Source organism: Rhamphochromis longiceps, linkage group LG18 (genome assembly GCF_057381845.1).
Source record: "Rhamphochromis longiceps isolate RC_006_pf linkage group LG18, R_longiceps_female_GT1.1, whole genome shotgun sequence".
Taxonomy (NCBI): Eukaryota; Metazoa; Chordata; class Actinopteri; order Cichliformes; family Cichlidae; genus Rhamphochromis; species Rhamphochromis longiceps.
This window is the reverse complement of record NC_140574.1, coordinates 10,867,246-10,976,232: the sequence shown is the minus strand read 5'-3', so window position 1 is coordinate 10,976,232 and position 108,987 is coordinate 10,867,246. Positions and strand designations below refer to the sequence as shown.

Here is a 108,987-nt window from a genome sequence, read left to right as displayed (position 1 = left end):
GAGATTCTTGATCCCTTTTAAAGCCCCTTTAGGTAAATTTGTGATATGTACAAGTTTTATTTGACCTGAGGTTGCAGTCCAACAAACAGGACTGTGAATATCCAATGTAAGTGTGGAGAATCAATGCAAGATGTTCTGTTTTCTCAGAGTGATATAAAACTCTCAGGAATTCTGTTCAAGTATGTTTCATTTAATGTTTGGCAAGGAAAAAAATGTAAAGACCACAAGGGAAAGTGCAGTTTGACAAAGAGAACAAAGGAGCACTGTCCTATAAAGTTTGACGTAGTTCTCATAAGCATGGCAGACTGACTATCTGGTGCTTTGCCAATGGTATTAACATGTATGGGTTCCATACATTCACTCCGCACACATCTGGAAAATGTTAAAGAGGCCCACTATGTCAAGTTGCTATAGCCTCCTGCGCCTTCACTTGTCCTCAGCTACGAAAAAATAACAAAAAAAAAGTACAGAACCAGTATGTGATTGGAAATTTCTGAATGAAAACAAGAGACTTAAATAAATACACTGCGAACTGAAGATAATCAATGGGCCAATGCCCTGACTTAACAGTGCCTATTCGCTCCCTGATGGAAAGTTAAAGAATTATCTGTGGATGGTTCTTTTGTTGTGCCTGCAACCTTACCAAACACTGGTAGTGTCATGGTGTTCTGTTAGACCTGTTAGTCATGGAGGGTTAAGTTAAGGCCCTTTTAATCCTGCATTAATTTAGCACTCTATTTTTCTTTATATTTACAAAACATATTATCAGCAAACATTGGACTGAAGCTTTGTGAAACTCCTGGAATTTGAAACCACACTGTAGGCTCCCACGTCACCAGACTTTCTTGTAATTGCTTCCAAATTCATAATCCAGACTTTGAGCAAAGGCTATTGTTGTTTTAATACTTATAAATGACTTGGTTTTAAAGCGAGGGCGTGGAAATTACATTTAAAAATCCACTGTGGTGGTGAACAGAGGGGATATTGCCCCCCAAAAATGTGCTATTGTGGATCTGATTGTATAGTTTTTCATTAAAAAAAAACAAAAAGCAAATTTTCTAGCTGCATTACAGTACTAGAGCCAGATTTTCGCATTCCCTGTTGTTGCTGTTTTTTGGTCCAATGCGGCATCCGTAACCTGCGACAGTTAGTGACGTTGCGGCCGAGGAGGAGTTCCTGGTAATCCAAACATCGACGAAGCGACATCCATAGTCGTTTATCAATAACATATTCCTCATAACCGAGTTGATCGATCAACATAATGGCTGCTCAGAAGATAAACGAAGCGCACGAGCACATAGCCAAAGCGGAGAAATGGTGAGCCAGGACAAAAACGATTATTTCCTGCTCTGTAGTTTTACTACTCACGTTAGCTAGCTGTAAGGCCACTGTGTATTTTCTGTTGAAAGGTTATGCGACATAAAGTGACTTTATGGTTATTTATCCATCGAATTATAATTGTATTATTTGTTCCTCGTGGTGTGTTTACAGCTTAAAAACGAGTCTGACAAAGTGGAAGCCTGACTTTGACAGTGCTGCATCAGAATACGCCAAAGCAGGTAAAACACGAAACGACACTATTGCTTAAAACTGGAGTGTTTTTTCTTATCATTATATTACAAATATATAATTTCACAGTGAGCTAACCTCTGTGCTTTGTTTCTAGCTGTGTGCTTCAAGAATGCCAAGCAGTATGAACAAGCAAAGGATGCTTATCTGAAGGAAGCTGAGTACCACACAGAAAACAAAACGTATCCTTTCCTGATCAAAGGAAAGGCACAAGTCTGCATATATTCGGTGCAATCGCTAGCCACTTTGTTAGCGGCTCAGACAACAGAAACACAAAGCGTGCAGGCAGTGTAGGGTGTAACCGTTTTTAACCCTGCACCCTGGGTCCTGTTTTAGCTGGGTTCAGGGTGCCTGCTTATCGCAGATTTAACAGCGTACCATAGTTATTCTCACTAGGGGTGTAACAACTCTAAAACCAAGACCAGCAAAACTCTGGCAAAAATATACACAATATATTATAATTCTGTCATTCCATACTGTGAGACCCACGTGGAGATATTGCGTAGAAATATTGAAATGTCATCAGTTTATAATGAAATAATTAAGTGACAAGATTTGTGGCAAACTGATTATTTTCCCATATGTATTTTGTTATTCAACCTCTCAAGGAAAACTAAGATTTGAGCTAAAACCCTGCCATCAAACCCTGGTAAAACAAATCTGGCTTCGAAGAATTGTTACACCCCTGATTCTGATGGGTTTTCATTTCATGAGCACTTTATACGTTGGCATGGATTCATTTTGCCTTGTGTCAAAAATCGAAGGAGGTCTTAATCCAACAGAGCACCTCTGGGACAAAGTTTGAACAGTAGAATTGCATTTGTAAGGTGCTGCCCAGAAATTTGTAACAACTGTAATCCTGCTGTGTCTTCAAGGACCCAAACCTCTGAGGAAGATTTCTAGCAACTTGTTGATTTTTGCTAAGAAGAGTTAAAGTCACTTTAGACTGTGGGAAGTTTGTATCAGGGGTTTAACATTTTATTAATGGAGAATGTAATCTGATTTATTTTAAGCCATATATTTGTTAGCATGACACAGTTTCACTCTTGTTTGGCTATTTCCTTAGCTTGTCCTTCAGGCTTTTTCATGCTGCAAAGTAAGTATAATGCTTAATAACCTGTAATATTGAAGCAGCTGCAAACTTGGAAACACCTGTTTGATTCAAACTCTTATTTCCTCAGGGCTATTGAACAGGCTGGTATGATGATGAAGGTGAGTGTAACCACTCTAAAACCACACAGTGAAGTCATAATAAAACAGATGGAGATAATGATTCAGTAGCACAATTGTAACTCTGCTGTGTTTGCACTGCATCAGGAACAAAAGAAAATGCCAGAGGCCATCCAGTACATAGAGAAAGCCTGCATGATGTACATGGAGAACGGGACACCGGACACTGCTGCCATGGCTCTGGACCGGGCTGGAAAGTAAAAATAATACCTTAATTTACTCTGCTGATCAGTGCTGACCAGTTAAGCATATTTTTTTCATTGGAATGGCGATATGAATGTATTTGATAAACACCTTTCAGAAGTCTGCCTGATAACTGATTAATGAGAAAGTTCATCTTAATTTATATGCACCATACATTCACTGCCAAAGTACAAGTGTTTTAGCTATTGGATGAATAGGTTTGTTGGGTTCTTTAGTAATTAAAAAGATGCAATGAGAATATAATTAAGAACAGGATAATTGTAGCATTATATTTATGCCCACAGCTAACTAAAAGCTAAATTTTGACTGTGATAAAGTGCTGCAGAAATTTAAGGAAACTCTTAATTCTAATTCTGTAGTGCAGCCGTCCCCAGACTTAAGACAGAGCCTTACCATTTTAAAATATGAACGTTTTCTATGGATCTCCCAAACCTTTAAACACACTATCACATCACAAAAGGCTAACACAAGAATTTAAAGGGTTTTTTTGTGTGTGTGTTTTAAATTATTAATTTGAGCTTCTGCATTAGCAGCTTTATTTCTGGCACCATCTTCATGTTAGTTTTTTCTACTATTGATTTTTCAGGATCAAAATAGATCAGAAAATTAATCATCTAATTTTGAAATTTCACAACATTGATTTATTCATTCTATATCTTTTTAAAAATGATTTCTAAATATCTAATGGCAGTTTTAAAGTAAATAATATAAAACCGATTTCTTGTAAATCACTTCATGGCCCACCTGCAGCTCCTTTGCAGCCCACCTGGGAGCTACGACCCACATTTTGGGAATCACTGGTATAGCTAATATGCAGAATTTTAATTTTTTTTTTTATTCGATCCATTTTGTCACCTCACAATGGAGCAATGTTAGATAGGCTGAAGATCATTTTAACTATTAACATTATAAGCTGCCAGCTGCTGGTTATGGCACAAGTCTGATCGCTTTATTGTGATGAGAATTAATGCTTGCATTGTTACTGCCATTATGCATATTTACGTGCTGTTTATTATACTTACGTTAACTTTTTATTCTCAGAAACTGACTTTCAATTCTAACAAAAAATACTCCGACTGAAAAAGAGTGTTTCCTAAAACACATTTTTCCTCCTCAGACTGATAGAGCCTATAAACCTGGAGAAAGCTGTGGACTTGTATCAGAAGGCAGCAGGTGTATTTGAGGTATGGATATCAACAAAGATTTAATAATTTAGCTTTTTTGGGGGGGGGTTCAGTCAGCTGTTTTATCCTTTTTTTTGTGTTTTGTAGAATGAGGATCGCCTACGTCAGGCAGTAGAACTGCTGGGAAAAGCCTCCAGACTTCTGGTCAGGTTAAAAAGGTAAAGGGAAATAATGGTGGATGGGATGTTAACACTCATCTTTGGTTTTACACATATATATTACCAAGGATCAGATATGGTAACCTTGAAGGCTGGGCTTGGTAAATGAATTTCCTTTGATTTCTCTTCTTGCCTGTTTGATATATTTCATGTCAGTGATGTGTTTGTAAACCTGCTCCTCATCAGCCTTTTTCTGGCCTTTCTAACCAGGCTGGACGAAGCGGCAGTCGCCCTGCAGAAAGAAAAGAATATGTACAAAGAGATCGAGAACTTCCCGATGTGCTTCAAGGTGGCTCAGCTGTTTGTTTTTATATCATGTACATCTTTTTTGCACAGTTTATCAGCAGTGCAACAATCAGGTTTCCATTGTAGGCAATGTTGTGGTGTTTCTCTTAATCTGGTTTATCTTCTCTGCCTTTAAGTCAATCACGTTTTTAAGACAACTTTCTTTTCATTGTCTGCTCCTCATAAAGCAGTGGTTTGAAGAGCAGGCGGGTGGGACAGCCATGCTCATAGCCAGCACTGTGCACCTGAAACGATCATATAAGAGATTTCCTTTTTTAATTTTTTCATATCATTTAAATCATGTTTTTTTTTTTCTTCCTTAGAAAACAACTGCTCAAGTACTGGTTCATCTTCACAGAGGCGACTACGTAGCAGCTGATAAATGTGTCAGAGAAAGTTACAGGTAAGCCAATTCACCTACACTTCATTGCCATCTGTATTATGAAGTTAGAAGAGACTAAAGTCTCCTCGAGCCAGCCTGGCAGGAAAATATTCCGCATCCTCATCAAAACATCAAAGACCAGAGAAAGAACCGGCTCGCTTCTTACTTTGTTTGACCCTTGATGTCACATTCATGGTGTAACGCTGCTGCCACTTACTTTAAAGATGGTTACATGATGTACTGCTTGATCTCCTCCAGCCTGCCTGGCTATAGTGGAAGCGAAGATTGTGTTGCCATGGAGACGTTACTTCAGGGCTATGATGAGCAGGATGAGGACCAGGTCTATCGCGTGTGTAACTCACCTCTGCTGAAGTACATGGACAATGATGTGAGTACTAAGGTTTCATTGTTGTGGTTTGTGATTATGGTAGACTTCTGGCCCCGTTGTGATAATGCAGCGACGTCTGACGTGTTAGCTAAGTTTCCAGAACATTAGGCTTATCATTCGTCCGTCTGTCCGCCTGTCTGCCTGTCTGTCTATATATTTTATTTAATTTTTTTTTTTTTTTTTTTTTTTTTTTTTTTGCTGAATGCCAAAATAACGTCAAGATAATCCAAACAATAAAAATGAATTTTAGCCATTGTATTCATGATTGCAGGTTTTTCTCTGTTACCTTAGATATATAATTAATAGCCTTTACAGAGTAAGGTGGAAAATAATGAATGTCCTCAGCTATCACTGTTCCACACAGTGTTTTAACCATCTGTAAAGCAATCCGAGGCTTAATACCTGTCTTAAGGCTGAAAATTTCCCCCACACCACACATGAGTTGGTGCCCTGGTTCCAGATGAGTTGGAGAAAGTTTCTTTGAGAACATCAAGATGGTGTCCAGTTTTTCTTATTTCAATTTAACATGTTTTTTTGAAAAGATGACACAAAATGTCAAATTTTGACCTATGTGCTACTGTGACGGGTGCTTCAAATAATTCCTTCTACCAGATCCAGGGCTATTACTACTGTGTCTCATCTACTCTGTAGATACAGGGTTACCCCCAAATCTTTCTGAAAACCTATGCCATGACTGGAAGTGCACCTCCCTTGAAATGTACTGTAACTACACACTGGATCAACGCAGACTGCAGCAGCTGTGATTGAACCACTCAGTTTGAATGATTCAAGCTACTTCAGCTGCCATTGTTTGAATCAGCAAGAAGAGAGAAACCCCGCCACCAGGTGGTGTTTTGGTGGTGAAATTGCAGAATAGGGGAGCCAAGCAGCACACAAGTATAAATGCTCTCACCTCCTTGGAGGAGTTGATTATATTAATGCTTCATTTAACACACTTAATACTTTATCAGCTTTAATTAACAACTTCAAACCAACTTCTAGCTCACTGCTGTTACCTTTAGTCCAATACTTTTGGTTGCTCCTTCATACTCCAACAGCTACTCAGTGTTTCAAGATATATTTCCACTCATTCTGTAAGGCAGACATTTTAGCTGTCTTTGTAGTATGTTAGGCTTTAGTTTAGTTGTTTAAAGTATTCGGTTATTCACCTTTTTTGATTGTTAGCTATCTGTTTGAAATGTAGTCTGTTTCTACATTCTAACCATCCATCTCTTACTTTTAATGAACCTTTCTACTCAAATCTGAACAGGTCTGAAATATTTCTAATTAAACTTCTGTATTTTAGAAGATTAAAGATGCAGCAGGAACAGCTGTCATGGTCCAGGTGGGATTGACATTATTATCTGTCTTAGGTGATGTTAAAATCACCTAAGATGAAAGATGAAAATAAATCCTGTGTGGACTTAGATGTTATATACTGACAACTTCATTAGGACTGTGTTGATTTGTTGTGGATGGATTAGATTAACAGCTGTCATTAGATTTTGATTTAAACGATGCCATATTTCAACACTGCCAAAGGAGGAAATGTGTTTATGGGTTTTGTTATTCGTTTTAAAATAGTTGATTAAAGCATAAATATTGAGGGGCTTTAAATCTGACGGCTAATGACACTCCCCCTCCCCCTCACAGTATGCCAAACTGGCTATTTCCCTGAGGGTACCTGGAGGAGGAGGAGGAAAGAAGAAGAAGACTGCTGCTGCTCCACAGGGTGGTGCTAGTGGGGCACCAGCTCCAGAGGAAGAGGAGGATGACTATGAAGGCGGGCTGTGTTAGCCTTCAGCCTCCAGAGCACCGACTCTACCATCTGCTGCCACCAGTGCACCCTCTCTGTATGAGTTAAACAACCTCTGAGCTCTGATATCCTGATGGGTGGCTTTCTGATCTTAAATGTGCAAAAAAAAAAAAGAATAAGAAAAAAATAAATTTTAAAACCCCAAACAGTTCAGTAGGTGTTGGCGTCAACCTGAGTTTGAACAGCCTTTTATTTTGTGTAATCTCTCGAGGTGGATCCTCAGCCTGTTGTATGTACATGTTCTATTATTTCTCGTCTCTTGTGAAGCTGTAAATTTTGCTGTTATTGTTTGCGGGTAGAGTGTAAAATTACTATAGGTATATTCAAATCACACAAAGACTTGATCAGTGTATAGGTGTTTATTTGTACAGAGTTAATTTATTCAGTATTCATGACTATAGCCTGAAAATGTTACTGGAGCAATATGCAATCAGATTGTTATAATGCATGTTTGCAATAACGGAACGATTAAATAAAATAAAATCTATGATAAATCTGTCGATATTAAAGCTTAAGAATGGGTCACGCTGTCATCTTCAGCATCAGCTCTCTCTACTTTTTTGTGAGTATTTTAAAAATAAGACATAATGCAGCTTGTAGCCAGCTGTAGACTGTTTTCCTGTCTACCTCCAGCTCTGTGTTACCTTATAATAAAATAGTCATGGCTGTGTCTTTATTTCTTAATTTCCTCTAAAATTAAAGATAGTATACTAATAAAAAGGGGACCATTCAGTGAAGATTTCAGGGCTGTAAATGTGAAAAGCCCACAATAAGTACAATATCACCTAAATGCCAATAATATAAAACAATATCACTACTAAAGGGATTGTTTACATTTTTAAATTTGTGTTGTTGCTGACTTATTGTATATTCCTCAAAGTCATATCTTCAAACTTTGCACATGCATCAATAAACATTTCCGTTGTGTGGCATTTTATGGTCTCTGTACATTTTCTTAAATGAGTTAGCAAACAGATTTTCCATATCAGCGAGTCTAACAGCGGCTGCAGATGTCTGCACCAAAATGGCTCACAGACATGTAATGACTGTGTAGCTTCCTAAGACCTATTTATCTTTGATGAGGCTAATGCTTTCTCTCTGTTAAGCGATATTTAATGTATACCCATTCATGCTCTTTTTGTGATGCCTCTCATACTGAATGACTCCAGTGCATCTGTGCATTAGGTGGATCAAAGCTGGACTTGAGTGGAAAACAAATTAGCAGACAAAAATAAGTTGTTTCATGTGTGGGTTATTAGAACAGAGTCTTGTGCATCGGACTTGAAAAATATTCTTAATTAAATTGAACTTTCATCACGATATGACTTAGTTTTGAGCTGATATACAGATTCCCAATTTAATAATTAAATACCGCTGACAAATCTTTTTTTCTAGGGCTTAGTCCTTTTTAGTTTCTAGGTCTTTATATTTTCAATCGCATTCACCCTCCTTCCCCCAAATTATGGATTCTACAGGTGTTAAAACACGATGAAGCAAAACTTCAAATTTAAAAAGATAAGAGACTCAAGGAATCTTCCCACAAATGCAAACCTAATATTTCCACACTCAAACCACTTACGCATGACACATTTTCTATTAGCTAGATTTTGTTTTTCTCCTCATCAAACTTCTGTTTTTCTCTGCACAGCACCACATGCATAGAATGTGCATACAAGCATAAACAATCAATATGCAACTGAAATATGAACTTTCAGCTTTAATTCAAGAGGTTCAACAAAAGAATCGCGTTAACTTTTCAGGAACTGTTCCCCATGGTTTCAGTATAAAATATTTTTTGCATTCTTGATATCAGATTTCATCTGTGTTTAGTTCTTGTTTTCATTCCACAATATGCCAACTGCTTTCAATGAGTGACAAGTCTGAGGGGTTTAGCATCCAGACTCTTACTATGGAGCTCTACTGTTGTCCTAATGTAGAACGTGCAGAATGTAGTTTGGCATTGTCTTGTTTAGTGAGAAACGTTTTCCTGAAAGGCAGTATATGTTACTCCATAACCTGTTTATATCATTAACAGATGTTCTAATTACTCATAGTGTACACTAATGTACCCCAAATCATGAATGCCGTTTCCCTAGCAACTGTCTGCTGATAACAAGCTGGATGGCTCCTCTCCCCCTGTGCCTGCTGTATGCCATGTGTGGTCAGACGACGTCATTGCAACATTCATGACCCTGAGAAGTAAGCAGTGTTTCTCAATCTTGTTTATATATAGGTTTCTTCACAGAGCTGTAGCTAGCATTCTTGGATTCAGCAACAAGTTGTGTTTACTGAGAGTGGATGTCGGAAGAACTTAAATGCACTCCAGATTGAGGTCATGGACAGATGGCTGGACATTCTCCTTCAGGATGTTTTAGTAGACAGCAGAATTCATGGTTCCATTTACCACAGCATGTCTTCCAGGTCCTGAGACATCAAAACAGCCCCACACCATCACGCTACCTCCACCGTATTTTACTGTTGGCATGATGTTTCTTTTTTGAATGCTGTGTTAGTTTTACGCCAGACGTAACGGGACTCAAATCTTCAAAAGAGTTCAGCTTCGGAAGATCCCTTCAGTCTTGCGGATCATCGAGATGTTTTCTGGGAAAACTGAGACGAGGTTTATGTTCCTTTTGCTCAGCAGTGGGGGGTTTTGTCTTGGAGCTCTGCCATGCAGGTCATTTTCATCCAGTGTCTTTCTTATGGTGGAGTCATAAACTCTGACCTTAACTGAGGCTAGTGAGGCCTGCAGTTCTTTGGATGTTGTTCTGGGGTCTTTTGTGAACTCTTGGATGAGTCTTCGCTATACTATTGGGTTAACTTTGGTCGGCCGGCCACTCCCGCGAAGCATCACCACTGTTCAGTTTTTTCGCCATTTGTGGATAATGGCGCTCACTGAGGTTCACTAGAGTCCCACAGCTTTAGAAATGGCTTTATAACATTTTACGACTGAAAGATCTTAATTATGTTGTTTCTCATTCTCAGTTCCTGAGTTTTCTTTGGAATGCAGCATGATTTCTGGCTTTTGAGTCTGCTCCATTTGATTTTTTGATTGAGCACAGGTGTGGCAGTAATCAGGCCTGGGTGTGGTTAGAGCAGAAATGAACTCTGGTGTATCTCTAACTGGGGGTGCAGTAGGCAAGACTTGTGTTGTCTTTCTCTAATATTTACATTTGTTTGATGATCTGAAAAATTTAACTGCGATAAACACATACACACACAAAAAGGAAATCAGGAGAAGGACTAACTCTTCTCTGTATCTCCATATCTTCTCACTGTAACTCTGCAGGACAGTGTGCATAGATACAGAACACATGTACAGTGCCCTTTTGCAGTTTTGCCTTTGCCCACCATTACAGTTAATTGTAAATCAATCAATATGATTAAAGTGGAGACTTCCAGCTCTAATTCAAGGGATTATACAACAATTTTGCACGAGCTGTTTAAGAATTGCAGTCATTTTTACACACTTTTTCCCATTAAAATAATGGGACAAACTAACATAAATTTAAAGAGTATTTTTTAATGTTTGAAAACAAACTCTTTACAGCCGATATCTGCCAGAAGTCTCCACCCTGGAGTTGCTTTGCTACACCTTAACTGCGGCCTCCAGTTGCAAAATTACACTACAAAAAATTGTCTTTGTTTCAAACATCGTGAGTGCACTGTATACTTACCTCTAACACACGTTTCATAAAATATCCTATTATTTAGTCATCTGTCCCATTATTATCTCTTTTCTTTTATCTTCCACTACCCATTTTTACCATGAACTACAGGACTGTAACTTTGGAGAATTGTCATGACACACAATAAAAAAATAAATTATCACAAATCAAAAGAGAGAAACTGATATGCTAAAATGAAATTAAGCAAGAGAAGCTACAATTTAAGGGGGGGGGGTCCAAGCCACGCATGTTGCAGCTGTTTTCCATCACAATCCTGTTAAAACCCACTAATGTGACCCCCAGACTTACAGACCATCTTCACACACACACAACAGCCGAGTGCAAAAAACGCCACACCTTTCCACATGTTTTATTTGAAGATTTTTGGACATTGCCTTAACATACAAGTTCAATTTTCACATTTCATTCCCCTGCGACCTTTCCCTTTAATGTAACCCCTATGTACAAGTATTGCAAATTAGTCATGGCAATAATTAAGGTTTTCACTCATGCTAAATGTCCTCTAATGCATAGTTTGGACCAAAGGGCTCCAAGTCTCAGCCCTTTGTGTGTTTCTTCTTTGATGACTGGATGCACAGCTGTGGGTGCCAGCGAGGTCCACAAGTCAAAGAGTCTACCGCCCGAAGCACATTACCCTGATGTAGAAAACCAGACCTCTGCTGCTCTCGACTCAAACCGGCTTGCAGATGATTCAAAATGTTGATGAATGACAAAAAAATGTCAATCTCTGCAGGAAAAAAGTCCTTCTTTAATACAGCTTTTAACTGTGTCACTGTGCAGTAAAACTCCGAACAGTTTCCACATTTTATTTCATGCCATTTAAATAGTTCTCGTCTTTTCTACAATATCATGTTTTTTAAGATCCACAAAAGCCTACATATTACCGTAACATACAATGATTATCTGTGAAAACAGCTCTTCCTGAGAAAGGTATGTAGTTCGTAAGAGTTTCAGTTCTTCTCATACAAACAAAATAAGGCAAGTAAAGATTGTCTGGTAATCTTTTGTTTTGCATTTTGTTTCCAGAGTGGCCTCTGACATTTCTTTAAAAAAACAAAAAAAAAGTAATCGTGATGTCTGAAAGTCAAATTTCCCTTGCTCCACATTCTTAAAAATCTTATAGGAACGGCAGCTCAGCATTGCACAGTCTCAAAATCCAAACGTTCCAGTTGGTAAAATATGTGATTGTGCTTGTGTGGTCGTTGTTGTCCACTTATTTGTCAGTGGGAAGCCCTTAAAGAGTAATGCTGCAGCCAGTTACTGTTTCTCTCCACCTACCATGCGATTTTGAAAATATTAGGGACAGATGTGGAGAGAAATTAGGGACTTTTTGTCTTTTAATTTCAGGAAAATTGCGCCTAAACACCTCGAACTGAAAACCGCCTGCTTATTTTATCCACTGGAGGCAAAACCTTTGCAAGATAAATACAGCACCTGGAAATCTGTGCTCAAATTTATTAATTGTGACAGTCAAGGTTGTCATTAATGAGTAAAAAATACCCCAGTTTATAAGTCCAAATAAAAAGGTGTTTCCCTTTGGAGCTAACACTGTATCACTGCCGCCCGAGCTCAGCTGACGAGGATAAAGTTGGCCTTCATTTGCTTTGGAGGCTAAAATAGCTGCTCACACCAACAGAGCGACTATCCAGTGTCTCTGAAAAGATCTGATTCAACTTCATTCATTAAAGTTTCCCTCACTGAGTTTTCTCCCGAGTCCACTTGATCATAGTCTCTGGCGAGCGGTAAAGGAAGATGAGTTTAGAGTACATGTCCTCCTCCAGGTCCAGCTCCCCCGTCTCTCGCACCAGGAAGATATCGGTGCACAGCTTGAGGATGCGGTCCACGTTGGGCAGCTCCTCGAACATGATGGTGTGGGAAATGCCACTGAAGAACTCGCGCACAAACTTGCCGATGACCAAAACCACAGAGGCGTACAGGCCCATGATACTAAACAGGAAGGAGAAGAAGAAAACATTCAGATTTTGGATTCTTTTAAATTCTTATTTCCCTGACTAGAAATCCAAATATAATGTATCAAAAAGGTAAAACATATGATATTTGACAAAAGCTGTGAACGCTGTACTTCTCTATGATATTCTAAGAAAATAATTTGATTGTTCTGTATCCCAACTGCCAAAGGATTCGGTTAATTTTTGTGAAGAAAAAGTATATGAATCGATCCCACGCTGTCTCATCAGCATCCAGCCGTAACCCCATTTTTGGTCATTTGTCTTTACATTTTGATTTTGTATCATATACACATAAAAAAGAACTCAGGCGAATCCTCCCTTAGTTATGCTGCAATAAGCCTAGGCTGCTGGGGGCTTCCCATGATGCACTGCTTCAACTTCACTCAAGAAGGTTCTTGGATGAGAAATCAAACGAACCAAGAACAATTCTAGTTACCTTTTTGTTAGATATCTTTAAAAAATGTTTTTCACTTTCGAATAAGAGACCGCCCCCAGTTATGAACAACATTAGGTATTTTATACATGTCAAAGTAACATTCACAAATCTCGCATAGTAGAAATGAATGTAAAACATGTAATATTTCATTTATTGCTGATAAGGGTGTGTCTCGCATGAAAAAAGGGAAATGTGACAATTTGGTAACAAAAGCTCAGTGAAGCAAATATAGTCCACCAACACAGTCTGCCTATTCTGTGTCAGTGTCTTTAACTAAACATTCAAACTGGTTTTAAATACATTAAAATAGTCTGATATGAAATGAAATTAATCAGTCAGATTAGTTTCAATCAGTAAGCATCAGTTCCTATCCTTACTTATCTTGTGACTCCTCTCATTATTCTTTATTTCTGCTATAACTGCTATTAACCCACTGGCTGTACAATTTTCAGTAACTTTCATAATATAATTTTTTACATATAAACACAAACATTTCACTGAAATACACAACAGAATATCACAAACCACGTACCCATATCCAGCTAGAAAGCCCAAACTGGGCGGGCTGACTTGGTCGCTGAATACGAACAGTTCCAGGCCTGCAGACTTTAGATTGGTTAGATTGGTCTTGCTAGGCTCTGTCTGATGGACGATCCACCATTCTTTATCATTGCTGTCATTAGCTCTCTTCAATTTCACCTTAATGTCATAATATTCTGGGCGACCGTCCGTTTCTACGATAAAGAAATAAAGAAGTTTTGTCAGAAAATGTAAATCAGATTTATTTTGGAAAAAAATATACAAAAGCTTTGTCCATCAAAAGTAAGTATATAAATTGATGTTAAAGAAATTTACTCACCCATTAAATAAAATGGCTTATGTACTTTTTGAAAAGCATGAATATGTTTTGATATTTAATAGTCAGAAATTCTAATCTACTACATCTCCTATTGAGATGGAGCATCTTTACTATTTTTTTTCTTTACTGTTACCAAATCAAATAACAAGGATGAAAAATTCACATCACTCTAACACTCTGTACACAGTGACAAATACTCGGTCACCTCTGTAAAGGCTTTCAACGGGTTTGGACTCCACATCGCTGGGTGCTCGAACATAGCGAGGGAAAACATTTGTTAGTGTCCTGCAGGAAAAGAAAAGCTGTAAGTGCTTGCAAGTTAATATTTTATAAATATTATAACAATTCTAATGATTATATTATATTATGGTTTTGTATGTTATAGAGGCGTGCCTTACTAATTGTAAAAATGTTTACTTTTTAACAGATTTGTAAATCCACTTCAGTCTAACAAAGCAAACATCACATATTCACATATTTTTCCCAGAATTCGTCACTTATAACCAAATCACACCAAACTGTTTATCGATTAAAGAAGTTGTCTTTTTGCACATTTTAATACATTTTCTGACAAAAACAAACATCCATTGATGCTTCACAACCAACGGATGATGTCAGCATGGCTTCGTCCATCTTTTATATACAGATTATGTTATATTTAAAAAGACCTTGTCTCGCTCCAAAACACACCAGTCAGTTGAAAAATATGCTACCACTAAGTGCTGTTAGGTTTTATTGTTTGCTAGGTTAGTTTTGCCCCTGTTTCCAGTCATTATGTTAAATAAATGCATATAAGTGACACCTGTCTTCACATGTCACTGTGGACTTGCTTTACTAATACTCTCCATACTTAATTTATGTACAGCCATAAAATTTTAATTGGCACTTTCGAAAATAAGAGGGAAAATTATTTAGCTGAGGGGGAACATTTAGCAGCTCCTGGTTACTAGAGAACACAAACTGGCAAAGAGTAAAGAGAAAATGTGTGGCTGATACTATACTCACACTTCTGTTATGTTACGTTCATCTTTTAACAGATCTATAAGGTCCTGTCTTATGTTTTTGTCTTCGGTTGTAAGCAACCTTGTTTTTTTTCCAGATGCTGTTTCTGCCTTGGCTCCCAGGCTGGCGTTTCTAAAGGAGAAAAAACATACTTAAATTATGCTTAAGGAATTTGTATCTTTACATTTAAAATTAAAATGTTGTTCGATGCGAAGCAAGGCAATTGGGGTTATTATGAAAAAGCAGATTTGCAACAAAGCTGGTAGACTGAGGAGAAGTCTTGTGAATGAGGGACAATTTAACTAGCCCTTGCTGATGTCTATGGGTCAAAAACTTTGACAACAAGGTATGATGAATGTGTATGTATGGCTGAGTGACTCCAGTGTCAGGAGTGGCTTGGCCCTCCCTATATAATAGGCTGACATTGTCATATGTTATTCAAAACAAGTCCACTTCTTCCTCACTTCCATAGCAAGGAGGGTGGTCCCCGGTTCTCTTGAGTAGCATGAGCATAACCTTATGTTCTCTTTCACAGCATTTATTTCATCTCTCACTGTGGGAGAAATACTGACTCCCTGATTCCGAGACATGCCTGTTAAGAAGACAACTGTCCCCCAATAACATTTCACAGAGGAGACGCTCCCACCTGGGAAGAACCTACACTGAGGGCTGAATGCACCAGGTTAAGTGCTGTCACATCTAGCTTGTAAAACAGATGTGCAGATGTGTGAGGTGAGGGCCAGCATCCAGCTGAACACACCTCCTGGATGGAAATTGATTTAAAAAGAGCCCATGAGGTTGTAGTGGGGACCCCTAACGTGCCCCAGGCCAGCAGGAGGCTGAAGACCCCTGTTAGTATAGGCCACGGCAATTGCTCCTACTATCCAGTGGGAGAGGCACAGTTTGTGCTTTAGCCCAGCACACAAAAAGCTGGTCACCCTGGGTTCTGTCCATATAAACAGACAGAGCATAGACTGGACACAAGGTTGCTCCTCTGAGGTGAAAGGTGTCAGGTAAAAGCCCGGCAGTTCTATAGGGGAACATGTGCTCTGAAGGCTGGCCTTTCCCTTAGAGATGGGGTGAGGACTGTAGTATTTTGGAAGGGACTCCGAGTAGAGCAGCTACTCTTCCACATTGATAGGCGCCAGTTGAGGTGATTATTGCACTTTTGCCAGAATGTCATTGATCTTACGTCTTTGGTCATACACTACTTGTAATGTGATGTCGATGCTCTTTAATAATTATCTTTTTTGTTTCATGATGATAAAATAAATAACTTAAATTTTATTACTTATTAATTAACCCTTTACTAACAGTTATTATAAAGTTTTAGCTATCTGGAAACACATTTGTCCCTGCGTACCTTTGCACAGACCAGGACACAGTGATGGAGAAATCATCAGTAGCGTTCAACATCTCTATCAAGCTAGCTCTGCTGGGCGGACTGATGGTCCACAGAGAGTTGGAGCTGCCTTTCAATTGAGCAATGATCAGGTCCTTATAAATGTAGCTCTCCAGCCACTGCATGGCGTCCTAATCCAAACACAAAATCAAACAATTGGAATAAATATAATTCAGTCGCACTAAACCAATAATCTGTCAGCTAAGCAAGTTTAAATTAAGGTCAACATGCACACATACACAAATGGACTGTTGATTGTTAAAACTGTTTCAGATTCAACTATAATTCAACTATCTAACTATAATCTTCCACTGAATATTAGTACATATCTTTTTGTTTCCTTCAGGAAAAATTTATCCCCTGATTTAAGGGTATGGATGGATCTTGCTAACCAAATTTGCTAGCCTTGACCTTCTCAGTCAATACATAAAATAAGCTTCCAAAACCAGTTGATGACATCATCGTTGTTACGTCGATCCTTTTTACTGTCTATGGTACTTTAGTAGAGAAAGAACTACTCGCATTATATGGGAACTACTTTACATCAGAGATAAAAAAGTATTTATTTCTCAAATTGAAAACACATTATGGTTTGTAAATTATGATCTTCTATTTGTATTTGATTTCGTATACTTACATCTTTCTTCTTATAATATTCTACAAAGTTGCGAAATTCCTTTTCCGTCACATTCCGCAGTTGCTTTTGCTGCGCGCTCATGGTGAAGATGGGCTGTGGAAAGACAACGTTTTGAAAAAAGTCTAGTTAAAGGTGAATACACCTCTAATGATTTTAAACCAAGCACTTGTTTCTGGTGAACTTAATTTATTCATACAGATTAATGTGCAGTAACTGTTGTGAAACTATGCCTGATACACACACATACAAACACACTACATTAAATCCTCCACCCTAAATACACTAAAATATCTCCCTCAGTCCACAGGTACCACATAACCATAAATGTTACCTCTAGACATTTGACAAAGGACCTGTGAAAAGAGGTGCCAATGATTTTATATAAGAAATTGTGTCCACACCTGAAAGCCTGCCAGTGTGATTTCAAACGAGACATCCAGCGGAGTGTTGACGACTCCAGCTACAGATTTCACGAGGGACATGAAGAGCAGCGGAAACCATACTATACAGATCAGCAGCACCACAATCATTCCTCCCATCCCATACTTCACCACTTTCTTCTTCTTCTGGCCTCGTGGCTGGGGATACCTCTGCAGAAGGATGACAGAGAGGACACTGAAATAAGTTACTGGTATTAGATGGAGAACGTAACACAGAATTCCCCCTGATCCTTTGCTTTAACAACAAAGTCAACGCAATTTTTTTTGACAAATTTGTAAAAGTAAAAATGTGCAAAAAGTTTCATGGAGGGATATATTTCAGACTGACTGGGTAACAACTACGAGAGAGCAGTGAATAAAGATATTTTCACTTTTGTTATTACAAATGCAGAGAGCTGTGCAAAATCTACACATCAGGCACAACTTTCTCATATGCAAGCTCTCTCTCTCTTTCTCTCTGCACAAATTTTTCACTATATATATATATATATATATATATATATATATATATATATATATATATATATATATATATATATATAAGATTTACCTCCATAAATCACAAAAGTCAATTTCAGTTTAAATTCCAACATGACAGACACTGGCCCTGAAACAGATTTTTTTACACTACACTAGTGCCACGATGATAAACACCTTCTCTGACTCTCTCCAGCATTTCAGGATAAAGATGTGAGCGTAGATGTCCTCCACACAGATCCAGCTGGACAGAGACAGCGAAGTGTCGGTCCAAACCCAGTCCATCACGGCTCGGAGCTCCGTCAGGAAAGGTACTAGACGGAAACTGAAAACCACATATCTTCTTTATTAATCTGGCATAATGTGAAAGCTCATGATATTATTGCCTATATAACAAGATACTCCTTTAGTCTACAGCATACATGCCAAACTTATTTAGCTTCCTGATTTTATACCATAGCGCATAGCCTTCACATGTAGAGTATTTTGGAACTACTCAATTTAATTTAATTCAATTTTATTTATATAGCATCAAATTACAACAACTGTTGCTTCAATTCACTAAATAACTTACTTTTAAACAATATGCAAAGATTTAGAAATATTTTTTTGTAATTTTAAATACATTTTTTATTTTAAATAGTAGTCATAGTTTTGTGTGGTTTCAGTCCTTTGTATTAAAGTCGGCATGACCATACAAGAAACAGCAGTGCACTGTATTTGTTTTCACACTGCTGGGCTCATCCTCTCCTTCGAGACATCCCTTCTCTTTGCTGGTAACCCGCCATGTATTTTAAAACACATATTAAATTGCTATTAAGTGAATAAAACCCATTTTTGTGGCTTTTTTATGATGAAGAAATAACACCAAAGATTCCTCTTTCATTCAGTTTAGCCAAAAAATAATGAATTTTTTGTTATCAATTATAGATGTGCGGAAAAGTGGATATAGATTAGGTAGAAAAAGTATTGTGTTTATTAATTTCACACCCTTTTATGCATAGCTTGACTTTCATATTTTTTAGTTCACACATGATCTGGAGGCCTTCCCAGTGGCCTGATGGTGATTTTCTTGTTGCTGGTAAACGGTGAACTCAATCAGCAAACAGAGCTGTGCAAAATCTACACATCAGGCACAACTTTCTCATATGCAAGCTCTCTCTCTTTCTCTCTGCAGCTTCCATGCACGCAGGCTCCACATGCAAACTCTCTCCCTCTCTCTGTTTCTGTCAGCAAGGCAGGCAGTGTGAACCATGTAATGTTAGACACGTTGATCAGATAAATAAAGAAAAAGCAGAAGGGTGAGAGACGATGAAATACAGAAGCAGCTGAAAGTACCAGCTAGCAATAGGTCAGTCTAAAACACAAGCTAATACATCTTTGGATCTAGCTGTGCAGTCAAATAAGTAATAATAATGCATATAGTAATAAGCTCATAAATCGAAGTATCCAAACAGCATATTTTAGAGATCTGTTATGAATCTATTATAAATTTAATGTTAGTGCTTACCGTTTCAGCTGCATTAATGAATTAAATTCTAAATGCTAAACTGATCAAATATAACATAACTAGAGCGAAAACCAATGCTTATGTTTCTATACAATTCTCCTTGCAATTCTGCTTCACCAGCACCAGCAGCAGCAGCTAGCAGGGCCTTGGACATGTTTGTCCAGCTGGAAGAAATGAAACTCTCTCTGCATAACTCACCCCTGGAACAGGAAGAGGTTGACATAATTGTAGCTCTTTGTGAGGAAGTTTCCCAGAACACGGGTGGGATAACCACAGCGGATCTGATAGGCTGACAGCCCGAAGTAGATGCACTTGACAAAATACCACATCTGAGCGACTGTGTTCTCACTGAAACGTCTATGAAAGGAAGAAAACAAAGACAGCTGTTGAACTGAAAAAAGAATGCAGCTGGTTTTCTAACTTTGAAGAGCAAAATAAAAAAAAAAATGCACAAATATATTGGACGCCATGCTGTCAGATGTATTTTATCATTTAAATTAATTAGGATGATTCATCTCAGCTCTCACGTGAGCTAAGATGAAGCGCTTACTTGTCTGTGACCTTTGGCAGGATGAAGAACATCCAGAAGTGGATGCCAAAGACCAGAATGACCTGGAAGATAACCTTGCCCATAACAGACTTTCGGAGGTAGAGGGCCCGGTCCACCACCATGGTGCCAAACTGGATCAACACCATGACGAGAAAAGCTCCCGGGACCTGATCCTCTGACAGCGATGATGTGATGTCCGCCGCTGAGTGTTTCTACAAGGAAAAGGTAAACATAAAAGTCAGTTTTATTAAGTCACGTAACAAAATTCTAATTGTTGTTGTCACTTGAGGTGAACACTGTCATTTTCTTCTGCAGATAAATTCAAAACTTACACCAAATGCCCAGAATCCAAACACAATGATGATGAAGTCAACCGTGTCAGCGAGGAACATCAGCACATAGACGTCGGTGACTGCGCTGTACTCTGGATGAATCAAGTTATAGAAAAACTGCCTCATGGGAAGATAGATACCCAAAACCCTACAGGGAGCAGAATCAGTGTTATTAGAAAGCGATCAAACAGACGCCTGAAGCTTTTTGTGTTTGTGACCTTTCTGAGACTGTGTCATTTTGTAAGGAATCTTTTACAAAGTTTCACATACTGAGGTCTGCGCAGAAGAGAATAATCAGCCTTCAGACTACTCTAAACACTAGGATGGAGGAATTTTTCAGTTGTTGGGTTTTAATGATGTCAGTGAGAATCTGATATTGCATCTACAGCCTCCTGTGTGAGCATCTGCCTGCTAATCAAACCCTCAGTTTGTTGAGGGAAGCCAATCAGAAGAACAAGAGCTTAAAGTGTCCTGTGCAGTTTAACTTAGTTTAATGATGAACTGGGGGTCTTACAAAAGGATAAGATAAAATGGGATTGTTTTTAACCATTAATCATACAAAGCTACTCTAAGTCCAAGAATAAAAATATGTAGTTGGAAATAAAGATAGTAAATCTGCTTTACATTTAAAAACCGCTTATAGGTTTTTTTCTGTGCGTTCAAACAAAATCACTTCAAACAAGTCTATATAACAGCACTTATTTCATATGAAGAGCTGAACTTATTTTGAGCAAAACATTGGGTTTCGGTTACTGTCTTACACATTATATCTGGGAAACCGCTCATTGCATTGCAATTAAATTTAGAACAATAACATGTTTGGAGTGTCTGTTGCAGCACTTACAAAAATGACAGTGAACGGTCTAACGGGAATGCTGTAATTAAAGATCCAAATTTAGACCTTTGAAAGGTTTAAGCTGCTGTATCACCACGGTGGTTTTCCACAGTGCATCTTACATCATTCATCAAGAATACTTGCTGAGCACACTTCTCAGCAATGCTCTCAAAACATTACAAACACACTTTATAGTCAGTAAGAAGCTGTGGGTGGAATTAAAGAGAGAGAAAAAAGAAACACAGCCACTTCAACTTTTACAAAGCAGCTATGTTTTGTGCTACCGCTTTATGATGAAAGCTTTTGCTTTGAAGAGCTGCTCCCTCAGTTTCTCTATGATCATCTGTTTGCGGGTCTTCTGATGGACGCTGGCCTCGCTGCTGCTCTTGCGGCTGCTGTTGCGAGAAGCTGTACTTCCTGTGGAAACAATTTACATTTTCAGTTTTAAATGACCCGTGTCAAAGCTCTGAGTTACTGACAAACGCAATACCAATGCAAGACTTTCTATTTATCGTTATTTTTACTGTAAAGAACAAAGTTTACGGTTACCACAAAATATCATATTTCTTCCAGGTGTTTGTTTTACAGAAATACTGCAGCAGGGGATTTCTTAAATCCACCATCCAACAACAATTTAGTAGCAGGAAATAGCCAAAAGGGAAAAAAAGCCTTCACCTCTCTTAGATCTTGCAGAAGAGTGAAGAGATGGATGAGAAATGTGTGAGCCTCCACTGGAGCTCTTGCGCCGCTGGTAGGTCTGCTGCTGCTGCGAGTAGGGCACCTGAACGTGTCCTGAATCTATGGAGGTCCCGAAGTTTATGGACCTCAGGGTCTGATTGGAGCCTCTCCTTTCACTGTTTAGTGACGAGCCCGGTTCCGACTCCTTCTCACTCTCCTCGTCTTTTCTCTCGTCTTCAGACTCAGACTGACTTCTGACTTCTTCAGACTGACAAGGTGCCTCTTTCTTTACCTTGGGGTCATCCTCATCCCATAGACCATGGCACTGGTAATGAAAGGTGGAAGGACTGTTATTTCCATATCCAAATAAGATGAAAGTGAACAGGTTTTTTTCCCCAGTCATAAAGCTGTCCTACCCTCCAAAAAGAAAAGAAAAACATAAAAATATCACTAAAATCCCTGATACATGTAACCAATGAAGCCACAAACCCTCATCGTGGTAACAAATCTTTAATTTTTATCTCAGCGTTACTTCAAATACTTCAAATTCCCAACAACATAAATACATCTTCTTTGGTTCCTTTTACAATTTCTACAGGTAAAATAAAAAAAAACCTAAGTTTATATTATCTCTGCTACACTGAAAATAACATGTTTTCCCATAACGGTTTAGGGAGTAAATGTGACTGATCATTAGGTTTTATAACAGGACTCATTAGAAATAGAAGATGAGAGTGATCACAGTAATCGGCCTTTCAAATATTGAGAGGTGCACGACCAGCTGACAATACAACGTTAAAATCGCTACGTGACACCCACAACGAAAGTGACGCATCGAGCATAATGGAACTTTTATTTGGCTCTTTTTTGTAATATTTAATTGAGCAGTTTTGCTATTATTATTATTATTATTATTATTATTATTATTATTATTATTATTATTATTATTATTATTATTATTATTATTATTGTTGTTGTTGTTGTTATAGTTATATGGGTTGATTCTATGCAGTATAATCTGTAAACTAAGTATAAGTGACCAAAAAATCAAATGCAAGGCTTCATAAAAAAGCTGGTCTTCTGTAAAAAAAAAAAAGGAAAATATCAGAAAGCAATGACAACCCGCATTTTAGTCATTATATGACATAAAAATATTGGCAGCAACTAGCGTAACCCCTCAGCCTCAGCCTAGTAGATACACATGTGGTATCAATTTAAAAAATCCTTTGTTGCCTTGTTCTTAAATCTTATATCAGACAAGAATGGACAACATTCCTCTCTCAAAAGTCCAACAACTGGTTTCATTAGTTGCTACATGTTTACAGACTGTTGTTAAAAGAAGAGGGGCTCCTACACAGTGGTAAACATAGTTACAAGTAACGTGTTACTGTAATCCGATTACTTTTTTCAAGTAACAAGTAAAGTAAGGGATTACTATTGCAAAAACGGTAATTAGATTACCGTTACTTTCCCGTAGGAACGCTGCGTTACTGCGTTACTAAAACCGTGATTTTTTTGCGAGACTGTCTCATGACAGTGACGTAAGCGAGTGCGACGTTCGTGACAACAGCTGTGTGCAGATCAACAGTGGATCATATATCGAGTACGGAAAGAGCATGAGCATGCAGCGTTTAAAGCGTGGAAGTACTGACCTTACTTTGGGTTTGATTCCATAAAAAGTGACAAAAACATTAGTTTCCGCTGTGCGTGGGAAGAAAACGTCTTTTTACAGTGAAAAAAACCCCTAAACTTCCAAGCAAGCACCCGAGTGCGCAACGACGTAATGAGAAATTCACAGAGAAACTCGCGGATTCTTCCACTGACCGCTGCGGCACACCTGCACCAGGGCAAACCTCCGCCTACCCTACTCCTGCTTTACAGGTGAAAATACAGGAACAGGACCGCTGAGTCTTTGACTTTATTTATTTTCTGCTGTGTTTTACTTGCATCTATTTGAAAGAGTGAGTGTAAACACAAAAAAATATTTTATGTGCTGGAATGTGCAGAAAATAGGTTTAAATATTAAACAAATTTCTTCCAGTCAGAGAATGTTGCATATAATTAGATTTTTGCTTCATGCATAAAGTTAAAAGATTAAAACTAATAAAACAAGTTTTAAAAAGAGACTTTTTCATTTGATTACATTGTGTATGATGGATTATGCAGAAAAAGTAGAATTGGGCTGAAAGATCTATCACTTTATCACCTATTCAGGTTGTAAATCGTGTTTTTAAAAAGTAACTAAGTAACCAAGTAAATAAGTAATTAATTGCTCTTGAAAATAAGTAATCAGTAAAGTAACGGGATTACTTTTTTCAGTAATTAGTTACTGATTACTTTTTTCAAGTAACTTGACCAACACTGCCATTCTTCATGAAATAGTAAAATGTCTCAGTTTAAACATCTGATGTGTTTTCTATGACCTGATGCGAATATATGGGCTTATGAGATTTGCAAATCCTTTACATTTTACACAGAATCACAACATTTTTGGATATCAGGGTGTAATACAGTCCTTGTTTCACACAGAAATACTAAGAAATTTAATTTTTTTCCTTTAATACAGTAAATATTTTAAAGTAAACTATAGGGAATAAGTGGAAAAGAAAAATCAAACCACATGGGAGAAAAACTCTCTCAGAAGAGGCCTAACATTGACTCTTCATATTTTGCTTTCCCCCCTCACTAACAGAAGGGATTAGTTTGTTCTGGATGGATTTGGGAGAAAATGATACAAGAGGTGGGGTTTGGAATTTTTGGCAAAGATCCTTAGACTAGAATTAGGAGGCAACATTGGACATATTTTCACAAATCCAAATCAATTTAAACCATTACAAAATGTGCCAATATGCCAAAAAAAGCAGACATCTGCACAGTTTCTTTCCATAGGGCGTCACTCTCATGAATACTCAGCACTCTCTGTACTTAAACATTATACTATCATACCTGCTGCTGTACTGTTTTGCTCTGTACTGTAAATTTATAGTGTCCTCACCTATAGTATATACAGTAACTAGTCATCCATCCCTTATTTATTCGATAATTTTAGTCCATCATGTGTACCATTGCACCATAATATGCTATGTATGTCTGTGTCATGTTGATAGTATAGTCTGTCGTTTACTCTTTTCTCTACACTGAGAGCAAAGAATGATCTCGAGCCCAATTCCTTGTCAGTGCACACATACTTGGTCAATAAATCTAAGTCTGATTCTAAAAGACACTATCTTCATTTTTAAGAAAATATCACAGACTAGCTAGCTCCAAGTGTCATTGTGTATCCAGAAGGATATCTCATTTCATGTTTACAGCTTTGGAGATATGCAGTCTTAAACTGCTTTTGTTTCATTTGTTGATAATAAACTGTGCAGAACAATCCAGCAGGGACATCTAAATTGCTCAAATACTGGCTTTTCATTCAGTTTTGTGTATCAGCCAGCCTGTGCTGCCAAAAGCTGGTACTTATTAATACTGGCCTTCTCAGATGCATAAATCAGTCCATAAAATGTGCAAAGGAATTTTATTTTGTCTGCAGATATTTGAAATATATTTTCTGTCTCTCTGAAAATTAATTCATGATGAAATATCAAGTCAGTGATGTCATGAATAACAAGACACATATAACGAGTGTACTTCAGGAGAATCAACTCTAAAAACAGTATGCGGCGATAGTTTTTTATGGTCTTTGTTTTCATGTGAGGGAGACGTCTATATATTTCTGTGTTTGCCCACACCTTCAGGATGGACCTGTGAAAGAAGAGAGCCAGTAACTGGACCAGGTCGTAGTGGACGTAACCGTCTTTCTTCTCCACACCAATGATGTTGGGAGGGTGAAGAGGTTTGTTCTTGTCTACGCTCGAGTGGAACGGGAAGAAGCCAAACTGGAAGAAGTATTTGATGACGATGGTGACCTGGAAGGAAAACATCATCAATCAATTTGAAATACACACCAAGTCCGACTTTTACTCTGGAACCTGATGATCATCTGCTAGACTAAATGCTGTTATGTTCCCTGTTGCCTTTTTTTCATCTTAACTTTGTAGTATTCACTGTGGACAAAACCAACAATCTTTTCCTTTATGTTTAGATCCTTTATCTACTTCATTTCCCCCCAAAAAAGACATCTGAAATTTGAAAATTAATGATAGAAACACACAGTTACTTAACAATTTCTTGAAAATCTTAGTTATTTATTTTGCAACATCATCATCATGTTTGTCTGCACCTCAGTATAGATGATGACAGTCATCCAGTAGCGCTTGCTGGGCCGTGGAACAGACAACATTGCCCAGAGAAAGATGGTAATGGGAAGGACCAGCGTAACACAAGATGCTGACACCAAGTGGTTTATGATGATGACCAGGTAGCACACCAACTCTGAGTGAGCCACCAGCATGTTGTAGAGGGCGTAGCAAAGCTGGAGGAACAGAGGCTGGTTTTGGTAGAATTTATCTGACTGCTCCAGCTCCTCGTCATAAAACATCCTGGACAGACAGAGGAGGCATTAATGGAGGTCGTAACAGTGAAAAACTATTTATGTTTGATTTTTTTTTTTAAAGACAGAAATTATATCACAACTGAATGACTCTAGAGACAGATAGTTTACTCTCAGAAGGCTTTAAGTCGGGGGTATCAAACATAAGGCCTGGGGGCCAATATTGTCACAGCAAGGAATTGAATCGGGCCCATTAGACAGCTTTAGAAAATGTCAAGGAGTGAATAGATTTGAACTCTTAACTGTAATATCATAGGTTTTACAGCTTTTTCTATTTATAAGGGCTGCCGTTCATAATAGACCAAAGTAATTAACAGAAAAACAATTAAATAACAGGAAAGTTCCTGTTTTTCCACGGTAAATGAACAAAACCTTCATATCTTATAATTACAGGACACTCTGCTTAATGAATTCCCATAACTTTTGCAGACATTTTACACATTTATCACATGATTTCACTGCTCTGCCCTACTTAAGATCATAGTGAGCTCTATGTGTGGCTCAGCATGTAAAATGAGTTTGACATCCCTGCTTTAAGGTCTAAAACTTTAATCAATATATTTTTTTTAACTTACTTGTTGAGCAACAGTTCACTGGCCGTCAGTTCAGTAGTCATAGAGGGCAACATGATGTCCGACCTGCTGTCTGAGCGGCTGTCTGAGGTCATGACCATGCACCTCTTCCTATCTGTGTCACTCTCATCGTCACTAACTTCCAAGCGGTCAAAGCTGACTGCCTTGCTGTAGCTGGGAGGCACATCCGCATCAGATGTTTTAGAGGTATCTGTATCTGGAGTGTAGAGCAGCTCTGTTTGACCCTCCGTAGGCATGAGGTCCTGCTGTCCTGCACCATCTTCACTCTCAGTGATGAACTCTTTCTCCTGGGCAGAAGGAGAAGCGTGTAACTCTTCCACTCTTAAGGAGGGGCCCTCATCTGGACCAAAAGACTCCCAGGGAGCCTCCTCTCTCTCCTGGTCCTGCTGTTCCTGTAGTCCTTCTTCACCCTCTAATCCCTTCTGCCCTTCCTCGACCACCTCTTCTTCCTCTTCTTTTTTTTCTTTCTCCCTGGGCTCTCCATCACTCAATGCCACACCCTCAGCCTCCCCAATCTCATCAAACTGTTGAGATTCCCAGGGAACTTGCTGCTTGTCTTCCACTTGATCGTGCTCATCCTCCACTTCTTCTATGGTATCAGTAGTTCCCTGTCTAGAGTAAATTATGACACACTGGGTTGGCTCACTGTGAACGAGAAGACAAAACAAAACAGGGATTGTGTCAGATGTATCAATTTATTTGTACTTTCTAAATATTGATTTGGGTTCTCACTATATCTGGAATAAATAAAAAACTGGCATCAAGCAGAAAGCAAGCGTGTAGACACACTAATACATTTTTAGACTACATTAACCCGTATTATGGAGTTTTACTTGTAAGCACTGACAGGACCTAAAAATGTTTAAGGGCAAATTTCTGCATTAAAAAATATATTACTTTAATCCACCTGTTTAGCCTGTTTTAACTTATTGGCAAGTTATTCACAAATTATGGGTTAACACAACAGGAGTTGTTTTTTTACAGTGCTTCAAAAAAAGTGTTTGCCCCCATCCTGATTTCCTAGTGTCTTGCATATTTGTCACATTTACATGTTTCAGACCATCAAACCCGAGTAAATACAAAATGCAGTTTTTAAATAATGTTTTTATTGATTAAGGGAGAAAAGTTATCCAAGCCTACCTGGTCCTGTGTGAAAAAGTAATTGCCCCTTTTGTTAAATCATGAATTAACGGTGATTAACCACATTTTTTGGAAAATTGAGTTCAGTTTGACTAAACACACTCACGCCTGGCAGACCTGTTGAATCAAGAAATCACTTAAATAGAATCTGTCTGAGAAGCAGGCAAAAAGTTCTCAAAAAGCAACACATCATGTCACAATCTAATGAAACACCTGAGAAACAAAGACACTGACATCTTTCATCTGGAAAAGCTTACAAAACCATTTCCAAGGTTTTGGGACTCCATTGAACCACGATGAGAGCCATTATATACAAATGGAGAAAACTTGGAACAATGGTGAAGCTTCCCAGGAGTGACGGGCCAGCCAAAACTACTCCAAGAGTACACTGATGACTCATCCAGGAGGTAACAAAAGACCCCAGAACAACATTAAAGAACCACAGGCTTCACATGTCTCAGTTAAGGTCAGAGATCATGATTCAACAATAAGAAAGAGACTGGGGGGAAAAGTCATCCATGGGAGAGTTCAAGGGGAAAACCAGTGCTGACCAAAAAGAACACAAAGGTCTGTCTTACATTTGCCAAGAAACATCTGGATGATCCTCAAGACTTTGGGGAAAATACTCTGGGGACCGGCAAACAAAGGCTGAACTCTCAAGATTTTAGTCGTGTTACATCTGGCGTAAAAGTAAAACAGCATTTCACAAAAGGAACCTCATACCAAGAATAAAATATGGTGGTGGTAGTGTGATGGTCTGGGGCTGTTTTGTTGACTCAGGACCAGGAAGATTTGCTGTGATAAATGGAACCAGGAATTCTGTTGTCTAGCAAAACATCCTATAGGAGAATGTCCAGCCATCAGTTCCTGACCTCAAGCTGAAACACACATTGGTTCTGCAGCAGGACAACGATCCACAACGCACCAGCAAGTCCAACTCTGAATGGCTTTAGAAAACAAAAATGAAGACTATGGAGTGAAAAAAATAGGAAATCAGGAAGGGGTCAAACACTATTTCACACTGCTGTATGTATCACATTCTGGATTGATCATCTCAGTGTTGCATGACTGGCAGAGCCTCTGGACAATCACAATTCCAAATAATGGTCCTTCTGCCTTTTCAGTATAACGATAACCATAACAGAAGAATAATAGCTGGTTAGTGCAGAAGGCTAAGATGCACTTTAACAAATATGCTGTTAAAGTTCATCTTGTGACCATGAAAGAAATCAAGCAGACATCATTTGGGACAGTTGGAACAGCAAACCATTAGAAAGGAACTCTCCCTGTCAAAGTAAAACTACTGTTCGGTCCAACCCAAAAAAAGAAAGAGGCAGTTGTTTAAAAGAAGCAGGTCACAATTTACAAAACCCCTTCTTGTAACAATACTATTACTGAACAACAACTTGTGTTTAAGGTTAAAAATGGATTTGTGACAGAATGAAATACAAAAGTAAAAAAGTTTGAAATAGAAATCATGCAGTGATTCAGCAGACGTTAATAATCAATGCAAGACTGATGAAAACACAAAAAAGACAGAAGAGATGCAATGATATTTTCTGTGTGTACATGCAAAGGCCCAGCACCTGGATATGAAGCTGCTGCCGCTGTCCACTGATGAGCTGGACATATCCAGCCTAGGTGATCTTTTAAGTTTGGGCCTGGCACGCTCACTGGTTTTGGGAATGCACTCTGGCATTGCATCCAAGTCTTCCAAGGTGGATTGACGAGAAAACAGTGTGGTGGCGTCAGTGCAGCCACTGATAGGTTGTGAGAGTGACAAATGGGATGATCAGTGGTAAGAAGGATGACATGAAATCTATGTTATGTTAAACAAAAGAGATGATATTCTGCAAATAAAAAGCATCTGTAAAGATCATAGATCATGTGATGATTAACACAAAGATACAGTAAAGCATTTTGGTGAAATGGCTCAGTGTGATGATAATGTGCTGATAGAAAACTATGATAAGTAGGAAGTTTTTTTCTTGTTTGTTTTTAATGCATTGAAGCAGTAAACGTATACAGGTTTTTACATTCACATTTGCACAATACTGCACATAAAGACAACCTGAAACCGTTCATGATGGCATCTCGTTTAGTCTTCACATTGCACTGCTAATCTACCTGGACATGCTCTCTCTGGAGGCCGTGGACTCCTGGCTCTCCATCCGGTAACCTCCTCGCCTTCTGCGGACCCCGATGGAGCCCGAGACTGAGTCGTCCTCGCTCAGCACATCCATGCTTGCCTGTCTGGACATGTTAAGCCTCATGGCCTTGTGGTAATAAACATGGATGCTCTCTCTGGATGGCACGTTACCCTGGTGGGAGGAGAAGAGATCTGATCATACGTATTCCACTGAGTGATTTTATAAATGATTCAGTGAAAGCACATTTAAACTAACCCTACTTCTACATGTTTAAGGTCACTGCAGAGAGCTGCATACCTTCTTGACCTCTCGAGTCAGCATGCAGCGCTCTAAACGCAGCACAGTGGAGATGTCAATGTACTCTCTGCACATTTCATTCATCCATTTAGTGAAGCTTTCCACCGTCGTCTGGAAGAGCATCCAAGTGACCTTGATGATGTTGAACACTCGTTTGATGATGTTATCTGAGGAAGAGCACACAACAGAAAATGCATTAAACGTGGTCGAATTAAAAACTCATACTTAAATAAACCTTTTCATTAAATAATTGACAGTGTTGTATGTCCGAATGCCAGTAAAATTCCTTGAAATAATGATTTCAGTAATTCCTGCCTTAGTTCCTATAACCGTTGGGATCCTGATTTGCTGTGATTGTCCATGGGAGTCTAATCGCCAAATAGCTAGATTGATTTTTTATATTAATATATCACATTTAATTCCTACTAATTATCGCTCCTTATTGAACTAAGGTTATTGCACCCATAAATCTGTTTGGTTTTACAGGGGATTTACAAAAGTTGCACCGTTTTCTAAACACATACACGTTAATCAATTACAGTATCAAGCCCAAAAAGTATGACATTATTTCTGGTTGTTTTATTTGCTGAAACAGCAGGTTCATGAACCAGCAATCTAATAAATATTAATCTGATTTAATCACTGAAAATAATGATAGCATAAAGATTCCCACTCAAAAATACATTTTAATATGTATACCAGTTTTTCTCATGATGGAGAATTTGGTCAGTGTAAATTGGAGAGCTGTAATTTGTAAAACTGAGTGTCATAAAACCAACCTGGGCCACCAGATTTCTTGTTCTCATCGTCTTTTTCTTGCCCATCAGACAGCTCGCCAAGGTCGATGGTCACGCGACCTGCTGATGTACAGTACAGACAGTTTAGTATAAATTTAAAGTCTGTTTCAAGTCAGGAAAAAATTTCCTTTCTAGAGCTGACTTACCATCTTTCTTGCTTTTTCTGTGTCTAACTCCTTTCGTGTATCTCTTCCAAAATTTGCGCTTCGCTTTGCCTCGCGCCCTGAGAGCAGCTTTGGGGTCTGTGATCCAGGTTTGATACATATACTGGAGAAAGGAGGGTAGCAGTTAAGTTTTAATGAACGTCACTGAGGGGAATTATGCCAAAGCCACAACAGAAAAAAAAATATTACAAAGTTTATATCTAATCATTAAAAGTCATGTAAATGTTATGCTGCTCTATTTTAGTATTTCTTAAAACTAGCCTAGAAATAAAATCAGCAATTCATCATAGTGAACGTTCATATGATTAAAATACCAATTACATCTTTTATTTGCCTTTTAAACAAAATATGCTTGAGATTTCTTTAACGCAAGACCACCATCACCTTACTTTACACCAAATCTTTACAAAAAAGGAAAGAAAAGCGAGGGAGATAATTTTCAAAACAGTTTTTTAACTCTGACTTTGATTTCTAAAACTTGTGTAACAACCTATAATATCTATTTTACACCCCAAAAAAAATCTTTACCAGGAATAGGGACCACAGATCAAATTTGAATTATGTTGTACGTTACATATGTGATAGATCGTCAGAGCAGCGGGCCACATAAAATGGCCATGACACACATGCAAACACCAATCAGTCAGACAGTAACAATACATGGTACAAAAACATTCTCATTCCAAGTCGAATTTGGTGATCTATGTAAGTTTAGTGTTTTGGAACTGGATGAATAAACACATCTATTAATTTACAGCATGTTCACCAAACACGAGCTGGAAAGGCAGTTGTCTGTGGTGTTAGTTGTTATTTGAACTGGCAGATGTTCACAGAGAGAGCCAGCTGTGTTAGATGAGGGTGAATACCTTGCCTGCCTTCACTACATACTGCAGCACAGTTTTAGGCAGCTTAATGACAGATTTGGGTAAAGCCAGAAGAGCGGAGACAAACTTCCCAATAGCTCTCTGAAGAGAGGAAACAGAGTGGGGAGAGGGTTAGTAGAAAACAATTTCATACTGTTAGAAACAACAGAGGTTAATTATGTTAGGAGGCAGTAAACAAGAGGAGGACTTCAAAGCAAAATTATAGGTGTTTATTGAAAGGTTAGTGCCTACTGTATCACAAATCACATATTGTACTGCGCAAAACTCTTCTTTATATTTTTCTAAGAAAATGGGCTATAGGTCCAGTTATTTATTTAAACATGTGCAAACATGCATGGAAAGTGTACAGTATGTAAATTAAGATACAGAGTTTAAAATTTAATGAGCTTGACAGTCAATATTTGGTATTATCACCATTATTCTTAAACACAGCCTGAGCAGTCTTCAGGAATAGTTCTCCAGGCTTTTTGAAGGACATTCAAAGCTCTACTTTGTATGTTGGTGGTCTTTTGGTCTGTTCTCTATCAAGATGATCCCATACTGCTTCAATGATGTTGATGTGCAGGCTCTGGGGAGACCAATCCATCACTGTCAGTGTCTCACTGTGTGGTTTTTCTATCCAGGTACACTTTTACTGCATTGGCAGTAAAGGTTTGGGATCATTGTCAAGCTGTTAAATGAAGCTGCTCTCAATAAGATGCTTTCCATTGCTAGCTGACATGCAGTCCCAAACCGTAACAGAAACTACACCGTGTTTTACAGATGACTGCACTCATCTCTTCTTGACCTGATGAGAATTTGAACCAAAAATTTAAAATTTTTATTCCAGTTCTTGTGTTTGTTAATTTGATGTACCTTGTACACCAGTGCCCTGTTTCTCAAGGACATGACTTTAAGATACTGTTCATCTACAGTAGATGGTGTTTTTCTTCTGTACAAAAATGTATAGACACTGGTTCTATACTTGTTCACCCCTTAAGTTAGGAGCCTTTTAATGGTTGGATGACTCATAGGCCAGTGTTAAGTGGTTTAACAAATGAAAAAGCATTCCTCTAATAAAAATAGTCAGGTAGACAGACTGGACTGAAAATGAGCGAAAAAGAAGTCAATGTCCGAAGAAAACCTTTGGGAAACCTTCAGAAAGCCTGGGCACTTATTGTTCAAATCCACTTTAAAAATGACAGCTCTGGCTGCTTGGAAACAAAATATAAAGAAATAAAGGGTGGCTTAAGACTTTTGCACAGTATCATACATCCCAACTTCTACATTTAACCCAGGAAAACAGGAATGAACAGTACTGTAAGTGTAAAACTCTTTCTAGGTGATATCTTTATATATACTTATTATATTATATATACTTATACTTTATATACTTAATTTTCATTCATCAGTTGGTGTGTTTGTGATAGTGGGAGGGTTACAGACATGAGTTGAGAAAGAGGCCAGAAAAACAGGCTATAGTTGTGGTTACAACATGATGAAGTAGTCTTCCATTGTGTTACATTGTATACACAAATGAAATGTTATGAAGTGTTATGTCTACCTGTGGATGTGAGGACAGAAAAAAAACATTGCTCACTCATACACAGAGGTACGCAGTACTACAAATACTGCTGTATTTCCTCTTTCCAGAATGACACCTTTGTGTTTTAAACTTCATTTGCTTCTCCACTTCTGCTTTAAACATAGTAAATGAGCCAATATGACATCATTCACTATTTTGGCTGTTGCTATTCTGTTTTTTTAAAAAGCAAACATCAGAAGTGATGGGTGGATGTGCTTGAGAAACCGAGGAACCTGCAAACTCATGGAGTAACAAGTTGTCAATCAGAAAGTATACGCTGGTTTATCATCTAATTTATAAATTTTTAAAAAGAGCATCACATTGTATTCAGCAAGACTTTGAAAATAGTGACTGACATCATAAACTCTTTAGGAAAGTGTTACTGTGTCTATAAATCATGGGAGAAATAGGGTAATTTTCCCATAGACTTCTGTATAATCAGATTTGTTTTTACAATGCGAGGAGCTGCCCCCTGCTGGCCATTTGAAACAATGCAACCTGCATTCGCTTTGCTTTTACGATCCAAGGCAACGTCCACCTTTTACATATAGTTTACTATAGTTGTAAAGAAAAGTAATAGCTTAGAGAAGCCAATTAAAAACTATTTTGTAAAAAAGGACATCCATAACCATGTTCTTCTCCTTAAAATCTCTTTGGGAGAATCACAGCATTTCCCACTCTGAAGCCAAAATATAACCACCTGAAATGCTGACTTCTTTGGTGGATCGTCATCTTTTTTCTCTTCTTCCTCCTCTGCTTCTTCTTCACTGTCAGTTTCAAACAAGTAGTAGTCTCCACTTCTAACCACTGAGGGGCAGAGCGCAAAGCACTGTTACATTCACTCAAACACAGGCTGAAGTCATTTATTGCTTTTATGACATTAAAAAAAAAGCAACAGAAGGTTCTCTTGCTGTAAGGAAGAAACACAACCACATTAAACTCTACATATTTCTCTATCAAACATTTGCATATATCTATGGCTCGTTATGATATAGACGCACTTTTAAGAGGATGAAACCACACGTTAGTAAAATTAACGAAAGTATGAGCAGAAAACACAATGAGGAATGTCTGTTATTCTCATATTTCAGTCGCCCTGGAGTGACTCCAGTCTACAGTAGTTAAGTGTTAGAAGCAATGGGATAGACAAGGCTGACTTATGTCCTTGAACAGAACCGCAGTGGGCAGGAGATGAGGGGAGGATGCTGGGAAATGGAGATGAAACATCAAATGACAAAGAGATAAAATGGAGAAATAATTTGAAAATGTCATGTGGGGGTGGAGTATGATATGAGACATGAGTTCAAAACAAACAGGCAACCGCTGTATTGACTCAGGGAAATGCTGGCATTTTTTTTTTTTTTTATTTACCACAAACCGACTGTAAAAGCCATAATTTTACATATTTAATCACTGGTCTGATTGCTGTTCTATTTTCTCCTAGGTAATGCCTGTTTGGTGATCATGTCTGCAGGCAAAGAATGAACTAAACCTTCAGCCTTTATTCCAGTACTGAGAATGAAGGCTTGTCAGCTTCATTTCTTTGCTTGAAAATATTTTGCAATGGAGTGATTCTCTACTGTAGGCTCTTTAGGTGAGACCAGCGATGAAGTTTATGTTTTAAACAACGTCAAGTATAAAACCTCCAGACGTTAGTCATTTTCCCTTTCTTCATTGCTTCTATTTAAGGCAACCCTGTGCTGCACTCTTGCTGAGACTGTTACGCTTTTATAAACCTAAGAGTCTCGCCACACTTGCTTTGTAAAGTTACGCAAGAGCTACAGGTAACGGGGATCCTTAAATAGAGACAGAAAAAGATTAAAGTCCGGAGGGAGAAGGCAGATACTATATGATGTTGCCTTTAGAGCCCATGGGCAGTATGGGAATCCTCAGCGTTCTGGTCAAGGACACAAGGGCCAATCAGAGTGGAGGAAGAGAAAAAAGAGGTTTTGGGGGGGTCAACCTACTGGAAGCATGGTCAACCCACGGCCTCCACCACTGCTTTTTTTTGGTCTTGGCTTTCGTTGGCTGTGCTCCTAAAATTTCACAAATACATCAGTGCAACATTTAATAAGAAATTCAGTTCTGTAAACTTCAAGACACAAATCTAGTATGTGAAGCTTTTTATTTAGTTCCAATGCTAACAGAAATGACACTATTATAGACATTCTGTTCTTCTTATAAACGATCATGAACGCCCACCCTCCTTGAGTAATACCAAAACTCATAGTATTTCTACACCCAGCAGGCTTTGTCATACCATCATCATCATCCTCTTCGGGCGGGACTATCGTCTGTCCATCTCCAGAATGTTGAGCCAGGCTCAGCATCTTCTCCTTGCCCCGCTTAAACTTTTGCTGCCTCAACTTAATGCGCTCCATCCTGATTAGATCAAAGAGAAGGTGACGAGACACAAAGAATCGACACAGAGGAACAGCGTAACAGACTGACCATAAACACCTCCGGGCTTCATGTGGAAATTACTGTACGTTACGTAACAATGGAGTGCTCATTAGAGAGGGCGAGTGGACATCATCAGAGCTTGTGAGTAACCCCTGAGTTACTATGAGTGGTGGAAATACATTGGCTTGATGAAGTAGAGCAGGTTTCTGGGAAACAATGATGAAACTGAGCCAGGAGACACTTTGAGTCAAGTTTTTCTGCATCATGTTTACCTTGGTGTGAGATAAATTAGAGGGGGCCTAATAAAAGACGCTCAAAATCATGAAACAGACATAACTGTGTTTTAGTTTAACTCAGTGTTTAGTGATATTTTGCATTTATGTATTGTCGGCAAAAACAATAAAAGACCTGGTGCCGCTAAAGTCACTCAACTAAACTTAATTCTCATATAAAACGAATTAAACACACATATTTGAGTCGCTATGTTGCACTGCAAGACACGCTTTTCATCATTACCCTGAGTGCTCCGACTGACACCCTCACCTTCCACATCTACTCTGCCTCCTCTCTCAGCTCTTGATATTTCTCAAGCTTTTTGTGTTCCTTCTTTCTGATGTTGCTATCATTTGGTGTAGCTACATATATCACTGCAACCTTCTTCATCTATGTCCGGTTGGTTAGCTATCACCAGTTTGTCCATCTGTATGTGGAAGTCCAATGGAATCTGAGCTTCTGAGGGGGTTCATAGGCCTGAACCTGCTGAGCCAGATGGTTAACAAGTAACAAAGAGAGGGAAGGGAGCTAGAACTCAGGGGATTGTACTACCACAAAGTAAGATTCTGATTCTGATTGAAGGCATCAAAGACAGCTACAAGTACCTTGGAATCCCACAGGCAAATGGGAACCAAGAAGCGCTCACAAGAAAAACTGCAACCACTTAATACCTGCACAGAGTAAGGCAAGTCCCGAGGAGTCAGCTGAATGGGAAGAGCAAGATCCGGGCAATCAACACCTACGGCCTGCCGGTTGTCAGATACCCTGCTGGGTTAATAAGCTAGTCAAAGGAGGAGATAGAAGCTACTGACATCAAGTCAAGGAAGCTCCTTACCATGCATAGAGGGTTTCACCCAAAGACCAGCATCCTGAGACTGGACGCTAAGTGGAAGGAAGACGGCTGAAGACTAGTGAGTGTCAGAACTACTATCCAGGATGAAACAACACAGATCCATGAGTACTTCAGGGAGATGGCCACAACTCATCATGTGCTTGGTGAATACGTCAGTCAGCAGAAACCAGAAAACGCATGTACCACCAACAGATAGAAGAAGTAACTGATATAGAAAAATCCCACCAATGGCTGGAAAAAGCCCGACAGAAAGACAGCATAAAGGCACAAATCATGGAAACACAGGAACAAGCTCTAGGTACAAGTTCATTAGAGAATGGGATCTATCACACCAGAGAAGACCCCAGGTGCAAGCTGTGCATAGAGGCCCCTGAGACAATTCATCACAGCAGAAGTGAAGATGTTTCTCCAACCTTCTGTTATCCAATTTTGGTGAGCCTGGGCAAATTATAACCTCAGTTTCCTGTTCTTAGCTTCCCAAAGTGGCACCACATTTGGCCTTCTGTAACCAAGTCGCTTCAAGATTTGACCTGTTATGCATTCTGAGATGTTCTTCTGCATACCTTAATTATAATGTGGAGTAATTCAGTTACTGTTGAGTTAACGAACAGGTGTATCTAGTAAAATGACCAGTGGGTATATATTTGCACCCAAGTGCCACGATGAAGCAAGGCAGGAAGTAGTAAAATTAAATTTTTTTTCAAGGAATGTAAGGATAGATTTCAGATAAGAGGAAAGAAAAGCAGCTAATTATAGCAACTACTGGGTAGAAATTCTGATTTAATTTAAAGAAAATTAAAAGAAAATTAAATTTCATGATTAAAAAAAAATCCTTCACTTGTCACTGGTTTTGCTTTTTTCTTGTGCAGACAACTGCAGAGCAGTTATGTGTCTTAGGAAAATAATCACTTTTCCATTCAGCGTTGGCTCAAAAGACAGTGACATCACAGACACATCATTTCATCAGAGGAAGGTTAAATGTTTGGAGTCTCACTGTCTCTTCAGCTGCTCCACGGACTTGCGCTCCTCCTCCAGTCTGGCTCTCACTGCCTTCACTATAGTTGCTTGGAAAAGCTCTGCACCTCTGAAAAACACAGAAAGACATTAGGAAAACATTTTGTTTGGTACGCCTGTATTTGTCAGGTAGAAAAGTTAATGCTTTGAGAAGAAATTTTAATACACGAGCACTGGTCTTGAATAAATCAAACCTGTATTTCTAATTAAATTGACTCCATGTAGCTGTCTCACTCAGTTAAATACCTGGAAGCGAGGATCTGTGATGCTCTGATATCTGCCACCACATGTAGAAAGTAGTAACTCATGAAGACTCGTCTCTGCAAGAGCAGGAAAGCAAAGCAGATACTGTCCCAGATGATGCCGGCCTCATTGCTTGGCACCTCACAAATATCCTTAGCATCTGGAATTCACATACAACACAGCCATATTTATTAATCAGGCACAACATTACAACAACTGACAGGTGGCGTGATTAACACTGATTATCTCCTCGTCATGGCACCTGTTAGTGGGTGAGCTACATCAGGGAGCAAGTGACATCAAAGTTAATTTGTTAGAAGTGGGAAAAATGCAGACAGTGTACACCCTTTCATGGAAACCTGTTTCAGCAGGATAATTCACCCTACCATGAAGCAAAAAATGGTTCAGGAATGGATTGATGAGCACAACAAGTTTAAGGTTTTGACTTGGCTTCCAAAATTCCCACATCTCAATCCAATACAGTATTTTTGGGATGTGTTGGACAAACAAGTGCCATCCGTGGAGGCTTGGATGGGACTTGGGTTTTTAAATTATTATTAACTAAGTTATAGGATTATACCTGCAAGTTGTTCATGAAAGTTAAAGGAATGTTTTAGTAATGAAAGTAGAAATTTGAGTCAATTCACCCTCTGCTTACTTGTATTTATGTCGTAGCCCTTGATGGTGCATGCCAGACTGAACACCTGGATTAACCAGCAGTGGTCCTGTAGCAGTTGGTTGATGTACCCACAAGCCAGGATCTAAAAACAATGTTGCTTTATTACACACTATAAATATTGCATTTTAACTGTCAACATATCAGTTAAAACTTCACATTTGTATTGCTTTGTAAATACTATGCAGATAATGTTTTCAAATCTCAGCGGTTTATCTCTTTTTATGTTGAATATATAGATGATGATAATGGTATTATAATCAGTTTGTCATAGATTACTTACAGATAAAATGTTTTTCATAGTAATCACAAAGATATTGTAGGCAATCAGGAAGTCCCAGTAGTGGAGGATCTTTCTGATTGGCTTCAGCAACAGGTCTCCACCAAAGAGCAGGAAGTAGAAGCAGGCCACCAAGTAACCCATACAGAAGACGCTGATACGTGTGGTTCCAGTGATGAAGATGATAGTGAGGACAAACCAGAAAAGGTAGCTGAACATGATAACTTTTAGCATGTCCAGGTAGGACCTAGAAATAGAGAAAAACAGTTTTTGTAAATGAAAAGACAAACAAGTGTCTGGTAGTTTTGAGAATAAGGATCCTTTCAAAAGCAGCACAGTGGCAGCTCCAAATGTGAATGAAAATTCCTAACCTCCGCAAAAACAAATAAATAAACAGAGAGATCAAATATGACATCCCAACATGGAGTCATGTGAAAATGAAAGTGCATCCTCTTTCATCTGGTGACTATCAGGTTCTAACATTAGGCAAATACAACCTCAAATGAACAGCAACACATGACATATCACAGTGTCATTATTATTTATATAACAAGAGCTTTAGCATGTTAAATGTTTATAACATTATAATTAGAAAACTGACTCTGTCCACCAGCTAAAGGTTGGCTGAAATTGGGTCGAGCATGTGAACAATGACCCCAAAAACAGCCGTCTTGGTTGACATGCCTCTGCAACGTCGCATAGAGACCTGGGGTGATGCCTCTGGATTGCTAGACTGAGGTAGTGGGTCCCATCTTGCTCCAGCTTTAGAGGGGATCACACTACTTGCTGATGATGAGCACAAAGAGTGAAGCTGTCATAGATACAAACAGCAGAAATGAGCTTTCTCCAAAGAGTAGCTGGTCTCTCCCTTTGAGATTGAGTGACATAATATTGAACCTCCCAAATTAATCTAGTTACATATATTTTTCTAGATCCAGGGACTCGATTCATAGTTGTTTTGGAACTCATTTTCAGTGCAGGTGGGCGTATAAAGTCTTGGACTGCTTTTATTTATATTCTGAAATCATTAGAATTCTGCTTGGAAAAAAAGTTAAAAAAAATAAAATCCTGGGCAATTAAATGTAATTAGCAAAACAGTCGTTACTCTGTGTTCAACAACTAGCGTTTTTCAACAATTTTCAATCATGTCTCAAAATGTCATCTTGTGTGGACTTATTTGAGCACTTTAATTCTCAAATAAATCCATAGAGTAAGACGTATATTTACACAAGGCCTGTTGCTGTCATGAAAAAGCAATGAGGGAGGTGGATGTAGTTGATGAGCTGATTTTAATCCCCATGGACCCCAGCTAGCTGCTATTACAGGTTAGGGTACATGTTTACCACATAGCAAAAGTCAAAAGAGAATTATCTGCTCATCATTCACAATTAGGGTATCACTTAATGTCACTTAGAATCTGATCAATGAATAGGAATGAGAGCTGTAACCCGATCCTTTCGCTCAGCACAGGTACACTGCTGCATGTCTTGCGCATCTCTAACATGCTAGGCGCATGTCTATGGCTCCATGTGAAAGGCTGACGATATGATGCGCAGAGTGGAAACATGAGATGTAGCGTGCATTAATTTCAGATACATGGGGCCACAGTAACAGCTTCAACTCTTTAGAAAGCAGCTCTGATGAAGTGGGTTTGGATGGGACGATGCGTTGAAGGGCCGGAACAGCTGAGTGAGTGTCCTTCTTCATCAGGGGGAGAAAATACCTTTTCCATACTTAAAAGCTATTTATTGAGTTAGAGTACAAGGAAAAAGCGTCTGAGTCGGGGAGTGACGGACAGAGTGTTTTTGTGGATTATGGATTTCTCCCCCCACCCCGTATCCGTAATTCGATTCTGGAGGGAAACGATGGAATAAGTGCAGAGCTGCTGTGGCATGGACAGACGGGCTGTACAGCTCTCTCTCTTGCACTACTAGTGCTTGTTGATGGACACAGAGTGCGTTAATAAAAGACTTGTCCACTTTGCACACCAAAACAGTGGAATCTGAAGAGCACATAATCAATGAGTGTGGACAGGTCAGGATGCTCTTGCTGTCTTTTTAACTCGCGCCCTCTTCCCCTCAACATCCTGCGTTCACTCTTTATGTGCAAAGTCAGTATCCAGATCAGGCGAGTTTCTAAATTATGTATACAGCATGTATTTAATAACATCCCTCACTAAACCTCTGACGTGAGCTACTGTCAGCTGTCATTTTTTTCTTACCTTTATTTTTCTGGGATAAAGTATTTGCTGACTGAGAACGTTCTTATTCAGCACCATCCCACTTAAGATTTCTGCAGTTACACAGTTTGCAGCCAAGCACAACAACAGTTTTCTTCAGAGCACACCTCTGACAACGCAAATGGAGGAAAAGGGGGGTGTTCAGCCTGTTTGTTGATCTATTTTGTCAGCTTGTGAAGCAGGACATGCCAGAAAAAGTCTGAAAACCAGTGCTGTAAGAGATGCAATTGTGTTATTGCAATGGGAATGTGAAAACTTCAATCTGCGGATTGTTTAGTATCCATAATTTAGTAATTCCAAAGTTGTCTCAAGTCATATACTTCTGGGGCAATAATTGCAGAGTGAGACAAACAAGGTAACAAAGTAAAACAAGAACCAACTTGAGATGTCACGAGAGTGGGTCACACACAAAAAAGCAAAGAGAATTGGAGACATGGAAAAAAAACACTGAAAATGCATTAAAGAAATAATTACAATTAATCCGTCAATCACACACATGTACATACATAACTGCAAGTACACATGTGTTGTGCTGGACTATTCACTACAAGCAATTTGAGTTTAATGTTTAGCTGAGAGATATATATTAGGCTTTATAAAGATAGAGACAACAGGGAGACAGAAAGGAAATTAGGGACAAAGACAGAAGGTCCTGAGTAGAAATAAATTATGGATACTAAAATAACCAAATGGGTTTTTCTTTAATGTTGAAGCCTGTTATACATTTCTAAAACCAATTTTTGACTGTAAAATACTTTCAAAAAGCTTTAAATACATATACTTAGCTTTTAACAGCTCCACTTGTGTGGAGCACATTTCAGTTTTGTATCTGACATCATAGATAGGCACCCAACATCATTAAGCATCAATTAGACTGGCTACTTCACTTCCTTTCCATTTCAGCATGTTGACCTCTGTCTTAATGGCGGCTGAGCCATGCAATAGCCACAAAATGATGAAAAGAGAATCTAATGTAAAATATATTTCAGAAACTGGAAATCATTTAAAAAGGTACATACAGCAATACACTTTATCCATGTAGGACTAATAGAAATACACAAGGCCACAAGGCCAACCACTGTAGTGAACAAAGCTTTGAATCAAGGATCCAGCACCAGTGCTGCCACACTAACTCACATGGCAAAAAAATGTCCTAATACACAGTATGTTGAAATAAATGTATCAAAACAATACTAAGAGTTGCACCAGCACTTAGCTGCATTTTGTAGTATACAATACAGCATGTTTTCTGGCCACAATTCTCTGCCTCAGCTACATGTACAGAACATTTTAAGGCATACTACTTTCAGTAAGTACTACTGCAGCAGTTCTTACTGAAAGCAAAATGAAAGTATATCTAATTTGGAGTGTTATCTGTGGTACCTGCAGTGGATAAAGTCGGGCACAGGGTTGTGGACGCTGAAGGAAGCTGCATCCAGGTCTCTGCAGATCTCTACATTGTCACCGGCCATGAGGCGGACAGCTGCCTTGTTCTCATCGTCAAAGACCTGCCTCTGGAGGGAGGCGCAGAGGAGCAACATGAAGTCATCTAAAAGAGAAGAGGAGATGAAAGCGTTTCTATTTGTGGAATCAGTGTTAAATCTTCATAAGATAAAACAATTATTTGATTTTGCCTGTGACGGTACATTTGCTTTACTGTATTCAACTCTCAAATTTTAAAAGTTAGCTTAGTTATTTAGAGACTGCAGACAGACGGTCGAAGTCGAAAGTTTGTTTGCACTTTTTTAAACACCACTAGATGTGTTTGAGTGCTTTATTTACTAGTTACTTTATACATTATAATTTTAACACAAAATTATGTCATGTTGGAGTTTAAACCACGAACTATTGTAATAACAAAATGCTTCTGATATACTAATATATTAGTAAGAATAATCCACTAATATGATTAATCGCATGAAGATTTACATGCATGTTTCTAACTTCTAATGAAGGATTTTCATTTATTCTTCAAAGAAATTTTCTCTTTAACTATAAAACTCACAGATGAGGAATAAAGGATTGGGCCTGCTGCGGAAATCTGGAATATAGAGCCACTTGACCACATTGTCATTTTCTGTCCAGGGATAACCTGAAAAGAAAACATTATCATCAGACATATGTAAGAACATCATAAAAATATCACGCTTCGCTTTGAAGAACCGCAAAAGAATGGAGCCATGACGTGTTAACGGATTAAAAAAAGAAAAAAAAAGTGCATCATAAACATGAAGAGAACACCTTTTACGTGTGGACAGTTTTTGTAATTACATGAAAAACAGCCTTAATTTATCTCTGAAACAATAATGAACTGACTTTTAACTTACATTATTTAAATCATTACATACCCTTCATTTAATGAGTAATTAAATCCGATGGTAACGCTTTATTCTACAGAGTGATTTTGTTTATTTATTTATTTCTTTTTGTGCTGCAGCCTGGCATTGCTTCCAGCTGATGGGATGGAGAGACTTACTCAGTAATAAAATAAAAATATCCCAACTCGCTATGGTTTTGTTTTACAGTTTGCATGAAAATAATAGACATTTTTACAGTTTAATGCAGGGTAACTGTCATGGTCCTGGGCCATGTTGGCCCAGTGTTCTTAGTTTCCTTGTATGTTTGTATTTTGTTCCTTGCTTAGGCCATGTTTTCTGAGTTGCCCTGTTGTGTTGTTCCCTAAGTGTTTTCCCTTCATGGCTTTTACCCCCTGTGTGCCCCTCTGTGTATCTGTGAGCCCTCGTCTCTCCTTATGTTTTATTCCATGCTTCCCCTGCCCATTATGTCTAAGTTTTCCCCGTGCTCTCTCTCCTCCTGTCTGAACCTCTGTGCACTTCCTGTTTACTTTGTGACTCTCACGCCCGTACATGTCATGTTCAGTTCACCCCGCCCTGTCTCGTTATGATTATCAGTGTCACCTGTGTTCCCCGTGTGTTCCCACTTTCCTCGTTAACCCTCTGTGTATTTCTGTCTGCGTCTCCCTCTGTTCAGCGTGACGTCGTCCCTCATGCTGTGTGTGATTCCCCCGTGTTTCCTGGTGAGCTTTATGTTAGTTTTTCCCAGTTTAGTTTTGTATCTCCTATTATCTTTGGTCAGCAATAAAGCTGCTTTTTGAGTTCACCCCCGTGTGTGTGTGAGTTTTGCATTTTGGGTCCTCCTCCTGCCTGCCACACAGCCGAGCCTTGACAGTACGACGTCACCAGACATGGACCCAGCAGGCTCCTCCCGGGAAAGCGATTTGGCCCGCATCTTCAGCCTGTGGGAGCGAGTTTCCCACGCCTCGGACATTAAAGCCATGTCCATTGGGATAAACGCCATCGAGGCAATTCTCAAGGGGAATCCCCATCTTCACGAGCTCTCAGGATTTTCGGGCCTACTGTCCAATCTGCAGAAAGCCAAGGAGACAGTACAAGTTCGCGAGCTCGTCATACCGCAACAGCGACCGCCACAATCGGGAAACGTTTCCACGCTGCTGCCACTGGACTCCTCTCCATCCACCCTCCACTCTGACTGTCACTCACCCGCTGCTTTTCTCGCAGCAATGTGGTCGGAGGATGAGGAGCCGGCCGTGATCTCTCCGTCGTTGCCGGTTTCCTCCATCACCGCACCTCCGGCTTCCCGAAGAAAACGGCATTCACGCCGCCGACGCGCCACCCCACAGCCGGACATTCGGCCTTCTAATTCACCTGCTGTGGTGAGTGAGGACTCTGTGTCTTTTCCAGACATTATGACTGTTCATTCAGGGGCTGTGTTTTGTGTGGCGGATGTCAATGCGAGTTGCTTATCGCCTGTGCAGCTACCAGAAGCTCAGTCGGCTCCCTCGCAGCCCTTCACAGCTCAGTTAGCTCCCTCGCAGCCACCCTCAGTTCAGTTTCCCGTGTCCCCCTCAGTTCAGTCTCCTGTGTCCCCCTCAGTTCAGTCTCCTGTGTCCCCCTCAGTTCAGTCTCCTGTGTCCCCCTCAGTTCAGTCTCCTGTGTCCCCCTCAGTTCAGTCTCCTGTGTCCCCCTCAGTTCAGTCTCCTGTGTCCCCGCTAGCTCAGCCATTAACTCCACCACACGCTCCATTTTCACCTCTACCATCGCTTCAGTCATCAGTTCGGTCTGCCACTCAGTCGCCCTTAGTTCCGTCATCCACACTACCACCTGTTTCCCTTCCACCCCAACCATCACTACACCCAGCCATTCAGGCTGCTACTCAGTCAGACATTCAACCCATAGCCCTGCCGTTACTATACTCTGTAGCTGAGCCACTAGCCGCCCGACCCACAGCCACTTCAGCCACTCCTCCACCCGTTACACCTCCACTACAACCATCACTGCAGTCTCCAGTGTCCCCAGTGCAGTCTCCAGTGTCCCCAGTGCAGTCTCCAGTGTCCCCAGTGCAGCATCCCTTAGCACAGTCATCCACTCAATCACCAGCTCCACTTTCCCCTCGACTATCACTACCACCTCTAGCTCAGTCTCCTGTGCACTCACCTCTGGTTCATTCTCCTGTGAAGTCATCAACTCCACTGCCTACTCCACTCTCACCACCTCCGTTACAACAGACATCAGTTCAGTCCCCTGTGCCAGTGCAGACGCCCTCAGTTCAGTCTCCCGTGCAGTTATCTACTTCACCACCATCAGTAGCTCAGCTCCCACTCTCATCCGCATCTCCAGTAGCTCAGCTCGCACCTGAACCATTGGCCCAGTCCCCGATAGCAATACGGTCTTCTGTTCGGCTTAACATTCAGCCAGGGGTCCCAAACCTCTCTGGCTCTACATCAGCTCCTGCTGGAAGCTCGGATGAGCTCATCCAGGACTCCGCGGCTCCCACGCCGCCATCTACCTCGTCCGCTGGGGGTTCCAGTGAGCCCGGCCAGCACCTCCTCGTCTCCGCTGGAGGGCCCGAGGGGCCCGTTCAGCCTCCTGTCTCCGCTGGAGGGCCCGAGGGGCCCGTTCAGCCTCCTGTCTCCGCTGGAGGGCCCGAGGGGCCCGTTCAGCCTCCTGTCTCCGCTGGAGGGCCCGAGGGGCCCGTTCAGCCTCCTGTCTCCGCTGGAGGGCCCGAGGGGCCCGTTCAGCCTCCTGTCTCCGCTGGAGGGTCCGAGGGGCCCGTTCAGCCTCCTGTCTCCGCTGGAGGGTCCGAGGGGCCCGTTCAGCCTCCTGTCTCCGCTGGAGGGTCCGAGGGGCCCGTTCAGCCTCACGCCGCATCAGCTGGAGGGCCCGAGGAGCCTGTCCAGCCGCCATCTGCGACCGCTTCGTCATCGCCTGGGCCAGCCTCTGCCTGTGCTTCTGCTACGCCTGGTCCAGTCTCAGCCTCTGCTTCTGGTCCAGCTTTGGCTTCTGCTTCTGCTCCGCCTGGCCCAGCCTCAGCCTCTGCAGCTCCGCCTGGTCCGGCCTCCGAGTCTTCGTCCTCGTCTGGTCCGGCCTCCGAGTCTTCGTCCTCGTCTGGTCCTGCCTCGTCTGGTCCTGTGCCCACCAGGCCATGGCCAGCACGCCTGGGACTGGAGGGCCGCCGCCGCCTTCCGCGCGGTCGGCCTCCTGAACTGCTCCGTCGTCTCCTTCGGCGCCGCCGCCGCCTTCCGCGCGGTCGGCCTCCTGAACTGCTCCGTCGTCTCCTTCGGCGCCGCCGCCGCCTTCCGCGCGGTCGGCCTCCTGAACTGCTCCGTCGTCTCCTTCGCCGCCGCCGTTGCCTTGCGCGCGGCCGGCCTCCTGAACTGTTTCCACGTCTCCGCCGTTGCCTTGCGCGCGGCCGGCCTCCTGAACTGTTTCCACGTCTCCGCCGTTGCCTTCCGCATGGTCGGCCCCCTGAACTGCTCTGTGTTTGGGTTATTTTCTTGGGCTCCGGTGTTTGCTGTGCTCTTCTTTTGTTTTCTGTTCCGAGCCCTCCGTCCTGGGCCCCCGCCGCCCGCCCTGGGTTGTTTTCTGTTTGGTTTTGTTTTTCTGTGTTTGGGCTGTCTGGAGCCAGCCCTTGAGGGGGGGGTACTGTCATGGTCCTGGGCCATGTTGGCCCAGTGTTCTTAGTTTCCTTGTATGTTTGTATTTTGTTCCTTGCTTAGGCCATGTTTTCTGAGTTGCCCTGTTGTGTTGTTCCCTAAGTGTTTTCCCTTCATGGCTTTTACCCCCTGTGTGCCCCTCTGTGTATCTGTGAGCCCTCGTCTCTCCTTATGTTTTATTCCATGCTTCCCCTGCCCATTATGTTTAAGTTTTCCCCGTGCTCTCTCTCCTCCTGTCTGAACCTCTGTGCACTTCCTGTTTACTTTGTGACTCTCACGCCCGTACATGTCATGTTCAGTTCACCCCGCCCTGTCTCGTTATGATTATCAGTGTCACCTGTGTTCCCACTTTCCTCGTTAACCCTCTGTGTATTTCTGTCTGCGTCTCCCTCTGTTCAGCGTGACGTCGTCCCTCATGCTGTGTGTGATTCCCCCGTGTTTCCTGGTGAGCTTTATGTTAGTTTTTCCCAGTTTAGTTTTGTATCTCCTATTATCTTTGGTCAGCAATAAAGCTGCTTTTTGAGTTCACCCCCGTGTGTGTGTGAGTTTTGCATTTTGGGTCCTCCTCCTGCCTGCCACACAGCCGAGCCTTGACAGTAACTGCATTACACTGTGGTGCTCATTGTCAGTGCTAGGTTACATTAGGTTTAGTGTATCAATTTAAAATAAGCTGATGATCCTGATTAGATTCACTCATTAGCGTATAAACTTTATACGATCTTTATACAGTTTTTAAGCTTTATAGCTCATGTAAAGTTTGTTTATTCTTGTTGAGTTCAGTTGGATTCCTAAATCCACAAACAGCAGTAATTCTCAGAGCAGCAGCAGAAAATGTTATCTGATCACAGCCTGTATGCAAAGAAAACAAATCTACTTCAAATTTCTAAGCGATTCTCTTCCCCACACTTCACTACTTCGCAAATTCCACTTTAACTCCTGAATACAAGCAAAGACAAATCTGCACAGTAAAAATTTCCTGTCTTCCTGGTGCCTGAAAAATTTTGCTCACCTACTTCACCATGGTGATATGGTGATGAGATAGATAAGCATCTTGGAGAATCAGTCAGTTATCTGGACCAGACACATTGTTAAGAATGGCTTCTACGAGGAAATTAATCAGCTTTTGACTCACCAAGTGTCTGTTTATTGTGAGTGCAATCTGGCACATTTGATTACACAAACCTTTACAGGCTGCAGGTGGGATCCCGATGCAGACGAAGTACTGAACAGTAAGCATGCATGCCAGAAAGCAGCAGTACTTGGGCCAAATCTCAGCAATGGCTTTCCTTCTACGTCTGTACAGCACCGCTATTAAGGCAAAAGCATGAAGCATGGCATAGAAGTCCATACGCTGCCCTATGACGTTGACGACCAACAGCAGGCAAGTCTAAGGGAAACACAAGAGGAGTGTACATGAAGCAGTGTAGCACAGTACACATTTTAATAATGGGTTGCATTTATAGAGCGCTTTTCGAGAACCTTAAAGCGCTGTACAATTCCATTATTCATTCACTCTCACATTCACACACTGGTGGAGGCAAGCTACAGTTGTAGCCAGAGCTGCCCTGGGGCAGACTGACAGAAGTGAGGCTGCTATATCGCGCCATTGGCCCCTCTGGCCATCACCAGTAGGTGGTGGGTGAAGTGTCTTGCCCAAGGACACAACGACCGAGACTGTCCAAGCTGGAGCTCGAACCGGCAACCTTCCGATTACAAGACGAACTGCCAACTCTTGAGCCACGATCGCCCCAATTTAACTATTTCTACTTCATTATGCCACCTACCTCAAGTCCAAACTTGTAGAAGAAATAGTTGATGAAGTATTTGATGAAGCAGACAATGTTGATGTCCAGGTGCTGTCGTGTGATGTCATGAAAGATAATCCTGGCAGCGGGAGGTGACAATTTGTTCCTCAGTCTGAAGTATTTCTGATGGCGGTAGATGGTTACCTCCAATGCTAACAGAGCCAGCATCCAGAAGTTGTTCTGCTCAGATGGTCGGAAGAGAAAATTCCCCAAAATGCTTAGTTTTTATAAACTGTGTTTTTATAATATAGTTTTAAAAAATATTTAAATGTGATTAAATGGGCTGAGGATTACGACGGGTTGGGGAGTATCCAGAGAGCAACTTTAACATTGCTGGTTTTACTCATTTAAAGGACAAAAACTGCAGAATAGTCCCAGTTATTGGCAACATTTGATTGGCACTTCATATTTTCACAAGGTCAAGTGAATTACATTAAACTACTAAAAGTGTGAAGAAAACAAAAACACAAACCCGACTTACAAGACTGCAATCAAGATGTGATTTGCTGTATCCCTAGTGACTGATTTCAGTACTGCACATTGAAACAATTACAAAGAAAATCTAATAAGAAATTCCCTTTTGCTCTTAGACAGTGGAGATGAAACCACACGGAGGGATGATCTGAATCCCAGTCTGGCTTTTCATTATGCCAACAAACACATAATGAGATGTTTCAATATGAAAACCACTGCTAACTAAATAAAATAGAAATTCTAAGTATTCAGAGTCTGAGATCTCACAAGTATTAAGTTCCCCTAAAAGGTCCAGGGGATGGGGAAAGATACTCACAAAAGAATCTTACAAATATTCCTCCTAACTGTCAAACATATAACTCATCATCTACATAAGACTTCCGTACAAAGGTGAGCTCTACAACCCGTTGAATTACAGTTAAGCACCAGGCCTGCTGTCTGTGGCAGCCTGTAGTTGAAAACCTTTGCTATGAACTGTTATCACTCAATATTAGCTTTTTTTAAATACATTTTTTATACATTTTGTTTATTTTAAAAATCCAAAAATCTTGTGTTCATCTCACTGAATAAAACACAGATCACCTCCTTCCCTGTACAGAGATTTGGAGGTGTGGGTGAAACAGAGTGACACTCGGCAGGTGACACAGGAAAGTAAAGAAAAATAATTACACAGTCTGTTTTCTTAGGAATGTATTGCAGTGGAATATTTATTTGTTCTTTTTTCAGTTGACTGCATTTTGTGGAATTTTGATATTATTTCAAATTAAATACTGACTTTAAACAGCCAAATAGCACTAGGTCGGTGATGTGTTAAACATCTCATATTTGACTGAATTACCCAAATCTGCATGAATTAAACATGAAATAGAGATTACTGCTGACATAAAAGTTAATAATAATTTAAAAAAAAAACGCATTACAATTTTCCTGTAAACACGGTAGTTCTAAATTCATAATTGCTCTATAAATAATAAAGAATAAAGAGTCTAATAGGCAGTGTATAACAACGATAAAAGAACTGTGGTTCATTTCGACCTTACCCTCAGGTAGCCCAGCAGGTCGTCATACTTCCTGAGGCCCACCCAGTTGGCTGGATCCACTCTTCCGTCATACAACAAAGATTCTGGTAACATTAAACTCTTATTTGTTGAGTTTCTGCATAACTGTGGACAAAAACACAATGGGTCAGTTTTCCAGTCTAGTAGAATTAAAAACTAGGCCTAAAGTAGGAATTATGTTTTCATCAAACATGGTCAAAGTTTCAAATATCGAGTTCCGTAAGAGTAAGTCGCTATGAGGCAAAATTTCAGGCTGCTCTAAACGCTAATTTTAAGAAAGACTTTTTCTACCCTTGGCTCTGAATGATGTCAGAGAGAGCAGATATAGCCTATTTTGGTCATTTCAGACACACTGCTTTGGTTGTAACCATAGAAGTCCCACCAACCTGTAATTTAAACTTTCTTTTTATAAGGGTCAGACAATGGGAAGACACCTAGCTCAAAGGCAGAGGATCTAAAACAACTTGTTGTTTCAGATCTCCTGGAATGGATGAAGTTAGTAGCTCATCTAAGGTGAGTATACGATAAACAAGGCTTATTTGATCTGTAAATCATCCAAAGCTTTACTAGAAGAATCCAAGAATAAAAAATATGGAGCTTCAAAGAACCATAGTACTTTAATTCAAATCTTGGAAACTAGCAGTAAGGCTTTTTGTCTCTTTTGGAATGCAAACATTTTATTCCAGAGTTTTTATGCCCAACGCCAACAAAAGTCATGACATAAAGCAGGCGCACATCAATCAAAATCAAGAGAATCTACAAAAAATCTGGCTTTAATTAAGGATAATAGGGACAATGCTAAAGAACAGCATGTATTCTATACAACTTTGGTTGAGAAGCATTAATATTTACCAAAGTGCAGTTCTTGGAGTACTTGCTGGGATCTATTAAGTCCAGCTGGTACAACATTTTACATACAATGATGACACACGTCCAGACAGTGCAAACACTAGAGGCAAGGGGCCGGTACTGGCTGTACGGCAGTGCAAACGCCCAGGATGCAAGGAACACATAGTTGAACAAAGACACCTGGACAAAAGACAATAGATGTGATGAGGACAAAAAAACTTTGTCATTCATACCTCTTTTCCACAGCTACGGCTATAAATTTTTAACAATACACACACACACACACACACACACACATTGTACACTGAAAAGAAAACAGGTGTAAATCAGTGATGATTGAAAAATTCACTGAACCAGCAGCAAAAGAAGATCAAAACTACGCTTCATGTTTGATAAACATCGTCATTAATTCCCTCTTACTTTTGCTGCCAACACAATTGTGCACAGCGTTGTCGCTCGCTGTTTCGCCTCCGACAAGAAAGGCTCATTTCTGCTGTTCAATACCGAAGAAATGCAAACTTTTTAAAAGTATGACAAATTGCAAAACGCTTAGCTGTGTCTCCAATAAAACCTCTTTAACATTGCTCTGTTTCACTTCAGCAGCATCAGGTAATGTTCATATGTTGATTCATGGTTTTCTTCCGTTTTTGATCTACTGCAGAATAATTTATTTGATATAAAAAGTCAGGCCAGGAAAATCTCCTTCATATTTTTCAGTTACTTCGACACAAAGACATCTGCTGTGATGCTCCCACCTCTTATTAAGTCTCACAAGTGTCAGCTTTGTATACATAGATATAAAAATAAGCATATGTACTGATAATTTATCAGAATTATAATATTTCTGACTGTCTCAGTCAAAATTGGGACCTTGGGAATTGGAATCGAATCGATAAAAGAAACCGATCGATACCCAGTCCTGACACTGACACTATACTGTGTCATCATTTATTTATCAAAAACTAATCTAAAAAGCAGTGACCCAGTAAAAACCTGACCTACATGAATTCCTATGAGTGGGCTAAAATTCCTCCACAATGACGTGGGAAGCTGATGAAGCCAGATAGAAAATGATTACTGTACTTTAAGTTATTCAGGAGGCTCTCTAAGCTACCGAATAATGGGGTGTACTGTTTTAATACACGGTTTTTTATTTTGGATTAACTTTTGTTAAATTAATAATGACACTATTTTTTAGCTTATCTTTTTACTATGACTGTAAAGACTGTCAAATGAGTTTTCATAAGACTGGTATGGTTCATGTGTAAACTCAAAAAATCTCAGACTCTTCTTTACATCTCCAAAGTGTAGAAGCTGTTACAATTCTCCAGAATCCCCCACACTATTATTTGGCTTGTATGCGATATAGTAAACAGTTCAATTTAGATTAGTGCTGAACGACATCAGCTTTATTTGTGTATCTGAGAAGTAATCACACTAAAATAGCAGCGCCTCTCCAGGATATACTGCGGAGTGCTAACAAAGGCAGGAAAGAGAAGATGGGACCCAAGTAAAAGCAGTTATAAACAGTACTCAGTTTTAGCACCAACAGGAAGGGAAACACATTACCACCTGTGGTGTTTGATATGAAAGCTGACCAAATAAAATAAAATATGACTTTCAGGCAGGTTTAAGTTTGTCTTGCTGCAGGTACAAAAGTAAGTCAATTCTTCAGCTTTCATACCTCTTTGATAGCAACCATGACAACGTAGCAGGAAACGATCTTGATGATATGGATCTCCAGTAACCACCAAATGAACAACTGCAGTTTGTGGAAATACTCCAGGAACTTGAGGAAGAGCACTGTCAGACGGTCAACCACAAGGTGCCATTTATTCTTCAGGTCTGAGGAAAAAGAGACAAAAACCAGACACGTTTAAATGGGAAAGTGACAAGACTGAAGAGGTGCAAACGGAAAGTGTTTAAAAACGAATATCCCTGTTACTTCTATTTTTCACCTGCAAGTTTGTCAACTTAAGCTGGGAGATTGCACAAGCTTCACTTCAGGACAACGTTAGCTGCCATTCCACATGTTTGTAATTTTCTACAGTTCATTCAGAAATGAAAGGCAGATATACAGTTCCTTCTTTATAGCCCTTTATATATATATATGTAATTGATGCAGCTGTGGTATTTTTAGAGTCAACCCCTCTATTGATTAAAAATAAATCAATCAATACAGATTCATGTTAGATTAATATGAAGCTAATAATGCATATTAATCTAACAAATTTAAAGAATGTTTGATATCAAAGTAAAAAAGTAAAGAAAATAGAGCTTTTACTCACTAATACCTTGCTGTAAATATTTAATTAAGCCTAAAACAATTACTCCTCCACTTCATTAGTCTGTTTACAGACGAAGAGTAAACTATTAGAAACTAAATTCAAGAAATGTAATTTCAATTTTTTGGTTACTTTATGGTAGCAAACACGTGTTTCATATTAATTCTGAAGCTGCTACAGGATTGTTAACATCATTTTTTCCAATATTAAAGTTTTGAAGTTTGATGAGAATGAGCTTAAAAAATGTATTAACAAGCAAATTCCAAACTGCTGTTTTATTTAGCTGAGAAACAGGACTTTATAATTTGTTTCATATTCCCATAAAAACCACTATATTGTGGTAGAGCGTGTATACGTTTACAAAATCCATATTATCTCAGGCTTTAATAGAGGCCCCATTGTTTGGCTAAGAAACTCTGAGAGAATATACCTCGTACAGCCCACAACTCATTATAAACTAAGAGGCCCTGCAGGGCCGCAGGGTTGTGTTTTATCACCCATTTTATTTTCTGTGCATGCAAACAACATTTTCATTCAAGACTGTCTGTGTAAATATGCTAGTAATGCAGCTTTGGTCGGCCTTAGCAGGAGGGTAAAAGCAGGCGCTTGAGCTATGTGCTGTGTCGTAATGCAAGATAAATCGGTTGAAAACAAAAAACCTGCAGTACAACCGCTTTTACAAATTCTGCAGCAGTGGCTGGCTGGTGTGAGCGCAGGCAGAAGATACCAGGGCGGCAGCACAGAGCTTTGACCTTTAAAGACCACAATGAACTTGAGAGCAAACTGAAAAACTAGAGGCTTAGCACTAAATGCATGATGCATGACTCGTGCGCTGGCTAGGTTTTTATTACCATCGCACGTATGTCTATGACAGCTACTTGCAATCAGCATGATATTAATGTGCCATTTCCTTTTATAAAAAAAGAAACATGCTGCTTTGACAGAAATGTTCCGTCACAAACACAGTTTTGACATTAAAGTTTATGTGGAAACTAATGCTAAAACATAATTATTGCAGTTTTAAATCAAATTTCTAATTTACTGACATACAAACAGAGTGTTATTTTGATTAAGATGTGAAATTAAAATTATTTACTTTCATTCTTGAATAGAAAAATTTGTTTCAGTGGCTTAATGTTTACACTTGATTAATGTCTGACTTAGATATTTCCAAAAACTTTAAAGCTTTCACCCACAATGCAATAGTTTATTAGACCACCAGCCAATGTAAGATGCCCTAATTTAACAGGATTGGTGATTACTAAAAATCATTTTTGTTTTCTGTAATGGTTAATCCACCAATATGAATTTGCTCTTTAATCAAAATTGTATTTTTAATACTAAAGCATAATTGTTGTCGTTAACCATGAACTTCTAAATTAATCGTTTTACATAGAAAATTTTTTAAGACAATAAATTCTAAATGTTTATTAGTGTTTCTATACAGAAAAAAATATTTTAGTAGTTGAATGTTATGCTTGATTAGACAAAAATGAATTAGATCAAGTGAAATATTTCACAGTATTTTTGAAATCACATTTAAGGTCATGGACCCGCCGTGCTGCTCGGTACCTGAGCTCTGCTCTGTGCTCGGTTCCGGCTCGGTCTTCGCACTGCACTGTTGGCTCTCCTCTGTGCTGGACTGCCGTGGGTCAGACAAGCTCCTGGGCTTCTCATTAGTCATGTCAGTGTCATCCATCACCACCACCAGGGCCTGCTCCTTCTCTTTCTCCATATCCCAACCCTCCTGCATGTTCTGCTTTACATGTGTTTCACATTCCTCTCTGAGAAGCATCGCGTCCACCGAGCTGGCACTGAGCATGCTGAGGTCTGGCAGGCTGCCATCCGGGTCCACCAGTCTGAAGACACGGCAGAAGTTATTACACAAAAACACACACGAACACGCAACCCTGGGCACAGATCTGTATTAATATACATATGAGGACCTTCTGTGACTTACGGATTTTAAATATGATTGCTCCTGTTGTTGTTAAACATTTTATTATTTATCATGTTGTTATGGAACTGTACAATTTCCATATTTTGTGTGTTAACCATAGAGTGTGAATGGTGTGAACCTGACAGGACAGCAGTAATGGTTGTGTTTGTACAGGTTCAGGACTAATGTGTCTTTTTTTGTTTTTATTTCCACTTGCTATCTTCATGCCAGCACTCACTGCTGTTGCTGGTCTGTTTTTATGTCCAAATAATCCATTAAAAAACGTCAAATTATATGTTGTAAATTGTAATTGTGGATCATGTGGCAACTAAATTCAAAACTTCCAATAAAGGCATTATTGGTTCGAGCATGAATACGCTCCTAGATTTGATAATGTTTGTACCCATATTTCCTTTAGGTAAAGGACAAATGGGAAGTGAAGACATATAAAACCCAAAACGAAATATATAAAAATAAACAAAATTATACACAAAAAAAAGACTAGAAACTGTTTGGTAGTAGAGATATAAAAAAAATATATTTAATTCTCAATCCTTTATCGATACAATCCAACCAGCATTTCTTGTGATAAAAATCTTCATAGTTGGTATTTAGTGGATACAAATTTTGGTGACCATTGGGTCATATATGTACATTTGAAGATTATTAATAAATAGTTATGATAACTGTTTAAAAAGGAGGCGATGGGATACATACAGACATATCTACAAGGATATGCTACGATCAATATTGTAAGATAAGAAGAGGTGTTCCTCGTAAGTTTTTCGTCCTAATATTCCATAAATTTATCTGCATCTGATCTTAAACTCGACCAAGACATCAGCACAGTGAACAAAAACCAAATCCCTAAAAACAAACAAAAAAAGAAATCTCTTTTATTATTTTCTAAGGTATTCTGTCCTCATAAGTATATAAATACTTGAAAAATTATACACAAGGTCAAGATGACTGTCAAATGACTCCGATGCAGGATGGGAATCTGCTCGTTCTGCTAACTGAACAACAGAGCAGTGTTTCATCAGGCATTTCAAACTAAAAGCAGTGCACATTCCTGCTGCATTCTTTAAAATAATCCGTGTTGTATTCATGGTGTCTGATCTTTGAGCAGCAGATAAACAACTAAGGGGAGGCTTTAATCCTTCAATGTCTTTTCAGGCAATAATGGAGCCATGTCAAGGTTCAGGTTTGGCTTGCACGGACTGGCTGCATGTCAAGACGAGCATTTTGGTGTTTGGTAGTCACACTTACTTGCTCTGTGGAGTGGGAATTTTTTCTTTGATGCTGCTCAGAACAATATAGTTACACAGAAGTCATCATAAACAGTGAGAAGAGAAACTGACACAAAAACAGGCTGAAACGTCATTTTAAAATGCACGAAAACTGGCTGCAGGACTCCAGTGGTTTGGGGGAGGCGAGCTTTTATAGGAAGGGGGTAATTTTCTGGGGTTCAGTGCATAGATCAGGGTGTGGATCAGTGTAAAGCTAGTGGAGGGGAGCAAGAACTTTTTGCAGTTTTAAACATGCATGAGTAAGTTTGTTGCCTGTCAGAAGTAGAACATTTTTTATTAAAAAACAAAACATAGAAAATCCAAATAAGAGGAGGCTACAGGCAAAATAAAGAAACCCCAAAACCCCAAAAAAGAAAACCAGTCATGTCATGAAAAATACCTGATCTTCAGGTGCAAGATATTTCAGATTCTCAATAAAATACCATCAAAAACAAGGTAAGAGGGGTAAGTCACTGTGGGTGCTGAGGATGTATTGCAAAAGGAAGAAAACGCTAAGATTCAGAGGTGACATGGGATGGTGATTGATGCTACAGAAAGCGAGCAAATACCCACCTATTCATGATTAAATAGACACGCCCATTGACTTTGGCGTGGCTGTGAGTGAAACAGGCGGAGAAGATAGAAAGCAGCAGGTGACGGAGAGAAGCAGAGGGAAGAAGAGCTGAGCAAGTGGTAGCAGAACAACAAAATCCACAAAAACAAAGCTAAAGTTAAATGACCCATGCCGCAGACTGTGAAATGTGCATGTTATGACACACAGCTGCACGACACAGCACGCAATGACCGATGAGGTTACAGCGGCCGTATAACAAGGTGTGACATAAAAGCGGATGAACTGGGTTTTACATGCATACTTCGTGAGTAGTGGAAATTTATTGCAATAATTATCTACTAATCAATTTGCACTGGAGTTGTGAAGTACAAAATGTAACAAGCAGAAGTCGGGGTGGGGCGGCACAGCAAACTAAAGACTGACTGATATATCAGATGACCAATATACTGCATTACTGCATGACCGCATGGGCCAATATTTTCCGATATATCAGGCATATCATTTTCATTTACTGGCTGATAAATGAAAATTTAAAAAAGCAAAGAGGAAAAAGGGGAAACACCCTTCAGCGATGTTATGAGTGCAACAGAGGGCACTATTCTCCACAATTAATCCACAATAAAACAAGTTTATTTTTATTCTGCACTATCTTGGTATGAAATTGTAAAAAACTACACATAATAAATGTTAGGGAAATCTGTTTGTGTGCATGAAACAAAGCAAAATACTGACCGATATTTCGGATTTTTAGATCACCAAATATCGGTATTGGTGTCGGTCGGGCTCTACAGCAAACCAAAAGCTTCCAAGTTACAAGGAGAAAAGACACTTAGTTTCAAAGCAAAGAAAATGTACTTACAATGATTCTGAATCACGATAACCCCATAAAACCAAATTTTCTACCATTTCTATATCTAAACAACTTCCCATCACTTTACTGTTGTTATAAGTATGAATTGAAAAAAAGCAGCATGTGTCTCACCTGTAGATAGTGCTCTCTTCTTTAGCCACTACAGCCTGGAGGTCAGTGAGCTGGAGAAAGCGGTCATGGAAATAGTGCAGGTGGAGAATACACGCCAGCAAGAAGGACGTGGGAATGAAAATCCTGATGAACAGCTCGCCCAGCTCGAACTGCTTCAAGCCCAGGGCTTCCAGACTGCATTCACAAACATTTCAAAGGAAACAGAAAACTGTGAGATTAAGCTTAAATCACTCCCAAGGTTACTGTGTGAAGAACTGCTGAAGTTTGGAAGACTGAGCACAGCGAAGCTGAATATTGACTCTGTAGATAAAATCTAATCTATTCATCATCTAATACTACCAGGTGTTTATATAACATTTTGTAATAATTATATGTTGGGGGTTTATTGTGACATCATAGCAATCTACAGTATGACCTTAAACCAAAAGACTTTATTCCGTTTACGTGAAAATGTAAAGAAATTCTCACATAAATGTGACCCTTACCCTTTAAATCACTGTAATTATAGTTAAAGTACTTAAGGTAATTTAGTCAAATTTGCCAACACAGCAAGCGTGACGAGGCACTGGCACCTATGTTTGAGACTGGGAGGTCTGAAAACTAAATCTGAACTTACTCAAACCAAACTCAAAATAAAAATAAAAATAAAAATGAAAATAAATAAATAAATAAATAAATATATATATATATATATATATATATATATATATATATATATATATATATATATATACATAACCACTAAAATGGTTTTGTTACAGAAAAACAGTATATCATAGTGCCCCTGGACACAGCTGTCACGACTAATCAGGCACACTGTAACAATATCATTTTCTGTTTATTGGCTTTTAACAACCACATATCAACTATAGTTGATTATATTTGTATGGCTGAGTATATTAACATAATTAAGTATACTACTTGAGGTAGTGTGTAGGTATATTTCTTTAAACAAGAAACAATAGTTTCAGTCTTTCCTGTAGCTTTTTTCATTACTAAAATATGCAGGTTCATCTTCAAGAGCTGTGAGGCAACTATGCTCTATAAATTGGAAGAACAGATACATACTAAAGTAGTTTTACTAGAACTGAACTACTACAATTTGTAATAGATTTTTTAGGTAACATCATGAATATCTACCTATATATCTACTTAAAAGAAATCAAAGAAAATAAGACATCTGTGAATTCAGTTCTAAAATTCTCCTCCATCCCCAACTAAAGCCACTATACATATGCTTTGCTACGCTAGCAGGGCAAAGCTACTAAAATAAACAAAACAAAACAAAAAAGCTCAAGACAAACAGTTGGTTTGATGACTAAGCCATAAGCTGTGCCTCTCTGGGAAACGTAGGCAGTGAATCTGTATCCTGCCGCTCAGACCGGCAGTTGCTCAGTGGCGCTCACCCTTTTTTATCCAGGCCTGTCATGTTACCCCAGGTGTGTATTGACTCTGGAAACTGGAAGGTGTAGACAACTGTAAGAACCAGCATGGTGTACATAACCACCGACATCCAGAAGTACTTCAGGATCCTTCGCCACCACTCGTAGTGCACCTTCATGACAAGAATTAGAAGAGGACATCTGGATTTATGTGACTTCTCAGTCTGCCTCTGGCTGTTGCTGGGAGTTAGGAATACAAAATGTGCTACGAACCTGGAAAGCACATACTTTATGAACTCACTTAACAAATGACAGCAAATTCTGTGTTTGGGAAATTGAATTTGGGACGTTTATGGCATCATATTCATATCTACACTTCAAATATATACTCCAAAAATTATAACAAAACATTAAATATCCTTATTTCACAGGTCGCCACATTTGGAAGGCTTCGAAAACAATTATACAGATCACGATTTTAAACATCCCACATATTCCCCAAATGTTAATAATAAATATGTGTTTATACACATAAACAGAAGGCAATTCTTTATAATAAGCACTGTTAGTATGCTTGGCCTTGTATATTTCCCCCCTGTTAAATGCATATGTATTATGGTTTTATATCTTTAGTCCATTGACCTTTTAGCAGAATGAAAATCAATTACATTCCCTAAATTGGAAGAATGTTAAACTGCATCATTTCCATCAAATACAATGACAATACATTTCACTTTACAGTTTATATTAATCCTTTGTTGTGAATTATGTGTCTCATGGTTGTTTAATAAATGCCAAAAACATTTAAAAGTCATTACTGATCCTTATTCCCAAAATACTGATGTTTTGTCAAAGCTGCTGTGACCTTGAAGATGGAGGAGTTTAAGTGTCTCAGAGTTTTGTTTACGAGTAGGGGAAGAGTGGAAATTGAAAACATGATGAGAAATGTACTTTCATCTGAAAGTAACCAGACGACCAGTCCATTTCTTCCTCTCCTTAACCCAAGTAAGATGCTTCTGATGTCTGCACAAACATCCTTGCGCCTTGAGCACCTTTTCTTGTCGCACCTTTATCTTCCAGTCAACTTTCCATTAAGAAGGGTGTCGAAGACCCATATGGAAAACTGTCAAGTTAGCTTCCACATGATCTAGGCTGCCTCTACCGTAGTAGACCAAGATATTAACTTTTTGGATAGTCATTTACTCAAACTTGAAATTTCGTATTTAATAATTTAAGATACTGAATTTCTGATTTTTAAAGCCGTAATCATAAAAATTTTAATATTAAAGGCTTGAAATATTTCACCTTACGTGCTATGAATACACACTGTCATTGTTCACCTTTTGAATTAAATTACAAAAAACAAAAAATAAATAAATGTATCACAATATTCCATTTTTTTGGGATGCACTTGTACATCTCAAATAGAAACGTCAGCATGTTTATTGTCAATCACTTGGCGTCCTTTCGGTGCGTACCTGGTATAGCGCCACACAGGAGAGGAACATCATCATGTAGATGATCTTGTACATGACGATACGTCCCTCAAAGGTGACGATGAAGAACATGCTACCGCAGATGTAGATCCAATATTTGACCATCAGAGCCATCACCATGTTACCAAGGACGTGCATGAGGTCCTGTTCCCCTCCCTCCTCAGACTCCTCTTCCTCTGTAAAAGCAGTTTTGCATTTTTCAGTCTAGTAGACCATATTTGTTTCTGGATTTTCATTTCTAATGAATGAATAAAGGCATATTTTCTTCTTCTTTAAAATTCTTTGGGCCCACCCAAGATCTCCAGTGACATTGCTGATCAGTGTTAAAAGTCTCTATCATAAGTTTTCCAATGCCATTATGTGCTAATTCTAATACTTGTAAGAGATATTTGTTCATGTTTTTCATTGTTGTTAACAAAGTTTGTATATTTCCTAAGCATTTTTTAAAATAAGTTTAAGTTTATTGTAACATACGTAAAGAGTTTATAAACTCTTTACGTATATACTACTGTAAGACAACAAAATAATAGCATAGAGCTTACCCTGCTTCTTCTGATCCTCTACATGAACGTCTAAGAGACCAGTGCTGTCTTCCTTTTGTTTTTCTTGTCTCTCTGTAAGCGTCTGTCTCAGCAGTAACCAGAAGGTCAGCATACAAAGGACCTTTTTAAAAAAGACGAGGAGCAAAAAAAACAAAAAGATGAAACAACAAATCACACAGAGTTTACTTTAACTGTGTGGGACCAAAAATACTGATGGTCAAAATAACACAAGAGGATATTCTGTATACTGCATGTAGTAAATCAGACATGAGTTTGTAAACTATACTTGGATTGTCTAAATTTGTCTGCATCAACTCTTTAAATAAACATCATTAGCCATCATTTTTCACCCAGGTGTGAAATACAGTGCAATGCATCTTCACTCTTTAAATTAATAAACACATACGCTCTGCACTACAACAGAAATGTGAGTAATTTAAAAAATATGTTACGGTAATTCCAAGTTTGTGTGTTGCATAAAATCATAAAATCTCATTCCAGACATAATCAGGTCAAGTACAGTAGCTGGAAACCTGAACGCCTTAGAGTTATTCCAACACATGTCAAAACACTAAAACCTGACCTTCTTCAGGAGCACATTGCATAACTACACTGTCTTATATTATTAACCGAGTAGTGGAGAGACACAATTTGTTAGCGAGATTGTTTCAGAATCTTAAAAAATAAAGCTTGGTGCAGCATATGCAGAGTACATGTTAAATCCCTGCACATATTAAACCATATTACGTGGTCAAGATTGCAGGCTGTCAAGCTAAATGTCAGGTTTAGTTGTTTGGCTAATGTGAACTCCCAAACCTTAGATGAAAGTGAGTGGAATGGGTTTCTCTTCTCAACAAAGAAGCCTTTGACTTTGCTGTAATCCATGTCCGGAAAAGTCCAAATGTACTGCAGAACTATCAGCAGGTTGCCGTAGGCCACCATGAAGGGAGACGACAGCATGGCGTAGCGCCTCCGATCACGGACCATCCACAGCAGGCAGGACCAGATGAGGAAGACGAACGTCAGCCAGCTGACGTATGTGATGCTCCACGCCTGGAGACAAACAAATTGGAGAGAAAAATTTACAACAAATGCTGCAGTCATGAATGACTAAGGAAGGCCAAATATGACTACTGCTCGGAAATAGTGCGTTGGCGCAGAAACCACACGCACAAACACACATATATACACAAACACAAAGAGAAGCAGATTTCCAGATGATCATCAAACCGTTTTTCACTTCTGACAGAATTAATACAACAATGATTCGTTACTTTGGCTTAATTTTATTTTTAAATATAAATCAGTTTCTACTATTCAGACCCGCAAAGACGACTGAGATCCAAACACAGATGACTAAAAATGTGTACGTTTGTTATAATGCATAACATGACAAAGTAATGAAGCAACAGCATCAATAACTTTTTTAATTTTCAATTTAATGCTCAAACATTTTGGTAAAAATTTTGCAACGATCTTGTCTATGGCTTCCCAAAAATTGAGATTTGCACTGGTGTATCAGCATGTGTCAAGTTTGGAATTACAGATTGTTAACTTACTGTTAAATAACAATAAAAACAGTAACATTTAAATTATTTAACAGGTATTTGAACAAATTTATTGCTAAACTAACTGATTAAAATAAATAACGCAAATTAAAAAAAACAGTAATGGCAACAAAACAAAAAGTATGGTAACTATGCAACTTGAGACTGCTGATGTATTTAGAAGATGGTAACTATGATTTGTTATAAAAGCAGCATTTAGTCCTTTCAGCACTGACATTTTCCCATGAATGGATGAGAAAAAGGTTTTTAAACAATATTCTTCAAAGAAAAGTAGGAAGACTTTTGAATAATTAATTTTTCGTAGTGAAAAACATAATTCAATGATTTCAGGAATTCAGGATTCTGAAGGAATTTATTTACATAGAGATCAAAGACACAATCTGTCTGTGCTACATCACAAATCTTTTTTTTTTTTTTTTTTTTTTTTTTTTTCTTCTTGTGTTTCCTTTTTATTATTTATTGGGAGTTGGCAAACAGAGAAATGGTGCATTACCACCAACAACTGGTGTGGACTGAAATACAAAAAAATATCCTCCCAAACAAATGAATCTGTCCTAAAAAACAAAATATGGCTGGATAACTTTCAATTTTCGAGTTCTTGTGAAATAAATCAACCAAGTCCAGTCTCACTTTCATATCTCTGAGCTTTTGAATCAGCGATTCATTTTCAGCATCATATTTCTGACAATGCACTAAAACATTTTCTATGGTTTCATCTTCTCTATTGCAGCCAGATTTTCATATATTTTCATGTTTTTTTTCCTGTTAAAAATAACATGTCTGTCTCCTCTCTCCTGTTCCTTTCTGCGCTTCTCATTTCTCCTGTTTTGCTTTGGATTTTGTAAAACCATCGCCCTTTCCTCTCTTCCTCCCGTTGCTTTTGCCACCTTTCTTCAATTGTCTGCCGTATTCTACTCTACTGTAAACTGATAATCCATCACTGAGCCTTTTCCTTGCTTTGATACTATCCCGCTGTGGTTGGCTGTGTTAGTAGATGCATCTATATAGATTTTGACATAACCGTAATACTGATCAATATATGCCTGTCTGTGAGTTTGGAATTAAACTTTTTGTCCAATAGTGTTGAATCTACTATAGCATCAGGGGACAGTGGTGTAGTAGATTTACCACCACATATCCATGGTGGTATTATTTGGCTAATGCTGATCTTGTCCAGATTACATTCAGCCGCTTTCCGATTGACTGTCCACCCACTCTTCATTTCTCATCACAAATCTTTATCTATAGGCGATATAACAGAAGTGCCAGTGCCAGTTAGGCTAAAATTTGCAAATGTCATCGTGCAAAACACAGCTGTCCGCTTCTCAGGCTCGGTGCGATGGACTGTCACATAGTGGTAACTTTCAGTGTGGTTAGACAAATCAATATTTCTGGTCTCTTTTAGTAAAATCAGGCTGTGCACTCCAGAGCAAAGGACAGATTGTTACCAGCAACGTTTGGAGTTGCGTCAGTGCCTTTGGGAACGCTAACTTGCAGTTCTGTGAAGGCGCCATTAGCTCTGACAAGTACGCTGATATTTTGGAGCAACATATGCTGTCGTGACATGACAACAATTTAACAAACAGTAGCGCTACTTGTATTTCTGTAAAAGAAAAAAAAAAAATTACTCCAGGAATGTCTAAACTGAGAACAGATGCTCATTTTTGGATGCATTCTGCCACACACGCAACCATAGACGCTGCCCAGTAAAGCCACAGTTTCCTACTGCTAGCCAGCCAGTAGTTCCACTGGAGCAGAAAGAGGTTCAGTGCCTTGCTCAAGGGCATTGATGTTGATCGAGCAGGCAGGAGTGTTTTGCAAACGACATTTTTCCACCAGGTTTGTGGGTTTGGGCCTGTTACTCTCTGGATATAAAACTTGAATGTCAAATTAATCTGTTCATATAAACAGCAAGCGCATTTTAAGAGAACAAGTAGGAACGACAAAGTAAGTAAGATGTATATTTTTAAAATTTCATTCATATTATTAAGCAAAACTAAGCACTGACTTTCAACATTGCTCACCATCATGGATATGAGAGCACCGATGTAGCTTTGTTTCATGATGAAGTGGAAGATTTTGACCATCGCACCGACTCCTTTTTTCTTTATTATATTCTCTTCACTCTCGGTCTCCTTCACAGATGACTCCTCCGGGGGCAAACACACTTCATACACACACTCTTCTTTCTTCTCTGTTTGGACAAACAAACAGCTCATTACAACACTTCTACTGTGGAACTGTGTGGATCTATTACTGCACTTCCATAAAGTTGGGGGCAACTGTGAGAGTTTAACTTCACAAAGCACAGAAGACAGATTCTGACTTTCGATTCTTAGTTTGCAAAAAGCTCTAAACACCTCAGATTTTACACATTAAAGTAACTCGGCAGAAACCCAAATAAGACTTTCCCTATCTTTCCTTTTCATGTCCCTTGAAAAGTTTTTTAAGACTTTACAAGTTCCTCAGTACATTAAACAACCATATTCACAGGCTATTAAGTATCTCACCTCATAACTACTATATTAACTAAAATAAGTGAAGGAAACCTTTAAAACAATTCAGTGAACTCGGCTGCAAATAAGTGAAACATAAAACCAAAATGAAGGCGGGAAGGGTGAAGTAGCAGATGTATTTAACACTTAATGTGAAAGATAATTTACTTTATCTTGAAGCCATCTTTGCTGCTTTTATGTACTGTTAACTGTGCACATTTGAATTCACTGCATAACATGTATCGTCTATTTGTAAAAGTTATGGTGGAAATACACCATACATAAGTTTTTACCATATTTGGTAAAAACTTCATCAAAGGTACTTAATTACTTCCAATCACTTTATGATTATGACAATTTATTCCTCACACAGTTAACTTAAAAAACTTTTAAACCTAAAAAAGTTAATTTAATCAGAAAAAATATTTACTGTTACACTCTATATTTTATTTAGCGTTTGTAACTAAGCATATGAAACTTAATTAAACCCTTACAAACAAATGTGGAATTCAACCACCTTCCTGATTTCTCCTTTTCTATATCTTTGTCACACTGAAACGTTTCACATGATCAAACAAATTTAAATAAAACATGCAGTTTTGAATAGAGGTGTTTATGATTAATATCAAAATGACAATTTTGAATGTTTTATGTGGTAGCAGCACTATTTTACAGATTCACTGCAGACTAGAAATGTTCATAATAGAATGAATAAACAGCTCACCTGTGCCATCACTGGGCTGGTCCATTTTGTACTGAGGGGTTGAGTACAAGTCCCGACAGACTGGTCCATTCTCAGTCACGGCAAACTCAAAGGAGGTCCCGTTTGAAGTGGGCACAGCCTGCAGATCATTTTTAAATAAATAACAAATAAACTTCAGTAGATGCCGAACTTTTTTTTTTTGTTATGAGCTCACACAACAGTTTAGCATGCCTCACAAAGGCAAAGAGGAGTAACTAATGTTGTTTGATACTGGACACTGTTTTTTTCCACAGGAAACTTTAGCCATTTAGTTACCACACTTTGGCTTTGTTGGGCAATAGAGGCACGATTTCTACTTTTCACACTGCATGGTTTTTGAAGTCGATACAACCCCTTTTCTAAAAAAAAAAAATGTAATGAAATGAAATCAAATTAAAATTACTTTGATCGAGGGCTTTCATATTTTTTCAATGGATGATTATCCTCATCAAAATATATGAATAACATCCATATTATATTTGTATCTGTAGAATGTCAAATTTGATGTGATATACATTAAAATCCATTTATTTTTATTTGTTAAACTTCATTAACTCAATTTTTGTTAGCTATACATTGTTTAAATAAGCTGTTGCCGCACTAAAGTAGTTATCAAGAGAAAATAGAGCTGTGATAACCTAGAAGGTGTGCTGGTGGTGGATAGGTGACAGCATTCTCACATTGTGATGTCATTAGTTTGATCTCTACTCATTTGTAGTTTTTGAAATACAATGTGGGCTGTAGGCCTTTTATTAAAATTAAAAAACAAACAAACAAAAAAATTCCCATCCGACAATCACAGATCTGCCTGAAAAAGGTTTCATGGGAAAGAAAAACTTCTTAAATAGAATTAGGCAAAAATTTCAGGTGCCTACTGTTAAGTTTAAAATGTTATTATGTCCTCTGTATATGAGAAGCTAGAAACAAAACATCAGTCCTCTATCTGAGAAATTGTGCTTTCTACAGACAGGCCTGTAAATTCTTTAAAAAATAGCCAAATGCACGTATGTACTAGTGTAATAATTTCCCCTCATAATGCTAGCTGTAAGTTTTTCCTGTGCAGAAACAATGTCTAAAAAAATCACTACCTAAAACAATGTGAGGCCTCAGCAGACTGACAATGCTGTAAGTTGAGAGTTTGGTGCAAAATGACTTTTCTGTGCTCCTGCAAACAATGTTTCTCTTGCTCAAATGTTGCACATAAAGAAGTCATTTTTGTACTAAGACGTCTTCAACCTTGAACAGATTTAGACCAATACTGATACTAATATAACAAAACAAACCACGCAACATAAAACATTTGTTATTTATAATTGTTAATGTACTCGCTTGCACTCTGACTTTCAAAATTTAATTCATGTTCCACTGTTATAAATGCTGAAAGATTTGAGAGATGTTTATTCAATGTTGATATGAACAGGAGGACAGTTCAAAGTGGAGGCAATAGTACCCTCAATCTAAATTTTAACCAATGGGTGTTCAAGAGAGTCTAAAAATAAGAACCAAACCTTTAAATATCATCAATATTCATCAGATATAATTCCTGTGACTTTTGTATTGTAAAAGCTGTACAGGTACTCCCTCTTCCAACATTTCCAACTAAGAAATACTTGCACAGCTTTTCAACTGAGAAGATAAAGGTAGATCAGGTTACCAACATATGTATATATAATGTTTACTTAAGCCCTCGATTAACAGAACCAATCAGGATGTAAAAATTATAGGAACCCCGTTCAATGAGGATGCAGTGTGAAAAGCACTTTGCAGCGATTTCCTTTCTTGCAGCAAGACTAAAAGGGGTGAAAATGCACAGATTTAAGACACATCCAGAACAACCCGCACCTCTGTTGTACTGATTCCATCCTGGGTGGAGAGGAGCTAAGAGGAGAAAAAGAGCATACAAGGCAAGGTGTGTTATCGATGAGTTGCTGAAGTCAAAGGCCTCCGTGTTCTTTATAGTGGTTGATAAGCAAGAACAAAGCCGAGTGCTGCTAATCTGTAAATCGAGACCATCACTCATCTGCGTCTGCACACCCTGAAAGCTTTTAAACCTCAGGAGGTCAACGGTGGAGACAGCGTACGGGCCTTGATGTAGGAACAAGGTCACAATAAGCGTGCGTGTGCAAGAGAGGCAAAGTGTCTTGGTCTGAAATCTTTCCAGGGATGAGTCGATTATCATGAAGATGAAGCAAATGGAAGTTTAAGGAAACAATCAACAGCTGCAGCTTGACGTTAGAGTTTAATAGAGTTGTTTTTATTGTTATTTGAAACTTTAATATTACTGATTTGTTCCATTCTGCTTTATTAAGACTGCCTGTTATTGTTGAATCGTAAAACTGAATCAAAGTGTTTCAGGACAACATTTGTTATCAGTTCTGACAACGTTAAAAAGAAACAAGTGTTTTTTTCTCGCTTACAAAGTTAAAAAAATATTATTATTTTTTCTCTGTTTCTGAACCTTTATCCGGTTTGTTTTAAAAGGACGGCATCGTAGAAAAATAATGATAATAATCAATACTTTGAGTGGCTTGTGTCCGCGTGTGTCTTAACCCTGACGTACGTTTTTCTCGTCTGTGCCCTGGCGTGATCCCCACCACAGCAGCCGCTTCCTGTTGGCTGAGATAAATGATTTGCCCAGCTCCTCCTCCTCGCACACATCATCGTCCTTGTCATCCTGAAAAAACACAGATAGAGAAGTTTCGTGTTTGATGTGAATCTTTCCGCTGTTGTGCAACGGAGATGATACTCTCAAGAGTTATGGTTTCAATCTGCTTCTAGAAAACACTGTTTTACGGTCTGTGAGGGAAGAAACTGAGGAGGACTTGGATGAACCGAGTTAGCGTCCCTGACGAGAGTGTCACCACGAAGTAAAAATGCACAAGAAGTTATTTAAAGAGGAGCTGTTAAGCTCATTTTCAGCACCTACCATGAACACTAAAGACAAAAATCAATTGCATTTTTGTAATAAATCAATAATAAAGAAGGTAAGACTATTGTACAGTCTATATTTTTTTGTCTGGACTTGATTTTGTCTTGCACAGCTGATTATTTCTCCACTCATCATTTACTGCATCACGAGGAAGCAGTACTGCGTGATGTTCATTTATATATTACCAGTTACTTTATTCAGTTAGTTTGCAGTATACAAATTTAAGGAGCTACATTTTGTTACTGAAACATTTTAAATTGTTATATTTATGTAACAACATTCATTCTTGCACTTGACTTTTTAATTCTGAAAACGTTTCATGCATTTCTTTCTATTATCTCTCTGTAGGTGTTGATGCATTGGGGTTTTGTAAGCAGGTCTAGAAAGTGAGATCCAAGTTTATTAAGACTGCTGGTAAAATAAGAGACTTAATTGTCTGTGCGGATTCTCAGTCATCCAGGTTAGTCTTAAATGATGAAAAAAAAGGCAACTGCACTTTTTAAATTGTTTTTGAAGCGTTTTAATCTTATCCAAAAGGACTCATTAGTTCTAAAGCAACTGGCAGAGTCTTGGGTAAGACACGCCTAGCCCACTAGGCTAGGAGGGCTGTCCCCTCTGGAGGTGGTCCTAAAGGTCCTTAGCCCACTACTGATCAGGCGAGTCATCACGTGACTTTGTGTTTATGGTGTTGGACTTCTGTTTAAGTTTTTTTATGTAGCAGATATTTACTGGCTGGCTTCTTTATGATAATAGTCCCAGTCTTAGTTTATTCTACCTTTGAAATGTAGTTTTTGTTTGTAGTTAGGATCATAGATTATATTTAATTCCTTGAGTTTCAGTTTATCCCTGTCATGTTAATCCCTTATTTTGGTAGCCATTTTTCTTTCTTTGTTTCTTCTTAGCTTAACTGGTTTTACATGTGTCTAGTTCTCAAGGTGTCTCTAATTTCTAATTACCTCTTTTGTGTCATCATGTTCTTTTTCTGTTTACTTCATCCTTGTGTGTTTTTGCTTATTGTCCTGTGTGCTTTTGGCTTTAGCTGTTTGAATTTTGACACTATTTGCTTTTGACCTTAATAAATGGCTTGTTTTGTTATTTTTTAAGTTTAGAAGTCTTGCATCTGGGTCCTTTCCTGCTCCCCGGAACAAGCTGTTTTAGCTTCTCTCATTTTAACACAACTTTCTTTTGATTGGCTGCCCCTCAGAAAACAATGTGTATTGAACTTTGTGTCTGACATCATACAGATCTTAAAGATATTTTTTTTAAGTGTGAAACCTTATAAATTCATCTGAAGCAGATTCCTTATGTCTCACTTCTTTGGATCATTACTCTGCTTTCAGAATTTGATGAACTGCTGCTGAATAAACACAGATGACAAACTATAAATCAACCTGTAAAGTGATTTATAATCCGCCTTATTTTTCTGGCAAACATGAAGTCCATCATAATCTGGCATCTCCACCATCGAACAAACCTGTCCGCTGCTGATTTAAGCCACAATCATTTTTTTATTATCTAAAGTGTAAGAGTGGGTGAAAACACACAGACCCACGCACGCGTACACGTAAACACACACACACAAACCGCTCTATGAAGCGATCAATAATGCATACAGCCCCACCAGTTTACAGGCTGGTATTGATCTCTCTATAAAAACACTCATCTATAACTCCATTACAGGACAACGGAGCTGAGCTCGAGCTCTGAGGTTAAGGAAGGCAGGATGAATTCAGGAGGGGCGGTCTTCTTGAATATGATTGCACAACATTTCACTCAGGACTTTAGTTTCAACTCAGTGGTGGGAGCAGAGCAAAAATACAGTCAGGGTCAGTTCACCAAAACTGTTAAAATAAAATACTCCGTCAGTGAAGTGTGGGTTTTTCCTTCCTTCCTTTCCTTTTTTCCTTCCATATCTGTGATTTGTCTCCCCACTAGTACAGTGGATAGTACAGTGGCAGTGAAACTCACAACGCAATCAAAGATTACACTTAAAAACAAATCTGTGACACCTAAGTGCTGGGTGCATTTGATACTTTTGTGTTTTAAAGAGCTGCTTATTGTGGCCAGACGTTAGAAACAAAATTGTAAAATATTATTAGCAATAAAAACCCAAAGCAATCATTTAAAATATACTAAATAATTTCACAGAGGTGAGGAATAAACTTGATAAAGAGAAAAAGTGTGAAATTACAGACTCTATAGAAAAGATTTTAACACTGATCTTTCATTCATTCAACATTTTTGGAGCAGTGGATTCTGTTATTATGTAAGAGCTGCATTTTTCTCTTGTACAGAGCTCTGTAAAACAGGAACGTAGCGCCAAAACCAGTCCTCCCTTTATGCTTTGTCAAAATTAGACCAGCAGTGTCTCAGATAACACCTAAGCTGTGTACAGATTCCACCAGTGATCGATTGCCCTGAAATCTTCCATCAGTACGGTTTCTCTGATCACAAGGCCACCTGGTTGCCCATTTAATTCAATCTGGATCTATTTCAGTTCACTGTCTGGAATTTACTGTGGAGCTGTCATGGAGGCTGTGTGTACTGCATTCAAACCGTGTCTCTGACACCCACCCAGTTTTTGCATCTGCTTTTAATCCAGAATCCACACTTTCCAAAGGAGGAGCTAATTTAAATTGGGCAGCATAAATATGCACATGCTGTTTGTCCACCAAGGTTTCTTCTCTACACTGTTATTGTTCAGTTAGATATAATTTATTAGGTCTAACTTTGTGTTAATAGTCACAGATTTATGAGTTTGTGTGAAGTTGCTAGAAGTCAAGAATTGTATGAACTGAGTTCATACATCAAGCTTTGCGTGATATTGGATTGATTGGACAGAGTGAAATCAGGCAGTCATAGCTAAATGTCATCAGGCGTTTTTAAAAAGTAACCTTTCTATTGAGCTGGTCTCTGTAACCCAGTGTATTTCTCTCGCTGTGTTTACTCAAAAGCAGTCACATCTGAGAAAAGTTCATTGCTGAATCCTTCAGAACCAAATCTTTTGCAAATTAACCTAATCCATGCAACATTATACCTAATAACTGTCACCGGCTTTCAAACTGGGGTGGTTGGAAATTGGGTTCTTTTTATGTTTTTTGTTTTTTTTAGTTTATCCCTCATAACTTCAAATACAGGAACTAGTCAGTCGAAATTGTCAGGGAGCTTGAAAAACACATTTACGCTCTGATAAAGCAAAAAAAAAAATATAAAAAATCAACAAATTTAAAGTGTCACAATGTAAAGCCAAAATGCATAATTTTTCTTTTGTCAAAAATGAGAAATTAAAAACAAATTTTCTTGTATAACCAAATTTGTGCTCCAGTTGTTGAAATGCCCTTGTGAGCTAGTAGGTAAAAATGAAAAAGTAATTTAAAAAAAAATTGTGATTTCCAGACACAGAGGAAACAGAAGAAAGAACCCACAGTGCCCCTTTAAACATTAAGGAAAGTTCAAGTTTTAACACTGACCCTCCCATATCCCATGTGTATTTGTGTATAGTGGTAATGTGATGATACAATTCTTGAAAAAGTAATTTTTGGCTGCAGATGTCTTTTATTTGATTAGTACAGAAATCTCATCTAACTTTCATGTACTGTGATTGTTATTTCACATAAAATCACACTGATGATGGCGTTTTGGTGAAATAATGATTTTTTTCGATATTGTCCACCAGTTTAATTCGAGTACTGCAGAGCAACAGCAACAAACTGACCCAAATTAGCAGGTCAAAAGTGAGCATACCAAAACAGGGAGTGAGTCATCTATTAACCAAAAAAATCTCAGTATGAGGATCTCTTTGACACACGTGTCTCCTTAAACCCCACAGCAATTCAGATCAATGAGATGTAGCTGAAAAAAATCGATCTGCAGGTAGTAGGATTTGATGTAGGGTTTACTCAGAGAGGGGCAGCTTTATCACAAACACCCTGCCATATAAACCTAAAATCTGTTTATTATTGATCGCCAAATTCTGCCCCAAACATGTGCTAATGAAGTTACTGTTACTGTACAAGTGAGTAAACGCACAGGTAGCTCATATTGTTCTGCAAAGCTAAGATTCAAAACTGAACATCTGTCTCAGTTCCATTAAAAGCTGTTTGAAATATTTATGTAACAGATCCAACGCTACAGAAACAGGAAAAGGATCAAACTCTGTGAAAGCTGAGTTGTGATGTTGCAGAGTTCTGTGTGTGCACAGTCTTGAGAAACGACATGCAGCAGCTTCTATGTTCCCTGAAATTTTTTTTCATGCATGAATCTCTGTATATAAACGTGACTAAAACCTAAACTTAGCTCTGTCTGTAACAGCAGATATGCTGTCTTGGCGATTTGGATTATTATATTAAACTCATACAAATGTACATGTCATACAGGCAGTGTGATTTAGTAAATCCTGCAGTACAGTTTCAAGAACAGAAGACTGATGGAGACTGTTACTAAATCTGATCCACAACATCTAAATTTAGCCAGATCATAAATACAATTGTGGAGCTGCTTTCAAATCAAAAACACCCGATATAAATGAAAATCAATAAATTATTGATGTGCTTTACAAAACATGTCACAACGTTTTGACTAAAAAAAAAAAAGGCGTGTGTGCGCTCTCTCTGTCCTCACCATCAGCTGGTCGATGGGCTCCTGCAGCCAGAGGCGGATGAGAGTAGCCAGGGTGTAATAGAGGATCAGCAGCATGATGGGACTGACAAAGTGGTACCACTTACGCCGCGGGTGCACAGTGAGCTTCCACGTGCAGGAGCAGTTGCTCTGGACAATGGGGGAGATGCCAAACACACTGAGAAGAGACAGAAAGGTTTATGAGGATGGAAAAAAGGGTTTTTAAGCAGTAAAAACAGCAGACAAATAAGATTTTATAATGCTTTTTTGTCTCCTAATGTTTTACTTTGTAAATTTCTTTAGTTTATACATGAAAAGAAACATTTTACTAAACAAATTCAAATCAAACAGTATACTGGCTTCCTTTAGTCGTATCCTGGAGAGCAAAAATGTACGAAAGGTCTTAACAGCTTAAATCTTCTGATGACTGCACAGAACACATGAGAGAGACTATGTAACTCATCGGGCTTCACCTGGAGATTTCCCGCAAGGTGTGGGAATGTGTTGCTGGGGAGACGGATGCCTGGACTGTTTTGCTCAGATGCTCCGAGTAAATCCAGTTCAGTTCAGTGTTGAGAGTTTAATGATTTAAAGGAACAGTATTTAGGTAAATCTAATTGGAGGCTTGGTAATTATGGAGAATGGCAGTACAGAAAGAAATTTAAAATAAATGGTGCCATGTGATCGCAGCAGAGCATTTCGCTCTGTGCAGGCTTACTTATGGCAGGGCCTTCATCTACTGTCTGACTACTGTCAAAACTGCTCTCAGTTTGAGTCAGGGAGACAGACGCAAGCTAAAAACTTGAAAGCTTGTTCTTAGAGCTGGATCAGTCGACCCTGAAACAGCCCTTAGTTATGCTGCCATAGACTGGGGCTGTTGGGGGACTTGTAAAATGATGCACCGAGCTCTTCTCCTCTATGCTCTCTTTCTCTCTGTGACTCTCAGTGCATTTATTTCCCTCTACTGCTTGTTATTAACCTGCGTCCAAGCCCTTCCATAGGTAGTGATTTATCCTGTTTGTTGATCATCCTGATCCTGTTCATCGCCTTTTCTGTCATCTGTTTCCCCTCAACCCCCAACTTGCTGCGGCAGAGGGCTCCCTTCCTGAGCCTGTTGCTGCCTGTTGTTTTTTCTCTCCTCACAGTCACTTTAAGTTGCTCACAGGGGATTTCTGGATTGTTGGGGTTTCTATAACACTGCAAGTTATTTATGGTTTATGCAAGTTTTTTTGTGATTTGACACTACATAAACAATGATGATCAAACTAGCTTATGGTGATCTCACAGAAGGCAAATATTGCTCCTCACTTCAGGTATACAGGTTTCACTATGAGCACGGAAGCCAAACGCACACACTGTCCAAACATTTTGATGAAAAGCAGCCAATCAGAAGAAAGTGGGATTAAGGGAGAGGAGTTAAAGGAGTTTGTTTCTGACAGTGGATGAAGTGGCCACTGTAACATCATCATAAATCCACTTTAATAAAACCAGTGTTACAGTTTCTTCCAGTCGACTTCTGTAATGAACTTTAAAAAACTAAATATACTTTCTGATTTTGGTAGCAACTCTCTTCTAGTGGTCATTTTGGCAAGAAACTCTCTAACCCTGGATTCTGTACAATGCAGCCAGGCTAAAAATGTGTTCATAAAACAAAGGATGTCATATGTTTCACTCCTTTTCCTTCTGAGCAGAATAAAGGTCATCTACTCAGGAACTGCACTGACGTATTCCAGTGACAAACACTCAGATTTAGAAGCCTCCAGTCTTGTCTTTCATGCCATGTCGAGGAGCGAACGACCCCCAGAATCCAGCACATTTCCTGAACAGTTTCTTGTTACAACTGGGGAAGGCCGGTTAGTCACATGACAGGGGACTTCCACTTTAAGGCGGTGAGGCAGGAAGTGAAGTGGAAGCCAGGACTCTCAACAGTCTCACTCAGCACCAGGTCCACAGCAAGGCCGAGTCATTGTCAGCAGGGACAATTAGGACAGGCACTGAGGTGGCCTATTGTCAAATCGAGGCTACACGTATATATGGGCCAATAGTTTCCCTCTGACGACCTGAAGTGCGAACTAAACAGGCCAGAGCAGAGGAGATCATGCCTCAGTTTTTACACAGCAGCAGACAGAAATACTTCAGTGATGTGGAAAGTCAACATGAACGTGTGAGTAGACGGCAAATGATGAAACAGACAGTCTGTTTGTGAAATAAGAATCGGAAAAGTGACAACCTTTCCAAATGCTGGCCCTCAGACAGACAAATTAGGTCCTTCTTTATTTCCGAAATGAGAAGACCACAGTTTGGGAACCCTCCCCCCATAAAACACTAACTAAATATAAAATAGGGGATTTATAAAGTAAAGAGTGCTTTTTTATGCTTTGTACATAGGGCATCGAGTTCTCCACAGTTTTATGCCAATCACCCTTAAAATGTGTGTCTAATTTTGGCCTTCACAACATTACTTCCTCAGTGACGTGTTAACGGCAGTGATTCTTTTCCTTTTATGTCTCATTTAAAAGATTTCTGGAGGCGAGAGCCTACACTCACCTTTGAGTATTTTACTTTCCAATATCCAGCATTTAATTAAGTATTTCAGGGGACCAATAACAACAAGTATTCTCTTAAATTTAAGGATTTTTAGACAACCTAAGAAGTAAAGGTAAACTAAAGCATAGTAGAGGGATGTGATGACCCCTCAAATTTATCACACACTCAGACTGCGCGGTCACTAAAGCTGGACGATTTAAAGAGATTACCCTGTGTAGATGGTGTGAGGGTGAGCGGTTCATTCATTCTAATGACTTTGTTTCCTAATGAAAAACCTGTCAGTGGGACACTGTAATCGCTTCCTTATCTGCCATCTGAGGCCGGAGCGGGACGGAGAGGACACGGGCTTTATCGAGGCAGTTTCAGCTATACATAGCTGTAACAGCAGCACAGCTTTCAAATGAGAAAGTCTGAGATCAATAAAACACAGCAACACCAAGGGCACTGAGATATCAGCTACACAGAGACAGCTGCAGTGCTACTGGTGAGACACCGCATCATTACTATAAGTTAAAGGACCTGCTGTGCAGCAGTGGGCGTACATCAACTTTAGAGAGCTTTTCTAGTTTACATTCAAAGCCATTTTTTAATTGATCTTTCTGAGTTACTAGTGAATTTAAGCATCATATTTGCATTGTTTTAGTTTTAGTTTAGTGTGATAAATTACCTTTACTGTGGCTGCTGGACTCCAATTGTTTTTATCTTTAATACAAAATTAATGTTGTACATAATTCTCTAATCATCATTCATCAAAATTAAACCAAAGATTAGTTTGAAATATTTCTCTTCATGTGTATTAAATAAGAAAGCTTTTAAATCAAACTGTAAAATCATTCACTTTTTTTGATATTCCAGTTTTTTTTTTGAGCTGCACTACTCCACTAAAATGATATTGGCATCCATTCATCCACCCTCGCTTCTCGAGGTCCAGTTAGCATTCTAAGGCGTAGTCACCTCCTCCAGCTCTTCTGAGAGGATGTTGGTGTATTTCAAAGCCATCTGAGAAAGATTATCTCTCCCACATGTCCCGGATCTGTCCAGGGGCCTCCTCCCGGTTGTATATGTCCAAAACATCTCACTGAGGAGGTATCCAGGATGCATCCTAATCAGATGGCTCAACCATCTCAGATTGATTGGTTCAGCATCTGCACCGGTTCATCTGTCAATCTTTCTTTCTCCGTTCCAAGATCCAGAGATACTTAAACTCCTCCACTTTGAGCCTAACTTCACCCCCAACTCCAATGTCCGTGATAAGTGAACAGAAGCAGGGAATGTCTTCGTTAGCCAAATTAAACAATTAAAATCAGATGACTGATTAAAACCAGTGAAGAAAACAAAGTCAAATTAATAGCAGAAGTCGATAGAGGACATGTTTAGAGAGAATTATAGCAGATATTTTAAAAGTCTACATTTGTTATTAAATAAACAGCATCATTCTCATCCCAAGCTGTCAGAATAGAAACAATGAGCTGACAGACTGCCTGCTATGAAGTCAGCTCACTGAACAACTGTGACTAACATATATTGGCAAGACGTTCAACAGTGTGGCTTTAGTCCAACCACAGCGCTTCACCGCAGCAGCCACAGACAGCTAATTGCCTCCTTTTTCATGCATAATAAAACAGCACTGGTTGTAGTGAAGAGCTTAAAAGCTCTGCATTTGACACTGATGTGCTATGAGTAGGAGTCTGATGAAGCTACCCTCCAGCTAAGTTTTTCTTTTCATTGCTTTCTAGGTTGAAACAACAGTAAATATTTGTTGTTTAAACAAACTTGCCTCGGGCGCAATAAATCTTGTTGAGTCGAAGGAGCTCTGGCTCCTGAGCCCTGTCAACATGTCATTTATATTCACATGATAAAAGAGCGTTAGTATCAGATTGTGATGTTTTTAACTATGGAAATACATTTCAGCAATTCATCAAAATGACAGGAGAGAGACAAATTGTAATGCCACAGTTTGACTTTCACTGTGTCGTTGGGACAACAGTTTGTGTTTGTTCCTGAGTTGGTTTCCTTTCCTTTTGTGTGCCGAGTGAAAGTCAAGTGCACCGACCAAGTTTAACCCTCTGAGGTCTGATTACTCTGCTTTCGCTAACCTATCTGAGAATAAAAAAAGACTTTTTAAAAAGTTTTTAAAGCCTGTTGGTTTTTGTTGATTTTTTGAGAATGACAAATACAAACAACATAGAGTTAGCATATTATTTGTAATGATCCGCGATCTGTTTTGCCCAACAGAGTTAAATTGTGGAAAATAATAAAACAATAATAATATAAAGTCTTGTTTGTCTGATGTAAAGCCAAACATTTAAAGCAGTATAATGTCTGAATTCTGAGCTTCACATTTCTGACCTGATGTAGCCGTCATTGGTCAAGACGGACTCCTGAAAGAACTGGAACTGGTAGAGGTAGAGGACGATCAGATGTCCGGCGCTGAAGATGGCCATCAGAACACACATGCAGCTGAACATCAGCGTGCTCAAGGTCCGGCGCAGGGACCACCAGGTGCACAGGAAGAGGAAGGTGAAGAAGTAAACAGCTGAGGTCAGCGAGGGCAGCGTGATTCCTGCAAACATAAAACCAGTGAAAACCAGTCAGACATCTGCCAGAGTGGTATATAAATACAAGCCTTTTCTTAACCCACATGGAGCCTCAGATTGTGTTCCCGTAATTTTATAATGTTTTAATATGTTGAATGTGGCAAAACTTTCACATCATTAATGCTGTTAAATATTGACTGAGAAATAATTCCAAATATGGTTTAACATAGTTATTTATGCAGTTTTACGTCTTGGCTGTCAAACTACAGTTCAAATACACTTTATATTATATACTGTCACCAGATAAATCTGAATAGTGATAAAGTGCAGTGCAGTGGCTAGCATTGTTGGCAAGAAGGTTCTTGGTTTGAGCCTCAGCTGGGGCCTTTGTGTGTGGAGTTTGGATATCCTCCCTGTACACGTGTGGGCTTCCTCTCACAGTCCAGAGACATGTATGTCAGGTTAACTAGTGATTTTAAATTAGGCATGACTGAGCAGTAGTTAAAGTGGTCTAGAGTCGCAATATTTCTTTTATAGGAGAATTAATGAATCATTTATTCAGTGTTTTCTTTTCTCTAAAGTCTTGAATGAAGGTGAGGGGTTTTTCTGCCTTGTTTTTTCAGGGATTATGAGATTTTAAATCTAAATTCCTCTAAATTCCTTGCACCACACTTGTTTTCGTTATCACAACGTCATAGCTATGTAGTTACTGTTTTAAAAACACTTTATTCAAGGTGAGTTCAACAACACATGGGAAACTGTGGAAAAACAGGTTTTATGAGCACCGGTCTGAAATTAAAGCCAGCAGACTCACGCTAAATACACGTTGCTAATATGATGACTGGAAGTAGGTCATTTCTTTCTTTCTTTCTCATTAAGATATTTTTCAGCACCTACCCCTCATACTTCAACAGAACAAAAAAAATAATTATAAATCATCATTGAAAATCTGTTTTCAGTATATTAGGACAGATTAAGAACCCCCCCCCCCCTTTCCTGGCAATCCTCAATCACTGTAAACATAACTACTTAAGATTAAATCAGAGTATATGCGCTGGGAGATCTTATGCTACTTATAGAAAAAAACTGACTCCCTCTGATATATCTCATACAGTTTTCTTCACAGCTTGGGAACTGCATCTCCTCCACAAAAAAGACTGGTGTTTACAGTCAAAATCATTAAAAAAATCAGAGTAGAATTTTCTGATTGTCACAAATCCCCCCATTTAAATGTCTATAAAGCGGCCCTGATTAAAAGCCACTGAGACAAGTTTAAACAGAAAAATGTTTTAAACTCAAAAGTGTTCAAAAACCCCGGCTGCTCTTAGCTGGAGGAGCAAAAACTGGTGAAATTGTAAAGCAAACATCATTCAAGTTAATGTATGGTGCCCAACTTGAACACATAAGCAAACAGACTGTATGTTTCATGATAATCTGAAACTATTTATTTGCCCCACAAACAGAAAAGATTTCCTCACCTGTTACGCACAACAAGATGGTGATCACCACTTTTCCTGCAGTGGTTATCAAATTCCCGATGATCTCCTTCACTTTGGAAGCAACTTCTGCCACCATCCGCAGAATCTTCATCTTTGTGCTCTCTTTTGCTTCCTCTTCCTCCTCCTCTTCCTCCTCCTCTTCATCCTCCAGCACATCATCTTCCTCGTCCTCCTCAGCCTCGTACCCTGCTTCATAGTCTTCCTCCAACAGGACGTTGTCCTCCAGGCTTAGCTTCTCGTCTTCCTCCTTGGGAGGAGATAACAGCGACACATTTAAGGTGCACATACGGGTGCAGCTCGGAGGTCAGAGCTCTCCATGGTGCTGAAAACATTTTCTTACAGGTAATCTCTACTAATACTAAAAAAGTAAAGTGTGTCACGTGTGTTCCTGCGAGGGTCTGTCAGCACGGTTAGCATGTAACACAACATATCAGAGCATATACAGTGGGGCAAAAAAGTATTTAGTCAGCCACCGATTGTGCAAGTTCCCCCACTTAAAATGATGACAGAGGTCAGTAATTTGCACCAGAGGTACACTTCAACTGTGAGAGACAGAATGTGGAAAAAAAAATCCATGAATTCACATGGTAGGATTTGTAAAGAATTTATTCGTAAATCAGGGTGGAAAATAAGTATTTGGTCACCTCAAACAAGGAAAATCTCTGGATCTCACAGACCTGTAACGTCTTCTGTAAGAAGCTTTTCTGTCCCCCACTCGTTACCTGTATGAATGGCACCTGTTTGAACTCATCATCTGTATAAAAGACACCTGTCCACAGCCTCAAACAGTCAGACTCCAAACTCCGCCATGGCCAAGACCAAAGAGCTTTCGAAGGACACCAGGAAAAGTATTGTAGACCTGCACCAGACTGGGAAGAGTGAATCTACAATAGGCAAGCAGCTTGGTGTGAAAAAATCAACTGTGGGAGCAATCATCAGAAAATGGAAGACATACAAGACCACTGATAATCTCCCTCGATCTGGGGCTCCACGCAAGATCTCATCCCGTGGGGTCAAAATGATCATGAGAACGGTGAGCAAAGATCCCAGAACCACACGGGGGGACCTGGTGAATGACCTGCAGAGAGCTGGGACCAAAGTAACAAAGGTCACCATCAGTAACACACTACAACGGCAGGGAATCAAATCCCGCAGTGCCAGACGTGTTCCGCTGCTGAAGCCAGTGCATGTCCAGGCCCGTCTGAAGTTTGCCAGAGAGCACATGGATGATACAGCAGAGGATTGGGACAATGTCATGTGGTCAGATGAAACCAAAGTAGAACTTTTTGGTATAAACTCAACTCGTCGTGTTTGGAGGAAGAAGAATACTGAGTTGCATCCCAAGAACACCATACCTACTGTGAAGCATGGGGGTGGAAACATCATGCTATGGGGCTGTTTTTCTGCCAAGGGGACAGGACGACTGATCCGTGTTAAGGACAGAATGAATGGGGCCATGTATCGTGAGATTTTGAGCCAAAACCTCCTTCCATCAGTGAGAACTTTGAAGATGAAACGAGGCTGGGGTCTTCCAACATGACAATGATCCAAAACACACCGCCCGGGCAACAAAGGAGTGGCTCCGTAAGAAGCATTTGAAAGTCCTGGAGTGGCCTAGCCAGTCTCCAGACCTCAACCCCATAGAAAATCTGTGGCGGGAGTTGAAAGTCCGTGTTGCTCGGCGACAGCCCCAAAACATCACTGCTCTCGAGAAGATCTGCATGGAGGAATGGGCCAAAATACCAGCTACTGTGTGTGCAAACCTGGTAAAGACCTATAGTAAACGTTTGACCTCTGTTATTGCCAACAAAGGTTATGTTACAAAGTATTGAGTTGTATTTTTGTTATTGACCAAATACTTATTTTCCACCCTGATTTACGAATAAATTCTTTACAAATCCTACCATGTGGATTCATGGATTTTTTTTTTCACATTCTGTCTCTCACAGTTGAAGTGTACCTCTGGTGCAAATTACTGACCTCTGTCATCATTTTAAGTGGGGGAACTTGCACAATCGGTGGCTGACTAAATACTTTTTTGCCCCACTGTATGCTTGAAAGCCTTAGCAGATGTTTTCCTCTGGAACTACATGTTGGCTTGACATCTAATCCAGTCAGATCTTCCTTGGCTGCTGAATCTAAGTAATTATGTGTCCCTGACTTCCCTAAGACTCTGTAAAAGAGAAACATCATAGCAAGCAGGCCACTCACTTCAACACATAAAGTGCTAGGCAAAGAAAGAAGCAGGCGGAAAATCCTCTTATAACAGAACGCAATACAGGCGCTGTAGATTAATTCTGGTGTTTCTCAGTAATAAAGCGGCCATGCCATCTGTGCCAACCAGAGCAGCACAGTGGAAGTGAAAGTGAATGTGGATTTAATTAACACAAGTCATAAAGAGAAGGGAGGACTTGCCAGGAGACGGGGGATGTTGTCCAAGTCACCAACGCTCACGGGGAAGTTTACTTGAGTTCTGCTGCTTACAGCTTATAGAGCTCAGGTTAGGACTTGAAGAGCCCTATACAAGAGGCTATTTTAGCGCCTTCAAGGAACTATCATTTTAATTTGGTGCCACATAAATAAAACTGAACTGAAGTGAAATTGAATTTGATTGTTTGTAACAAGGTGAATTTAGTTTACACGGTCATTAAAAACACAAATATTTTATTATTATTTTGTTTTAAATGTGGTTCTTTTTTTAAGGTCTAGAAAAGATGCAGTTCTCTTCAGCAGCTATGTTTCTCAACATAAATGTCAGGTCACTTTGAATTTGAGATTTGCTCTCTGTATGAGTTGGAGGTCCATGGTGAAATCACGAATGCGCACACAGGTTTTCAGAGAGGGGATGCCAGTAGCTGTGCGATTTAAACAAGCTCAGGTTTTTGTATTTATAATGAACAGATTTGTGAACTTTTTAGTCTCCTTTCATATACTTATAGCAATAATTTTGACAGCATACAATGAACAACTTTTGCTTTCCTCAGCGCTGAAGTCTGTAATCAGTTTGTGTGAAATTGTTTACATAGGAGTTTACGGCCAACTGAAAGTTCCTCTGACTAGACTGAGACATTATTCTCTTCAAGACACTTTTATTCTTTGTTTTAGGCACAAAAATCTGCTTGTACTCAGCTTCCTAAATGATTTATTGTTTTTTTATGAAATCCACACTTTAACCCACACCTCCCTTCACTTTTTATTTCAAACAGGAAAGGAAACAATAAGTCAATTAGTAGACTGCTCTCCATTCCTTTCTCTTTCTGCGTGAAACCGACCAATACTTTGTTTTTCCACCCACCGTGAATATCTTAATTGTGTGGAGTTTTCATGGAGTAAGAAAATATTACAATGAACAACAACAAAATTAAAAGAACTTTTCAAACCATCCAGACAGACGGACTTCATTTCAGCTCAAATGAAACCTACCTGTTCCTCTGATTGGAAGTCTTCATTGTACTGTGCCATGTCCTCAGGCGGCCTCTTCTGGACCAGACTGCGACACAGCAGCCAGATGCCCAAGCCGACCATAAACATGCCGATATCGGGGATGAACACTCGGATGCCATTCCCCGCATCTGCACCTCTCACGCTGGGGACAAACAGACAAAAGATGGGACACAGACGCTGACAGAAAGCAGACGCTCGGTTCCTCAAAGTGCAGATGAATCCCAAAAATCGTGATTTGGAGGAATCTTGCAGGCCAATAACACATAAAGGATTGAAATTGGGACAAGATAAAACAGGCTTAACTGCCCGTGGACAATGAGGTCTAATATGAAGCAGTTTTTCTGAGAAATCCAGGGACTCCTGGTCGATTGTTTAGTTTACTTTGGCCCATAAACAGGTGCTGCCCTGTGTTTGAACCTGGCTGAGTTCACGTCACATGTCCCTCTGTATCTCTGACTTTTTAAAACTAAAATAAAGAAAAGTTATTAATTCATTCTAATCCGTTTCAGGCAGACAGGAGCTGCACTGAGAATCACGAGAACAGGTATTACTGAAGCAAAACACCACCTGTTCACATGAACGCATGGGAATCTGTATTTTTCCCTTACTCAAGTGCTCTTTTAATATGTGTTGTGCTCAGATTTTATATGCAGTACCACCCTCTTTAATGAAATCGGGCTTTAAACATATTGCTGTTAACGAGTTAAATTCCATTCAAACAAAAAGGCCATGAGAGAGGGAGAGCGTTATTTTCTGTTTTTAACTAAACTGTGAAAAACATGTTTACTTCCCTAAAAACTGCATCCTTTGTTCGTACGGAGGCAGCTGGCATAATTAGCCCTATTTCTTTTCTCTTTCATCTGCATGGAGTAAGAAAAGTAAGGACTAAATAAAGGGATCATTTTGAGATGTTTGTCCATCTGTCTGAATTCTCTTGACAACACTTAATAAACAAATCATATTTACACGAAGACAGCTCGGGGTTTTTATTACTGATATATTAAAACATGACGCTGTTTAAACTCTTGTAGTTATAGCGCTGTGAACAAACACTGCCTTTGCAACATTTGTTATTTGATTAGTCCGCTCACGTCTAATTAAATACAAAAAGGTTTGTTCAAACAGGAAGCTAAACACTGGTGGCGGACAGTTGCCATGACTGCTGCAGTAATCTCAGACTTCAAATAATCCAGAGAGATGCATTTATGCTGCCCGAGGACGCATTTTATGAGGTGTCATGATTGCATGTTCTATTAAATCAAATAAAAATTGTCCCTGAAATGGCTAACAGGTTTCAAAAGCTTTAAAACTCTCTTTTATCATCCAAACCAATTTCTATTTTGGTTTTACAGCAATAGCGCTCCATCCTGTCTTTGGCCACTAAAGTGTTTTCTTTACATTTCATGCTGGGCTCCAAGAGTAATTAAACAGTTTACAATAAACACACCATACTGGTGATTCTGCGGCTCAGGCTGCAGAGAAAAAGCAGACCAAATACTTGTAATTTTAAAAAAAAGAGAAAAAAAACAGCCAGTGTCATTCTGGATTCTGGTCTTGAGCTTATATAAAGCTTATAAAAGTTAACAAGTTGAAACCAGAGTGCTAATCATCTTGATGGAAAAACGCACACGCCGATAAATAGATGCGCCTCTGGCTTCTGTTGTGGAGTTTAATCTGCTCAAGGACGCCTGTTTCCATTTGCTTCATTGTTGTGAAGCTTCGCGCATCCTCACATGGATGAAAGAGATGGAAACCATCAGAGCCAAACGGGGCTGAGCCAGTAACTTCAGTGACTCCCACTTTTCCCATAGTTATCGTATGAGGGAATCACAAAAACATCAGTAGTGTTCGGACCTGTCCTCACTGGTCCAAGCTACAGCTGGAATTAGTCACGCCACCTCAGTGAAAAACTTTAAATATAGAGCAAATAAAAATATGCCCTGTATATAAATATTTGGTATTTATGAAGGATCTGCAAAGGTCAATCCTGAGTAAACTGAACACTCAGCATGACTGAAAAAGTCACACAACAGCTGTGAATCGTTTTCAGGCTTGGATACATCTGAGCTCAGGTCCATTTAGGCATTAAAATGCACCAAAGCCAACTGTAATCACTGCTCATATACTGTATATGACCCTCGACACAAACAGGTAAATGCATATGGGATGAAATGTTTATGGCTCTACTTCCGCCACTTACAGTATGAAGGATGTTGAGTACTGGAAAAAAGGACGTGGCTGAGTTAGGACATTCCCGTACTCAGGAAACCACATCTAATATGATCATGTGTGTGTGGGGGGGAGGCAGACACAACAGCAAAAGCTTTGAAAAATAGGCCTGTCAACCCACTGTCAAACATAAGTGGGTTTAGCGTTCAACAAGAATCCACACAGGGACAGGTTTGGAGCTTTTATGAAGCTGGGCACATGACGAGCCACTGCAGCTACAGTAATAAGTGATGTTTAATGTTATTGTGGGGCTGCTATATTTAAGACACTTTGCACGGTCGGTGCCACCTCCTGCAAACAGAGCGGTGATACAAAAAGGTGAAGCGAAAATGTGAATTTTAAAATAATTTATTTTTTAAGATATTTCCTTAAAACTGCATTATTATTGCAACCCCAGTTGTACTATTTATGTGTTATCATCGCTCAGCAGGGTTTCAATTTCAAAACTGAATTAGTTTATTTTGATTTTGTTTTCATTTCGTACAAATATTTAGTTTTAGTTTGTTTTTAATGATTTTCAGGTGACCCCTTTTTTTGTATAGTTATTTTATAAGGTATATTTTGTTATTTAGTTTATCACATTATACAATAGTTTATTTTCTAAATTCTACTTTTTAAAAAATCTTATTTCACCTAATTTTTTTCCACACAAAATTATAAAGTTTTGACTGCACACACTGTGTCTGCAGACCGCTCAGTCCATAGTGTCTCATCTTTAGTTGGTGCAGACTGCTTGATTCCCTGCTCAGACTCGACTCTGCTTTACGTCCCTGCATGTCCAAACTAACTGATCATACATTAACATTCTGTTATCCTGACTTTTTCATAAATATTTTTAATTTTGTCAGCCACATAATGTGGACAGCACCTTGGTTTTGTCTTGTTTCTCTCTTTATTGTTATTTTTTATTTGCTACATAAATAATTTTAGTAAGTAATTCAGTAATTATTACACATAGAACACAGAACACTTTTCTTAAAAGTAATGCAGTGCGCTACTTAATTACTCCCAGAGAAAGTAATTTGTTACACTACTCTTTACATTAATTTTGATTTTCGCTCTCGCTCACTCGTGTTTTTGTGCTATAAAATATAAATAAAGTATCCATATCCACTCTGTAGACTGTGCCACTGTTTTCCACCTTCAGCACATGAACTGAAATCATTTTGTAGCACAAGTGCAGGCAGAACCGATGAGTGGAATTATTATTATTATTAGCATCATTATTATTTATAACTCATTATTAGTTTAAATCTTATCTTACCTTTCAAAGCCAATTTGTCTTATGGATTTCTCCCATGAGGAACCTGCACACAAATATATGAAGTAATTTAGTGAGTACAGGTGAGGTGTGGCAAAGAAAAGCACCTTTAAAGTTAATAATTGTTAGATCACAGTCATTAGAAACAATTAGGAAGTTGGTTGATCAAGAAACAAATTAAACAAAAATAAAACTGAATAATTAGAAAGAAACCATTTCTATTAATGTATCCAGTGATAGCATCAGCTCATCTTTTAATTTCATACAGAGGATCGTTCGCGGTGCTCGTGTAACCTTCATGTATAAACGAGAAAATAAAAACCAAAGCCTCGTTTCCACACTTTGCATTGGTTGAAGTGTTCCTGACCATCACTCCAACACCCACAAGGAGATTTCCAGGTATTCAATTCATGAGCTCGGGAGAACGAAAGAACAGCACTCATTCAGCCTTTGTTCTACTGCCACAGAAAACACAACGTCAGTGTGACTCAACTAAATGACGTATCAGTAGTCCATCTGTTTTGTCTATTGGTAGTAATTATATGCTGAACTGAATTTAGCTCAACACAGATAAAGCAGATAAAACACTTCATCTTCATCTTATCTGCCGTGTCTCCGCTGTGCAAGCCAGCTACTGCCAGCTTGTCAAGCTAAAAAAACTGAAAACAGACATTTTTTCACAGCAATTCTTGTTACACATTTACTACATTGAGCAAAACAAGTAAGTACAATTATCTTTCATCAGTGATCAAACTGGGCTGTAGCCTATCCCAGTTGTCTTAGGGCGAGAGGCATATATAAATATATATTTTTCTTTAAATAAAATGTCTTCCTGTTAATCAAAAAAAAATCACCACAGTTATTAAGAATTTTACAAAGTAAAAAGGAAAGAAAGAAAACAAACATACACACATCTGTGAAAGGAGGGGGCTACATGACATACCCTGACATCAAACGCTGTTTGAGACTCATCAGTCCACTTCCACTCAGTTACTCCCATCTAAAAGAGCTCACTGATGGAGGAAACAAACTAGGTTGTGTGAACGACTCATTCAGTAATAGCTAAACACCCAAAAGAACAAAAGGAAATTAGTAATTATTGTCTCTGTGGTACTAAGCAACACTGCAATTTACCAGTGACTAGCAACCATTTTATCATGTGTGGAGCAGAGAATTGAAACACCAAACAATCTATTTGCACGCTGAGAGCAAAGCTAAACATAGTATTTGTTCAATTTGATGTAAAAAAAGATTCTGTGTAGCTCTCATCAGCTTTCAGCCACGTTTCCACACAGCAGTACGGCTCTGATTCTCAGTAACTTGCATAAAACTGTGCCACACAAGCTCAGAAGAGCAGAAAGCAGAGAGCCAAACATCAACGTTAAAAGCTAAAGACACACATGTCTTTATTTGGAGTAAAAGCACCAAACCTGAGTTTAAAATCTGCAAATTCCACTGACCTGAAACATGAATCCAACAACTTGTTGGTCTGTGTCCACTGGATTTGTTAGTAACCATAACAAACCTACAAGCCAACGGTTTATCGTGGCTGTGTTTTCCTTTGGAATCTTTTTTTTCCTCCAAAGGTCCAAAATTACTCACGCCAGCTTTAATCATGAGATTAAACAACAGTGAAAACTCCAATCAAAATGACATAAGCAAAATTAGACTTTAGAGATTTTGAGCAGCAGTTTCAGTGAATATTAAAACATCTCTAGCACCAGCTCTTCTATGCACCTTTTGTTCTTTTGCTTTTGCTCGCTGCTTTGCTGTTTGTGTCATTTACAAGTAGCTTAAGTGGTCAGGAAAGAGGGGAGTGCCAGAAACTTGCACAGTAGGAGATAAGCTCCACTCATGTTGTCCTAATTCCTAAAAATCACCCACAGAGCTTGATAGAGTTCATAGATTACTTAATGCCCTGTTTAAATCTTAAAATAAAAACCCAGTGATGCATTAAGCAAATGCAGTCAGTTTGCAACATGCAACTTCAACCCACCCCCAAAACCAAACCTACAGATGTAAGAGGAAATCCATCCTGTGTGTGAGATCATGCTCGAGGAATGTCAGAGGTAAAGCAAGGCCAGTCTGATGCATAGGATGTCTTAGGAATACTTTCTAGTGCAGACTGAACTCAGCACGGAGACTTCTAGAAGAGAGACTTTCTGCCTGCCGAGGCGAGGCCACATTTCACCCCAGCTGGGCACCAAAAATACCTGTCCTCACACTTTATGCGAACACCATAAAACACCCTTTGTACTTGCTGGGCTGTTAACCTCTCAGTGCTGCATTTCTTTGCACTCTCGCTTCTATCTCTGGGACCTAATGCCAGCTGCCCCTTTTCCACAGAGGATGGTGATAAGCACAATCGACATTTCAGCACATCATAATTATATCAGACAATCTGAGAGTTTAGTAAGTGTTGCACATTAAGGAAACAGCAGGAAAGACATGTGTGGATACAAAAGGGAATAACAATGGGGCTTTACAAAGACCACCGCTGCACAGCCGTGTTTTTTTAGGCTGCTTAGCCCTTACAGACTGGACAAATGTCTACTGCCATCAGACAAATTGAATGCACAAATCCTTTATTATACTTAAAAAAGCTCCTTAGTGACCAGATTGCTGCTAAAAACTACCATAAAGTTTAAACAATCAAAGGAAAGTATATGGAAGTGAGTGGAGCTTGTTTTTTTTAGTCACAAACTGGCAATTTAGATCTGCAATGTATTGAACTCCACCCATCTGGAATACAAATGTTTTCAACTGTTTGTAAATGCAATGTCGAGTCAGCATGCAGGAATGACGGATGACTCCAAAGGAAGGCGTCCCCGGACTCATCTGGTGACCAGTCGCTGACCTGCTCCAACAGCTGGAGGTGTCAGCTTTTTTGGAAAGGTTTTCTCATTCATACTCATACTCAGCTTACTGCTCTAATGGCGTATTTGGCTGCGGTGAACGGAGGAAATTATATGAAGTTATCCGGGGAGAGGATAACCACCTAACTGCGAAGGAGGACTCCTTGTTTACACTCGACTGCCAAAAGGAAAAGGGTGTCAAGGAGACTAAATGCCAGATATAGAAAATCTGAGATAAGGCTATTTCTCAGGCGGCAGAATGAGAAGACAAAGAGTAATGCCTAACTTCCTGTTGTATAGAAATAACATTAAAATATCAATATCAACAGGCTGACATTAACTTCAGGAAGTGGAAAAGCCAACAACATGTATACAAATCATCACAGTGAATCAAAATCATCGGTTTGCATATTGTGCAAGATTGGGTGCAGATTGTTTAAAAGAAGTGTGCTGCGAAATGTTGTTTTGACACGATACAAGGATGTTTTTGATCTACTCAGTGTGGTTTTTTATTGAAATTCCAGTGTGAGATAAGGCAAAGCATAAATAGCCTGACTTTAGATAGCAAGAATCCATACTAAGCATGTTTAAAATACCAGGAGTGGTGTGCATTCAAGGGAGGACAGTAAGTCATGTACACCAAATTATTTATTTATCTTTTATTATTTTTTGCACTGCTGGAGGAACAAAACGGGGGGGGGGGGCTTTTGTTTTAATATATTTACTGTTCCTGCTCAAACAATTATCAAGGGTATCTATTTGAATTGACAGCCTCTATTGATTTAAATCAGTCTTAACAATTAAGTCTGATATACTTTACTTTCTTACTTTCAGCTAATCTCAAGATCTACAAAACAAACAATGTGCTGCCCAGTCCAAGCACTTTCTGACTTCCTCAGTGTGTCAACATCCACTACTTCTGAAAGCAGGATTCTTAAAACCCACTGACAAATATTTATTTTAATTTCTTTTTTAAAAAGGCTCCACAATGTCCGACGGCAACGCACGAGCATTTAGAGACAGGATATGGACCGAGTCAGAATAAAACAGTCCGAGCCCTCATTAAGGAACATGTCAACTAGAATAGCAGTGTTTCACTAATGTGTTATTAATAGTGTCTGAGTAACAATGGGCTAGCAAACAGATAAAAACTAGAACATGCTAAGCTGCACACACAATATTTGATAGCAGAACCAGTTCAACTAACCACCAAGAAGGTCGTGGGTCGGCTGAGGTCTATCTGTGTAATTTGCCCGTCTCTCCGGGTACTCCAGCTTCCTCCCACAAAAACTATCACGTTAGGTTAACTGGCTAAAACGTGAATGGTTTTCTGTCTCTCTGTTGGCCCTACGACAGATTGGCGACCTGTCTAGGGGATACCCAGCCTCGTGTCCTTTTTTAGAAGCTGGGACAGACTCAAGATCCCGTGAATCCGAGCTGGATAAGCGGAATTAAATTAATAAATCGACGGAAGTTCACTTTGACTTGATTTATTATAATCAAAAATATATAAAAAAAAATATAAACAGACTTATTATTTAAAGCTGGTCATTGTGCTTTTCTGCATGTTACATATCTGTGGGTTTTTACATCGTGCTACCAATTTGATATTCATTCAGTAAAATGTTTTTCACTGGACTCTTTTCTTTCTCTTGTGATTCATACATCTCTTCCAGATTTTAGTCACGCTAACTCTGGATGTCAAAGCTAAAGTGTATCTGATTTGTCTTGAGTTAATCTGCTTATGTGAGTGAATAGGTTGTCAGTTAAAATGCAGCTGATTTCTAAAAAGTCATGTATTTGTGTTCTTTACTGCAATAATCTGTATTTCTTGCCCTACAGCAGAAGGTTTGGGCTACAGAAACTTTAACATCTGGCTGGTTACGCTACAGTTTTTTGTATCATGGACTCTGGGTCTTGGCCGCAGGGTTTTGGGTTTATGGGTTCTTGATTCTTTTGGAGATACGAATCATGTGTTTTGAGTTTTGTATTTTTCTTATAACAACATTTCCTGGTTGGTGTCTGTTTATTCATATTCTCAGATTTCAGTTTCAAATTTAGGTTGTTCTTGGTTAGAATTTGTTTCATATTTAATTCCTTGAATTTCCTGGTATTCCCGCCTCCCTTCTATTTCCGTGTCATGCTTAATCTCTGTTGCCGTTATCTCTTCCTGTTTTATTTTAGTTATTGTTTTTCTCTGTGTCTTGTGTGATGTTTTACTTCCTTTGTCTCAGGTTCTGGATTAGTTACAGCTGTCCTCCCACCTGTTATCTCTCCCCACATTATCTGTTGTATGCATATATCGTCTGAGTTTTCTCTTGTCCTTTGTATTGTCATCCCTCATGGCTGTGTGTCTCCCTAGCCTGTTTTCCTAAAGATCCCTGGCATTCAGATACCCAGCTTCTGCTATGCAGATGTTTGGACTTTTGTATTATTGTGAGCTAACAGCATTAAAGCTGATTTTTAAGTTCACTCCTGTTTCTCAAGTCACTCCTGTTTCTCAAGTCCTAGCACACAATCTGCCTTTTACACAGAAAATCCTTGACATTTACTGTCACACAACTTGCTCTGGCTAGAGAGAAAGTTGCTGTTTTCACTGTTTTTACTGGATTGTTTCATTTTTTACACAAAATAATAATAATGAAAGCTTATTTGTATAGCACTTTCAAAGCATGCGTTTCAAAGTGCTTCCACTGAATGAAAAATACAAATTTATATAAAATAACTGGACAGAATTTATGGTGTCACTCCAGGGTTTGATCTGCCAAAAAACTGGAGCCCCGGAGACTTTAGGAATAAGGACTTCCTTGACAGAATATTTAGTCTACCCTCTCTGAGAGGTGTCGTGTGTTTTTGCCTGAGGCGATAAGGTTCGTTCTACCTTGTGAGTTGGCCGTTTCTCGGCGGAGAAAACCGAGCCGCTTCCATTAGAGAGAACAAGTCATTATAACATAAGGTCAGGGTCTGTCCCGTCTAGACACGTTCACATTTTACAGTTTGATACAGAGTTTCATGAGAAACCCAAAGCCAGCTATTAACACCTTCCCAACACTGAGTCAGGAACTTACAATGTTTGCTTTACTGGCACCAAGTATCCTTTTTCTCTGCATTGCCATATGGCACAAAGAAGCTAATTACACTGAGGAATGTGTCGGATCCATAAATCTTCATGATGTGACAAAATGCAATAAGAATGAAGGTATCTAAAAAAAAAAAACCTGAATTACTATTCAGAGCGAAGTGTGCTCTCTCCTGCAAATGGTGCATGTCTTCACTTAGTGTTTTGGATGGAAATCTTGCCTCAGGCTGTGAAAAAGCTACAACTTTCTCTGGCGATATACAACTTTGTGACCTTGCATCAGGGGCTGGTCAGAGTGCAGGTATACAAGGGCACGTGAGACTGATGGGACACACGTGTGCACATAGTCGGTCATGAACAGGAAGAGAATCCGCCTTATCTGGTCTTTCCCACCCCCCAAAAAACATCCGTTCTGTGCAAGTAAATCATGGTTAATGTCTTTACAGTCAGGTTTAGCCTCATTTATATTTCTGCTGTACGCAATAACTCCAGCAGCTACGTGCAGCTGCAGGAGCACAGAGGCTACATCACAGCTCGTATGTGTACACCTCTTTAAAAGGTGTAATCAGACACTGGAGCTATTTTGGCTATGTGGGAATGAAAAAAGTCTATGATTGATCAGAGAGAACGGCTTTATGTTCTCTAGGCCTGCGACTGAGGCCCTAAAAACTCTTCAGATACAAACATTTGATTCAACTTGACATCTTAGGCTTATTAAATTCAAATTATTTGAAAGTAATGCAGGTAATTTGCATTTTTAAAGCAGGCTGGACATTTTTTCAACGCGCATGATTTAAAACACGGTATTTTCTCAGAAAAGAAATATTTACAGGGTAAATAATCAAAGTGCAACATGACCAAATTAAGCCAAATCTACCATTAGGTTACCCACACAAGTGTAAACCAGGGTTAAGCTCTTACAGGTTAGAAAAAGATGGTGTTTTTGTTTACCATATTTGATTTCCCAGTGAATACAACCAAAGCAATAAGTTCCCTGCAAAAGACATTTGATCCAATAAAAATATGATTTTATAGAAAAATACCCTTAAATGCTCTGCCAGTGCCAACGTCTTAACCCAGAGGTAAGCTGCCGACCTCTGCCCTATCCAGATCTACACCAGAAATTAATGAGCTCTACTTTTACCCATACTCCACCGCTCTACCAAGTTTCATAAACTCCACCTTGCTAGTTTTCATGTAATCGTGCAAAGAAACAAACTGCAACGGTCACATACCTCTGCCTTGACTCACACTTTGACAGAAAATGATTTTAAAGGGTTTAATTCATCTTTATTAGTCTATCCCCTTTTCTAAAAACGAATAAGGAGCTTCCTGCATGTCTTTTTTAAATGTTTCCAGAAGGCAAGAACAACAGAAGACCACTCAATCAATAAACTCCATTCCTGCTTCTTGGATTCTTGACCCGTGAGGGATTTTATTTTATTTCTGTATACAGAACAAACGTCGCTACTCTTAGAGCGTTTACTACAATGGCTGCAGTGTACTCACAGTTGAAGTTGGAGGCGATGGAGTTCCCGGCCACGAGGCTGTGGATGGTAATCTGATAGATGATGTGGAGTAGCAGGAAGGACATACTGGTGAAGCAGAGCGACTGGAGGAGACGCCCTGTGTGGCCTAACAGAGGAGAACAGCTACAGTGAGTTCAACACGGCTCAGTTTAAAGATTCCCACATGTTCATTCATCCACTGAAACACAGAAAAGTCTATGCGCTGGTTTGCTTGTGTAGATACTGAGAACTTTATCAAACACAAAAGTGAAATTTTGCTTCTTTTTGAGTTTGAGTGACATATTTAAAAAGTGCCATTTCGTGTAGTTTTCTTAGGACTTCAGTTTAGGACTGAATGGATTTGAAAACAGACAGCTGTTTCTCATAGAAAAAGTCAGTGCCTGGAGTCTGGAGCTGTTTTGAATAAATTGGTAAAGAAGGTGAGGGTGATTGGGACAGCACCCAGGAGGGATTTTCAGTGGATCACAATACATATCCTGGTCAAGAGCTGGTAACGTTACTATTGAGCAAAGCTGATTTCTACTGACAAGTCAAATAAACGTTTTGGTGGACCACAGGACCTCTAAGTCGATAAGTTACCATCTATAAGATTTTGAACTTAATTCTGCTCTTCAGCTTCAGTGTCTGTTGGTGTTCACAGTTAAGGACTTGGCTGTTGGAGGCCATGAACATGAAGGTGTTGACTGTGAAGAATACAGCTGTCAGTGGATGACTGATCCTGGGAGGGTGGAAGAGATCGGGCAGGGGAGCTGCCACAGCTGTTCAACACATGGCCACTTTATGGTGCACCTACAGGTATTTGGGATAATTTCAGGAGCTGTTATGGTCAAATTTCTCAGCAGCAGGTTTCCCACTAATTATGAAAATGAAAATCTTGATCGAGAGAAGGCAAATGAAGCTGGATCAGGCTCTCGTTCTTTGATTAATAAATAACAGTAATGTCTTGTGCTGGGCTATCAACAATGTTTCATTAAATAGTTTTGCTTATCTGCACAGTTTGGTTCTTCACTGGACAACATCCCCATCTCATTAAATTTACTGCATCCTTGTGGGGGAATGCACAGCAGTTTTACTACAGTGGGGTAATATCCTGGCTGAGGTGAGGCGCTACTGCTGAGCCTCGGGCCGCTGAGGGCTAACCTTATCAAACGTGTGCAACAACACATCACGTTGGACTTCTTGCAGTAAATGTTGAAGTAAAAACAATTTGTGTTAATTTCCCTTTGCAATTCCCAATGCTTTCACAATGGGGGAAAAGAATGCTTGTAAATGCGAGGTATGAGGAGTTTTTGCGAGCTTCTGCATCCAAACTGGTACTAAGGCTCGGGACATTGCAACTTGTTTGGCTTTACCCCCTGTTTTTCCTATTTGTAATAGAACATTTTTGCTGCCTGACGGCCATCTGACTTGTTTGCCAATGCTCATCTTGAAAAAGTAATCTGCGTCACTTTTTCAGTTTCAAAATTCTGTCCCAAGAGCACTTTCCCCCCCCCTTTCAAAACAGAGGCCATTGTTTGGTTTTAACGGTTCCTTCTTTTTAATAAACAGTCAAAGAACTTCATCCATCTGACAGCGTTAAGACCTGACAAAACACGCTGTCCTGCCAAATCACAGTTTCAGAAAAGCCTAATTAAGTCTTTTAAAGACCAGTTCAATTTATGGGGAAGCCTGCTGTCCGACTTAACAATAAGAGAAAAAGCATCTCAGGTCGTTAAAAAGCATGAAAGCATGACAAAGACTAAAAAGAAAAAAAGCCAAATTAGAAGTCTGCAAGCTAAAACATAAACCTGATAACCATATAACCCATAACATCAAATATTTATGTGAAGTCATGTAAGACGGCTAAAAGACTACAGATTTCACAAAGCTTGTAACACCTACTGCTAAAGCTCTCGCAATGCTTGTTGCTCTTTTAAAAGCAACAGCTTAGATTTTGTTCACCTCCACTGGGAATGCCTTCAAAGGTACATTGAGCTAAATACTGCAATTATGGCATTAGAGAGTAAAACACAAAAACAACAACAACAAGTTGCATAAAATATTGTCCCTGTGCTCACGTATCCGCGGGCACACAGCTGCGCTGCAGCTTTTCAAAGCAAAACGCACCTAATGAATTATTCATGTCAAACATTCGTTTTAAATTAACTTAACAGATTTAACTGCTGCATGTCCTCGAAGATGAAAAGACTGAATGAAACAGACCATCAAAACAAAGCAGTGAATTTAGCTCAATCTATTTACCTAATTCCCTCTAAAATGATTTTGAACATGTGAGTCTTTACTGCAAAATAAGATGGTTTTTATAAGTTTGTGCTGCCTGTGTCTAATTGGCACTTAGTGTCAAAAGCTGATTTTTAACATATGAATTAACAGGAATGTTACTAGAAATTAGGATTATCTGGTAACAATATAAACAGAGATCAAATGAATTTGATTCAGTGTTTCCATGGTGATTATTTTAAGCCAATGTGCATCTTAAAGGTACTGAATTGGACTGTACATGGTAGAAATATGAGACGCCTTTCCCCTTCAACTCTCTAAACAATATCTACCTACAATCAGCTGTTTGTGCAATGACAACATCGTAATTGTTCCAGCTGTTTTGTACACTGTATATTATCCTGTTATTAAAGTCCTCCTGCCATAACTTCCTCATAGTGAGCCTGTCAGCCTGCAGCCCCCTCCCTGATGACAGACAGCTGAGGCAGACAGATGGGACGCATGTCCTGGCAGGTTGCACTGGAAGGATATCTCCTACTTTCTGACGCCGATGACTTCACTCCTCTCCTGTTTTGGATACTCTGACAATGCGCGGTGAAAGGTCACATAAACATAAGCTACTAAAAATTTAATCCACTTTCCTTTAAGGGTAAACAAAAGAACTGGCATTTTGTCAGGGTGGCGGCCTACCAACATTTTTTAATAGTAGTTTGAATGACCTTTTAATCAGCACGTCATCGCCCCTTGTCACATAGGTGTGACGTTGTGACATCTATACGTTTTTGTGGATTGGTTCTTTTAGTTTGCAGCTACAAAAAATTTCTACTACAAAGTAAGAAAAACTGAATTGTTTCAATGGGTCTGAAGACTTTTTTATTTTAAGTTATATAAGAGCTTTTTATAAGCGACAGATTTTTTAGCAGCTGGTAATTATGCCTGGAAATGCCTCTCTAGGGAAACTCGAACTTACTGCTCAGGACTGCAGAAATAATTAACATTGATTGATTATAAGAAAAGAAAACATACCAATTATTGTTAATAATCAAATCAAACAACAATAAAATACATTTACATTTATTCTAGTATTTATTTCTTTTTCAGTGCTTATTATTAGTATTTTTTTTTATACCAGAGTGAAGTTGTTTGCACTCTAAACCTGTTGAATATGTTCTGAAGTTCATAAAATCTGAATTTGAGAAGTTAACCAATGGCAGCAACAATCCTACAGCTTAAATGATCCTCAGTTGGTACTGCGCGCCAAGAAAATACTCCCCGCACCATTACACCACCAGCAGCAGCCTGAACTGCTGATACGAGGCAGGGTGGAGCAACGCTTTAATGGTGTTCGCACCAAATTCTGACAGTCGAAGCAGAAAGACTGACTCATCAGACAAGGCAAGTTTTCCAAGCTTTTATTGTATAATTTTGGTGAGCACGTGCGAAATGCATCCTCTCCGGGTTGCTGCCATGTGACTGGCTAATCAGATTTGTGTTAATGAGCACTTGGTGAGTTGTACCTAATGAACTGGCCAGTTCCATCCCTCAATTGGGAAATTACCTGGGTGAAGATTAGTCTTTTGGGTTTGGTACTTTTGACAAAAGTGAGTTGTTTAGACATTAAATGTGAATAATCAGATGTAAAATTAAATCTTAATTTCAGCCTTATTAGTAACAGGAATACTTTGTATATTTTTTTGTTTTTTGAAGCATGCAGTTTAAGAATATTTATATAGAATATAGATATTAAAACACCCATTAAGGCAGGAAAATAAAAACGTAACAACAATAATGTCCGTCAGTCTAATTCACCTATAACAGTGTTTATGTGATTTTTGGGGGCAATTTTACTTTGGCCAGTGTTTGCAAAAGCTAGACAAAAAAAATCAGTTACACAAATAGTAACAGCATTATTGTGAGTATTGTTGACACATTATCGATATATTATTTTTTAAATATCATTATTATTATCCTTAATGTATATCCTGTCATGACTGTTGAACGACTCTTGAAATCAGCAGCTATCAGCTTCATGAGCGTTCAGCTTTACTAGAAGTCTCTTTAACTATTGATGAGACTGTAAGTGGTCCACTTTCTCCTCTCCCGCACCTCCTCTCTTTCTCTTCCTCCTTTACTTCCTGATTGTTATTTCAGCTGGAGACGAGCAGAGACGAATCTCGGACTGGACGTCGCTCCCTCAGACAAAATAGGTTTATGTATTATTAAACACTACATGTGGTCTCCTGCAGAAGCCTATATTATTAGAGGTCTGGGAGGTGTGCTGTTTAGTGTTTTGTGGTGGATGAAGTGCATAAAAGCGAGGCTTAAATCCCACATTCATCACCCGTAAGGAGAACAGTCACCTCAGTCACTTCTCATAAACCGCAGAGGTCCACCGTGATTCATATTTCTTCAGAGGATGAATGGATTCTAAATAGCTGTCAGCTGTCATATGGAAGCTTGTTTACCGGCTGTAAACTTCCTGCATTTTTATCTAAACCAAAACACCAGAAAGGTTAAAGGTCACCTCCACCTTCAAATCGGATGAATTAATGAACATCACAGACGCACGCAGATCGTGATGTTATGGCCTGGGGAGAGAAACTTCTCAGTTTCTGTTCTTCAAATAAAATGGTTAGCCATTGTCAAAACCAGTCCTCATCCCAAGTTTCTTTTTCTTTTCTTCTCTAAGAGATATTTTACAAGCTCTTTTGTGTTTGTCTTCTCGACAGAACAACTCATGTATTTAGTTTTGTATCATTTATATGGGTATTATATGAGCAAATAAACTAAACCTGAGCCTAAAATGGCAATTTTCATGAAGAGCTCCTTAGATGTGGTCCTAATGGATCACATCTTTCTATCTCAGAGCTGGCCGGTTGCAGATCATTTTTATTATTACAGATGGACTCATGCCTGCGCTAACCAATATTACCTTTCATGGACTGAGCTATGTGCCAAATCCATGCTCATCTTAAGGAAATTCAACTCTCCTGCAGAAGGGCTGGTTTGTATTATAGAGAACAACAAGTCAATTCAAACTCTGGGAAACAGTCAAGATTCTTAGGGTGATGGCAAAGCCACTGAAACTACACAGCTTCAGAGGGGCACTGTAGAGCTTACCTTGCATTGTTGTGCTTGTAGGCTCTGGGAAGAGTGGAATAAGCAGGAGATAGATGAGGTAGACGAAGGACAGGACATTGTACCTGAACAGGCAAGCTGCAGAGACAAAGACAGAAAATTGACCAGCTCAGTAATGTGTTTACAGCTTCGTTTGCATTACATAATGTGTAGGAGTAAATAACGTGCAGACACTGGCAGCAGTCAGATCGTCACTGAACAGATACTTGAGACAAACATGTGGTGAAAATCATTAAAATGTTCCTGCTGGCTCAAAGTAGTAAAACATCAAACATTCCTCTAACTAAACTTCACACTCACAAACCTCATTATCTGTTCATCTGGCCCGCATCACTAAACCAGCCTGTGCTTAAGTCAGTCAATGAACTGCCGTTTGTTTTGAAGAACAGTAAAGACCTGATAGTCCTCGGATGTGAAGAGGGACAATTAGCTGACTGAGCAGCCTGCGGTTATATCTGCCTCCATGCCGTAAAATGCCTCACTAAGCGCAGCTTCATATCACATGTGCAGATTTCAGAGTTTTGCAGGGACGTTATTGAAACCAGATCATTTTTTAGGATTAAACTCTACAAAATGAAATCTTTGAATGTTTTGCAGCAGTGCGGCGAGCGTCATGCACCAGATGCCCTTAAAATACTCGATGTACCTCAGAGATTTCAAAACAGGAAAATAACGTCTGGTTGCCAAAACTTTAAATGAATCACAGCCATGTGGCTGGAGCATGAAGAGTGTGTAATCCCATGACAAAAGTCTGAAAGTACAGTGTTTGATTTTTAACCAAAACACAAAATGAAGGTTAATTAATTCTGCTGTAAAATTATTACAGTTTTTTTTTTTTTAAGATAAGATAAGATAAGATAAGATAACCTTTATTAGTCCCACACGTGGGAAATTTGTTTTGTCACAGCAGGAAGTGGACAGTGCAAAAGTTATGACGCAAAAATTAGAATACAATAAGAATAAATACAGTACACAGCTGTACAGAATAGAATAAAATAATATACTATATACAGTAGAATAAAATAGAATAAAAATATACAATAAGATAAAAATAGAATACGAATGCTATATACAACTGAGTAAAAATACAACGATGCCAGAAAGGATTATTGCACTTAGTGTTATAATTTTTTATTCCAGCTCCAATTTCATGTCATTTATCTTTTAACAAAAGTTTACATCAGGACAGAATGAAAGACCAGGGCTGGCTTTTGTTCAGTTTATTGTGTCAGTAAAACAAATAAATGTGAAGCTGTTAGCTACTTTTTAGCCCTTTAGCGCTTCAACAGTAATTACTTGGCAACTACTGAAAATGAATCGACTGTTTTGGCGAAACGTTCACTGGTTGCAGTTTCTCAAATATTCAGATTTTCCCCATTTTTCACCTACCAAAGAAATAAGGTGTTTATCACTGGCTTACACATTTTCCCTTTCACAATAATATGAATTAATTTACGATAAAAAATACAACCTGCAGTCACGCTTCCACTATGAATTTAGTCAAACCTCAGAACACTGTTTCAGTATTTAGGATGTAAAACCACACATGACACTGGCTTATGTAACACCTTCCCAGCATTACACACACAAACACATACTCACGCCCCATCCAGGCACATGAAGAAGGTCCTTTTGGTTTCATGATGTCTTAAAAAGCTTGAGTGCAAACATGACTTCCAAAAACCATTAATTGATGTATTGATCCATGATGCTCCTCATTTCCTGAAGCAGGCTGACCATCTGCACTGACAAGTTCATTTTTTAACTATTTAAGCAGCTCTGCTGTCTAAATAAAGTGACTCACACTCCCAGATGTGTATACTCGCTGCTCGGTTACTCTGCTCTGTGACATCTGCTTAATATTTCAAGTTTTTCTTAGTTTGTGCAAAACGAATGTAATAAACTGCATAGCTGCTTATATTTTGTTGAACCTTTTTAGGTCAGGGGAAGGGAGTCAGGGAAGAAAGTACACAGTGACTTAGTATAAAATGTGGACACACAGTCTGACCTCCTAAGTTTCTCATTGCGGTTATATCAACAAGCTCAGAGTTTACAACCTGGTCGGCCGCACGAATTATCGTCTCAGTCACAGACATCGGCAGCTACTGCTCTTGAACTACTGAAAAATTACATTTAAATGCTGAAAATGGTGCTTTTATTTATCTTTGCACGCTCAATGGACCCATTCATCGACATTTGACTTGGCTCTGACTTTTCCCTTGCTGAAGCTGTGAAGTAAGAGCACCTTCAGGTTTTCTCAGTTCTCAGATGCAGACCAGCGAAAACTAACAAAAGTTAATAAAAGTTGTTGGGGCTGTCATCTTTGGGCAAATTGCAAACATCTGGGATTAGTTTCAAGTACGCATGAATGCTTGGCCTGCCACATGCCAAAATCACAAATATAATGACATAAATAGAGCACTATCATTATTGATCTTTTTTCTTTTCTTTTTCAAAGCTTTTTAGCAAGTAGGCGAGGGTTTTTCAGCCTAAGCCTCTCAGGTGATTGAGGAGGGAATGACTCACAATCTATCATTTTTCATCTTACACTGTTTTAATCCACCCACTTGAATTTTTATCCACATTAAATGTGGCATTAAACACTTTCTAAACCTGCAAATTTTCATGCTAACCCCATTAATCGTCTGCTCTGAGCTTTAAGTCTAAATTGGTCTCTAACCATATTTGATGTACAGATAATCCAAATGTATCTATATGGCTCTGCTCCCACTGCTAGCCTGCAGACACTTGACCGCAGCCTTCCTGACCATTTGCCTTTGCTGCATGACTCACCATCAGAAGATTTTAACACAGGGAATGAAAATAAACTGACCTTCTTTTAAGATAAACCGGTTACTGCAAAAATCCCCATTCACGGTTGAATCGGGCTTTTGTCTCTTCCAGTTAAACCTACTATTACAAACACACAAAGCCTAGACACAGGCGAGCCAAACCAGAATTTTGCAACCAACTAATTTCACAGTTTTAGGCCTCATAAATGATGAAATGTGGCAGGAGATAAGACTGCGCAGTGCCAAGCGAAGCCAAGCACTGGGAGATAAAGGAGTAAAATGAAACCGTTCAGAAGAAAGTCATGAACGAGATACCACATCAGCTGTTTTCATCTGAGCATGAAACTAAGAACTTGTGTCTATTATGATACCATGAAAGATATCCACAATGTCCTTGTACTACTTTCCAGATAAAATATGTTCAGAGAACAAACGATTAATCTGGGCTTCAAACTAACAGCGATCTTTATTATTAAACAACATTTTATTTCCTTCACTATTTGTTTGACCTGTTGGCAAATTGTGATGGGTCAAAGCTTTAACAGTTTAAAGTGATAACTTTACTGTAGATGGATTCTTTTTTTCTCAGCTCAAACCCAAATATGTTCCATTTACTATCAGAGAAAATAAGGATATCATCTGTTTAGTTTAGTGTCAGATATTCTCATATGAGAAGCAGAGAAGGTTTTGTCATTTAAAAATGATTTAAGTGACTGGACGAACACAAACACACAGGTTGCTGCAATGTTAGAGTTTTACCTGCGTATTGCTGCCCTCTTTTAATATAAATTTAACTGCTTCAGACTTTGAGCAAAGCACCAAGAACATCTGAACTTCATGCAGTCAGCTTTTTTTTCTATCATATCTGATATTTTTTATTTGGGTGATCAATTTAAAAACTATTTTAAACTCAAACATTCATACACTGAACTATCGTGCAGAGTTCAATTGCAGAAGAATTTGCCTGATGTCTGATTCCTTTCTCTTTAATGGTTTCTGATAATAATAAAATTATTGCTTAATTCTCTCCAGCCTGTTTTTACCCATGAGAGAAAGCATTAATCTGTCTTTGCTTTCCACAAAGAATTTGCTCTGTATCTGGGATTTCACCTTATTTGGGCAATCTTCTAACTAAACATTTTATTTTTAAGAATATTATAGTTTTGAAATTGATGTTTAGCCTAAACAGAACACTTTTTGCCACCTTGTCAAAGATTCTTAGTCAACATATCTGATGAAACAGCAGAGCATCTTCATATCAAAATACCACCTAAAGCATTGTGTTCTAGCGATGGCCACTGCAGCATCTGCAAACTGCACAACCCAGCTGACTAGCTGCTCCCTCTTTACGGTCACACCGCAGGTTCGATATCAGATCAGACATTTGGAAAAGTGCGTGCTCACAATTAAGTCCGCACTCCAAACTCTGCCAGTAAACACATAAACAGCAGCCTGTTTGATCAGCAAAACTCGAGCTGTGTGCAGATGTGTGTGTTTGTTTGTGTATGTGTGTGTGTGTGTGTGTGTGTGTGTGTGTGTGTGTGTGTGTGTGTGTGTGTGTGTGTGTGTGTGTGTGTGTGTGTGGTGGTGGTGGTGGTTTAGGGGATTGTGTACACATGGGCCCAGCAGTTCTGCCGGATTCAATAGAGGTGCTGTCAGATGGCCAACAGGAAACACAGACTATTCAACGTCAGTAGGCAAGTCTTTCACTAGGACATGAGAAAAGTGTCAGTCTCTGCATATAACGCACAACTAAACATATAGTGCGACTGTTATGTAGGTGTTTGGGGTAAGATAACATCTGCTGCGGTGCAGTTCACTTCCTCTCAGTTTATTTGGCAGTGAGAAGCCAGAAAATTTACTTTTATATTTTATATCCCAAAGACAAAAACCAATACTGTCTGTCTGCTGATAGCATTTGGTTTCATGGCTTATTTATGGCAAGGGCTTTAGTTCTCAAAAAGGAAAGAAAATCAGCTGATCAGGTGACTCTGATGACCAAAAACAGCATCTATCATCGCTGATGCTGTCTGTTTCTATATGTTCCCTTCTTTCCACTTTACATTTCCTCCATCCTGACAGTTAATGATGTGTACAGGCGTAGCGAACGCTCATTTGCACTTTGAAAAAACATAAAATATTAAAGGTATGTTTACGATAAAAGGGAAGGCAAATATTCTCTCCCTCAGAACCGCATTATTAATTCATACTGTTAAAACGACTTTCCACGAATTAATGGAGACAATGCATGGACTCACGATTGCTTTTGGAAATAAAAGGGGCATCAGGCTGTCAAATGATGCATTATAGTGGTACTGAGTGGGGCTTATCTATAGAAAGCATGCTGTTAGCTTTAAAAGTACCCCGCCCTCATAAGTCTTACACAGACACCACATTGGAACCTCAAAGGCAGTTAGACACTAATCACTTTTCGCTTGTGGCCTACCACAGGATTACAACTGAAAACGCAAAGTAAAGTGCATTTAATTCAAGGAGTCTGCATCCAAGGTGAGACTATGCCTCCAAATCTTCTCCACAAAATGCAAATAACCATCGAACAATGTGTCACCTTCAGTGAAATTCATCAGCTTTTCTAGGCAGATTAGTCCAGCAAAAAGTCACAAAATAAAAAACTCCAAAGTTTGACGGCATGAATCATCGTCCACATCTGCATAGCAAAGGAGTGAATCAACACGGCCACAGCTTCTTCCTTGGAACAGAACACTTTTCTCAACAAAGTAACAAATTCAGTAAACAACAAAACGAGGAAGCACAGCTGACTACAACTCTGAGGAATGTGGAACAGCTGAAGACGTGCAGCTCAAACACTGTCATCGAAATGTAAATGATAATGAATAACAATCACACTGTCAGCCGCCAAACAGTTCAATTACAACACTGATGATTCACTAATATTAAAGGAAAACTCCGAAACCACAGTGAAAACCAAAGATACGAATTACCAATAATGCAAAGTCTGTGTATTTAGTGTTGCAATACATGTTTCATTTCCAGACACGAAAAAAATCCGATTGAAAGGAAATAATAAACTAAAACTTTGATGCTGTGATTCTGTATTTAGATATAAATAAACATACACCATTTAATTCACATCAGTTCATTTTCACCATCAGACTTTTGTACCTGAAACACAGACACCATGCCTTTGGTGTGACTCTGCAGTCACTGCTGCCGGCTGTGTTTCCTTCATTACCTCCAATAAAAGGTGACAGGTGGAGGACATTGCTGGTAAATGACGGCTCTGCTTTGTAATCTGTGTTTAATAGCTGGTGCATGACTCTGTGCAGTCTGTCGTTTTTCGTTTGGATTCACTTTTAGAGGAAAAGACCTCGGCAGTGATGAAAGGTGATCTGTGACCTCCATCACTGTGAGGTCAATCACAAATCATATAAAAAAAATCAATGACATTTTCCCACAAACATAAATATGAAAGCTGCTCTCAATGTCCTGAACAAATATACTGGAACTGCGCTCTAATATATATGAGGCTTTGAATTAATGTCACAACTGATTTATATCAGTGTAGGAAGCCGAGACAACGCAGACTAGAGTACAGTTATTAATTAACATTAAATTTAAAGGTACAAGCACAGCACAGGGTGGGATCAGTAAATAAGCTTTATAGATATTATTAGTTTAATTACACATCCTTACTTACCATAGCCAATAACACAAAAGGCCAACAAAGATGTAAAAATTGGGTATTAGAGAGAAAACTCACCAGCTGCAAGACATACTGGGAGCAGTAACCTGAAGACCAACCCGCACACTACTTCAGAGGCCATGGCTCGGGGCAGGCCGTGTTGAATCCAGGTAAAAGAAGCCGAGAACTGTCTCTCTAAGGGTTCTCTTGCATCCCAAACTCCTGCGCTCTGTCAAATCCCAGCTGGCTGCTCCAGACGGCCACATCGGCTCTCCCCTGGTGACACCTGGACTCTGGTTATTCCACAGTGAAACACTGCGCATTCACCAAGGTTCGCCTCATCAGCTCCGTCGCCAGAAAATAGTATCACCATGATAGTTTAGTGGCTCAAATGCTGTAAAGTCATGTTGACGCTGCACAAGCTGAGCAGCGGACTCAGGTGCGCAAACAGCTGCGCTGGCACGGCGCGTAAAAAAGCCGGACAAAGGAGCCAACAAGTCCTCAAGTCCAATTAAACCCCTTTCAATGCTAAACCACTTTAATCCTTAACGGATTACATAGTCTGTGTATACTTCTTAACAGAGGAGGAATGAAAGAAGACCAAAGTATAACCGGATAACGCTACCCTTCTTCCTTAGCCCCCGTGGTGAAATTTGACTTTCTGACTTCTGGTCCGGATTGTGTTCGCCAACAGGAGGCTACGGGACAAGCCTGAGATTGGCGTCGTGTTCAGCCAATCAGAAGTGCGCCATTGGTAGCTGATCCAGCCCCCTGCGATAATTGGAAGCAAGAGGTGGGACGCGGAGATGGATGAAAATACCACAAGAATGAAACGATAACGTGAAACACACGCAGCCTTTTACTAATTCTATAATTTAATTATATTAGTGCATATTTTGCTATTTAATCACCATTTTTAAAGTAATAAACACCAGATAACCACGGCCACGTCGAGGAAGATTTTATGAATTTCAGGGGGGAGACTTTTCATTATGACCTGATCTCTTCAGGTCCAACTGTTTATCGGAGAGAAACAGCGACGCCTACCGGTGCAGTATAACCACTCCAGTCTAATCCAGTTAACCACAAAAACAG

The 108,987-nt window shown here is 39.2% G+C and overlaps 2 protein-coding genes across 14 annotated transcripts; one reads left to right on the top strand and one right to left on the bottom strand.

The window, feature by feature from the left end:
• The first annotated feature begins 1,154 nt into the window (after positions 1 to 1,154).
• Positions 1,155 to 7,347, top strand: napgb (N-ethylmaleimide-sensitive factor attachment protein, gamma b). The gene is made up of 12 exons (XM_085389865.1): positions 1,155 to 1,317; positions 1,492 to 1,559; positions 1,667 to 1,751; positions 2,648 to 2,665; positions 2,751 to 2,781; positions 2,887 to 2,996; positions 4,121 to 4,187; positions 4,275 to 4,345; positions 4,556 to 4,634; positions 4,954 to 5,033; positions 5,271 to 5,400; positions 7,054 to 7,347. The coding sequence occupies exons 1-12, from the start codon at positions 1,262 to 1,264 to the stop codon at positions 7,195 to 7,197; spliced, it is 939 nt and encodes a 312-aa protein (XP_085245991.1). The 5' UTR covers positions 1,155 to 1,261; the 3' UTR covers positions 7,198 to 7,347.
• A 3,897-nt stretch (positions 7,348 to 11,244) lies between these two features.
• On the bottom strand, positions 11,245 to 108,557 carry piezo2b (piezo-type mechanosensitive ion channel component 2b). Of its 13 annotated transcripts, none has more exons than XM_085388090.1 (56): positions 107,971 to 108,557; positions 101,419 to 101,514; positions 96,059 to 96,184; positions 88,619 to 88,661; positions 85,105 to 85,267; positions 81,661 to 81,928; positions 79,995 to 80,208; positions 75,102 to 75,276; positions 70,113 to 70,226; positions 69,395 to 69,430; positions 67,535 to 67,652; positions 66,340 to 66,509; positions 63,564 to 63,800; positions 62,748 to 62,868; positions 62,188 to 62,381; positions 60,734 to 60,882; positions 59,328 to 59,501; positions 58,345 to 58,386; positions 57,752 to 57,784; positions 56,116 to 56,402; positions 53,943 to 54,103; positions 52,262 to 52,438; positions 51,392 to 51,514; positions 49,857 to 50,057; positions 49,255 to 49,459; positions 44,104 to 44,190; positions 43,482 to 43,647; positions 39,863 to 40,106; positions 39,562 to 39,664; positions 38,907 to 39,063; positions 38,641 to 38,730; positions 36,378 to 36,499; positions 36,085 to 36,153; positions 34,818 to 34,924; positions 32,536 to 32,634; positions 31,652 to 31,772; positions 31,488 to 31,568; positions 30,709 to 30,875; positions 30,389 to 30,582; positions 29,848 to 30,021; positions 27,104 to 27,766; positions 26,259 to 26,517; positions 25,768 to 25,944; positions 22,031 to 22,358; positions 21,640 to 21,772; positions 20,521 to 20,668; positions 20,189 to 20,400; positions 19,837 to 19,995; positions 18,306 to 18,453; positions 17,613 to 17,801; positions 17,212 to 17,304; positions 16,536 to 16,705; positions 15,176 to 15,304; positions 14,376 to 14,455; positions 13,844 to 14,045; positions 11,245 to 12,852 (listed from the first exon to the last, which is right to left on the bottom strand). In XM_085388090.1, exons 1-56 carry the CDS (start codon positions 108,032 to 108,034, stop codon positions 12,600 to 12,602), a joined length of 9,015 nt encoding a protein of 3,004 aa, XP_085244216.1. In that variant the 5' UTR covers positions 108,035 to 108,557; the 3' UTR covers positions 11,245 to 12,599. The 13 variants fall into 13 exon arrangements, with proteins under 13 accessions (XP_085244216.1, XP_085244217.1, XP_085244226.1 ...); XM_085388091.1 differs by having other exon boundaries at positions 31,488 to 31,565; XM_085388100.1 differs by lacking the exon at positions 29,848 to 30,021.
• Between the last annotated feature and the right edge of the window lie 430 nt (positions 108,558 to 108,987).

What these genes read in the sequence shown, in the direction of transcription:
- napgb (XM_085389865.1), top strand. Translation starts at nt 1,262, where the DNA reads ATGGCTGCTCAGAAGATAAACGAAGCGCACGAGCACATAGCCAAAGCG. An exon ending in AGGCAGCAGGTGTATTTGAG is followed by an intron (nt 4,188 to 4,274) that starts GTATGGATATCA and finishes TGTGTTTTGTAG; the next exon opens with AATGAGGATCGCCTACGTCA. An exon ending in TGTGTCAGAGAAAGTTACAG is followed by an intron (nt 5,034 to 5,270) that starts GTAAGCCAATTC and finishes GATCTCCTCCAG; the next exon opens with CCTGCCTGGCTATAGTGGAA.
- piezo2b (XM_085388090.1), bottom strand. Translation starts at nt 108,034, where the DNA reads ATGGCCTCTGAAGTAGTGTGCGGGTTGGTCTTCAGGTTACTGCTCCCA. An exon ending in CCCGACTTTATCCACTGCAG is followed by an intron (nt 40,107 to 43,481) that starts GTACCACAGATA and finishes CTCTATTTCTAG; the next exon opens with GTCCTACCTGGACATGCTAA. An exon ending in TGACTCGAGAGGTCAAGAAG is followed by an intron (nt 30,583 to 30,708) that starts GTATGCAGCTCT and finishes TCCTCCCACCAG; the next exon opens with GGTAACGTGCCATCCAGAGA.